This window comes from Melanaphis sacchari, unplaced genomic scaffold (assembly GCF_002803265.2).
Source record: "Melanaphis sacchari strain LSU unplaced genomic scaffold, SCAv2.0 Contig221_pilon_pilon, whole genome shotgun sequence".
NCBI classification, from domain to species: domain Eukaryota; kingdom Metazoa; phylum Arthropoda; class Insecta; order Hemiptera; family Aphididae; genus Melanaphis; species Melanaphis sacchari.
Window position 1 is genome coordinate 503,500 of NW_020271098.1, and position 137,956 is coordinate 641,455.

Consider the following 137,956-nt stretch of genomic DNA (forward strand, 5'->3'; position numbering starts at 1 on the left):
AAACATAATGCATTCCAATAACTTGTGGGCAGCTATAGACCGTAGTTCTTTGGCGTTTATTGTAAAAGCAATATGCTTGTACGCTAATTTACTTAAAAGCAAATTAGTGATTCGTCCGATACACAACAGGCAATAATAAATTATGAGTAAAGAAACACTCCAATTTTGTCCTCGAGACAATATTATGATATATATTATATATTACAGCTGTAAGCTATAGTGTCTTTGGACATTTAAATTTGACAAGTTCTATAATATTTACAACGTGTGTAAAAACTATATATACGATAATTATCGCATAGAATATACTTAAACGTTGTTTGAATTTTTTGCTATCTGCATAGTGGTTGTAAAATTCAACATTTTTTTATGTACAACGAATTACTAGATGATTTAATGATTTAATGTCCATTAAATTTGTAATCGCATAATAAATATTAAATAATAACATTTAAATATCAAACTAATGTTTTAATTACTTAATCGTTTTATTTTTATTACAGTTATTAATTATTTCGAGGAAAGTTAAAAGTTGACCCTAGTCTTGTTAATAGTGCATTATTATTAATACTGTCGATTATTTGTGGTATATTTAATAACTTTACGCCTTTACGGCTATATATTATGTAAAACTAATTTTCATGGTATTTACTTCGTGGTTTTAGGATATTGTGGAATAATTATACATTAATAATATTACTTATTAGTCATTACACTATTCACACTTATTACGACTTATATTAATGAGTTTTATGAGCCATAATAATAGTAATAATATTACATAATACTTAGAATAAATCCCTTTAGTTAATTAATATGCTGTGATAAATACATATTTTTATATTATCATTGTAGTAAATAATACTTTTAAAAGTTAATCAAATATTCTTTTTAAAAGCTGTTTAAGATAAGAACTACTGTAATACCTTTTTATTTAATGTATTTGAGTATAATACACTATTTATATTTAAGTAATTTTATCGCTAATAATTATACTAAATACAATAATCAGCCAATACTTTTAAAAAAATATATCGATTTTAGGCTGTTTGATTATTATATGATAAAGTGTGTATTATATGTAGGTACTTGTCACTTGTGTATAACAAGGTATAAGACTATTTAAATTTCACATAAAATTAATTAATGATAAAAATGTTGAATACTTATTAAATTTATTAGTATGACATCATATATTTAAATACCAAGTATAATATTGATATTTATATATAAAAGTTTAAACTTGAAATTTATATAAGTATATTATAAAAAAATAATATATCATTCACAATACAAATTTTGTAAGAATGGAATAACTAGATGTATAATGAATATTTTTTAAAAACATAATCAAAAACATATTTAAACATTTAAACATAATAGAGATTAGTGAATAAGATAAATACATTACGATAAAATTATTTTCAGGATATTGAAAAAGTATTTTTATAATTTATTTTGTAAAGTGTATGTATGTATGTATATGAGTTATTTGGTATACACACTTTAGAAACTAATTAGAAATTTCCCTGATACTTATTAAAAATGTATTTCTCTATTTATTAAGTTGTATAGTAATTCATACTTAATACGATGGATAAATGGACACAACATGCAAAAAAATATAAAAACATATTGATTATAAACATTGATAAGTGGATGTTTAATATATGAAAATAAATAACTTGGGTTTTCTTTATATTTTTTTCTTTATTTAATAAACGTACTCCGCTGTATAACTAATTAAATGTTCTGTGTTTAAAATTACCTAATGAATATAATGTGTTGTAAATTATAATTGTAATGATTTCTACATGGGTCATAAAGACGATTAGCATTTAAATAAATTAAATCAACTGAAATTAATGCATATAAATGCATACTTGACGTAAATAACAAACAAATGATTTACTTGTATTTTATAAGTTAATATGTTTATAAAACATAATATTTAGAATGTCATTGTACAATATTCAAAATTCAAATTTAATTATTTTGATAAATTATTTTATCAATTCATTTGTTTTAAGTTAAGTTTTAATATATCATTAAATTAGATAATAAATTACTTATAAAATATTATAATTGACTTTATTTGAGATAAGTTGTCACTCTAATAAGGTTAGTCAATAATAGTAATTTTGGAGTAAGCTCAGGCCACAGGCATAAATATATGTATACTATTTAGGTAATATATTTGAATGTTCCATTATCATAAATGTAGTATCTACCTAGGTACCCATTGTATATAGGTAATTTTGTATTTTTTTTATAACATTATAAGCTATCATATTATTGAAATCAGTTAATTAACTAACAAGAAAGTGAATAAGGATAACAAATTAACGCTTTACATATTTTTATTTGATAACAAGTAATTTTGTTACAAACAATATCATATTCAAAGAACTGTTTATAAATGTTTACTTGGTAATTCGATATAGTACATAATACTTGACAATATAACACTGTTTAAAAAATTATATTAAATCAATTTAAAAGTATTATGTAATCTTTGAAATAATTGAAGTATCTATAATAATAAAATTGTTCCAAAATATAAGTGAACAATAGTAATGTATAAAATAAAATTCTTACAAATAAAAAGTTGTATAAGAAATCATTTTTTTTTTTATATGGAGTATTATCATTTATCATTATTGATATTATATCATCTATAAAATTATATTTATAAAATAATAAATTTATACTGTGAGGAAAACTTTTGTATAATATACTTCGATACTCGTACATATACCTAACTTAGGTAGGCACATGTCTTAATATTAATTAATAATAAGTACTATAAAAATATCAATTACTATATTATATTTATGAAAATGCTTTACGCCTTTTGTCTGACCAACTAAAATTATTGAAACCACCTAGCTGATTGCATTTTATTTACAGTAAAATATTGTGGTAGGCTGTGGAGGGGTTGTATTATTTATGTGATTTATTTGCATATCAGAAATTTAATTTCCGACTATTTCTTATTACTTATGTCTTATTATAAAAACAAAAACAACTTATTATGTTTATTGATAGTTATATTTTAAATAAAACCTATAGGCTATAACTGAACAGTAATATTTTTGAATAACAATATATTTTTATTTATAGTAAGTTTTAAGTTCCGTTTTACACCGATTAGTTATGCGTATCATAAACTTAGATTTCGTTATACATTAGTATATTATTATTTATCAAATTCTAACACGCCAGACGATTGTGGGTTTCAATCTTAGGGTAACGACATGACCAATATGAACTTCAACACTTATTTAACATTATTATATTAGGTATTTATAACCCTGTGATTTTTCATGAACCGAAACACTAAATACCTCAATCAAAATGGCCATAAATTAATTGTAATAAATATAAGTACCTAAATTATCAAAATCAATTTTGAAAGCTAGTTTGAAAAATTAGAATAATTCACTGTGTGTATTCTTTAGTTAAAAATCTGTATACAGTTTAACAGTGGCGTATTTACGGTGGGGGGGGGGTCCCGGGTCTCGACCACCCCCAGAAAAAAATAATATTCATTTATATTATGTGTTTTTAATGTTTGTATTACAATATTTTTAAAAATAACTTGGGTTTAACTATTAATTGACATTTATTTTCATAATAATAGTGAAATATAATATAATATAAATAATATCATTATTAAATCATAACTCGTATGTATTTTATTATAATGTTATAAACTTACATTTAATATTAAGACCCCCCCCCCCCCCACAAAAAAATTGAAAATACGCCACTGCAGTTTAATATATTGTAGATGTTTAAAGGTTAGTATTATATTTTAAAAATTGTAATTTGTTAATTGTGTAATTGTGTATTGAGAAATCAATTGTTCATTGTTTTACTTTTTAGTTTTTATCATCTATTATAATATTTTATTTTTAATTGTATTTCAACTTTCGCGTTGACCCACCTCGGCTATTCTCTTAAAAAATATGTTTAATGTGTGTAACTTATATTTTTCTATTAAAGGTGTATTAAAAAAATTAAGTACATTAAGTTTAAAACAATCTAATAATTTTAATAAAGACAACCAATAAATAATATTATATGGGCACTACTGCACTAGCTACTTTTAAAGTCTGTGCGGGTCTATTATGGTATTTTTTTTTATTAAATTTGGTTTTTTTTTATAACTTTTTACTCAATTAGTTTAAAAATAACTTTATTTTTATAAATAACCTAAGCTTAATTTAGTTATTTTGTAAGAATTAAGATTATTTACATATATTTTTGTATAAACAACCAATAATCGTAAATGTTTTTTACATTTATTAATTAACAAAAATGACGCATTTTATTCGCAGTCCATGAGATCCCAATACGATTTTTCCATGGTCTGTTCTTCATAAATATAGGATATTACATTTTTAGAGAATAATATTAGTTACAATAGTTACATATACGCACAGACAAATCACCTTCACCCGAATATATTTCTTAACTTGAACAAAGTATGAGTGCGTACTGCGTACGACTGTGGGTTCTTGTCCAGGCTTGCCCATATGACATCAACACAGAATATAATAATAAATTATTAGTAATTACTAATTAGTAATAAGTAATAACGTAAATGACAATAACTCAATGATAGATGAATTTTTATTATAGGAATTTGCTTTCTCATAAATCGTAATACTATAATAGCATAAAACGTTGAAATCCACACGAACGTTCGATTTGTACAGACGACGATTTTACTGATATATATTTTCCTATAGTGGTCATTAGAATTAAAATTACAAATAAACTTTAAGAATTTATATTTTCTCCGAAAACGCTTAAGCCTGATTTACACTGGTCTGACACGACACAGCACGTAACGGCACTATATACTATTATATTATTAGTTTATATAAGACTAGAGACTGGTGTAACTTGAACTCGGTGTTTACAAGAAGACTGCGGCACCTTGAAGTGAGCAAAATGAATATCGTATCACCAGAAAATTGGTCAGAATGTATGACGGGAGGGTGTTTGGGTGTCTAAAAATCCATCAGCAGAGAAAATTCTTGCCCGATGCTTTTTTTGTTTATAAAAAAAAAATAAGGTAAATTCGATCGCCGTGTTTGAGTGTTTAGTTATCAATCATCACTTAGTGTAAATCGATATCTGACTGGGCAATTATTAGTTTATATGAAATAATTCACTTTGATGAGTACGACATCATACCGTCACATCATATCACGGATCGGACAAACAGACCATCATCTGAAAGAATGTTTTGGCAGTACGATTTGTGCCAGTTTGTGTTGCAATGTGAACACGGAACTGTCTAATACTGAAGGAAAAATATCAAAATAAATTACTATTACAATATTTTTTATAATTTTATTATTTTTAATTTTGACTCTGTAATAACAAGATTTATATTTTTTACCAGAAAAGATATTGAAGTTGAAAATTGAAGTATTAATTCTAATATAAAAAAATGTTTCAAGACATAAAAAAACATATCATTGTAAAATAAATAATATATTCAACAGTTAGCTTAGAACTCCATATGGTTTAATATAATTGATAAATAAATAAAACAAAAATAATTTTTTAATTTTCTAAATTAATCTAAATAAAAATCACAAAAAGAAAATTTGTTTCTTCTTCGTTTAATAAAATTAGTATAATAGCCATACCTGGTTAACTTATATTTTAAGATTAGTTTTAACTTAGCTTAATATATTTATTTTATTGGTCAACTTAATTCTCAATTATTTGTCGTGCTGTATAAAATTGATTCATTCAACAATAATGAGATAAAAAAAAGCTTTTAATATAATTATAATAAAATTAATGAATTAGCTGAATTTAATAAACATAAAATATAAATATACTCCTGAATCTATCAAAATATTCTAACTACTTAGATACTCTAGCAAAATAGTATAATTTCATGTACAAACGTACAAATTTAGATGATTTACATATAAATCTATATATATATATAGAAAAAAGTGATATTCTACTACATACTATTCGTGTAGTAAGTACTATTATAATATAATTATTTTTTATATGCCTATATTTTATTAAATTTCAGTAAGTATATTAGTGCAAAAATTTTACTTGACCAATAGTATATGAGTGCATGGCGTTACGATAATGAATAGAAAATTATGTATACACTATTACATTTTTATTGTATTCAGTACTTAAATCTAGACCAAATTGAATATGTCCCCACATTATGATGATTTTACTGTTTGTAATGTTTTTTAAATTTATAAAATAATGTCTATTCATTAAAATATTTGCTATCAACAATATAATATTTAAATAATACATAAATAAAAGCACACTTTAAGAGCATGATTATAATATATGTTTTTAAAGGTGGTTTGCATTTATTTCTATACGTAATTTATGAGTCTAAAATAAAATATAACCAATAAATAATAAAATTAATATTGTCTAATCAAGTTAATATTATATTTAAATTTACATAACTAAAACAATAAACACATTTTGACGAAGTGTGATAAATAATTACTGAAATACTGATGAGCTATAAAAAAGCATAACTAATAAATTAATGAAATTAGATTAAATTTATTTATATATTTAATGCCAATAAAATAATGTAAAATTATGATACAGACATTGATACCTAAAATTACGCAAGAATTCCTTTAGGTCACGTTTATTATCGTCATATAGTATATTACATTTTTTTACTAGCTATATTCTCCGGCTTTGTCCGTTTGCAGTTTTATACTAAAATTCAATGATGTATATAATATAATAAAATGTACTATAATTTTTATAATTCAATAGATTTGTGAAAAAAAAAACGTAAAATTATTCAAATATCTTGCTGAAAAAACCATAACATTTCAATACAATACATACCCTTTCCTTCTTTACTTAAACAAAAAATGAAAAAATAGGCAATTTGGGGACACTCAGAAAATATTTGAAACAATTCTTTTAAGAAAGGCCGTAAAAAGTTTAATAGTGTCGTTAGAAACTCGATACATAGAAAAGGCATGTTCTTTACTTATACACAGAAGGATAAAGAATTAAAAATTGACTATATAGTTTATTGGTGAATAGTAAATGGTAACTACTGAAGCAAAGAAAGGTCAACTACCACTTACATCCCAAAATAGGTATATTTTGTAGGCAATTAATTCAATTGGTAATTTGCGTCTCATTTTAGGGACCAACTCACTATGTTATTTCTCTTACCTACTATAATATATAGTCATAATTGAGTTACGTCCATATATATATATATATATATATTATACATTATGTGTTAAAATAGTATTGATCATATTGTAAATTATAAGTTATGTATTTCATCTAAATATACATAAAATTATAAAGTATTCAAATCATTCTAAATTAATACTTATGGGTTAATGAATAGCATAAATTCAACCAAAAAAGATGTTAGAACAAAGAAAAAACAAATTCCATTTTAATGTATTTAAAAGATGTTTGATTCAAATTTCAACTAACATTAATTCAAGTAAGTAATCTAAATTTCCCGTGTTATGATTTTTAACATCTATATTAAGTTTCAAAAATAAATTTTTGAACATTTTTTAGTTACTATTTTTGTTTTATCTTGTTAAAGATGCATTTAATTTTCAATTTTAATACAATACGTATGAAAATTTAACTTTAATAGTTTGTAGCCATAATTATATAGTTGATAATTAACTATTTTAAAATAATATAACATGATATAATTTTTACAATTTCTTTTTTAAATACGTATAATACATAATTTTTTTTAATACGTTATACTTAAATTTGTTTATTTACATAATCTGTACATAATTTGTATTCATTTAAAAGTGTGATAATATAATGTAATATAATCAAGTGTATTTAATGGAATCATACATGGATGTAATGAGAGTGGGGCAGAGGGGCAAGTGTTCACCCCTACGCTTCAAACTAAATTCTATTTCATAAACCAAACGTGTAAGTTTTACTATAAAATCGAAAAAGCAAATAAAAAAGGTTATCAACTGCCCCCCCCTCCCTGATTAAAATTCTAGCTACGCCCATGGAATAATATAATTAATCTATTCTGTGATATAATAGTCCGTAATACATAACTAATGCTATTAAAATTAGATTGCCTAAAAAGATACTCCTGGGCGTAAACAGGCCTTATGACCGGTACAACTCATCTGTTGATAATAATCTCGGACGCAAGTAGTATGTAGAGCAGAGGTTCCCAACCCGTGGTACGCGTACCACTAGTGGTACGCGGAAGGCTCGTAGGTGGTACGCGAAGAAATTTTTTTATTACTATTTGCATTCAATATTATTTAGTTTAGTTTATTTGATATTAGCTAATTTTATAAAATTATTATTTTATCAAAATAAATTTAATGTCGATAACATGGGGTTTGTAATCGTAGCAATTTAGAATTTTAGATAATCTATTCTTATCGATAAAGCGCATTCTTATAGTTTTAAGTGTTTTAACGTTTGTGTTATTTATATTATATTTTATATAATATGGTATATTGATGACCTTGTAAAAAATAAACAACAACAAATATCACATTAATTTTATTTATTTAATTTTATTATTATTTATATTTATTATTTTTTTTTATTAATTTGAAAATTGTAATTTAAAATTTAAATATTTAGATTTAACTAAAAATTATGATTTTTTTACTTTCATAAATATCAAATAATAAAAATGTAAAGAATTGAATGAATAATAAAAATATACGCTAAAAAAATTTGACTCCTAATTTAGTTTTAAAATTGAGGTGGTACGCGTATTGATTATAAAAGTGTCTGGTGGTACTCGATGATAAAAAGGTTGGGAACTCCTGATGTAGAGAAAGAAAGTAGCTATATCTATGCAAACTAATATCAAAATAACACAATTACAATACGAAACGCAGAATCATGATATAATTATTTGTGTTCACATACCTAATGTATATTATAGGTAAATAATAGGTTGGAATGTTGGATACTTGGATAGGTTTATTTATGGTTGATTTTTGTTGATTCAAAATTTATACAATTAGTGATCACAATTCTATTTATTAGATATATTAGAAATAACAATAAAGACGTAGTTACTTATCACTCATCAATCACCATTTATGGTTGTATATATATATAAATTTAAAAAGTAACAAAATACGTAAATATTAATATCTCATAGGTATATATATATATATTCTTTTTTTGTAAGTTTGGAATTTTTAGGTAAAAACATTTAATACAGATATAAAGGGTTCATTTGAGCGCAAAAATGTTTATTTTGTCTTTGAAACGCCACTTATAAACAAATTATATTAATATTATTGTATTTTCATAGATTTATCATAAATTCTATGCATTGTATCAACTAATTTAAATTTCATAGTAAGAAAAAAAAATTGATTCAAACATTAGGAGAAGAAGTAGTACATACAATAGAAGTATACTAAATGTATATAAAGCAGTCTTTCAAATCTAAAAACTGAATTAAATATTTAAAAAATGTAAGCAATTTGATTTATTAAGTATTTTATCAAAACTATTATAAACAAAAATAACTTAATAAAATATATACTTATATATATATGTGTACAATTTACATTGTACATACTACAGTTCTTGTATAATATATTAATATGCATATAACAAGTGCCTATTAATTAATAGTTTCGACTTTCCAGTGAGTTATTTAATGATAAATTTGAACTTTTATCAGATATATGGTATCAAATATCAATTGAGATTGTAATTGATTTAATGTCTGATAAATGCTAAAAGAAAACAATGGTTAGTAACATCGTGCGTGTCAGACTACCAATAAAATATTAACATCTATACTTACAGAATATATAATACATAATTCATTATCAACCCAACAGTAAAGAAAACCACTCAACATCTTAACCAACCTTTTTAAATTAATTCCCCTCAAATAATAGATGACCTAGATGACCTAAACAACTTTATCAAAGCTACCGCGGATTGCGGATTAGTTAATCATAAATGATTATAATATTCGAATTTAATTCTACTATCAGATATTTGTGTCTATATTATGTTAATAACTATGATGTTATGTGTATGCAGTATACGCATATAGTATCATGAGTCGTGACCCATGTTGCTAAAGTTCTATAAAATGAATGAATAGAGTTTAGAAACAAAATATGTTATCATTTAATTATTTAATTACAATTGTAAATTTGTAATAATATGTATACAGCGGAATCTATTAATAATGGACACTCTTGATATAAATAAAATGTCATCTGTAAATTTTTTAAATTCATAAAATATATGTATGAGTAGTAATATAAGAAAAAATTATGAGCTAGATTAAATTAAATTATAATATTATTATTTAATGTTTTAATAATTTAATAATTTAAATATTTTAATGATACATATTTAAATATCTATAAAAAATATATATATTAAAAAAAAAAGGAATAAATAAATAAATAAATACAATTCACTTTAATATGAAAAATTGAATTTTGAACAAGTTCGTTATCGTTTTATTAGTGTAAACGCGTTTTTTTGTTTTTTGTTTTTATCATTATTTTTAAATTAAGATTAAAAAACCTGTCCACTATTCGGAGGTTTTTCCATTGAAAAATAATAACAATTTTCCCAAAAAAACTCCGTTATTTTTTAGATGTCTGTTAGAAGAGATTTCACTGTATGCATATAATTTAATTATTTATTCCATGGCCTAAAATATCTTACCACTAAATGTTTTCTTTACAATAGAACTAAAAACAATTTACAAAAAAAGCAAGTACAATTATTATGAAAAGCAGTTTTTTATTTTCTCTGGAATACTTGCTGCCCTGGAAGGTACATTTACATACTTATGTATATTTGGAACTTGTTATTTAAATATTAATTTTATTTTCTAAATTTTGTCGAATCTCAATAAAGCCACGTCATTAATATTTGATTATTGACGAACTATTATACTCTAATGTATAGTTTTGTATGGTATACATTGCAATTATCAGAAATATAATTACCTATTTCTTAGAAAATTATTGTAGCCGGTTCAAAGTTACAAAATGATAAATAAATGCGTTGAAGATAAAAATCCGTCAAATAAACGATTGCCTAATGTTTGTGTTCGGTTGTTTTTGAAATGGCATATATTATATTATGATACACCGTAAAATAACAGATTTAAAAGTCAGCATTGTATCATCATTTTATTATTATTATTATTATTATTATTATAACTAATAGTATTCATAAAGTTTATTTTATTGCTCATAGTTTTATTAAATATATGTAAAATAAACATATCATTTTAATCGCCTATGTGAATAACTACAACGATGCAAAAATTCAGTAAAAATTCACTATCATAAATTTATAACATACATTTAAACAATAAATAATACGTAATAATTGGTTTATGTTATACATTATATATGTATACACACATTAAGTTCAACAGTTAAAATGTATATAATATTAATATAACTATATAAGTATTAAATAAATAGTATAATATATTATATGTTAAATTAAGAATTATATGAAATATTTAAGTTTATAAGTAGTTTTTTAAATATTTAATAGTTATTTACAAATGTTTATACTTTTATTTAATGTATGAATTGTAATTAATATTATTTATTTAATCTAGGATATTTTACAGCAGGGATCACCACATGGCGTCTTGTGAAAAAATTTTATACGGCCCGCAGGCAAAGAATAAATAACATATATTTATATTTTTATATATATATTACGGGCAAAGTAGACTATTGGGCAATGTTTTACATTATCCGGTCCGAGTTACTTTGCCCGTAATTTATTGGACATTGTAACTTAAACTATAAACAAAACTTTCCATTTTAATACATTTTTTTTTTAATTTGTTAAATAGTTAAGAAATAGTATATATAGTGAGGAGGATGGGTACTATGTTACAGTCAATTTAGTACGTATTATATTTTTGAAGTTATATACGTACTTTTATATTTATATTTTATAAAGTAATTGATATGAGAGTATAAAAGCAATGTTTGGATGTAGTGCAAAAATTGGATTAAACGATGATTTTACATCAAGATTGTGCATTCAATATTAATAATTATTAATAAATTAAAAATTAAAGAAGCGGTTATAAAATCTATGAATACAGGAAATCATTGTAAAGTTGAAGAAATATTGATTGAAGAAAAAATAGATAATAGAATAAATAAAATAACTGATGTAAGAACAGAGTCAGTTGTAAATTAAATAATTCAAGGGAATTGATTTACATTGCTCAACTGAGACTGGCAATTCTATACAGTCCGGACAAAGTATAATTTTGTCTACATTGCCCATCATAATCGGGCAATACAAAAATGTAAACATTGCCCGTAACATATATATATTATACATAATATATAATATGTAATATATAAGTAATGTTCTCATAACATCCAATTTTAAAATAATACCTATAGGCTATAATGTGTTAAAAATACGTACTTAGAATTTTGATGGCCCGTGAAAATTTTGAAATTCCTACTATGGCCCTTCAAAATTATTAATTGTTGACCGCTGCTTTACAGAGTGTCTCGATGTATAATAATAATTTAAATTACTATTATAAAGTTAACATAAAATAGTTCGAATTTATGACCCCAAATTTGATTAGAGTTTTTTTTGCATAAAGAACTTTATATTACAGTTATTTAAAAAAAAATTATTTTGCTACACTTATACGTTCTGGAATTTTTCAAAAATAAGTGTAAAATTAAGTCCTTTGTACAATTAAAAAAAAATCCGAATGAAATTTAAAGATGTGTTTGAAATATTTCGTGTTACCTTTATTGTTAAACACAATATATAGACCATAGGGTCTGTATTACTATTTACTACTACACAATATATTTATTAAAATTAACCAGTGACAGAATCAGTCGATATATTATCGCTAAATTACATTAAAAACCCACAAGAACATTGTAAAAAGAACATTTTAGTCGAGTTCGAAATTGGGTATAACTAAATCGAGTTTATCAATTTCTCTTTGAAGGTAAAAGTATCACTCTATTTGATAGTTATAACGGTATAAACAATAACAGCACATAAACAGATAGGCTTAGATTAGACTATCAGATTTTATAGTTTTGAATTTTGAACTGACTTAAAAAATTGGTTTTGTTTAAAATCTTTTAAATACAAATGTATAAAAAAAAACACGAAATTCTATCATCATTTTTTCTATGAAATCTACATTTTATTGTTTGTATAGATTATGACGTGTACAACCATAGTGTAAATATTATAAGAATGATGTTACTTATAATTTACCTGTATATTATACTTGAAACTAGGCATTGTTAAAAATTTAAAAATTATTTTATAAAAATTTTAAAATATTACGAAAAAAATTTTAAAATATAAAAACAATGTTTTAAACAAATAAAACATTTGTTTCATGTTATTTAAAAAAAAATTATTTTTTCCATCCCTGAGCCTACATGCTTAAAACTGTTGAATTTCTTAAAATCAGTATTTTAAAATAAATTAAAAACTTTTATTTACTTTTCTTTTCTAATTTATTGTACAAAAAAAAAAAAAAAAAACAATAAAAAAATTCTATATTAGTTTTAACAATTATTTCATACAATGCTGTTGTTAATATACGTGTTATGTCTTAACATTTTTAATTTTAATAATTGAATAAGCGGAATAATGCATACTATTATTTTTTTTATTAACCTTTTATTATATGTCTAATTTTATTGTATTGTCTTAAATAGTAATAAAATGTATATAATTATTTTTTTTCTAACCTCGTTTTATAATTGTTGTTATACATTCTTCGCATGGATATGACGTTACATAGTTTATATAATTAGATGACATTCAGAATACTTAGAATGGAGGATTAATGCTTTATGCTAATTTTATTTCCATAGACTTAGACTATTGACTATCACCTAAACATTAAAATTTATAGGTATTATATATGTGTGATATGTTGCATTATGTAATATTTTATCACCCTAGGCCAGCCATAATCAACCATTTTTTCATTTGGGCCACATAAAATATTTTGAAATATTACGCGGGCCGCAAGTCTAAATGAACGGAACGGAAAAAAAACTAAAAATACATTTTTATATAGTGTACAACATTTAAAAATTTATTGCAAAAAAATTAAATATTTATTTTATATTAATGTGAATTTTGATATTGAGATAGTTCTTTAACTATTTTGGATAAATCTGGTTTGTAATTGCTGCATGCTACTTTTAACAAGTCGTCAAGATGTGAATCAGTAAGCTGATTTCTCTACACATTCTTTGCATATTTTATTTTTGAATATGAAGTTTCACATAAAAATGTTTATGTGAACATTGTTAACAATTCAATGAGTTCTGTTTGGGCCACATATAAACCATTAGCGGGCCGCAGGTTGAGTATGGCTGCCCTAGGCCATAGGATTAAACAATATTATATATTTATCAAAAAATTTCCTAAATTTTTAATATGACTACCCAAAAATATCAATTGTTGATCTTTGGGCTACTCTTAATTCAAAAAAATATTCAGGATATTTACTTCAAGTACTACGTTTTAAAATTATTTTTTTGTAATTTAAGAATATATGATGAAATGGCTGGTATCAAATTGGTCCCGACCTCCAACCCCACGTGCCGAATTGGTTCCCATTTGAAAAAGGTATTATTATTAAGTTGAGCCAAATTAATTTCCGTTTAAATACACACATTTTCCTTTTCAATTTTATAGGCTTAGGACTGTTAACTTAAAAATAGGCTTGATTAAAAATGTGTATTACTGTGTGTTATAAAAAAATGATGTAATATATACAATTTTAAATCGTTGATTTGGAAGTCAATTGTAGTCATCACTAAGTGTAGGTACAAAATACTGCTAGTTCTTTTGGAATCCAAACTTTTAATTGTCAATAATCAACAACTTAATTCCAGGCCCTAAAATTGTGTGTACTCTGACACACTTTGTATGATAGAAAAAATGAAATGTGTACTACGAAATTCAAAAATGTGTAGCAAATAATGTTTTTTTTTCTATATTATTACTATTCATTTTACACCACTTGTTATAAATGTTTAATTAAAAAAATGCGTGTAGTAAGAAAAATAGAAAATTTTAGGCCCTGCTTAGTTCCTTTTTCTCTAAACATGAACTCCATAATTACGAAAAATTAAAATTAAAAAATATAAATTAAAATACGAAATACAAATTACAAATTATACGATGTGTTATTCAAGACTGTACAGTGCTGCTCACTAACATTATTGTCATTCATACATAGGATATAGACGATATACCATATAGCAATAAAAGTACAATTATCTCATTCATTATCTTAATTGATCGGGATATCACCGATAATTTGCTAAACTTCCTATAAATAAATATATTTCAATCTTATTGTATATCATACTATAGAGTTTATAGTATAAACTATAGAGTGTAGCCGTGTAGGTACATTTATATTTTATAACATCTAATTTATATTTTGTACCAGTAATTAAAAATTAAAAATTACCTGTACACAAACAGTAACCAATTCGGTTCAACTCAATAAAATACCTTTTTCAAACGGAAACCAATTCGGCCAAATGGAACCAATTCGGTTACTCCCGATGAAATTGTTCTAAAATAAAAATGTTTTAATTATTATATGTTCCTAATATTAATATATTTATTTGTTGAAATCAAAGCACGAATAATACGCATGTGAAATAAATATTCAATATTCATCTCGTACATGATCATTAATAACACAGATATTTTAATAACAAATATAAATGTGTCAGAAAAAGAATTTCAAATTACAATATCCTATACATTTATATGTATATAAATATTATTATGAAATAAATTTTACCATTGTTTTTTTTACGACATAATCATTTTAATTTATTCAACATTGCAATCGATTTAACCCCATTCAAATTGTTATTATCACTGTTTTTATATCTATAGCAATAAGTTATTAAATTCTATGTTTTCTTCTCTTGGTAAATGTCAAAAAAAAAAAACAGGTAGTTTATTCTATCAATAGTACCTAATTACATTTTTTTAAGTATTAACTATTAAAAAATTAAATACAAATAATAATATCACCATATCTACTAAGTTAGATGTTCCCAAACTATTGGGAATATATATTATTGGTCACGATTATATTTTTAGTGGATCATGGTTCGCGTTATATTTTTAAATAATATATTTTTTTTAGACATGGTAGTGTTATTAAAAAATTTAAATAATTTCCAAAATAAATCGTACCATAAAAAGTTTGGGAACTTCTGTACTAAGTCTTACACGAAATGCCTGTATTAAACAAATCATTTATGAAAAATCTTTTACTTAGTTAAAAAATAATTAATACAGTGAAAGTGGGTAATCGATATGTAATAAAAACAATAATTTTTTTAATTTATTTTATAACTAAATCTTATATATATTTTAGACGATTCAAAATATTATTGTAACTTACAATTTATTGTTGAATCAAAGCTGATTTTATATATTATGTCGTAGGCCATATGGAAAATTAGTTTTTTTGCAAAAAGACTAGGCTCTTTGCAATGGAGTAGCTCGTTTGTAAACTACTTATTATTTTCCAAAACAGCCTGTTATTTTTCAGGCTCATTGCATATAGACTAAAAGCAGTTAGGCCTTTTAAGAATTACAATCATTTTATGGTAATAACCATTTGACTATTGTATCACTAGTTTTACAATAATATAATAGTTCAGTTTACATGTTACATATGGTTAGTAATATAAAATAAAACTAGTAATACAATAGTCAAATGGTTATTAGGTACCATAAAACTATCGTAGTTCTTAAAAAGGCCTAACTGCTGTCAGTCTGTATGCAATGAACCTGAAAAACAGCAGGCTGTTTGGAAAAATAATAGTAGTTCACAAACGGGCTACCCCATTGCAAAGAGCCTAGTCATTTCGCAAAAAACTAATTTTCCATATGGCCTACAACATATACATATATTATGATATTATGCAAAATGCAATTGATATTATGTATCAATTTGACATAGTTAATTTTAAACTCCATACGTGTTTCTATGTTCTATAGTTCTATTCCGGTGTAAATGGTCTAGACGAATTAAAGTTAAAAGGTGAATGGACTGTGCTAACCAGATCGTTACTTTGCGGTTCTACAAACCGTTCCCGCATCCGAGGTGTATGCGAATACCCTATGAATAACATTTATTAATGCTAATGAATCCTATTTAATCCTTCACATCATTTATTTTGTCGTTATTCGTGTACACCCGTCAAGCCTTCATTTACATATGAAAGCGCAGGCTTTAGTTGGACAATTTGACTCAAAACCACGTTCAGTGAACTTCTTTTATACAAATTTCAAGGCCGATCACGTACATTTAAGTACGAATACATTTTATCATTGATATTGCATGTAATAAAAATTGTATTTATACCTGAATATATATAATTACTTATTCGTCATTTTTCTTAATTTAACCTAGCATTATAATTTAAGCAATTCTAAAGTTCTTAAAATAAATAAAACTTTAAACGTTTCTCAATAATGTAAAAGCTCTAAAAAGTTTTAACTATTCATAAATACTTGTACAACTCTTTCAAAATCAAAAATTTTCTTTGCATAATATGATTTCAATAATTACTGCACATCAACACTCTTGCACTAATTTATTTAAGTACGCATAATAATTTATGGAATTGGATGTCTTAAATTAATGTTAATTGATATTCAAATTAATATTCGTAGTTTTATAATCATAATAACCAAATCTTCATAAAACAATGTTATAAAAATCTCTACGTTTACAAAAAGGTCATAACATAGATTATTTTTTTTTTTCAACAAACTGTAATACATGTTTTAAATAATTTTGATTCTATGATAAATTATTGCATGTGCAAAAAACGATTCTAAGCGAAGACCGTGTATCACATTTATTTCTAGTGATATATTGTAGTTTATTCGTTACTAATTTATCTTTCTAATAAATACACAGTAATAAGTAGAATTATTTTTTATAAAAATACCACATAAATTATATAATAATTAATAATCATTATTGTAATATATTATTATTTTTTATTATTTTTATTAATTTAACATACGGACGTACTGTTGAATGACAAAATAGATTCACTGTACTAATAAAGTAATAAGTAATACATTAAAATAAGTCTAAATATTTTGAAAATTATTTCCGTACAAAAAATTCTATTATAAATATTTAGTAAAAATTTTATCTTTTAAACAAAACCGATTTTTTTCTTATTTTTTTTTTTTTAACGATTCTTGTGTACATTTTTTAATTTTCCTTGATTTTTTTCTAATTTATTCCTAATATGTATTTTAAAAATTGTCTAACGCTTGTATCCTCTTTCCCTTCCCACCAAAGCACCAATTTAAAATTAAATTTTTGTAACCAAAAACTAAGTTAAAGATAATAGTTTTTTTTCTGCTCCTATTAAGATAACGTTAGTCAAACATACAAAAAAAAACACAATGTTAATCCAATACATTCTTCGAATCTAAAATGATAAGTTTTATTTAATGAATTAAAAGGCGATAATATTGATATTATAAATTATAATAATTAAGATTAGTAAATGTATCAATGGATTTTATTGTATTATTTCGCTTTGTAGTTAGTGTAATATTGTGTTTTGTAAATAAGTATTTTTTTATACATATTCAATTCATTAATGTTTTGTTTTTTAGATTAACTAAAGAATATTATGTGATTTTTAGTAACCCGTTATTACAAATAAACTGACTAACTATAAACTGTTAAAAAAAATCTTTATTAATATAGTATTTATATGAAGGAACAATCGAAATTTGTCAATTGAATATGTTTGATTCATAATTGTTTACATCTATAATTTATTATATATACCTATTATTTATCTAATTGTTACGAACAATGTCCAATTTAAAACAAACTAATGAATATTGTAAATTATAAGCAAAAATTAACATAGTAACATAAGTTGAAATTATGTTAAAACAATATAACGAGAGTAAAAAAAAAAAAAGAAAAAGACTACTTTTACATAAATAAATAGTATTTATACGAGAATACAAGGGTATTTTTTTAATGAATAACATTAATTGTAATTTTCTAGCGTATACAAATACGAATAATAATATACATTTTAATTGTAATTTTAATTTTTATGTTCTCTGAAAAGGATTATGTATTATAAAAACCCTATTTAATTTAATTTTTTTCATAAAATAATGCTGCGTTATACAAATAATGAATAAGATGACATATTATTATTTTTGTCCGAAATTCGGCATTTATGAGTAAGATAACATTAGGTTCCGCAATTTTTAGAAATAATATAATTCTTTGGTTTTCAAAAGCATTGTTACAAAAAAAACTCAACAAATAACAATAATACAATATTACTAGTATTATAATTTATACGCTTGTCCTAAACAAAAGAATTTCCAATTAAAAGTATTGAATATTAGTATTTAATTATGAGTATATTAATAGGTTAACTTATAAATCCATAATATAAATAACATTATATTCAAACCTAACATAGATTATTTTCTTGATGAAACATTAAACATACTATTATGGTTATTGGTTACCCGCTCAAAGACATTTTATCAAAGAAAAGGCATGAATCAATGCTATAAAAGTACGATAATTTATTATTTTAGAAATTATTTTATACAACGATAATAATTTTATAGATAAATAAATAATATTCTATAATAATTGTGGGTTCTTAGTTATTGATTTAAATAAAAAATAATATCAAGCCATTACGTAAATTTTATTTCTTTTCGTACGAGACTTTATGGACTATATAAACCTAGGATATCACCACCAAAGTATAAACCATTTTTAAAATATTACTCCAAACATAAGTGCAAATACACACACAATTAAAACGGTAACGGTATGATCAGTTTTAAAAATGAAAATGTTACTTAAAATGCATGGCACATTGACATCACTACAGAATTGTTACTATTAATAGGTACTTGATCGAAGTATCGTATGGATCAAAAATTAATAAAAATAATGATTTATTTATACTATTAAAAAGTATATGAAATATTATATTTATTATTTTTTATTATTCTATGTTCATTACGTGTAGATTATGACGAATAACAAATGACTTGATGGGTCACATTTTCTTATAAAGTCTCTCAGTATTTATTTTGAATGATTAAATAACTATTAGACTTATAATAAAGTCTTAATTTTTTTTTCTAAATATTTAAATTAACATTTAAAAACATTTAGTATAATTTTAAAAAATATTTAAAATATAAAGATACATTTTTATTATAAGTTCACATTTTGATAAAATTTATTAAAATCACAAAAGTTATTGTACGTAAATTATTTTGTAACTAAAATGTATAACACTTTCAATTTTTATAGATAAGGCTTGAAAATTTAATCCGACGTCCCTCGTAAGTTTTTTTAGTAAAAACCTATGTATAAATACAATAATATATACGTATATATTACAATATAAAAAATACAAATTCACATTTTTTCACAGATATTATAGTTCATATTTTGACGAGATTGATTATTTAAACGAAAGATATCGTTTTTAGTTATTTTGTTGTAATTCAAAAAGGATTTTTCAAAGGAAGTTAAATTTTGTTACTATACGTACAACATTAAAAATATTTAGATTAATCTCATTCTAATTATACCATAAATTGTTATAGTCGTTCAAGTCAATTATAAGTTAATAACAGTGTGTAATATTCAATTTAAATTTGACAAAAATTAGTTCATCCTACTTTATTATTGTAATATAAAAAACAACAATTATTACTAATTGGCAATAGTAATTTGAATAAATAATAAAATATCCTTAGAAATATGTAAGTTGACGAACCGTAATAAGTAGGTAGACATCTCCACTCAATATCGTTTTTCGTATACCGTGATTAATTTATTCAAATTTAACACAGATACTCAATAACGAGGTACATTTTACACTCACTATCCAGTAGAACGAGTTCATCGATTTTTTTCAAGTAATAACTATAAAATTATATTAAAAATTATGTTTTAATACTTAGTATAATTATATTGTTATAATATGTCTTCTTTTTCTTTTTTGGCAAAAATTACTCTCATAGAATTTTTACCATCGATATAATATCACATTACATGTCTCTGTTGTATGCTATATCCTTCTAGTTCTCAGTACCCAGTCTCTCCAAGTCTTCATTATTTTCTCCTCCCAGCCATCTTTTTTTGAGCCTGCTTCGTAGCCTTTACCTTTTAAGTATTCATTCAAAGACTCCTCAAAATAGGTCGTTTCCTTTTCAGCGCATGATATGCCCAAGCCATTGTATTCTCTAACCTTTGATAAAATTAATTATCATTCCCATTTCCAACATATTCAGTAATTCTCTGTTATATCTTCTCACCTCGTGTGAACATCGAATACCTACATAAGAACATAGATTTTTTACCAGGCTTCATTTTCAAAAATTCTCTGTTTTTTTTTCGTAATGATAATCGTTTTCCTAGCCTCACACACATCCATTAAAGTTGGCCTTATTATAGCTAAATGAAATACAACACAATAAAAAATAAATAATTTATGATATAATATTGAAACCAAAAAATGCCGGAAATATTAATATTTGAAATAATAGTTTTTTTATTAGAAAATATAGAAAAATTATGGAGGTCAATAATTGGTCATGAGAGTAATTTTATTAAAACAAATCGTATTGCAATGTAGGATTTTATTTTAAATAATATAAATTAATAGAATAATTATAATATTATATGAATATAATTGTATAATACTTTTTTATCTTTAACAATATTAATATATTTTATTTTATTCGCGCTACCTACCTACTTTTAGACAATAATAATATAATATCACCTATGGATCCACTATAATAATTCCAAGGTTGAAAATTATTTTTATTTTAGGACAACTATTTTATGGTGCATCGAATTATTATTATTATCAATCAGCACATTGCAAAAGGATAATCGAAATATTCAAGAGGAGGTCGGTTGGGTTTTACTGCGGCGACTATGCTGTGGCGGCGGTACCAGGAATCGCGATTGCGGTTCGCACAACGCAATTGTATTTTAACCACGGTCGTTGTCCGACGGCGGCGTTAGTGGTAACAGCAGGAGCCGTAATAGTGAAGTTAACGCATTATTCTGAGAAAATCTATTTTAATTGAATAACTAAATCATCCCATCTTCCTTCCCGTGACAAAAAATCAAAACGAGAGTTGGAGAGCTTAATACAATATAATCAAAATAATAAATAACTATTTAATATATTAATGTATATAATATTACACTCTATATCTATATGATATATTAATAAATATATTATATTCTATGAAATTTATAAATTATGAACAAAATCCAAAAAATTCACACTGATATCATCAGAATATATTGTCTTCAATAATTGTAGAATCCGTATCGAAAAAGGTTGAGATTTTACTTACGCACATTACATTTTCGGAACAAATTTAGTTTAAGATAGTAAGATACCCTCTAATGTTTTTTTTTTCTGAAACCCATATGCATTTTATCGATAGTGCAAAATAAAATGTGATATAGAAATTATTAGTTTTTAAGTTATATGTGAGAATGAGTATATATTTATTCAAATGTCATATTTTCAGGGTTGTTTATGCGCTTAACAGTCAATTTGCATAAAATGTAAAAAAGTAATATTTTACTTGCATTTATACAAACTGGACGATCACTAGCACAGACAGTTTTCAAAACTTAAATAAAAACTTCCACCGAGTTTTTATGTAAAACCAACTAGGGAACGTAACAGGGTAAAAACAAATTTTTTTACATTTTTAGTATTGAGAAAAATTTAATACGAAAAAACTGTACTCAAATAATTACAAAACTAATAATTTTCGCATATCTATATTGATTATCACTGATTTTAAAATGTTTAGATACTACATATAGGTTTCCAACTTTGAGGGGTCCTACCCTAGACGTATACATAAGTGAACATTAAATGTACATACAGTACACTTAATTGTTTAAGTAATTTTTTATATTTATCTAATGCAATATATAGACAAGACTTTTTGATATATCAGATATATCTAATATAATGCAATACTTAATAATGCTTATAGTAGTTATCTTCAACTAATTATTGTTTTATTTTTAAATTAATATATAGAATATAGAATATCCGCGTATTCATATCAGATAGGTGACCTATATAATATGTAAGCATGCAAATTACAATAACAGAGCACAAAATATGCGTGTTAATAATATTGTAACAATAACGTTATGAATGGTGACATGTAACTGAAAATGGTCGAATGTGTAAATTTCAGGTGTATGGTTGTCACGTAATTGATTCGTGTTAGTAAATTATAATGAACTGACCTCTAGAATAACGTGTTGTACTGCCTTGTACATCGCAATTTTCATTTATATTGTACTGTTTTACAAATCATATTACTTAGTAAGTACAGTTTATATATAAAAAAAAAATATGTTAGTAGATTTGTAAACTTAATATTTTTTATTATGAACGTTTTAGTTTTTATTTTTTTTTTCGCTTAATCTACATAGAATAAATTTGAAATTCACATGAGGGAAGGATATATTCAGGAGCTTAACCCTCATTTGTTTTAACATACATTACATTTACAACGTATATAAATATTTAATAAACACTTAATATTCTTATTAACTACAATTATTTTTTTTGTTATTTTCAAATTTATTTTGATTTTGAAAAATATATTATCTAATTCCTATTTCGTACTAAAATTATATTTGTTGTATTTAAAAAAAAAAATTTTCTAAAACAGAGTTTTTAATATTGTTGTTACATCTAATTAAAAAAATAAATAAGTATTTTAAAATGAAAAAAAAAACTATAATTTATAAATTATAAATTTTATAATAATTCATCTTATTTCTTATTTGAGTTGAGTATACTGCATTATTATAATGAAATGTTAAATGGGAACATTAAGTGAGGATTCTAAATTCAAATCGTCTATAAAACATTGCATATTTAACAAATATAAAAAAAATACATACAAAATACAAATAAAATAATTTATAAGAGGGTAAATAAAATATATTTTTATATTTATTTTATTTTAAAGATTTAAAAACAAGTATGCAACACTAGCTATAATTTATTTCTGAAATGTTTAATACTAGAACTCAAATATTTAAAGTTTAAAAACATTTTAAATCATAATATTTCACTGTATTTAAAATTGAAATTAAAGATAATAAATAACAGAAATAAAATAAGTTACTTTAACTTGAGCATTAATTGCATAATAGACATATAAGTATTACAATCAATCAAACTAACTGAGCTTAGAATTAATAAAATCTCAAATATTTCTTACTGAATTTTAAAATAGGTAATATAATATAAATACATCTAATGAATTGTATAAAAGTTAATGTACCTACAAACCAAAGATAATAAGCAATTCTTTGAAAATATTTTATAATGACAATAATTAAGTGAGCATATTGCCTAAATATTCAGTCCAAGTAACATTTGGTTTCTAAGTATTTATTTACTTTTAAATGCAAAAAACTTTCGAAAATGATAAATTTGGTATTATATAACAGTAGTTATTTTCCTGATAAACTGTTTATTTATTAAGAAGATGATGGACCTTACAAGTTACAATTCATATAGGAGAACATAAGTTCAAAAATTGCAATAAAATATTTAAAATATTATACTATGGTAAATATGAATTGTACTCATATTGTAAGAAATAATTAAATAAAAATATATTTTTTTAAATTTATTAAATAACACATACATTGCTTAGCTTGAATAAGCTAAATATATCAAATGTTTTTTAATAATTGATTAAATATTACAATATTAAGCAAATAAAACTAAAAAGTGAAATTATTACTATTATTAATGTTGCAATTATATTAATTGATCTATTTATAAAAAAAAAATTAATTATTCATATCATGACATATTGCTTACATATTATTTTTTTCTCTACACATAAATAGAATTTTCGATTTCAAAATGTATTAATAACCTAACCTACTTGTAAATCATTTAAGTAATTAGTAATTAAATTTAAAAAAAAAATAAAAATCGATGTACAATTTGTTTTTAATTTTGAATACTTATCAACTATTCACGTATTATAATAAAGTTGAATTAATTAACATTATTTTGTTGTGTGCTGTATTGTTTTATCAAGATTAATATCATAATACATAATGATGATATCATTATTAATAATTAGTATACTTCACTTACTATTATCCATATTTATTTAAAGATCAATAATTTTAAGTTCTAAGGAATAAATATCTACCTATATACAATAAAATATATAAATCGTTAATCTGAATGCAATAAAGTTTATGATATAAATTTTTATCATTTGAATGATAATATTCCAAAGTGAAATGCCTGCATTAAGAATAATGGTACTACAAAACCATAAATACAAAAAAATTGGGGGTATTGTTCCGCAGTGCTATGTAATAATTATTAGTTTCAACTTTTAAGTATACTTCTTTATGGAGTAGGTCACTGAAATGGATGATATGTTAAGTTAAAATCCAATTATAAATCAATATAATATACGAAAGCATGTCAGCCTCTATTTCCAAGAATACCTTATATTACTATGAATAGTAATTAATTTTTCTATTTAAATAATAGGGTAGATTTTTAATCAAAAGCGTCAAATAATACATTATTATTAATATAATATCATATCATTGTTATTCATTCATAACTCAACACCATTGTAGCGTACCATAGAATAAAAAAATAAATAAATTCTTGGAAAAAATAGCTTGAAAATTGAAAAAATTTTAAATATTTTTGAAATTTTTTGGTGTCTAAAAAACGATAATAAGTATAGTTACCTTCGTAATGGATACAGATTTCAATTCTCTACACCAGCGTTTCTCAAACTGTGGGTCGCGACCCACTGGTGGGTCGTCAGTCAATTTTGGTAGATTGCAAATAATATTTTAAATTATACAGATTCCAAGAAATGTATGTTAAATTAATATTATATTATTATTATTATTATCATATATATTTTTAAAATTTAAAACTTTACAACTTTTTTTTATTTTATTTAATTGCTTTTTGAAAAGTGAAACCATGTGGCCCATGTGGGTTGTAAAAAAATTTTTGGGGGAAATTTGGGTCGTGGTACTAAAAAGATTGAGAACCACTGCTCTACGCATAATATTTTTTGAATTATAACAAAATAGCCAATAGGTAACTAAAATAATAATTTATTTATATCTGTTCTCAAGTTTTAAAGAAGAAAAAATACTACAGTTTTCAATATCGAAGGTGGTTTTAAGTTATTGGATTTAGTTGGTGGTGTTGGTAATTAAAAATATATGTGCTTTACTTAATAAACAGGAAAAATAAAAAAATGGAAATAGAAAACAAACCCAGTTTTTGACAAAATCAATTTTTTTTTTGTTTTTTTTTTTTGTAATTTAAAAATAAATAGCTGTAATGACTTGAAATTTTCACCAAATATTTATATTAGCATTTACTATTTATAATGCAATTTTCAAAATATTTTAATTTTTTTTTTTTATGCTATTTGTAGTAATTTGAAATTTTTGACCTTTTTTAGTTTTTTTCAATACATATTGCGTATGTTACAATTATTGTTTTTGATTAAAAACGTAACAATTTTAGTACAACATTTTTAATAAGTTTTTCTAACAGTAAATAAAAAATATCAAAAATACTTAATGAACAATTTTTTTTTTATAAATACCTATTCAAAGCTTAAATTTTTACAAAATTCATAAGATTACAAAAATTTGGAAATTATTTTATGTGACTATTCTAAAAAAATTAAGTTTTTAATTTTATCAGCTAATATTTAATAATTTGATACAGAATTCATCATACATTTATTCAAAGGAAATTAAAAAATAAAGTTTGGCATAAATTCACAATAATTTTTATGAACTATCGAAATTTGAATTATTACCACATTGGATATTCAAACGTAACTAACACTTTAACTTGCATTTATTTGTTTAAATTGTTTAGAGCGATTTAACTCTGGTATTGGAAAAAAATATATCAGTCTACAACCATAAACCTAATTTAATATTTTTATACATCCTAGTTTGACACAATTTTTTTTAACTATACCAAAATCAGAATGATTCAATCTAATAATTCTAGCAGAAATTATGAATGCCACTACTATGGTAAAAACCGATAAGTAATTACTAATAACTAAAAAACTATATCTCCTGCAATGAGTATACTTACATATTGACAATTTATATAGGTATGACGTGATACTCATATATTTATTTTTAATATAATTATGTATTGTTTACGATTGTAAATATTACAAATTATGAATAATTTACGACAAGAACAAAATGTCAAAATTCATAATGTATTTTATAATACGTACAGTTTATCATACGCAGACGATTCCATCGGTCAAAAAACTTGAAAATTGAATGCAAGGTTTTTTTATAACTCAGTTATAAATGTTCATTATTTCCTGTATTAAAAATATAAGACACACAGGCACGATTTTTTTTTTATATATATATTTAAAGTTTAAATTTGGACAAAATTAGATTTTCAAAAAAAATAATAGCAATTTATTGTTATATTCTACACGTCATGAAATTTTCAAAATATTTAGATTATTAATTTTAAGTGTATTTATATCATACAACGCTTATCGTATGGCCAATAAAATAAACTACTTTAATATCAATATAAATATTCATAAAATAAAATAAATAGATTGACAGACAATCTTCAATCAAAAATCTTTTTTCGCATACAATAATGTTATCATTTAATTCAAATATAACACATATATTACACTGATTACAGTGACTTACTCAATAACAAAGTACACTTAAAATCGATTATACAGTAGAGAGGTTATTAACTTTTTTCCTTTTTAAAATAAATTACTTGTAGAAATGTAAATATGTAATAAAATATCATTGCCATTACTCGTATTTCTCAATATAAACTAACAATTATATTGTTTTCAGCATTAAATAGACACAAATTTAAAAACAAATTGGTACCCAAACCACTCTTTTATTGTTTTATACACTTAGTCATGTCAACTATAGTATACTTATATCTACTGGGTCAAAGTAATCTAAAGTTAATATTGATTATACATAAATATAAAAATAAATATATTTATAAGTTTATAATATATATTAGCCATGAATAAAAGATAAGCATTTTTATAAAAAATATTATAAAAAGAATAATCTGTCAGAAAAATAAATATAGACTAGTACTTATTAAAAAAATATAACTGGCATAAAATAAGCCTGGATAGCAGCAGGATCATAAATTAAATAAGGATCAGCTGTGTTCTTTACCACGTAATATACATAATGCAATATGAATAGCTTATATAGGTATATTTTAGTAATATATTCGTGGAAGGTATCCCTGACAATGCGTACTTACAACACGTACAAACGTCATAAACGATAGTCTATCTGATTCTGTCATATTATGCTTAAGTGTTTCTTCTCAGAAAATGAAACGCCTTGTATCAAATACCAACTATGACGGTATGAAATTCTGACGGAGTAAGTTAAGTTACCTATTTATTAAGTTTTTTTCATTTTACTGATACGTATTGTCATCTAAACTAAACAAACTTATTAAATAATAATAAGCTATTAATAGATGTATAACTGAATTCATTAACTTACATGAACTAAATAAAGTATACAATATTATATAAAAAAAAAAAAAAAAAACACAAACAATGTTATTATTGATATAAAATTATTTTATAGTTAATAATAATAATAACACTAACAATTTTATATTCTGACCAATGCAATATTTATATTAATATCACAACCATTTGCCATGTGTGTGTATTTTTTTTTTTTTATGTATAAGTAATAGAAAAAGAGTTTCAATTTTAAAATTTGAGGATGAATTTTATATTTAAGATTTAAAAACATTATTTAAGAATCCTCATCATTTTTTCTGTAGCAAAAAAAAAAAGTTTAGCGAAGAGTTATTATTTATAAGTGTTTGAAGTTCAAATTTTTACGATATTGAATAATAAACTAGTAAAATAATTATTTATTCTTAAGCGATATTTTTGGTCTGTAGTTGTAATTAAAAAACAAATAATAGTTTATACTTGAAATTTTTAACAATTATTTTCATAAAATTTTCATAATGTGTTGACTCTTAAGTTATCTATAGACATTTTTAAATTTAAATGTTTTTAGTTTAAAAAATGTCAATAAAATTTTTTCGTTCCATCAAAAAGTTTAAAATGTAATCAAAGATATCATTTAAGTTGATCTTATAACTTCATGAAAGTATTTAAAATACTCGAACATAGTTTATATTTATATTCAAATGCTTATAACTAAGCATTTGAAATTTAAATTTTTACGAAATTTGTAAAAATTGTAAAAATGTAAAAGTTGTTTTGCAGTAAAAAATCTATAAAAATTTCAATTCCTATTACTAAGATATGGTAATTAAAAATATACAAAGTCCATTATAAGTATTTCTTACTGTAACCAAAAAATATATTATCACAAATGTTTTTATAAATATTTTGAAGATCAAATTTTATTATGTATATAGGAAATAATATTTTTTGAATAACAAAAAAATGACTATAGTTATTATTTTTATTTTAAAGACCAAAATATCTAATTACCTTAACTTAGATAAAAATTTGAATTTCAAATGCTCATAAAAATAAAGCTAGTGTTTACGCTTAAACATTTTTTTTTTATTATTGTAAGTAAAACTGAAATTATATTTTCAATTGATCATGTTGTTTCAACTTTCGATATTTTTTTGATTACTTTCTTTCGACGTGATTATTAATTAATCAGAACTAATGATCTATTATATACTTATTCAATTTTGATTAAAAAAAAATAAAAGCAGAAACGTGTAGTCTCCATATAAGAGAAAAATCTATGACATATATTTCTCATCTATGACTAATATATACACATTGTACGTTTTCCGGTCGGCCACAAACATCTAATAATTTACAATTTGTATTAACTATTCATCACAACTAAAATTGTAAAAAGTAATTTACTTTAGCTTGACAACTAAATTATATAAAAAATATATTAGGTACCCTTATTGTGATATGTATTTTGTAAACCTAATTAGTTGACAGTTATTTTGTTTAGTATTACTTTTAGAGTTCACTCAAGTAACACACACAAGTATCGTTTTATAAAGTAATTTAATGTAATAAAACTAAATATTTAAAATGTTAAAAAAATTGTTTTATTCTGTACGGGATGTAGAAACTAAATTAACAAAATACTCCTGATACAGAAGGTAACCGCAATACTGAATATTCTATTGCCTATGCATATCTTAAAAGGAGTTATTTATTTTTCTAATATAACTCAAAATTTAAGATGTGTGAATAATAATAATAATTATTAAGATTATACTATTAAATATTGATTAAATCATTAATACTAAATCAAATTATTAAATAAGTATCTAATGTGCATACAATATACGTAATTTCATAAATAGTTACAGCTATATCTACTATAGCAAGAGTGCAGACCAACTTACGACTCTCGTCATAATCGGGTGTGAACAAATAGGTCTCAGGTTAAATCCAAAACATGCATGTTAACAATATGGATATCTAGTTACCATATAATATATTATATATTTATTATTCCTTAATCATAATGTCTCACAGGTTGACCAGTAGTAAGGTTAGCTAAATACAAATTATCATATAATATAATATAGTTAAAAGAAAAAAACGTTTAAATTTTAATTATAAAATTAAGTTGAATCGTTTAAATTTTTTGAATATTAGATAAATGTATGTATTTTATACATATCATGATTAAATTGATTCAAAAATTTTATTATTTACATGCAGTTAGGCTATTTTTGTGAGATAATGGCAATATCGGTCTAACAATTACAGGGGGTGATAAATTAAGCAATCATTTTTTTTTTTTAAACTACAAAATTCTGTCGAGATTTAAGAACTTGTAGGTAGCTTTTAATTAATGTAATAAATAAAAAAACCAATAGATGTTAGATGTTAGATGTTCTGAACAACACATTATAGATACATAAATTAAATAATATATTTAATGGATTAAATTGTACATGCTATTTACACCAATTTACACTATAATAAGTAATAACTTACAATATTAATTTAATTTAAGATTTTCAAAAAAAATTATGAATTTATAAACATATTTTTTTTCTAGAAAGGTGCTGTTAATAATTTTTTAAGATTGAGCCCCTCCAGTTCACCTTTAATTGGCTTTGTATTCCTACTTTGCCACTTGATTGGACACTACATTACACCTCTCTATAAGATTAGTTTGTACCTACTAAACGTTCTAATTAAAAATAAACGTTTTTACAGTTCTTAATTTTTTATATATATATATTTTAAATTAATAATGCAATAATTGTTTACAATTGACAATATTTTACTAAAATACTATATTACTTATGTATAAATTGTTTTAATCATTATACCTACTTTTATAATTTTACGAATCACGATAAATTTTGTTTATTGTTTACATAATATACATTATTTATAATTTTATAAAATTTACAATTACAATTGAAAATTGCGAGTTTACAAATTGCGCTTAAAATTACTATTTTATATATTAATTACGCTCTAAATATTTTAGGGTTAATAGACCAATTGCGCTCAAAAAATTTTAAAACACTTAATGAAAACTTATTAGTTACTTGTAATTATACAATAAATTAATACACACATCGATTGTTTTGCGAGTATTAATACATGGTATGATATAAATAAATAAGTATAGTAAATTATTCAAACTTAAAATTATATCAGTTACATAATAATTCATATTTAAACTTTTTTACAATTCAAACTAATACTAAACAACAAGATATAAATAATGGTTATCAATTATCATCAATGTGTTATCCTATATAATAAGTACAGTACCTATAATATATTGTGCAACAAAACAATTAGGCTGATAAATATCCAACGATAATGAAAACTTATATTTGTCTATCACTCAAATTCATACCTGTACGATCAAATATGCATAATAATAGTAATGTTTCATGAAATTCCCGATACTTTTATAAAGTATATTATAACCAGTCACTTAAACCAATAATCAATCGATCAATAAATTAATTTTTAATTTTTAAGCATTTTTGAGTATAGATTGTTTATGTTGATATTGATGGAATTACATTGAACAACAATATTTTCATATTTAAAGATAGGAAAATTTAAATACCAGCGCAATTGATACACTGACCCTAAACGAAAACTTTTTTTTAAGCGTAATTGGTCCATGCCCTGAAAATTATTAGATATTTCTTATAAATAGTCGTCAATTGTTCTATTTTAAAAGTCATAGCATATTTATTCCAGACATTGAGCTTAATCTTAGTACTTTTTTTTTTGCTGGTGGACATTCTTCAGCTATATATTTTTCAATTTTTATTTTATTTATGTTTTCCTCTTTTTTAAATGCTGACATAAATTTCCATATACTTGGATAAAATTGATTTAAAATTGATATAAAACATGTATGCAACCTTTCAACAGCATTAATTGTTCTTAGTAAATCTTCAGAAACGAACAAATAGCAATTTCAAATCGAAATTTTAAAAGTAGGCGATTGCCTTTTTTGTCACCTGTTAATACGTTCTACCTAAGTATCTTCAAAACAATTAAGAATTGGCGATGTAGTTCGTTATTTACAATAAAGTATTTGGTGTCCAACAATAATAACATTCAATAACCTTATTTTCTAGTACATAAGCTAAACTTTGTAATTTACGAATTTGTAGCGCAAAAGTTACGTCATCTATATATTTTTTTGGAGGTCTGCTGGTCTGCAGCTTAAATTTGTCGACAAATGAAAGAAACAACCTTTTAGTTTTGCTTCAGGTAATTCAAAAGTTATTGCATTCATTGCACTTTTTTCAAAGTCGATCAATTGTCTTAGAATTTAGTCGATTTAGATCAGATACAACTGTTTTTAATGCTTAATACATACGTTTATAGATAGGAGTTTTCTTTTTTATCTAACAATAAGATGATTAAGATGTAAACAGACGATAACTCATTAGAATACTGAACAGTGATAATTGTATTAAATTGATAAAATAATGATGGAACTCTAAAAAATCTGAAAATGTGCCATCACAAAACCAATTGTCGTATTGTCATAAACTCAATAAACGTATTGTTGAAAAAATTAAAATTCGTTCAGTATTAATACCATTATCATATTGCAAAAACATTTCTATTTATGGTTTTTGCCATTTTGTCAGGTATGATAAAATTTAAGTCGGAAGGATAGGGGTTAACCTCCATCAGATCAAGAAAAAAAAAATTGCTATGTGTAGCTAGTTTTTTTTATCCCTTGTCTGCTTTGAACCTCCTCCCTCCTATTTCAAAATCCTGGGCACGCCACTGCGTTGGACGACTGTAAATTTTTGCTTATGTACTTACACGTTAAATAGTACGTTTTAGTATATTTATATCAAGTAATTACCTAGACGATTCAATAGAAATTTGACTAAGTGCTGAACCTATTACCGATTGTATACTCATGTCATATCACTGTTATTATTAGCTATATATTTTAGATTATTAAGTGTTTTTTTTTACCTCAACATCTGATGAACTCGGAACGTGATTATGGTAATTGTTAGTTTAATCTATGGAAACTATTATGAATCGAATTTTTCTCCAGCAAATCTAATGTTGCCTGGGTAACCAGTTTCATATGTAACAAATGTTCGCAATTTATCAAGAAATCAATTAAAGTTAACTTAATCTTAAACTTTAAATGCTCGGGCACAAGACCACCGCGGGTAGCTATCCGGTTGTATTATATTACAGAAACCGCGCGGTCAGTCCGCGTTCTGTGTGCCGAAGCGTTAAGCAAATATTTGCATAAATTTATAACATTGACATTAGCTACATGTTAAATCGTGTTAAATACAAATCTTCAACTTCTAAAAACTGGTTTTCAACGCCCATACAATTTTATTTAGATTAATTTTCATTTACAACTTCAATGTACGCAAAAAACTAAAAAAAACCCAATTGTTGGTAAATTGAATCGACAGAACTAAGAACATAATATACTTTACTAATAACTAATAAGTAATCATAATTTATTTGTATAGAAATGTTTTAAGTCGACGTCCAATATTGATGCCTGATAATTTCTTATCTATTATTCAGTTCCTTAAAATGTAGAATATTAGGTATAGATAATAGAGGTATATGAGATATGACCAATCAATTTCAAAGAAAAAAAATAATGATATTAAATTATTAAATGAATGTATACATTATAGATATTGTAATTTATAGACACAAAGATAACGAATAGGAAATTTTTACTATGTTATCAATAAATGTACTTACAAACACGCCATATAGAAATCAATAAATCATCAGATAAACACTTCATGAACATGTATGAATTAATTTTCAACAAATTTAAATTGTGGTGTGATATGATGTAATATATGGTACGTTTTATTCTTACACTAAGATCAAAATATTAATACAAAAACAAAACTATTAGAACTTTTATGATTAGTTATGTTATTTAACAAATTTAAACTTAATTATCTGTACTTAAATAAAATTTTTTTGATTATGATGAGCAATCATTAATATTTTATTACAATAATTTGAAATAAAATATTTATTTTTTTTTATTTATAAATGTTATTTAATCTTAATTAATAGATGACTAAAAATAATGTGTAAGGAACGTTTTTGAATAGTTAAATATTTATCTTAAAAATTGTATACTAACTTTATTCAGAAGTATAAAACATTTTGATATTTGATAGTAAATTGAAATTAATAGTTATCCATTTAAAGCAAGGTAATTGCAAATAACAATAAAAAATGAATACATTCAAATTGCAGTTCAAAAGTACCAATGTAAATAATAATTTCAATACAATACATGACTGGTCACTCTCTATTCAAAACTATACTTAATTGTTCGAAATATACTCATGTATTTATATTATAAGTTGTTTTAACTGTTTTAAAATTATCAAATAATTAAATGGAAGAAGGTAATAAATTAATTTATTTTACACAATATTAAAAAATATATATTATATATATATATATGTATGTATATATTCAATTGATTCAATTATACTTAAAAAGAGTCGAGTTTATGAAACAATTGAACAATATTGTTTCTTAATCTTCCAGGAAGAAGTATTGACCAGCTCTTTTTTGTTCCACATCCTAGAAGAAAAAAATTAATTTTTTAAGTATTAATTTAATAATGTCTAATTATAGAAATAATTATATAGGTAAACTATGTTAATACATGGCCATAATTTATTTATCTATAATTAAATAACAATCTTAATGCAGTAAACGAAAAAATATCAGATTCATGTTATTGACTAGGGCTTGGAAGTTGTAGAAATTGTATATTTTTTCTGTATATATTTTAAAACTAATTTTTTTTAACAAATCTAAACTTATTTTTCTTTAATAAAAAGTAAAAAGTAGCAAACAGCATATTTTTTTACTGTAACAAAAAAAATTTGATAATGGCCTGATGGTGTATTATTATTTATTATCATTGACTAACTAGTCTTACATCAATAATTTGAAAAATAATTTTGGAATTAACTTTAAAATTTTGGAGTATCTTATTATATTATAACTAATAAGTTGTAATGTTGAATATTTTATCAATTTTGATTTCAGCAACTTTTTGTTAATGATATTATATATTAAGTAATATTTTAATTTCAAATAAAAATAATTTCTTATTCACCTTTACAGAGTTTGTTTTATTAATTCGAGGTCTAAAGTTATTAGGATCCCTTCTAAAAGTAATTCCAAGCAGCTCCAAAAATCTATTCATTCCAGCTAATAACCCTTGAGGGGTATCTGCTGTAGATGTTACTGATGGTTGGCCTTCTAATACAATAACTCGATCAGCCAAATATGTTGCCATAATAAAATCGTGCTCTACCACAAATCCTGTCTTTTTAGCATGCAAAATGAATCGTTTGATAACTTTAGCAGCAACTAAACGCTGTTCTGAATCCAAATAAGCAGATGGTTCATCTATTAAATATATATCGGCAGGTTTTCCTAAACATAGTGCAATAGCAACTCTTTGCAGTTCTCCACCAGACAAATTTTGAACTTCTTGATCCATGATATCATCAATCTTTAATGGTTTCATGACTTCTGTTACAAACTGTGGATGTATATAAGCATCTCGAATCTTTTCATGTAGAAGAACTCGCACCAAACATTGACTCTTAGGGCTGATTTTTTGAGGTTTATAGCTCACATTTAACCTTGGTAATTCAGCTGCAACATTATGTTTATTAATTATTTCAATTAAAAAAAAATAATACATTTGTATATCAAATATAAATAAAAATGTATAATACCTTTGGCACCATCAGCTGGCATAATACCAGCTAAAAGTTTTATGAATGTTGTTTTTCCAGTACCATTTTCACCCAACAGAACTAAAATTTCAGAATCTGTAAATTGACCTGTTTCAACTTTTAAATAAAAATTGCCCAAAGTTTTAGTCATTTCTGGATATTCATAATGAGTCATGCGTTTAACTTCCTCTTCAGTAGCACTTTCTGAGACTTTAAAAATAAGACTTTCATCTCGAAAACGAAGATTTTCAGTTGGAACAAATCCATCCAAAAATATATTTATGCCTAAAATATATTTATTTTTAATATACAAATATAAAGTATTAAACCAATAAGAAAATATTTCTTACCTTCACGTACTGAGAAAGGCATAGTAACAACTCCATAGGCTCCAGGTACTCCATAAAGGACACAAATATAATCAGATAAATAATCTAACACTGACAAGTCATGTTCTACTACAATAATGTATCTAAAAATTATTTTTTAAAGTTTTAATTGTATTAATTTTAAGATAATTTTCAAAAAATCACTTACTTATCAGGAGCAATTAAGGATCGTATAGTTAAGGCAGCTTTTAGACGCTGTTTCACATCTAAGTAACTAGAAGGCTCATCAAACATAAATATGTCCCCATTTTGTATACACACCATTGCACATGCAAAACGCTGTAATTCTCCACCAGAAAGTTGTTCGATGGATCTATCTCTGATTTTATCCAACTCTAAATAAATAATTAACATTATATAATATAATATATACAAATATTTAATTGAGATCAGTCTTTTTTACATAAATAAATAATGGTAATTAAGAAATAATTATTCTATAATTACTAACATACCGAGGAAATCACATATTTCTTCAATATTATTTCGTTCGTTTTTCTTATCCAACAACTGTTGAACAGTACCTTTAACAGCTTTGGGAATTTGATCAACATATTGAGGTTTTATCATTGCTTTTAAATCGTCTTCTAAAATTTTAGTAAAATAATTTTGTAGTTCTGATCCTCTAAAGTGATTTAGTATTTCAGACCAATCAGGTGGATCCTATGAATGTTTTAAAGATAGTAAAACTTATGTTAAATATCTGGAAAAAATATTGACAGGATTCCATATTAAATTTAAATCAACTCACTGAAAAACGACCAAGATTTGGTTTTTGTTTGCCTGCAAGTATTTTTAATGCAGTAGACTTTCCAATACCATTAGTTCCAACTAGACCTAAGACTTCACCTTGTCTTGGTGTAGGTAATCTATGCAATTTAAATGAATTCTTTGAATACCTATGTGTAGTATCCTTTTCCAAATTGCTAGGCAAATTAATGATAGTTATTGCCTCAAAAGGGCATTTTTTGACACAAATACCACAACCAATACACAATTCTTCTGATATTGAAGCTATTTTATCATTGGGTGCTACTTCTATACATAATTTGCCCATCCTTACGACAGGACAAGATTTTTTGCATTCTTGACGACATCTTTTAGGTTTACATTTATCATTATTCACAATAGCTATTCGGATTTGTTTATCGGTCTCTTCGACAGCTTTGTTTCGCGGCATTTCAAAAAAGATTTAAAAGCTAAAAAAAAAATGTCTTCATTATTATTCAAGAATGTGTTTGATTCTGTATTAGAAGTACTCAATATCGTTATAAACTTTCACACTAAATTTATTTATTAGAATGTACAACTAATAAAAATAATGACGAAGTTTTCATACCTTATGAAATTATTAACTTTAAAAAAACAAGTATAAAAGTATCGATACTATGGACTTAACTAAGAACTATAGAACTTGAAACACACAATAATTCAAGAATAAATAAGCATTTAGAACAAATACCTATTAAAATAGGTATATAGCTCAAACGTGATGTATATACTTTTCAATTTTATTCCCGATAAAAAAAAAAAAAACACGTTGACATCGGTATTTGTTAACCTCAAAATTCTGAATGTCGTTTTTCAAAGAAGATGCATTTATTTCAGCTTAAAGATTACAATATGTCTGGTAATCTTTAATAATATGATTAATCAACATGAAAATATACATTGTATACCACGGTTATAAAGCAGACGGGATATCATCTTTATCTCATAACCACAGTACAAGAAAAATGATAATATGGTATGATAAGGACTTGAAAGGAATCATTATTCATTATTATATTAACTACTATGCATGCCTACTATACAGAATTACAGAGTGTTGACTAAGAACTTTAAGTAAACACACTATATTCTAATTTCTAATCATTTTTGTATTATTAATTATTACATAAGAATTAAAAATCTATAAACTAATCTATTTTACAAATAAATTAAATTTTTTCTCTCGTCCGTCAACGTAATTTACATCAAAATGACAGAAATCAAAGAATCAAAAGAAACAAAATTTAAAGGTTATTTTCAATTATAAAATAATATTTTTTTATAAATAAATGAAACCTACATTAATTGTTGGTTAATATAATGCACAATATTTGTAGAATTGGTATCCTACAGTGAACCGGCTCTTCGCAACAATTCATCAGTTGTTGAATACTGCCGTACTTCAATGTCTGCCTTATCTGGTTGTACTGCTGGCATTCTCGGTTTAACTGGACTATCTGGATTCGTATTCTACGTATTTTCCGTTTTAGCATTATGGGTAACTTACTTTTATAAATAATTATTTTTGTTATTTTTTTTATAAATTTTATTATTTTATTAGTCAGAAATATCTTATTCAATTTAATAAAAAAAATAAATAATGTTTACAAGTCAGAAAAATAGGATTTAAGAGAATTATTGCTTTTAAACACCTAATGTTATTGTCCATTTAAATAATTATTATTAATCTGATTCACAGATGAACAAATTCCTTAAGTTAAATTTTAAACCTAATTTTACATATTACTCTTCAAACCATTACATTTTATCTCTCAAATTAAACCTAGCAAATTATCTTATCTCTATATTTTGATCTTTTCCATTTCGTATTTTAATGAAATACTAAAAAATGTATAACAAAATATTCAGTGCATTTATATCAAAATATGTGTTAAATTTGAATATAACTGAAGTCATATTATAGCTACAATGAAATTATATTTTTACAAAAATTTAACTTTTAAAACATGTGATCTGAAATCAGGTGGGTTAAATAATTTTGAATTGTTGAACTATATATGGCATGTATAGTTTTAAAAAGTATATTGGTTGTCTTTATCTATTGTTACATCAAATATAAATTTCTCAAAATTGAAAATTGGTTTGTTAAAAAAAATATATTAATATTTTTTATTAGAACTACTTACTCCATTAATAGTCATAATACACTTAAATTAAATGTGGACAATTTAATACAAAATATTATTAAGAGAAAAAAGTAAAAATGAAATAATTTTTTAATATTGTTAGGTATTTTTAAATACATGTCTTAATATTTATCTATAAATCTTATAACTAATTTTAGTTTTATTAATGGTGATTAAAAAAAGTGAAAAACTTCAATCAGATAAGAATTAAATGCCTAATTTTTTTTTTCAGGGCTTGTTATTGTTCAAAGCAGGTAATTTATGGCAAAAATATTTCCTCAACAGACATAGTCTATTAACAGGAGGTTTTTTCAGTGGACTTTTTGTATCCTTTTATTAAAATTTATACTTAAAAACATTAATTCATATAATATTCAGGTTCAGATTAATATTATATTTGTAATTTATACTTATTAATTATTATAATTAGAGTGTGGATTTATATGCATTAAAAACTAACCAAATATCCACTAAAAATCTTAAATATGCATAAATATATGAACTGAAATGTTAAAATATGCACAAAAATAAAAAAATAATTTTTTGAACAATAGTGAAATAATGTCAGTATTTAATCATGGCTGTAATCAATATTTTCATAATATCTTGATAAGATTATTTTAAATATTTATTTTCCTGATTATTGATCTTGATCATATTTGAAAAAACCGTTTATACCTATTAATTTATTTTGATATTAATCAAAACTATATAAATATAATATTTTTTCATATATTATAATAGACTGCAATAGTATATATTTAAAAACATCAATATATGCACTTAATAAATTTCATTTTTTAAATTGTTGTGTCATGAAACAAATTTTGTGCTAAGAATATCGTACGATCAATAAGAATAAATATACAAATGCATAAAAATCCGCGCTTTAATTATAACCAATGTAATAAGATTAAACTTTTTTTTCTTCAAAAGGTTGGAAGGTTTCTTTTAACTTGTTTGCCTCTGCATGTATAACCTACCTTAAAGGACCATTAGTTTATGTTTAGTGATTGTTTACTATACATTTCAACCTGTGAATTACAAATGTTTAAAATTATTACACATTTACAATTATTTTCCTTAATTAAATATTTTCAGACATATGTATTATTTTGGACGTATCCTTTTTTAATTAAATCATTATTAGTTTTTATAAGTTAAGAAAATTTTAACTAGATATTTTCATGATTTATAACTTTATAATGCTAATAATATAATAAAAAATGTTGTGGTGGTTTTACTGTATCATTAATAATAGTATGTTAGTAAATAATAATAAAATATAGGGTATAAAACTAAGTTAACATTTTATCTACTACAAGTTTCTAAGGTTGATAAAGTATCTAAAGTATTATCTAGTTAAATTTTATTTCAGTTCTAAATTTTGCATAATGTCATTATATATTTTATTAATATTAAATATGAAAATAACAATTTAAAATTAAATTTTGACATAATATGTAATTTTATTTTCAAAAGAACTTAATGAATATTTTAAGAGCTATTTTACAAACTTTTAAATTTAACTTAAATGTAACATATGATAATTTAGTAGTCTTGTATATTTTTAATATCTTTAATGAAATCAATACTTATTAACTTGAATTTAATGTATACTATGACTCTATTAGGAGAGGGAGAATAAGGGCATTTGCCTGAAGATCCTTGACTTGATAAAATGTACAGAGAGCCTAAATATTAATAATGAAAAAAATTAATTGACAATTTTACTAAATTATTTTAATCCATCAATATAAGAGTAATTTTTGTTTAATTACATAAAAACACTTATGGACTTACATTTTGCCAGTCCCCTAAATAAAGAATTTAAATTTGTAATTATGAAATACTCATTTTAAACTAACTAAGAACATTTTTTTCTTTTTTAATTTCTTACGCTTTTTGAACTTTTTACATGCAAAACTCAATTTTTTAAAATTTTTATAAATTCCTATCCCATGCAATTATTTTTTTTTATTAGAAAGAATGGCATACAAATATACATAGGAGCTCCAAAGTTTGGAAAAAAAATAATAAAGATATGATTTTTGTAGAATATAACTTAAAGAATTAAGCAACTATATATATATATTTTTAAATTTCTAATTTAAATTAATTATATACATATTTTAGCCTTAGTGGTACAAATTTTGTCTATACTTTGCCGTTTTATATAACAGTACATTTATTATTGCCAATAAAATAATTTCAAAGTTCATAGAGGAGGGGAATTTATAAATTATTTTGCTTACAATATCTATACATAGAGTATAAGCAGTGTTTTCTGATTTGGAGGTTCTTGGTTTACCACTCACAACCCCACTCATGTGGAAGGGTAAAAAATTCTATTAAATATGTTTACCCTTTAATTTTTTGGCCACAAAATGGTTAAATACTCTGTATCCATGGTTGTAAGTTAATTTTTAAGATTTGAATAAGGCTTAAAATTCAGTTTGTTTTACTTTTAGTATATTGTCAAAAAATTAATATAAATGTCAACACAACATAACATAACACTTTAACCCCATATCAAGGGATTTAGTATATAATAGTTCAAAGTTAAACTAACAATTATTGAATATACATGATGCAGCAGAAAAATCTCCTTAATTTGTGAAACTCCTAAATATCAAACCAAATCAAATATCTAAAAACATGATTAATTTATAAATTATACATTTAATGCCATTTTATTTTAATTATTTTTAAAAATTTTGTCACTTAAAAAATGGCTCTCATTTTCAAAACGCTGATTGTACCTTTTTCAATAATTTTCTATGACCTACGGGCCATTTTAAGCAAAATGGCTGCAACTTTTCTGAGTTATTATCTCTATCAGTACTCCTAAAGTTTGGAAACAATGTTAGTACCCTTGGCTTTTGAGGTAGCTCTACAGGAAAAAATTGCATGGGCTCAAATTTGGTGAACGCAATGGCTATTCAATGTTATCACATAAAGAAATAATATGTCTTGGAATTATTAATAAATTCTTCAATAACAAACACACAATGTTCTTCCTACTAAGCCATGATAAATACTAATAATGACATAAATAAATAAATCTTTCTATCGATATAAATCCTATTAGTTTAATCTCAATCTCAACCTAAATTACAAATCTATCAAACTAAGGAGTTAATTCTGCTGCACATTGTACAAGTTTTAAGTCAATTAAGTATAATATTAGGCAACTGTCAGCTCTACTTTTTTGTAGACATAACTATTTATTATATTAATCTAGTATTATGTTCTGTATAACGTATGAATTTATTAAGTAATTAAAGCATTGAAATTTATAATTATTCTTAATTCTTTATCGACAGATTTTTATATGGTATGGTACATGTATATTAATTTATCTATCTTTTGTATTCTTATGATTTTTATTTTTAAGTCTGAAATATATTATGTATCTTAAATATATTATGCTACGAAAATAAATAATAATAACAAATTGTTTTATTAGGTATTATAATAATCATGTTTAATAAATTGTATTGTAATAATAATTTAATAATATATAATATTAATAATAATAATAATAATAAATTATCACTAATTTAACAACATGAAAGTAATTTTTTTTAATTTAACCTTAAATGGTAATTAATTTTTGGTTAGGTATGGTATATTATATAATAGAATTAATGTTGTAAATAATAAAATTTAAAACAGTCAATCATTACTTAATTAATCTAAATTCTACATTAGAACACCAGCCTTAAAAAATCAATATTTAACAATATTTTTGAGACCTAACAGCTATATAATAAACAATTATTTGAGGTCATATATTTCACCGAATCCAGTTTTTGTATTGTCTGTTTGGCCATTATCATTGTTCTTGACAATCTCGTACTCTTGTAGTTCTGCCTCCAATTCATTTTCCCAATGTTCTTCTACAAACCGGATCCGAAAATTTTTAATAAACACACAAGGATAGGAAAAATATTTATAGATCTTATAGGTATAAATTAATATTGCACAATAAGGATATAGGAAAAGCCAATAGAAGAGAAAATACGCTTTTGGGGGAATGGAAGCGAAACGCTTAAAGAAAGTCGTCTTGTAGTTGCAATTTGTTGACATCGTTTCAAGCTGTTAACACAATACACACACACACACACATATTTGTTTAGATATACATTCAGTCTACACACATACTTAAATGAATTTCATGTATGTTAGAAAATAAGCATATACTGAATATTAATCCTAATTCCTAGTACAATAATTAAGTAGGGGACATCTACAAATATTGTCATTAAATCATTCAATCATGAAATAATTTTACTTACCAATTGCGTGTATTTCATTTAAAAAAAAATGAGAACTTTGAGGAATTCAATACATAAATTATACGAAGTCATCATGCATATCAGATGGAAAAAAACAAACTAATTAAAATGGATGTCAAATAAAATTTATAGTTATCAAAAAAAAAAACATGAATACATGATAAAAAAATAGTGCAATATCAAATTATAAACAAGTATAAATAACAAATCCACATAATATGCATTAATTCAACAAATACATTTTAAAAAACTATGTAAATGTTTTGAAGAACCATATTTTCAATACTAAGAAAAAATAATCAAATTAAAAAAAATTTTTTTTTTCATTTTTCAGTAATTTTTGTTATTTATAAATTTTGAATTCCATGACCATGCATAATGTGTTTATTAATTTAAATTTTTATAATTAATTAAAATATTTTACTATGTGCATTCATACAATAATTAATATTAAACAAAACTAATATTATTCACATTTATGATGATACAAAACTATTTGTTAAAGTACATCTAAAATAATTCCTCATATTGTTTATTTCCATGAAAATATAAAAAGTAAAACAGTCTATATCAAAAAAAGGTATTGATTCAAATATTTATTAATTGCTTAATAGACTTGTAAAGTATAAATTGCATGTATACTTCAGTCCATTACTAACATTTTAATTTTAAGTTTTAAAATTATAATTATTTTTTTTTATAGGTACAATGTATGATGTACTAAGATTTTGTGTATATTATAAAAAATAATCACAATTAGTATGAGCCTATACCCTATCTATAAATAAACCAGCAAGTTACCCACTACAACTTTACCTATGAAATTTTAATAAGTATAAAATAAAAAATCATAATTTATGATAACAATTTTATCAGAAAACCTCTATAAACTACCTTTGATGAATTTCCATTTAGTGCCAAAATTAGTAAACTTATAAACATATTACTGAAGTATGCTACATTAAATTGTCCATGTGAAAAAGAATCTAAAAATGTGAGCTAGAGACTTCAGACTTATAAGAGCTTTTTCATTGATGTATATAATCAAACAATTCACGCGTAAATTTTTGTTTTTTTGCCAATTTCAACCCCTTAAAATCAAAATTTTGAAAAATCCTTTCTTAATGCACAGTAAATTATAATATTAATCTACTCTCAAACTTGAAAAATTGATAGCTCTAATAGGTTCAATTTTATGTTGATAATCAATCAGTCACTCAGGATAGTAATGTTTATATATACAGATTAAAATTAAGTTCAATAAAATAGTATATGGTTTTTTGGATATAGACCTTTTTCTTTAACTTACCATTTTCTGAAGACTCAACGCCCAAACTTTCTTTCAAACTCTTCCTTATTTCATTTATTTCATTTGTATCATGTTCTGCAAATGTGTCGGATACAAACTCTGATTCTTTCATATAAATGTCATTTTTCGTGGTGTCTATTGTTACAATAATAATTTTTAAAAGAAGCAAAATAAAGTGTATACTAATTTAAATAATAAAATGTGCAGTATATCACTAAAATTTGAAGTAATTGGCATAAAAACAAGTACATTTTGTACAAAGATAACATCATGCAACAACAAAAACATTATCATATTTAGATTTTTAAGTAATTATTTAAATAAAGAGTTTTTTTTTAATGTGTATACTTATTATTTACATATTATTATATTTAATATGTAATAAATTATTCATCTTCATTTAATTACCTGTCAAATCAGAATTGACATTTGGTGATGCTGTTTTGTAATCTGATGTTTCTAGTGATTCCAAATTGCTTGCATTGCAAATTAAATTGACTCTGTAGAAATAGTTTTGCCAAAAACTTTCTTCATTTATTCTAAGTAAAATAATTTCTCAAATAAGACACTTATAATCATATTATGAGGATTACTACTTACATTTTGGGAACAAGATCAAATCGCATTTTCTCTAAGTTTGGATCTTCGGCTAAAATTGCCAAAGCAACAGGATATGAAGTTTCATAATTGAAACTGAAATCTACACCTATTGGAGGACTGCGTACAAAATTACGCTTATCCTATAAATACAATAGAAATAAAATCTTTACTATATAAATAATTATAAACATAGGTACATGTATAGTGAATGCTTGTTATACAAAGTCACAAGAGGAACAAAAAAATATTTGAGATACTAAGTCTATTATTATGTTATTTTGGTAATATAATGATAAAATCATATATTACATACTAATTTCAAAATGATTATGATTTTTTTTTTTAAATCAATTTTTTATCTACATTAAAATTATAAGATAAAAATCAGAACAATAACTTTGCAAGCAAAGCATACCCTTTAAAATTGTTTAATATCAATTATTAATACTTATAAATAAAAGACTGGATTGATAAGCGAGTAAGTTTACTTCTTTAACTATGGGTACATCAAATTGAATATTTTTTATTTATCAATTTTAAAAATATGAAAAATTAAAATCACAAAAACTAAATAAATTTCTCTAAAAAAAATAAAACATCGATAACAATTAAAGTAAAAAGAAATCTTAATATTAAAAAGGTTTAAATAAAATAATAAATATAAAAATATATAGCATAGTAAAGGTAAAACTAAAAATATTAAATAATGAAATTACTGATGGTATAGAGTAGGGGTCTCCAAACTTTTTTATCCAAGGGCCACATAAAATAATAAAAGCTTTTAGCGGGCCAAAATGTAGGAACACATTTAATTTTCATATATAATTTATAAATTACAGCCAATACAGCTGATAATTGCTCGTGGCCGAGAAACGACAATGGAAACTATACATATTTTTAGAATATTTACCATTATTTGGCGGGCCAGTGAAAATTTATTCAGGGGCTCCATCCGGCCCGTGGGCCGTAGTTTGGAGACTCCAAGTATAGAGTGTTTGAGAGATAATGATTTGGTGGTGTGTATTAGAGTATACAAGGGATATGGTAAATAGTGAAGATTTTGGTTTTGAGAAGAAAGGACAGTTGACAGTTAAATAGTATTAGGATATGATGAAGACTTCCCAAAATAGAAATATACTTAGTTAAAATATTATAGTTTATACTAACTGTAGATAGTGCAAGACATTCAGCTTTAACAGCTTCTTCATTAGGATGACCAATCCAGGGTGGAACAGCAGCAACATCGCTATCTTTTTTATCCTTTAAAAATGACTCTTGTTCTTTGTTTAATTCCCCAAGTATACCCTATATAATTATACAATCATTAATATAAATTTTTATGTATAATAATCAAAGCAAAGTACAATATTTATAATACAATGTCAATATGTACTGTAAAGAGTATACTCTAATCAAATAAAATACTAAATCATATCAAACAAGAATAGGTAACCTATTATCCACGTAATGTACCTAAAGTTTTTTAAACTATTTAACAATAAATATACATATAAAAATAACATATGATTCAGCACAATATACACTTTTCTTTATACCACTTTACAAATTGTCAACATATGCATAAAACACTATTTTTACTATTCTTAATTACGTATAATTATTAATTATTTTATTATATATATAAATATGTATACTAAAAACTTTCTAAAAAAGAAATTCTAGAAGAATTCTAACCTACTAGATATTTTATCAACCTGAAATACTTAATATATATATATATATAAAGAGTGGCTGATTATATATTTATATTTATCATGCTAAACAAAGTAATTTAAAAAAATATTGTTTGAAGTTAAAATTTGAATTTAAAGTATTAATTTATAATTTAAATTTTAAAGATTTTTTTAAATTGATTAAATATATTTATATAGTGTTTCATTTTATAAAAGAAAAAAACTATTTAATTGAGGTTTCTTAAAATATATCTTTAAATAATCCTATTTTGAGGATATTATGTCTCAGTAATCTGTCTAACTATGTAAATATATTTATTTATCAAGAAAATATGCGTATAAATTAGGTTTTTGAGATAATTGTTTAGCTCTATATAAACAACAAACATTAATAAGTGCATAACTGTTATAAGAAATAACTAATAAAACTTGAATAAATTGTAATATTGAATAATAAATAATAAGACATAATAGATATTTATAAATATTTGTTTTATTTTTAACTATGATTAATTTAAAAATGAAGTAACAATATTTTAAAACTCAATAATAATTTTTATTCACCTAAACTTAATTTAAACAATATAATCAATACTAACTAATATTATTTTCATACTGATTAATATTATTTACACATTAATCAATTAAATTTAATTAATGTGCATTATCACATTAATATTTCTATATTTATTACATATTATTTTTGTATTAGGTCAAGGTTGGGAGTAGTTGCTTAAAGCCGTACAATAAGTAGGGTAGGGAAATGCAAGGGGATAGGATGGATCAATAAACTGCTACTGCTATTAAACAGCATCCCTCCCTTTAAGCACTTTCGTTATATTTATATGCTACTAGAGGGTGGCAAAATAAGCAAATGATACATTTTTAAATATAATGCATTTATGTTCTAGAAAAAATTAACTAATTAAAGAATGTTATTTAGACTGTTATTCATTTTAAGCTTAAAATAATATTTACTAAAGAAAATATCAATGTAAAGAAAATTAATATAAATATTTGAAGTCGTTTAAAAGGAATCTAAAAAAAAACAAATAAAATTTAAGTCTATGTATGTAAATAATGATAATTATATTTTTTTGTTTTTTAAACAATATATGTCTCAATTAAATAAAAATTAATAGAATTGATTAACTTTTAACGATTTAATTTAACTTTTTTATTAACAAGAATGAAAAATTAATGTTCTTTCAAATGAAACTCAAGTAAAATTTCAAAATTTAAGATACTATTTATAAATAAATAAATATTTAATTTTTTTAATAACTTTGTATAGGTAATTTAAAAGTAATCTTTATTGTATTAAGTTAAATGGTATAATATTAATAATTAATACATATTTTTAAACTTTTAACAATACATTGATTAGTTTTAACTATCATTTCTTAGTTTTTACCAAAATATTTGTAGAAAATAAATGTATAAATATATTAATAATATTTATAAAATTTTATAAGTTTTGTATATAAATACATAGAAAATATATTTATAAGTATCATGCTACTTACATTTTCTCCAACAGTTTTCTTGATTTTAGCTCCTGCTTCACTGACTGTTTTTCCTGCTTTATTCACAGCACTATACAAGAAGCTCCCTATTGATTTTGCTCCTTGTAAAGCTTTAGTTGATACTGAAAATATAAAAAACAAAAATGGTATAATTACAAGAACATCAAAATAACTATGTTTAAGTTTAAAAAAAAAAAATGATTAAAGAACATTATTGAAGTAACCTATAAGTATGTTTAAAATTAAAATATTAGATACTAATATTATTACATTGAAAAAAATGTAAAAAAAAATTATTATTATTATATATTTTTTACTTATATAACTTTTAACAATAGTATCTAGAAAAACTTTACTTAATTAATATAATCAGTTATAATAAAACTACCATTTCCTCCTTGAGTATTGCCCAAATCATCCTCTCCTTCTGAAATAGGAGTATCTGGATCTCCAGTGGCACTAACACATAGAAATTTAAAATAAATGTTAGATTTTCTATAAAGAAACAATTTATTTTTAACTCACCTGGAGTTATCATCTTCTTTCTCTTTAAAACTCTCTTTGGCAGCTTCTTGTAAAAGTTCTGCTGGGGGGTCTGGGACAACTTCGCTGTCACTTTTACGCAAACCAGATATACCACTTCCTAACCAACTGGACATTTGATTTTTCACATTACCCAACAACTCTAGTTTACTAGGCGGTTTTGTTGGACTAAAAATAAAAAATCATCAGTTAAACTAAAATCAGTTGCACCTAATATTTTAATTTAGAATTATCTACCTTAAATCTTCTTTTTTTTCAATATACTCCTCAGGCTGTTCAGTCTTTGGCGATGGTACAGTTTCTTCTACATCCTCTTGCTTTTTACCAATCCAACTACTCATCTGACTAGTGATTCCGTTAAACATTTTAACAGTTTTTTTTTATAATAACACAAAACTTGTACGTAAATGTTTTTGGTTTAAGGTCCTGTATATATTGCTTAACAGAAACGGTAATTATTGCTCTTTATGTAAAAAAGACGGTATGAACACACATATGTATAAATACAATTAAAGCTATGGCACTGATGGTATAATTTTTTGAAATATCGAAAATAATTGAAAACACAACCGTAAAACAACAAATAACAACAAACGCCCAACCAGCAGTACGCCAGAAACTTTACTGTCAAGTTAACGCATAGTTGTAGCGTAATACAGATGAACCGTGCGCACGAGCAGTTCAAGCACAATAGTACGCGGTAATCGATTGAAATTTAGAAAAAAAAGATTCGGTGCGGTGATATACTTCTGTGATATAGATTTTTAGTGTTAACGTCATTTTGTCGGTTATCAGAACGAGCTGTTATAACTGATAAACATTCTTTAAACTTTCCAATTTCCATTAGCGATCCAATAAAAATAATTTAACCATTATTATTGTTTATTATTTTAAATTTTAAATGTTTCAAGTAATTGAACACTATTCAAAATTCTATTAATTCTTATAAACCTAATTAAATAATTAATTATTAATTAGTATCAGATATCACTACACAGTACACTAACCTGTTCTCTGTACTTTCTATGCCTGACACGAGTAATTTGCTGCTAGCGAGCCACATGTGGCTCTCGTCATTGTCAGATGCTAGATGCAGCTTCCGTTTTCTTTTTAAAATCAAAATTTACTTGTTATAACTATTATAAATTTTAATTTTTTTGGTACCTGTACATATTTGACAATTGTGATATGTCAATGTGATCCATTGATATATTTATATAAAATGTATCTATAAACATTTTAGCTCTTGATATTTTAGTATTTACCCAAGTGGTCTGCAAACCTATTCAATATTTATGTTGGCCATCCTTGATCTATATTATATTATCATTTGTCACTGACACTTAGTCAATATTCAGAACAATACTATTATTTTTACTATAGTTATAGTAGTAAGCTAGTACCTAGCCAGAATGATTGCATACTTATTAGTTATTACTAGCTGTTATTAGGTACTTTAATTAAATTTGAAGTGTTTATTTACATTGATCAAGTTTACCAGAGAATAAAATATTTCAATTTTCGTAAAGCATAATTTTAATGAGATTGCATTGAACAATAATTAGGTATATTATTTAAAATTTTTGTCGATTGCAGAGGTATTTATAATTTAATTAAATTATAATTTTATAATTTTCATTTTCAATAAAATCAAAATTGCTACATTGCTGTACCTATTAAAAAATTGGGCTTTAAGTAATTTATAAATTAATATTTTTCCCATATTAAACTTCAAAATAAACATTTTATAATAAATTGTTAACTATTAATTTATAGCTTAACATTCACAATGTTGGTTTAACTCAGTGGCGTATTTAGATTTTCGTCATGGGGGAGGATATGACTTTATAAATGAAGATACCTATGAGAATATTGTACAATTTATTATAATATTTTAATTCTTGCAAATTGAATCAATTATTGATAAAAAATTAAAAAATATAAATTTTTTAAATAATATGATAACTATAATTATTTGTGTGTATACATCCTATGGGAGGGGATTTATCCCCTTGATCCCCCCTCGTAAATACACCACTGGTTTAACTTAACTAGATCAAGTTGATAATTTTTATTAACTTGCCCAATTTTGGCTGTATTGGTAGATTATTTAGGTCATTTTTTATAGGACTTTAAAACTTTAATCTAAGTTTATTAAATCCTAATATATGTATAAAAATAACATAACATTTAGATAACTGTATTATACTATTATAAATTAATTATTCCTAATGAGTAGGTAAGTATAGGCAGTATTTCAAAAGAAATTATCAGACTTTTTAATACAGGATAAATTACTCTATATTTAAAAATTAAAAATTAGTATACCTATAGGCTATACTGTATTACTATTATTATTCGAAATTATAAACATTGGATAACTATTAATACCTAACATATGTTTTAAACGAAAAACATTATTTAATTTCTAAAAAAATAAAATAAAATATATTTTATATTATTATTAGTCTATAATCATTAGATTTTATAATTATTAAACATAAAAAATAATTTGAGACAAAATCAAATTTTATAATCAAACATCTAAAAATAATTTCATGATTCTAATTACTAAGTGCAGTACACACATATTAACTTTGTACTGCACACTCAAAATGTAATACCTACAAACAATTTCAGTCCCTGAAATATACTAACAACTACCTAACTACAATATATTTAAGAATTTAATCAATGGGACTTATTAGACACTAGAATACTAAACTTTAGTTAGGTACTATTCGCAGTACAGGTAAATTAATTATTAAATAAAACTAAGTACCAATTATATTTATATAAACATAATATATAAAGAAGGTATAAACTGACAAAAAACATCGTATTATTATTTATTTTATCTTTATAAAATATAAATCTCGTAATTATATTATGTAAGTATACCTACATTTGTACAATACATTTAATATAATATTATATTACCTAATATAATTACTAAAATTAATAAACAATATTATTTTAAACTTAAATCTAAAAACAAAGTATCATAATGTTATTTAAATATTTAATAATTAAGTTCAATAGTAAGTATATTTCAATTTTCATTAAAAAACAAAAATCAGGAGTCGCTCTGTACACTAAAATCATTTTTCATTTAAATATCCTATTTCGTTAAAATTTTAATATTATCTCTCTATAATTTATATTTATGAAACTTTAATTATTTAAATTGGAAATTGCGTATCTTTTACTTTTCCCGATTTTTAAAATTATAATAATTATTTAATTTTAAATACTTATAAAAAAAAGTTGTTATCTATTTCAATATTTGTATTTTTAATATTTTTAAATTGCTATAATATAGAATAATTAATATTGGTTTTTTTAATAAAAAACTTAACATTTTTTTTTAATAACAAAAAATATTAAACACCACGTTGTGGTAAAAAATTTAAATATTTTTATAACAAAACAAAATACCTAGTTAAGATAGGTTATGTCTAGAAATTTCCATTTTCCCCAAATTTTTTTTTTTTTTTTTTGATAAATAGTTAAGGGTTGAGAATTTTTTACATTTAAATCCTATAAAATTCTAACTGTGTAGATTCTAACCTCGTCAACACTCCCTTTTTTTATATGCGAATACCTTATTTTAAACGAGTTATGGTAAAACAACTAACATCCCTCTGACCTTATACTTTAACAATTTCTGTATCCGATAGTCAATTTTTTTATCTTTCGTTTAGTTAACACTCTAACAGTCAGTTCATCGACCGTCATACCTAAAGTACTTGCACCACAAATCGATGCCTTGGAAGAATAACCGTTAGAAAGATAACGCGGAACAATTTACTTCGGTAGATCAATAATCCAACTTTGAGCTTTGACTGCTTTGAGCATATAGGGTATAAAAAGAGTTTTGTAATGTACTTTATTTTTAATGATGTATTTCTAAAATGAACATTTCAAACTCACAATTACGCGTAAAGGTTATATTTATTTTGCATTTTTTTTTATTAACAAACATTTCAAATATAATATATGGAAAACGCATACAACAATATAGTTACAATATAGGTACTATTATATCTAACAAACTAACATACCACCCCGACTATTTTGTTATGCTGCTCTATAATTTAACGCTCCAAAAAACTGAAATACAAGTGTCGTGCGTGTTCAATAAATCACGCGACAAAATCTATCCATAATGTTAGTGTGCTATAATTATGTAATTTCTGTGATCTCTGTTGTTACCTACTTGATTTGAACTTACATTTATTGTATTCAAAACCGTTTGACAGTACCTATGTTTATCTTTGTGTAATATAAAAATATCATTTGTTGTTCGTAATTAATGTTTTAAAAAAATAAAAGTTAAAATACATTCCTTTAAGATTGACGTTTATTATACAATTATAATATATTGGCAGAATTATTCATCCAAGTGCCTGAAATTTGAACGTACTTACCTACGTCTTACATATTATCACAGAATTATATTTTACTAGATGAATTACCCGACCTCGTCCGTGTGTAATTTGTGCTTTCTCAAAATAGCTGAAATGACGAATAAAATTAAATTGTGAATAATAGATCACTCGTAGCAGTATTAGCCATTAGGTACAACCAGGTGAAAAAAAAAATTGGAAAAATGTTGAATAGTGTCGTCACAAAATTGGAACAAAAAAGGCCTGTTCTTTTATATATATATATAAGGATTACCAAACGTGATCACATAAATACCTACGTAAAGGATTAAATGAGCTATTTCAGAAAGCTACGCAATAGGTACCTACGTAATCTTTGATTACAATAATACATAAACGTAAGTCGGGACTGACAGAGGAATAAATATTCGTGGACTAGTTGCACGTGCTTAACAGCTTGGCTTGTAGAAAGGGTGTGTTTGTCAGGGTCATTGTTATTTTTATTTTCACGGCAATAATCTAATAAGTATTAGGTATAAACTACGGGACATAGTAGGTCTGTGGGAATAATGGAATGAAGTTGTTTAAATGAAAATAAATATGCGATTAAAGTAAACAAATTAACATATTATATACTATATAGTCTATAGTGTATACCTATATATTATACGTATTGTTTGTATTTAGTTATAGCCTATTTTAAGTAGATATTAGAAATTGTATGTCTTAACAATAGCACTTGAAATTTAAAACAGGTAGACGGTAATGTCACTATGGTGGCTTTTTACTTCAAAATAATCACATGTAATTACTCTTTGTCAAATTTATTTATTGTTCTAGAAAAGAATAAATTGTAAATTTCTTATAAAAACAAAAAATTGCACTTTATTTTGGCTAATTAATATTTTTATTTGAGTAATATTTAAACTGAATGTTGATCGGGTGCATTACATTTATGTAACAAATATTTAAAATATATAGGTATTAGGTACTTATTAAATAGGTATTATACAATATATTTAAGTTGCTCTAGCCTTAAACGTTCCGTCTGTACACTAATGTTGAAAAAACTCAAAAAAGCACTGACAGAATTAAAACAAATATATGGCCACAAATTCGTGGCATATTTGAATACTTAGATACACATGATTATTATATATACTATATAGTGCTGGGTGTCGTAGGCATTGATCTCGTTTCGCTTACCTACTTAGTACAACTCTTAAAATAGTTATTTATTTTTTTTTTTTGTTATAAAATATTTTTATTATACATCTATAAAATAGTTTACAATAAACATAAGTGATGTAATTTTTTTTTTTAAATTAACCTCGGTTTTAATATATAATTGTAATTTGTAATTTGTTATTATTATACATTTTATTATTGAACGCAATGATTAATAGGTAGAAAAAAAATATTTACTGAGTGGAGTACAATATGGTTAAAAACATTTCAAACACTCAATTTCGATCCAAGGTGTTTTTTCAACTGATTTTATAAACATGCTCGTTAGATTTTCTATGGGAAGAATAAAGTATGCAGATAGATTTTTAAATTTATTTTTGATTACAAGAGTATTATCAAAACCGTTGATAGATAATTAATAATACTTCCTCCTTTCAGATTTCATTTTCAATACATTTTATCAAAATTTATAATAAGCATAAACATTTTCAATATTTTCATACATTTAAATTTTAGTAGTTTTGAAATTTCGTACTTGTACATTTTTAACTATTAAAATATTTAACCTAACTTAAGTTATAGGTACTTTGTTTACTCCTCAGGTTAGTATGAGAATATTCAAATATACTTTACTATGAATTCAAATCTCATCATAACAACTAATGGATCTATATTTTTTAGATTTTGAATTAAACAATTTTATAATATTTTTTTTTTGTGTATATATAGGCAAAATGTTGAGATATTTAACTTTAAAGGTGATTTTTAAAAGTAATATGAATCTAATTAGTATATTTGTGCGGTAAAAATAGAAATGTCTCAGTTATTTTCATAGTTATTAGGAAAAATGAATGAAAAATATAATTTTTACTCTAAACTATATAATTTTTAATAAAATTAAACTTAGTGTTTTTTGTAATTCAAAAATAGTTATAAAGACCTGGAGTTTTCACAAAATATTCATAGTAATCTTTACTTGATTTAATATAATTTTTAAAATTTTTTGGCACTTTTAATGCTATTTATAGATATTTGAAATTTTCAATTGAAGAATAAAAATTTGAATATTTTAAAATGAGGTTTCTTATAAGGCTGTTTTAGTAGATTTAAAAAATATTGAATTTATGTTTATACTTTATACACTTTTTTTTTTATGAGTTTGCAGTTCAAATTTTTACAAAATTCATTAAAATCACAAAAACTTGCAATTTATTTTTTTTTTAAATATATATAGTTTTAATTTTAAAAATATAGTACTTGAGAAATAATAAAATGAAAATTATAAAAAAGAAATTTAATGTAATGCCATTTTTTATGAATTATTAAAGTACACAATAATATTTAAAAAATATTTAGATTAATTTTAAGGATTTACTTATTCAGTACATTCTATTGTATAGTAGTCGGTTATGTATTTTGGGTGATTTTTTGGGGGGTGTTAATGAATTTCTGAAATTCAAATAATTCCTAGACATTCCAAACTATAAATTAAATTTAAAAATAAGCCTCAAAATATGTTATATGATCTGATAAAATACTAACCTACTCTTGTTTTTTAAGTTGAGAGGTGTCCAGACATGGAAGGGACCCACCTAAAATATGCCAAATATAAAATTTAACAATAATATATAATATAAATATATACTATTATGATAAGGTTATCAAATAGATAAGACTGCTTCCTCTTAAAATTGTTTTTTATTTGCAATAATTTATTATTGGATTTAAATTAACATATTCTGCAGAGACATAATCAATGACGAAGTACATTCAAAACATCTACATGTCTACTAATTTTTTATTTTATTTCAACATAGTAATTTAAAATATAAATTTAGATTCTGAGCGGTAAAATAAATGTATTAATTTCACAATGAGGTTTTTTTTTCTATTTGTGTATGTACACGGTAAGTAGTCAAAAAAAACTTTTGAGGGTATTTTGAATAACAAATTGAACATAGTTTGTAGTTTAAAAAGGTTAAAATTCTAAAAAATTGTTTATATTCGATAAAAACAAATAGAAAATTAAGAAAAAACAAGAACTTTTATGTAAATTTTAAATTGTTATTAAAATAATTGTTTTGTAACCATGGTTACCTTAAAAGTTATCAAATTTAATCTTTGCCTAGTTTAATTCAGTTTGTAATAGTCAAAGTTATTGAAGCAATAACCACAACTATAGAAGTCAAATTTATACAAATATAATTTAATGCAGTACCTACTTGTAGCACTTGTATGAATATAATTTATTTTAATGCTTAAAATATATAAGAGAGCCAATTTCTAAGAATTGTATTTTATACACAATCAGTAATTTACATTTTATCATTATTCATAGAAAACCATAAATTATTTTAACTATGAGTTATAACTTATAACTAATGGCTTTAATAGCTACATTGAAAAAATATATCATGAAATATACTTAGTGATATATTATGCTGACAGATTGTTTCCACTCATTTTTTGTTTACATGGATACACCCATAATTGTAATCCACTTGATACCTAATATACAGCAGAGCCCCCACTTGTTTATCTTTTTTTGGTTATTGTGTTTAATCTAGATTAATATTTGTTTAATAGTAACTTCGTTATATAATATAAATTTGTTACTCTTTATTTTCTGGTTAATAAAACATTAAGATACAACTTTAAAAAAAAATTGCATTATAGGTATTCAAAAATGACACTTAAATATTATAAATATATATATTCAAAATATAAGTTTTTAAAGTATACATTTATAAAAATAAACATAGGTGATAAAATTAAACTAAAATAACATTAAACACGGACTGCTTTTGTAACATATCTAATTTTCAAGTTGCAAATAGGACATTTGCCCGACCTACTCCATATATGTTTGGCACATGTATAGCAACAATATACATGTGCCGTTTTTCCGTGGTTAAAAATACCATTTTTAGGTTTCAAAAAACAAACATTACAAGAATTTGTAGTGTTTTCAAATGTATTATCAAGTGTATTGTCTTGAGACAAACATAAGCCAGATATACCTAAAGAATTCAATGATTCTTGAGAATTTGAGGTCGAAGATGATTCTTGAGAATCTTTAGGTAAATAATTTTCTTCTGTGCGATTGGGCATGTTATATAAACGTTTGATGCTCTTTGGTTTTGGATTTGATGTACTCTCAATTAATTGCATCCGATGCTAGAAAAATAATAATAATTGAAAATTAAAAATAATATATTTTGTTTGTATTCTTGTCTTCTATAGTTATTTATGTAATAAGTGCCCAATAGTACCTCATTAATAACTAATGTAGTTACTAGTTTCCTAATTAGCCAATTTTTAAACTTAATGTAAACCCTTTGGAATTTTATGAATGATAAATTAATTTATTGATAGAATTTCATCATGTCAATGATGGTCACACATAGTTTTTAAAGTTTGAGATACTTTCTGGTAGCAAAGTAGATTTTTTAGTTAATGCTTATACTTTGATCTTTTTTTTAATATCTTTATAGACAGTTAAAATTAAAAATTTTGTTTTTTATTTAATAAAATATATTGATAACAAAAATTTCACCCAATTAAAAGGTTTGAAAACTTAATACGATGTTTTTGAATAATGAAACAAAAAAATATAAAAACACAATTTTTCAAGTTAAAATTTGGATAAAATTAGATATATGAATGAAAAATAACAATTTAAATTATTTTGTTTTAATTTAAAATTATAAGTTACAGTAAACTAGAAATGTTTACAAATACAGTAAAACTTTGATATTTTGGCATATTTTTACCTCATCTAACTATAGTTTTATTTTTGGATTATCATTAAAAACTCAACAATTTAATGTAATTGAATCATCCAATATTGTTGGAATGACTATAAAAATTATAAAATTATTGATGATAAGAATTAATATATTTATACAGTGCACAATTAATTTAATAAAAGTGTAATGAAAATAAATAAATTTAAATTTTCATCCGATTTTTGTATGTGCAGTAAAACCTGTCTTGTGTGGGATTGCACGGGACCAATAAAAATTTCTGTTTTAGGCAGGTTTCCTTATAACTGAATAAAACAGAAAATTCCGTACTATAGAGTTACGATATACTGCACGATTAAAGTTGTAACATTTTCCGGTCAATATTAAAAATTAATAAATATCATAGGCCACAATAAATTTGAATTTTTAGTAAATAATTATAATAACACTATTTCCTTTTTCACTTTCTTCAATGACTTTTATTTTTTCATTTAAACTTAAACAAATTTTAGACATTGTGAGAACAAGTAGGTAAGACAATACGAAACAACAGGTAAACTTCGACTACGGTGACAATAATAAGCGCTAATTTATAAAATCAAGATAAAATTTAGTTATCTATCGATACATATTAATCGCTGACCTTAATAATTGTTCAGTAGCAAAATAAATGCAGGCATAAAAAATATTTTTGTTCATTTTATGATGTGTTTTTCCGTTTGTTAAAGGTATATATGATTTACGGGACCAAAATATAGCTTTCCGTTTCACGTAAAACAGGTTCCGTTTTATCAATGGTTTAATCCTATGTTAAACTATAGAAATCTACCGGTACCATAAAAAATTGTTACAGAACAGGAATCCGTCTTATCAAGGGTTCGCATAAAATAGGTTTTACTGTATATCTAGTTTTTTCAATATTTTGGCAGTATTATGGTACAATTATGTGTCAGATTAATAAGATTCTACTGTATTATTATATTTTATATATAAAATGATACAATTTTTGTCAAAATTAATTCAACCTACTAAAATAAATAGTAAAATAAATTGATTTAATAGCAATATAAATATATTACAAAATATAGACTAACAGATTTTCTTTATTCAGAAACGTTTAATATGTGTTATGATTTATCTTTAAATTCAATTATAATAGATATATACAATGGCTTCCTCAATGATAAAGTAGTTATCTTCCTTCCCTTTTTTGGCGTTAACATTTTTGTCCATTGGATATTTTGACCATAACTTTTTTTGTTAAAATCTATTAATCTATAATTATTTAAATGTATTTAAAAAATTATATTAAAATTCTAAGTTCTAATTATTTTTTTTAAGTTTATTATTTTCAAATATTAACAAGTTAATTTTATAAACATATTTTTTTCTCATCTGAACCTTTTTTAAAAAATCTAGCTACTCTTACATTGGCTGAAAATCCCCATAAAACTGAAAATGAAGAAATATACAAAAAACAAAACAAAAAGTAGTATTATAACTGACTTCTACCATCAAATTTTCATGTAAATAATCTCAGATCACATATTGTTATTGTGCTCTTAAGAAAGAAAAAATGTTTAATTTTATAATATTACTTACTTTAAAACACTGATTACAATATTGAAAATAATGGTTGGAATTTGGTTTTTGGCATTTACAGCAATTTTTAAAAATTACTGGAAACTTGAAATTTGACTCTGAAATAAATATTTGTAAATCTGTATCTTCAGGGACATAACCATCCTCAAGAAAGATATCGTTTTTTGAAATCTAAAAATGAACAAAGTTATTAAAATAATTAGTTATAAGAAACGTATAAAAATATTTTAATCAATATAAATATAAATATTTTTTTTTGAAAAAACATACAATTAATAAAACAAATAGTGTATATTATAAAATTTGTTTAAAATTTTAAACTTTTCATGAAATTAATCAAAATTTAAATAATGATGTAGTATACTTATGAGTTATGTATATTTAAAACTATAAGGTTTCAGACAATTATTTCGCTACTTTCTGTAGCATTCTGTCTACACATTATCTACGGATCTGTGTTCTCTAATTATAAAATAATATTGTGTACAGTAATAGAAAACACAATATTACATTATATTAATGAGATATATATTATAATAAATATAAATTATTTTCAATACATGGTCAAAAACACAGTGTGCCTAAATTCTCGTGAATATTTTAAACACATGTAATCTAGGGTTAATATTGAAGAAGAATCTAAAGATTAAAAATAATTTAAATTATTATGATAAGAATTAATACTTACTACCTCACTTTCTGATTGACTTGAACTTTTATAGTCGCTATCACTTTGACTAGAATTTTGACTATCACAATCACAATCACTTGGACAACTTGTTACAGATGAAAAATCAAGAATATCTCCTACTTCGACTAAAAAAAGATTGAGTTAATTAATACTTAAAACACAAAATATATAAAGTAAAGTTAAAAATTGACGTGGTGCAAGAATTATTTTGTTTTGATGAACTGTTACATATTAACTCGTATTTGATCCAGAAGTATAACCAAGTTTCATTCTTCTTCATATCAAAACTATATTTATTGAAATAAATTATAAATTATAAATATTTATAATTTATAATATTTATCGTTCAATACTAAAATAAAATAAAAACAGATTGAGCATAATATTATTTTTTTTTATATTATCAAAATTTTCAGTTAATTACATTCAGTTGGATAAAAAAACTAAGTATTGAAGACAAAACTTATTCAGTTATTAGTTGATCAATATGATCATAGTTTATTGAAATAATTCAATAGTTTTTTTTTTTCAATTGTTGTACTAATATTGTAATAATACTTAAAACAATAATAATACAAATCAAAAACAATTAAAAATAATCCATGTATTGTCAATATAATATTCTCATAAATAATGTATTTAACATACATACATAAATATATGTATGCATATAAATGTGCATAAATAAAATAAATATCAATACGAATTTAAATATTTTGAGCGTTAAATCTAATACTTATCTTATTTTATTATTAATTAACATATTATATTATTAAAATTAATAGGTAAAGCCCGGATTAAGACTAATTATTACAGAAGAATATTTATTTTTTTAATCAAAGAAGGACTGGCATTTTTAAAAATTTAGGTGTACAAAGAAAGTTGAAGTAGAGGTTTGGGTGATTATTATTACACTATAAAATTTAAAATTACTTTATTATTTAAATATTTTAAGTTATAAAATTATTAGTAACCAATAATTTTTTTAAAACAGTCTTACTTTTTGTTTATTCTTAATCTTAAAAGTTGTAAACTAAATATAAAATGCATATTTTTATATTTTTTAAAAAGATTTTCAAATTATAGTAATATTAAATACTTTAAACAATCATATATTATTTCAACAAATAATTGAAAAATTAAATTTGTTTTGTTACAGACATATAACATAGCAATTCATTGTTTATAAACCAAACCATCAATTTTTTTTCTTCTATTACTAAATTTACTTCCCTTAATCCGGACTATAGGTTAATGAATTAAAATTATAATTTGTTTTTAACATCTAATAATATTAACTAAAACTTAAATTAATAGAAATATTATTTATATTAAATCATACAATTTTAACACTTCACGTCAAATATTTAAGTTAAATTTAGGAGTCAACTTAAATATTTTAAAAAAAATTATTACTTGTAGCTTTGGATTGGGTACTATCAATACTTTCAGATTGATCTGAATCATTTATATTTTCAAATAAATCATCAGGTGATTTTAATTTGTATGTATACAAATATCTTGACTTTTTTTTGTTAACCCATGTATCACCCATGTCATATTCATCATCTATAAGTAAATCGAAACAAATTATATTATACTTAAACTTAAACTAAATAACTCTAAAATAAACTGATTCCTAGGGAATTACAAACTCTCTTTAGATTGTACAGTGTACGTACCACTATTATAAACATCTTCTGTAGGTCTTTTAAGTGTTTGGGGAGGCATATCTGAAATTAATTTTAATTTAAGAAAATTATTTGAGTTTTTAGCAGATCACAAAAAATATACTGCTAAAAAGTTACACAATAAAATATAACTTTTAGAAATAATTAACTCAAATTATCTGGAAACATTTTGATATTAACAAACTTATCTATCTCTTAATTTTCAATTGAATGTGAAGATAATAAATTCATATCAAATAAAAACATTTTATGCATATAAGACAATATATTTTTTCCTATAATTCAGCATATCTCTGCACAGTAATCCAATCAATAAATTATATCTATTAAGTTAAAAACAATAAAGCAGTAAAAATATTGAAACTCACAGTAAAATAGTTAATAGTCACCAGAGGTGCAATTTTTTTGAACAAACTAGAAAAGTTTATTTTTTTTACTTAATCTTTTAATTAAAATCTATAACTTGATTACTTATAGATTTTTTTTTTTTTTTTTAACTAATAAAAGATAATATAAAATTTGAAAAATAAAAAATAAAATGTCTAAAATTATTAAATTAAAAGAATTCTATAAATTAATTGAACCAAACCAAAAAAAAAAAAAAGAAAAAAAAGACTGTCTTATTAGTCAACAAATATTCCATATGAATTAAAATGATATTAGACATAACATTTATTTGAAAATTTAATTAAATTTATTTTGAAATTGATGGGAAAATTTAAGATTTTAACAGATACTATTCATTGACATTTACTTCTTAGCATTTAACTACAAAAACTATTGATTAATATAGATAATAATAAATGCTATCAAGTTATTAGCTAACAAATTATTTTGATATGGAGCAAGTGAAATAATATTATGCCAGTGGCTATGATCAATACATTTTTATGATCAATTTAAAAGTTATGCCATCAATACTTCTGTAGTAGAAGTGTAATGTATTAGATAAAATAATAATAATAATAATATAAATGCATCAAGCTTTGGTCCCTACAAATTTTCACCACATTCAATTCAATAAAAAACGGCTAAAATAATGATTTTATACTGCAAATATTGATTGACTAATACAAAATAAGAACTATCAAACCATATACAGCATAAATCTAAGGGTGATGATTTTAAAGCTGTATGTTCTAAGCATACCTTTATCAGAAAGTCAAAGTTCACTTACTTTTACTTTTCTACACTTAAGATAATCAGTGTTTCTTTTTTTTTTTTTATCAATATAAATTAATTCAACCTTAATTCTTTATAAATGTACCAAATTTAATTACAAGTACTTTTCAGCATCTAAACTCTTAAAACTTTTGTTCGCTTTATGAGTACTTTCTTATTTTCCCACCACCCTATTTCTGCTCCTTGGATGGAATGTAAAATTAATTTTTGTTTTTATTTTCTTAATAACTTAACAATATTATTTTCAATATTATACATAAAATATGTTTTAAAATATAATGACTAATGACTAATTAACTACTGAAATGTACCTAATTAATAATTAAAATTATATATTTGATAATATAAATCATTAAGTTAATGAAAATGTAGAATATAAGATATGATAAAACTTAATAACCTAAAAACTTTTAAGAAAATAAAATACCTATTGTCCTAATAATTTATCAATAAAATAAATGTCTTAAACTTTTAATTTTTATTAATTATTAACAGTATTTACTTCAGAGTAATAAATTATTAAAATAATATTTACTTAAATGAACAGTACCTAGGTATTTTACAGTATCTACTATATTTTAAAAGCTAAATTTAAAAATAGGTAGTTGTTTAATTCATACTTAATTAAACAAACATATAGTAAGCATTATTAAAATGCATATCCTACTAATGAATATTGTAAAAATTAATTCAAAATCCATACTAATATATTTATATATGCCAATACATTATTTCAAATATTTTCAGACATACTCAATAATTATATTGCAAACATTCATAAATAATTTAGAGTAAAGTATATAATTTACTAATGGTCCATACAGGAACCAAATACAATACCTTGTAATAAAATCAATATAAATAAATAAATAAATAAATAAAACTTACCTCGGAAAATACTACCTACAAATCAAGCAGTAAAATGAACCTAATCAATGAATCCAATAATTGGAGATATTTATTGTAGACATTTTGACATTTAGGCAGCAAAAAAATTTCAAGAAAACACAACACAAAATAACATGTTTTTAGTGCGATTTATTACATTACGTTGAGAGTGAGATACAGATATACAGCAGACCATAGTTAAAAGAGAAAATTAATTAATTAACCATTAACAAATAACAATCATTGCTGACGGAATAATACGGTGTCCGGAATAGATATAAGCCTCAACACGTTTTTCTATGGAATTATTGGTATTTATTTTTATAGTATTTACTATTTACTATTTAGAAAATGATAATTATTATTTATTAAACACTTAATTTACTTCTCCCACTAGTTCCATTAAGCACTATTCCTACCACATCGCTACTTCAGAATTCAGTTATTCACACTCACTACTTCACAATATCACTATTGACACGATTCATAACAATTCAGTAGGTACAGTACACCACGCATGTTAACATCTTTTCTTTTTCAAAAAAATTTTCCATGAACATTTTATTATCACCAGTTGCGATACACCGATAATAATCAGTTAACGGACTACAATCACAGAATAATTAATATTTATTCTATGGCTACAATATTTAAATTAAAAAAAATTAATGATAATGAATCTTAAAAATAACATTATTATGGCTGTCGGCCGAGGATTTAAATTCAAAATATACTAATTGGAGATGCTGTATTATAAATCCAAACGGTAATAAAACACAAAAAATATACATATCTGATCCTGCTTATATCAGTTATATCACTATCTGTACCAAGCAAACAAACTTATTTTCTATATAGCAGATACTATTAGACTAATAGATTTCTCGACATTTTTGATATTTTATTAATCAAATTAATTCAGTAAAACATTGTACAGAAACATCTCTCACTCTCCGTATTAAACTCGAAACTTAGTCAAATCAACAATTTTCCATTACAATTGTTATACTTGTCCGGTTAAGGCCATTGGGCATTGAGTATGTTGAAAAAAAAGAGTTCGTTAAAATAGGGAGATACTTCAAACACTAATATGTGCTGTGTACCTGTGTATATTTGAATCGTTTATTAATTTAATCAATTATTAAAAAATATTTCATTTATACACTATTAAAGGTTTAACACAGTATGTAATGAATCTATGACTTCCATACGACTGACTACTGCTTGTTTTTAATATTTCTGTCTTGGCGACATGGTCTTTTAAAAAAAAAGAATATCTTACTTTACTAAATTATTGCGAAATATACCTATTGGTTATTAATTTATTATGACTCTAAAGTGAGTCATAGGATTCTTAACACAATTTTATAATTTCTATCGATCGATATTAATTCACTATTTAAAAGGAAACCAAATTTACTCAGACTATATTATTATTTTTTTTATTTTTTATTTAAAGAATATTTACAATCTGTATACATTATTATTATACAATAAGCAAATTATGAAGGGCTTAAAATGAAAACAAAAGACATGTAGACTTGAGAGAAGAAGGCGTCCGGTGACACCACTTTAAACTATATAAATAATAATTTAAAAATAAACCTACTCATTAAATAGTAGAAAAAATTGTTAAACATTTCACTGAAATTGTTACTAATGTTATATAGGCGTACTCAAACACTACACCTTCAAAGTTGTCACAGTGCTTTACTTCAACCAACTATCACTAATTCAACAGAAATAATATAATGCTAAGCGCGTTTGGCAAAATCAAGGAAACCACGTGGTAAAAAAAAATATTTGATTAAGCTTATAATAAAAGTGTAAACTGCCCTGTAAACTTCCGCGTAAAATATACCAAGTTCTTGTCAAACATTCATCATTGTGACACTATAGTCTAGTTTACGAAAAGTCATGGATAGATAACTTGATCATAAAACAATTTTATATCTTCTTTTCGCACTCCTACACCTGGGAAGGATTTAAGGCACTACGAACTCTGCGGCCGCATAGGAGTGTAGATGACAGAATTATATTGGATATTTATTTTGTTTTTATGTTATGAACTTAGATAATTTTTAATTTATTTTACCATTTCATCATATTGATCGTTGTATTTGAATTTTGTATTTGTTTATTTTTAGTAAAGTAATATATTATTTTTTTTCCTAGGAATTCGTTAATGACGATGACAGTTGTGCTTTATTTTAGCTTATCTAATCGTTTATATAATTTAAAGATATAATACACTTAACATTATATAAACTTTTGCTTTATTGAGATCGTAATCAGTACGGACTACGGGTTCACCACGTGCCATATAAATAATAATATTATTAATATTACATTGTTTATTTTACAATTTGATTCCATTTATAAGTTATAATTGAATTTAGTTGATAGTTGTCCGCCCTCCAATAAGTAACGTGCGCGTAAGTTATCGATTTTATCAAGTTTTTCTTATATAAATTTTTACTTTATAAAAATATATAGCAACTGGTATTATACTTGGATCGAAACTTTTTATTTTCAAACTTAACTTGAATAAAAATATACATAAATTTATTTAAAGATAGGTATTTAGTATTTACTATTTAGTACCTAATATATGTCTTTTTTTTTTAGGACAAGGATAGTGAATTTTATTTGATATAGAATCGGCAAATTGTTAAATCCGTCTCTGTCCTACATGGTAAGTATAAATTTAATGCAGAAAAATGCAGTTTTTTCGAAAATTCTACGGGACATATTTTCTATAAATCAATTTGTAAATTACCTTAATAATCTTAGGGTCGATTAAATCCTTAAATCACTGAATTATTAAGTTCAAAATTCATTAAAGTTTGTTTCTCCTAACGAAATTAATTTATCATCAAAATGCAATCGAATTCGCTTATTACGGTGCCGTACCTATGTAACGATATTCCGGGTAATACGATTCCAAGCAATGTATTTGGTTGGTTTTATATCTTATGTGTAGTTACTACTTACTTGTTATAAGTCGAATTTAACGAAGTTCTGTTACAACGATCAAATTCTCTGGGTTTTTTGAAGATCGTTAAAAGCGAAATTGATTGTAATGCCTAGTTAAAAATTATTTGGTCACGACTGTAAATCTCTTGTTAAAAAAATTACCAAATTTAGCAGTCATTTTTATATTGTTCATAACTTCTCATTTGAACGCGCTTTTTTCCATAACTGGAAAAAGAAAATCATAATAATTCTTATAAAAAATATCAGGACAGCTATAACCAATTAGGTTATTAACTTCTCTATCTATATAAGTTTTGAAAGAGTTATCAACTCAAGACTGTTAAATTATCTTAAGTCTACAGATATAATTTCAAAATTTCGATTTGTTTTCAAAGCACCCCATCCCAAAGTCCAACAATTACGCATAACCGAACATTAAGAAACATAATTGAAAAACATTCGCTAAAACGCCCTTTGCCACAAATTTCGACTATTTGTTTTAAGTGTTTTAACATACGACATTCGCTGATTCGCGCCTTTGCAGAGGCCGTTGATGCGATCTAGTGGATACAAAACGAGTGTATTTCATATCGCTCAATTGCAAGCAATTGAAAAAGTTGAATTTGATTTCGGTATTTGATAACAATTAATTCATTATTAAGACAGTCAGAGTAGTCAGACAGTAACGCTGCGTGGTCTCACCGAATAGTGAATACTGATTATAATTTATAAGTTATAAGTTTATGACCATGTAAAAACACTAAAAATTAAAATGTAATATTGTATTGTCATTAATGTTTTTAAATTTTGTTTCATTAATTATTAATTACCAACTATCCATTAAAGCATGGTAGGTATTAAAATCTAATTAGTATAAATGATTTTTCAGGACTGTAAAAAATATACCTATAGTAATTAAAAAAAAAAAAAATAAGATGAATACTTATGTATTGGACTTGGGTCTTGGATGTTACAATTATTAACTAATACTTATCTAATACAAGTTGATTATATTAATTTGTTCTTATTGTTAAATAAGTATTGTATAAGTTCCTAACTATTTAAATTCAGTAATAATCAACTTGCACCATATTTGCCAAAATAATATAACATAACAAGCTTTAAAAAAACTGTTAACGGAGATTAATACATATACTGATATTACAATAATTATTACTGGTTAAACTGGAAACATTTCACAGAAAAAAGTCAGATTATTTAAAATTAAAATGAACTTATACATTTATATACTTGGGTATATAAATGGTTTTTTTTTTTTTTTGATTGATAGCATATTTTCAGGTAAAGTTAAAACAAAAATTGAACTAGTTATAAGTCCATCCTATTTTTTAATGTATTGCTTTAAACATTAGCTATTTAAGAATTATAACAAAGATATAATAGTATAAATTTATTTTAGGTAAAATGGCATTAAATGTTGAGTCTAATATTTTTGGTTCATTTGAGAATATATCATCTAAAGTTCCATTTTGGAACATTGACTTACCTAAAAGTCCATGGGATGTAGATGATGATTTAGAAGACTTGGACGTATTATGTGAATTGGTTAGAACTCAATACTTGAAACATCTTCATCAAACATTGCTCAATAATTTAGATGTTACTAAAAGTTACAAAAATAAACCTCTTAATCAGATTCAACATTGTGTTGATATATGTATGGCTGAATTAGAAAAGCAAGCTTTAAGACGATGTATGATTGCTAGTATTTATCGCAAAAGCATGACTAATTTGGTATGTTTTTTATTTTTATATAACTATTTATTAATTTAAAACATATTGTCTATATTTATATCTATAACTGTTGATTATCTTTACTTAAATTCTTAAATTATAATAAAATATTAATTAAGTGTTAGGTATACTATTATGTTTATGCCAACGTTAACTTAATGTAGCCTCTATTTGGTAAATTAGATTGATTGTGCCAATTGTGGTAAATGAATAATAAACTATGATCATTAGGTAGAATAAAGCTACATAGATAGTTGAAAAAAGTATTTAAATTTAATTAAACAGTCAGTGGCGTGGCGAAGTGAAATATTTTATCGGGCAATTCATTTTTTGAATAACCTACCACCCCTTAATTCTTACACAGTACCCGCTACCCATGACCCATGTGCCATACTATATACAACAAAAAAGTGCCTTTATTAAATCAATATAAATTACTTTATTTTACAAACGGCTGAAACCTGGATATTTCCGAGTTTATGATTCTAAAAATAGATTATATCGCAATAATATAATATTCTCAAGATGCTTATGCCGGAATGCCTATGCCGATGCCCTCATAGTCACTAGCATAATACTATAATTTCTTATTTTAATTTATTGCTTATTCGTAGAATGTACACTGTAGTATAATGTGTAATTAATAATATGTAGGTATACTATTAGATAGCTTTTCTTAGCATAATTATAACTATTGAAGTTATTATTCTTATTAAATAACAAATTAATTCAGATGATGTAGTCAGGTAGTCTTGTATAATAATATTTCTTACTAAATCCAGTACCCACCAACCCAGCACCCACCCCTTAAAAATGATCGGGCATCTGCCCTTCAAAATCACGGTCAACACGCCACTGTAAACAGTAATTAGATAGATAGTTATTCTAACAATGATTAATAGTTAATGTTTTTTTTTATATTTGTTTAGATTAATAAAGTCAAGACTTGCACAAAAAATTCAATGCTATATGATTTACTTAAGCTTATTATTGAGTCAAACAATCAAATACCATTGTGTGATAATTTTTTTGGAGCTAAGAATATAACAAACAATTCAATAGGTATTGATGTAAGTGTTAATACTGAACAAAAATGTAATAAAATAACATCAACACAGACTGAAGTATGGACAAATCCTGAAAATAATTTAACTAATAACTTTCCTGTTATTAAAGTTAATACAGATCTGGTAAATAAACCTAATTTAACTCCTAGTTCCTATAATGTAAAATCTAAGATCTCTGAATCAAATATCTTTAATAATTTAAATTCTTTATTAAAATCATCTTGTTCTTCAAATTCCTCTTCTGATGCCTATATGGAAGTAAATTATAAGTATGAATCTTCTGAATTTGAAAATGTGCAAAAAAAAAGTGAACAAGAAAATTCCGCTTCAAATGATATATTAAGTATTAATGCATTATTAAGAGATCTTCAAGATTCTCCTGAATATGAACAACAATCTCCAAAATTAGAAGAACGTTTAATTTCACTAGGGTTAGCAATTGAAAATAATAAATCTATAGAGAATTCAACCGAATTAACTAAACCAATTAACATAAGTCCTAGTGTTATACGACCTGACAAAATAAATGAAATTCTTATAGACAAAGTTAAAAGTAAACGAGTAGCCAAATCATATCAATTACGAAGCAGTATGAATGAATTGCCTCAAAGACTACAAATAAGACTGAACCAGAAATTTAAAGACTTGTTTGGATATAGTCATTCTTATGAATGTGATCCATTGTCTGAAGAAGAAGAACGTATTATAGCACATAAAAGGATTGTAAAAATGGTTGTTGAATTTATGACACCTTATTACAAAGCAAATCGTATCAATAGACAGTTGTTTAAAAATCTTGCTAAATTAATCTCTAAGAATCTTATGGATCGATCATATGACCCAGGTAATTTTTTCTTAGGTGAAGTTTGTTTTATTTAGTTATTAAGTTTTATTAAAACTTTATTTTATTTAATAAAATACAAAAAAGTATCTATTTGGTAAATACTACAACTAGATTTGAATGTGCCTGTATAAATAAACATAGTAAAAACAAATCAAAATAAAAAATTATAATTTCAGAAACACGTATATGAACTTGTAAGATTAAAAATGTTGGAAGGTTAAATCATGTTTATATTATGTGGTATAATAGTATCCCATAAACACAACCAAAATAAATTCAATTTAGTTTTAAAAATAAAATTATATAAACTTCAAAAATAATAGTAACTTTGTTATGTTTTTTAAATATTTTGTTATTACAATTTATGTAAACTAAATTATATAATTGGTTAGTTAATTATAGTCTTATAAAATTAAAAAAAAATTTAGGCATGTGGCCACTAAAATGGTATACTAGTATTATACTGCAGTTACAACATACATTTCCAAGATTTGTACATTATATCTTTAATATAAATCATGTTATCTTATGTACAGCAATTTAAGAAAAATGTAATTTCTAAGCTGGATAATGTTGGATTGAATTTGAATGTTTTTTTACAAACTAGTGGGTATTTAAATAAACAGTTGTTTCTGATACTATATTTGCATAAGTCTATTTTTTTTATCATTTTGACCTAACTACAATGCATCTAAAATCAAAATTAGCTGATTGTGATTTTAATTTTATTGTAAATACATTTTTTTTTAAATTTATTAAATGTTGAAAATTTAACAGTTTTTAACATTTTTAGTTTGAATAATTATTATTATTAAGTAATTGTGACAATTAAGATACTATTTATAATTTAATTTTAACTACAAGAACATTTTACTATTAAAAGATATCTAAAAAATAGTAAATATGAATGATTTTATTCATTTTAATAGATTGGAAAAAAAATTTCAAATATTTAATTTAAAGTATTTCTTTTTCAGTTATTTAATTTTAGAACTGGTTGGTGTTTAGTTAAAATAACGTAAAAAATAGTCTTACTCAAGTATAGTTTACAAAAACTGTTGATATTTAAAAACAATTTAAATTGTACCATGCATATTCCTATAAATGTATACTGGGGTGCTAGTTTCTAAAAAACGTCTTGATTCAATATAAATCAGTAGCATCATATATTTTTTGAACCACAAGGGTGCACTTTAATCAAATACATTCACCCACCATCATATTTTTTCAAAACAGTATTTATATTCGAAAATTATTATTAAATTCAAATAGTAACATATGTGATAAACACGGTACTTTGTAAAATCAATTAACTCACAACCACCATCTCAACTCGTCCGTCACAAAAATTGTAGGTGGGTTATCCCAAAAAAATGTCCTTTTGACACCATTGATATAATTTGTTCTACCCAAGAAATCAAGTGATCCCTAAATTAGTGAATAAATGGTATATATTCATGATATTAATTTTGAAAAGTATTATTTATTTCATTAAAAATGCATGTTTCTGGTATATTATATTAATATTTTATTTTAAAATTAAATTGTTTAGATGAAAATACGGTAGCCAATGGAGTTAATGAATTTTTTTCTGGAAATAGATGCATTAAGACAGTTGAAGATATCTATATCAACAATTGAATTAGCTTCAATACACCATAATTAATCAATTTATTTCAATGGTTATTTTATTACGCAGATTACACATCTATGATTTTCAATAACTTAAATTTTTTTTTTCACATATTTTTATTTTATGTGTAATGTAACTGTAGATTATTAATTTATTTAGTAATCTACATTTTTAATAGAAATATATTTTATATTATATTCTACACATTTATACATCTTGTATTCATTTAAAATCTCTAGAAATATGATATTTCTATTATTGATATTATAAAATATATTAAATATAGATTTACGATTATGATGCATCACTATCTAAAACTTAGGTTATAGTCAGATTTGTGTGATTGATGACAGTCATGTAAATAGCTTATTTATATAGTTTTTATTATTTTTAAACCTAACAAATAATTATTTTGTGATTGATAATAAACTAAGTTAGGTTTATGGCTTTAACAACATTTTGTATCTTAAATTAGGCTATTATTAACCACCTGAGCTGTGTATCTATCAAATATTACTAAGGTAAACAAAATATTTTGAATAATATTAGTAACATCAGTGTTATTATGTATAACTTAATATCTGAAAGATGTAGTTGGTAAGTACCTACTTATTACTTTTTTACAATTATTTTATTCATTATCTATGTAGAGAGTGATTCATTTATCGAACAACATTTTTTATCTGTAATTTAATATTGGCCAAAGCTATTAATATCTTGGTAGGTACAGGCTTAAATAATAATTAAAATTTTACAAATATGTTTTTATTTATTTTTTGGAGTTTTAATTTTAAGTATATTTCAACTTCTATTTCCATAAATATTTTATAATTTATTTATATTTTACTAGATAATTTTTTTTTTTTTTTTTAATAATAATAAGTAGGTTAAACTAATTTTAGCAAAAGTATGGCATATGGTATTATCATTGATTATAAATAGTATTATAGTACTATTTATAATTATTAACTTATAGGTAAGTTATATCATTTAGAAAAAAAACTCACAAAATTAATTATATCAAATTAAATTTTTATTTATTTTGTTTGATTGGTATACTACAATACGTTTTAAACAGTTGTAATTTAAGGATCCTTTAATCGACATTATCACATACGACCCACAGTTTAACTAAATTTGTTTTAATGATAAGTTTTTTTTTTTGGAAAATTGAATTATACTTGTGTTAAGTACAGTGAACAATTAACTAATATGTAATTTTACAATATTTTAAAATTATTCTTGTATTTTTTCCATAAATAGATCACATAGATATTAGACACTCAGATTTGATGTATGAAATCGGGGGCGTATATAGGATTTTCTTGAGGAGGAGGATATGAAATAATTTTTTTGTGCTTTTATAAATTATATAATTAATAATAATCCCCCAAAAATTGTTTGCAATATTTTTAACACTGGTGTCTGATATCCTAGCTAAAAATAGTTTTTTATAAAATAAAATTGGTGTAGCTATTGTAAGCTTTTAACTTCAGTTACTCTATGTAAGGATTCCGATTTCGACGCGACGGTATGGTCTATTTTAATTTGTAATGCACATAGCACATATAACATATTATTAGTATGTATATTTAATCAATGGTAATTTCGCTCATAGCTCACAGGATAAAAAACTACTTAACTTTTAAGACTATAAGTAACAATTAGGTATACTATTATACCAGGTCTTAAAAAAAGAAAAACGCAAGGGGATCTATCCCTATATCCCCCATTCCATAAATACGCCACTAAAATTGAGATAAAAAAAAAATAGATAGGTATAGAACATAAATTTTGAATTTTTAGATTTAAGCAGAAGTACTGTCAGCCTGGGCGATGGAGCGATATAGGTAACAATTAAAATAAAGTACTGTTTAATTTAGTTGATTCAAGATATACCTATTTTTATATCTAAAAATATTAATTTTTTGTCATTTTTCGTTAGCAACCCCACAACACTATTTGAAATTTTTTCGTACCAACTAACACCTATATGGCTATATCTAACTACTGCATATTGGTATGGTTAAATATTTCGTTATTTTTATTTAAGAATTCACTGCATTTAAGAATAACTGTTATAATATATTTGTATATTACTTAAGCATTGTTGAAAAAAGTGCTAGAGACCTAAAAGATAAATTTTCAGCTATTTCTATTCCTGTCTGATGAAGTGATGTGTACCTACATATTATATCCAAGTACCTAACTAACGTCGTATTACATTTTATAAATAATTATTGTAACCGTTTTTTTTTATAATAATATTTATGTAGATGATAAATAAAATAAGTATTAGTCTATTTAATAGTAAAATTGGGGCTTCTGCAATTACAATGTAGGATGTTTATAAGCTCTAAAAAATCATTCATAGAAGCTTCTGATAGAGGCTATAGCTTAATTTTTTATGTATATATAGCTAGCTAAGTATTATATTAATATGCTGTACATAATTATTATTTTAATAATAATTTAATGTATTTAGTGGAGCAACAGTGCTGCAACAGTCTTTATGTATAATACAGGGGTACCTAGGTGTGTGTGTAAAATCATCCGGATATCAAACCATTTTTTATTTCCAACGATGGTTACTTTAAAATTTAAAAACAATAAATCCATCAATAAACTTCACGCAGAATTATTTTTTAAGGGATCATTATTTAGAAATTGACCTAAATAAGACGCGTACAGCTGGTTAGTTTTAATCGTGTGTACTATAAATTAAAAATAATATAATAAATATACTTATTTAATATCAACTAAATATAAAAAAATATTTTAACACTGAGAAATAAATTTTATTTCTACCTTTTTGGTTATTAAGTTTTGTAGGTATGGCTATACCGTAATCTGATCAATATATCCCGACAGGATAATATGCTGTTGCTATAGTTACAGTCTTTCTCAAGCATGCTCTGTGGTCCATTATGGACTTGTAACTTGGTTTCGTCCTCTACACAGTTAAAAATTCACAATTCATATCTATATTATACGATATAAATCACAATGTAATCGCAATGGTTTTTAACAATTTTTTGAACATGTTAATATGTTTGAATATATATATATATTATAGTTCTAATAAAAATAACGATAAATAGTTTAAGCAAATATTAAAAATTAAACTTAAAATTTTGGGCGTACACAAAAAATTGTTTATTGATCTTTTATTGAAATTTTTAAAAAAATGTCCAAGATATTTAAAGTTAAATTTAGCATAATGAAACAAGTTTTCAGTGTTTTACTGTTATTTTTGTTTTCTATATTTGGTTGTAAAAGTGAACATTTAGAAATAGAAAATACCGATAATAATCCATATGAATTTCACATTGGTGGAGTTTTAAGTAGCAACGCAAGTGAAGATTATTTCAAACAAACAATTGAAGTAATGTACAATATATATTTTATATACGCATAAATAATTTTATTATGAAAAATAATTAATGATTGTTTTTAAACTGCGGATTTATAATCAATACGACTGCATAATTTTAATATTGTGTGTATTATATTATTGTCAAGGGCGCTCATAGAAAAATTCTCAAAGGGGACAACATTTTAATTATGTTCATGAGATGGGAAGGGGCTTACAATTTAATATTATACTATTATATTTTATATATCAAACTGGAAAATTATGATAATAATTATTTAACCAATTAACCATAAAAGTTATTTATTGAATTTTCATTTGATTAATACCTAACATAAATTTATAAAAATATTAATTTACAAATAAAAATTGTAAATTAATTTTTTTAACACCAAATATATTTATTACTTGTTCTATGTATTTATTCGTTTTATCATTAAACGCTTATCATGCATAATTCATCAAGTTTATTTTCACTCATTGTAGATCTTGTGTAAACAATTTTTCAAAATTTTCCAGGGGGGACATGTCCCTCCCTGATAGTCTTGATAGTCTTTGACTATTATGCATAATATAGTATACATTTAAAAAAATCTTATTCAGCAATTATTTAAATATTAAATTCCCATTCTTTATAAAGTCTGAGCTATGAAAACCAGTTTCTTCTTTTATTGTAGGTTATACAAAACGAATTATACTTAAAATGTTTACTTAATGTTTGAATTAACCTGTTGTATACATGTTAAAGTTTTAAAAATATTTTGTTTCTCTCTGGGTAATTTATAGATATTTAATATTTTCGATTTTTTGAGCTTTCTTTGTTTAATAATCGTAGATAAAAAATATCTGTTTAATAAAAATGGAATTTAAGGTTCTTTATATAAATTGTTTTTAAATAAATTTACAAATATTAAAAATATTTAGGCACGATTTTTCATTTTAGTGTTAACATAAAAATAATGTACAAATATAAATAATGTTGTTGGAAAACCTATGACAAGAAAAATATTGTGATGAAGTAGATAATTTTTGTTGTCAAAAATTGATCATAAATAAATTTTTCAATAACATTAAATTATACCTACATAATATTACAATTTACATTACATTCCTATTTAAATAAAGCATAAGCATATATTTTTAATTATATTTATAATATCAAGTAATAAAGATTCATAATATAATTTCTATTAATTAATAATTATTATAATATGTAGATTATACCTATCGGCTATCATTTTTAAAACCAAAATTTAGCACTAATTAATTTTTTATGCAGCTTAATTTAAGCCTATTTTAGTACTTCAATAGATTATAGATACTTAAAAAATATTTAGGTTTAAAAAAAATATTAACACTTTTATAAGTAATTTAGGAAAGTATTTTTATTTTAAATTCATATTATACTGTCAAAATATAAATGTAAAAATATACTGAGGTAATAATAAGTTATATACTTATCGTTATATTTTAGTTGAAGTATAATACTATAATACTTTTAAATTCAAACGGAATTAGACTTACGATATTTTTGTATTAAGATATAGGTATATTATAAGTTATCATTTGCCCTTATTGTTTCCTATTCTGTTATTTATGCCCTGTATAAAATAATATTATAATTTATACGACTATACGCATATAATAAATGTGTGATAATTTTTTAAATGTTTAAATAATAATATGTATTCATGTCACATGTCATTGTTGTTCTTATAGCATTTAAATTTCAATACACCATTTATGAAACCTGGTAATACATTCTATGCTCATTCCATAAAAATGGATCCAAATCCAATAAAAACCGCTCTCAACGTTTGTAAGCAACTTATCGTACGAAGGGTGTATGCCGTTATTGTTTCTCATCCACAAATCGGAGATCTGTCTCCAGCCGCAGTATCATACACCAGTGGCTTCTATCATATACCCGTGATTGGAATTTCATCCAGAGATTCTGCTTTTTCGGATAAAGTAATCACAATATTTATTATACTATAATATTGATTACGTTAACTTGATTTTGTATGCATTGTTGACTACCTATGTGTTAATCTAAAATATGTTCCAGAATATTCACGTGTCATTTCTTCGTACCGTTCCACCCTATTCACATCAAGCCGAAGTATGGGTAGAATTACTTAAATATTTCAACTATTTAAAGGTTATTATATTTCATATAATACATAAGTGCTGCTGGAAAGTTATTATGTGCAATTCGAATTTATGTCTTAGGTTTATAGTGTATACACTTTTCCAGTGTTATTGTGTTTAAATTTTAATAACTCTAATTTCTGACATCATATTATGTGCTACAGGTCATATTTATCCACAGCTCTGATACCGACGGTAGAGCATTTGTCGGCAGATTCCAAACTACTTCGCAAAATCAAGGAGAAGATATCGAAAAGAAAGTCCAGGTCATTACTTTACAGATAATAATAAACTGATTGAAAATTTATATTTTTCTAATAATATGTAATTTAGTGATATAACAGTGTCCTTTTAAAAAGTATAACTTCGATATTTTAATCATTTAATAAATTATATCATATAAAATACGTAGCATGTACCAAAGTGGCTAAGTGCTTTATTTTCGAATATTCTAGGTGGAGGCAGTTATCGAATTTGAACCAGGCCTGTTACATTTTAACAACCAACTAAACGAAATGAAGAATGCACAAGCTAGGGTGTATTTGATGTACGCAAGCAAATTAGATGCAGAAATCATTTTCAGAGACGCGGCAAATCGAAACATGACCGAGGCTGGATATGTGTGGATTGTAACGGAGCAAGCTTTAGACGCTAATAATGTACCGGAAGGAACAATCGGATTGAAATTAGTTAACGCCTCTAACGAATTAGCTCATATATACGATAGCATGTACGCATATACATTTTTTCTTGTAAAATGGAGTGGTTTTTTATGTGCATTAAAAAAATACAAATTTGATGTATTTATTTTGATTTTGTATACTGCAGATATATATTGGCTTCAGCGATTACGGATATGAACCGTACAAAAACTATAACACCACCGCCGGCTGATTGCGATAACTCTGGTGCTATTTGGGATACAGGCAAAACACTTTTCGAGTAATTTTTGCTAACTATTACAATTGGTTTATTTAGAATGAAATTTAATTATTAATATTTCTTTAGATATATAAAGAAACAAGTATATAAAGATGGACACACGGGTAAAGTAGCTTTCGATAATAACGGCGATCGAATATATGCTGAGTATGATATAGTCAATGTCAAACAAGTGGCCAATAAGGATGCTATTGGGAAATATTATTTTAATAATGTAAATAAATAAATAATAATGATTTTTCTAATGGTAAAATAATAATATTGACGATTCTAAAAAGAAAATTGATTTTAGGAGCTTAATAAGATGAAACTACGGCTTAATGAATCTAACATTATATGGCCAGGACGTTTAAAGAAGAAACCTGAAGGTTTTATGATCCCTACACATTTAAAAGTATTAACAATAGAAGAAAAACCATTTGTGTATGTAAGACCGTTAAAGAAGGATGATGGAAATAGTTGTAAGACAGATGAAATAATGTGTCCATTGTATAATACTTCATCTAAAGGTAAACTATTTTACTTAAAACAATTAATACAATTTGGTTAAAAATTCATATTTGCTTATTTTAATTTTAGAACCAATAGTATATTGTTGTAAAGGATATTGCATTGATTTGCTTGTGGAACTTTCTAAAACTATAAATTTTACATACAGTTTATCATTATCGCCAGATGGACAATTTGGAAACTATGAAATAAGAAACAACTCAGGTTAGTACTTCCTTAAAATATAAAAACGTCTAAGATTAAATTATACATTATAATTGTGATAAAAAAACTTTAGCTAGTGGAAAAAAAGAATGGAATGGTTTGATTGGTGAATTAGTTTATGAAAGAGCAGATATGATATTAGCTCCTCTTACCATTAATCCAGAAAGAGCAGAATTTATAGAGTTCAGTAAACCATTCAAGTACCAAGGAATTACTATTTTAGAGAAAAAGGTAAATTATTTATCTCAAATATTGGGTACAATGAAAAACACACTATTTATAACAGTTATTTTTTCTTTATTATTTTGATAAAATATTTAAATAAAAAAAGAAGCTTTTTATATATTTTAAAAGAAAAATATCTTAACGATTAAAATTCACCACAATGTTTTTGCGTAACCCAGTTACTAAATATATAATTTTTCGTTTTTCTATATGTTTTAGCCATCACGATCTTCAACACTTGTATCGTTTTTGCAACCTTTCAGCCACACGCTTTGGGTGCTTGTTATGGGTTCTGTTCATGTGGTTGCACTTGTCTTATATCTACTTGACAGGTTTTCTCCTTTTGCTAGATTTAAGTTAATTAATGCTGATGGTACCGAGGAGGATGCACTTAATTTATCAAGTGCTACATGGTTCGCGTGGGGAGTATTGTTAAACAGTGGCATTGGCGAAGGAACACCAAGAAGTTTCTCAGCTAGAGTATTAGGAATGGTATGGGCTGGATTTGCCATGATTATTGTTGCATCATACACTGCTAACTTGGCCGCTTTTCTCGTGCTCGAAAGACCGAAGACTAAACTGTCTGGAATTAATGATGCTAGGGTAGGAAGAAAATATTTTATAATAATAGTCTAATAGAAAAATTTATCAACTACTTATACATAGTTATTTATTTATTCTATAATAGCTCCGTAGTACAATGGAAAATTTAACTTGTGCCACAGTAAAGGGATCCGCAGTTGATATGTATTTTAGACGACAAGTGGAACTGTCAAACATGTATAGAACAATGGAAGCCAACAATTACGAAACTGCTGAAGATGCAATTCGAGACGTGAAGAATGAGTACGATCAGGATATAAATAAAGATCATAAATGTTTATTGACGTTTAAAATTATTTTCAGTAAGCTTATGGCATTTATATGGGATAGCAGCCGTTTGGAATTCGAAGCTGCGCAAGATTGTCAATTGGTTACGGCTGGCGAATTATTTGGACGTTCTGGGTATGGAGTTGGTCTACAAAAAGGTTCACCTTGGTCTGAATCAGTTACATTATCGATTTTAGACTTCCATGAAAGTATGTATATATATACATACTATTATATATAATATATATAATATATATAATATGTATACACGCTGCGAGGTAGGTAAATTTTAAACATCGATATTTTTGAATCAGGTGGTTTCATGGAAAGCTTGGACGATAAATGGATATTTCAAGGGAGAGTAGAACAATGTGAAGATCAAGAAAAAACACCTAATACTTTAGGATTGAAAAATATGGCTGGTGTATTTATACTCGTCGCTGTGGGTATAGTGGTTGGAATGTTTTTAATCGTTATTGAGATAGGCTACAAAAAACATCATGTACGTAAACAGAATCGATTACAGTTAGCTCGTAACTATGGACAAACGTGGAGGGCTATAGTTCAAGTTAGTGTAAATTATTATACTTGACGGTTAAATTTAGTAAAATTAAAATATATATGTGTATGTCTGTAAGTAATTAATAATTTTTATATCTAATATTCTATACAGAAACGAAAAATGATGAGAATGCAAGGTCGAACTAGTGGTGTCGGAGCACTTAGTTTGTCGGTAGAAGCATTGCCTAGAAGCGTTCTAAATATACAAAGTCCAATTCGATCAATTGAAACATTACCGAGAACTTGTCGCAACTCACCAAGCCCGACTCGAGCTTGGTCAGGTCGACAAATGGTGCACAGAAAGAGTGATGACATTCCACTACGGTCACCAATTGGAGGTCCTCCACAGTTACATTTCCATAATAATCTCATGTAATTGACATTATAAAAATAATTTATATAGTTAATTCATTTTATGATAAAAAAATTAAATCTACTTATCGGTATATACGACATATTATTAAATAGGATTTAATATACAAATTACAAAAGAATATTAGTGTTTTGTACCTGTGTATTAGGGATTGCGGAATAGGGAAAACATAGAAGACCACATTATAATACCTAGTTTCTGATATTTCATCATAATATTATGTAACATAATTTATGCTACCTATTATTTATTTAATTTTTTGCTATATAGTTTTTTGTTTGTTTGAAGTTTATTATATCTGTTATTATTGTTATTAAATATATATATCACATTTATAAACATATTCGTATACACTCAGTTATATTATATATATAATAAATATATATATTACATATTTACAAACCCATATTAATGTATTACTATATTTAATATTTAAATTTTAAATTCTAATAAAAATTTATAAAAATTATAAATATAATATGAATATGCGGCGGCAACCGGTATCGGTGATTTTCTTTATCGGTATTCGGTGTTCCGTATTCAAAAAAAATCCAAAGAGTTGGCTCTTGTCTACGATTAGAAAATTTCTAATAATAAACATTGTTTAGTAACTTACATTTATGAGTTATAATTAATCACCAAGAAGTAAGTCGGTGTGATCTGCATTTGAGTTTATACTGTCTTAAGCGATCCGTATTACTTTAAACAATTCAATTATTTACTACTTAGAATTTAGAAATTTAAAATTTATTAGGTTTTTATCTACGTTGTAGCAACCAATAGTGGGTAATGTTTTAATTACTTAGTACCAACTTCTAAAAGCTAAATTAGTGTCCGTATTATTATTGCCCAGATGATAAAAAAAAAAAATTGGCCTGCTTAAATGTTGGCACTTTTATTTAAACAAAACAACTTAAATGTTAATGACAAAAATAACATTTAAACATTTTTTGTAATATATTTTAGTGATATCATTGTTTGAAAAGTAAATAAACATATGTGACAACGACAATTAAGGATGAAATTCTAAAGAAATGTTAAAACTATCTAGGTCTCAATAAAAAAATGAATGTAACTATACGCGCCATACTTATATTCTATTCGCCAAGAAAATGTGGTTACTTCTTACACACAAGTATATAACTGGTACTAAAGAGTGAGAATTAGGGTGTTTGCAGTGGAGGTTGATGAATTTTGGTTAATACCGACCATAGATATTTACAAACATTTGTTGTAAATTAATTTTGCAATGAGTTAAAAATATGTATAATAATTATCGTCAACATCAAACAAGGCAGTAATGTACTTATTTTGCCTATGCTATTCGCCGGACAACATATTATGTTTGCTCGAAGTAAGACAATAGTAATAATATATTATATTATTATTTATATATTAAAGTTTTATACGCACTTCATTTTTATCAGTATTTACTTCAATACTATAGAAATGCAGAATAATAATTACTAATTATTACTATAGTACTATAATAATACTTGGAAAAAAATCCAATTGAGATTAATTGTATGATAACTGATAAGTATGATTATGTTGTGTGTAAAAATAAAATATAAAAATTATCATAAGTATTCCTAAACGTAATCATTGTTATCAGTTAATAAAAAAACGATTGCTTATATATTTATTGTAGTCATCTAGTCATCCTAGTCAGACTAGTCGGTATTCAGTTCTTCATAACTTCTCTAAATTCTGTTTAAAAAAGGAATTAAAATGCCTCAAAAAAGAAATGTACCGACGCCCATGAAAAGTATTTTGGACATTGACTCAAAACTTACTTCAGTCATCTGCAACACAGTTTCCAGGTTTTTGTCTGTTCGCAGTTTTACCACTTATTACAAAGGATTAGAGGTAAAGTGCTTAAAAAATTTGAAGCATGTATTTTAATTGAATCAAAATTATTAATATTTATGATTATGTTGAATTTAAGTATTCGTGCCACGGCATTTTATGGATTGCCTGTTGGTTGACTTTCATTTGGTTTGCTTGGTCAAAATCTTTGTTTCAAATGCAAGTCAATTTTCTTATTGGTAAGTTAATTTAATATTTTAAACTAGATTTTAAATAGGTACCTATTCTTATTTATTGTTGTGTGTGCTCTGCATTTAACAGTATTTCTTACATACCCATTAAAACACTATGAATTTGTCAATAATTACTGTATACCATGAGATTAGTATATAATCAATTGAAAGTAACTTTTATATAAGAATTCATTTGTTTCTATTTACTATGTATTTAAAAGTATTTTATTTAGTTATTTAATTATAGCAAAATAGTAGTTTAAAACTACTATACAATTTTGTAAGAGAAAGCTACACTTGCATGCGATGTCTCTGTCTTACAAATGTACAACATGATAAATTTGCTTCTGGTAAAACTAATGTTGTGTTGTTAATTTTAATTTTAGAGCAAATTAACTTATTACCAAATTTTAACATATGAACATTATCTGTTATTTCTAGCAGGGTTTTTATAATATTTTAATTTTTAAACAAGTTATAAGCATTTTTATATTTTTATATTATATATACTCATAACTTGTTTAAAAATTAAAATATTGTAAAAACCTTGAAAGAGATAATAGATAATGTTCTAACCTTTAAGTTTGATAATAGGTCAATTTGCTCTAAAATTAAAAATAACGATATAATATCGGTTCTAGTGAAAGTATATTTGCTGTTACATGTTTATATGATGAAGACAATACAAACGAATGTAAAATTCTCCCAAGGAAAAAACTTATTACTAATTTCTGATAATGTTGAGCATTCTTCTTGTATGCTCTGGAACTAGAAGAATGAAAAAATAAAGGTTGTCAAAAATCTTACAGGAAGTTAAGTGCATATCATTAGAACACCTTTAATGTATTCTTGTTATAAAATCATTTTTTAGACATATATTTATTTTTGAAAGTATTTTCATTACATTTTTTATAGTCCTATTAATCATTTAAAGAAATTTAGAAAAATTGTGAACATCTGTATAGAAATCTAAATAAATTATAAATCTAAAATTCTTTATAACTTTATAAGATATTTTTAAAATTCATATTTCAGTGATTTTTAATACTATTTTGTTTAAATTTATACTACATTTTAAACTTTTTGTCTTTTCAATTCATTTTTAATTAATCTCAGTTTCTACCATTAGTTAATTGTATTTTTTGTTTTTGAGTAATCAATTCAAACAATAAATCAAAAATAATGATATTAGTAACCATAGTAACAAATCAATCGGATAGATACAACTAGTTGTTAGTTGTATAAATAATTATATTGAAATTGTTTAAATTTGCAAGATGAAAAATTGAAATTTCAAATTTCAAATTTTTAAATATAAGTTATTTTGTATTATTTTATTAGAAAAAAAATTCCATTATCTTAAAACACACACACTTTTTACATTGAAGCTTATTTTTTAAAATAATACATGAATATTGTTATTGTCTATTATATGAATTTATTATACAAATTACAATGGAAAATAGAAAAATTATATATATATTTTTTTTTATATATTTAGGATTATTTATTGATATTATTGCGGTTGCTACTATAAAAGCATTTGTTCGTCGCCGTCGACCTGTAGGCAACAAGAATGATCAATGGGTTACAATTGGCCCTGATGTCTACTCTTTTCCGTCAGGACATGTATCAAGAGCATTTTTTATATTGTTTTATTTTTTTAAATTGTATCCTTTAAATGAGTTTATGGTATTATTTTTATTTGTTTGGGCAGTAGCTGTGTCTTTTAGTCGAATACTTTTAAGACGTCATCATTTATTAGATGTTATTGCTGGTAGTATATTAGGATATTTTATATCATTAGTAGTATCTGTGATTTGGATCGACCAAAGCACAGCCGAGTATGTGGTTTCATATGTGTCAGATGATAAATTAGAGGGTGGAGAATATCATGTATAAATTTTAATTTAACATTTATTAATAATAAAAAATATAATTATAATATGTAAAATCAAGAAGTATATTGTACATTATTAATAGACTGAAAGGCTGTTGAATATTTATTAAAAAGTATATGTTGAATATAATAATAATAAACTATATCTATGCAATTGTTTTAATATTTCTGAATTATTGTGATGGATCTACATTCACAAAGTATTCTATCTGTAAAAAAAGATTTTTGCTAAAATAAAATTTATAAAAAAATGACTATATGATAATTTATAATACAAAAGTAAAAATGCATCATCACATAAAATCAATTTCAAAAAAAAATTCTGTTTAAAACGCAAAATTTTTATTATTCATATTCAAAAAAAATCTTTTGATGGTGTATTAATTGATTTAACTAGATGTATTCTTAATTCTTATACTATAAAAAACATTAAAACACAAATATATAAGCCCATTGAAACATAAATTTACACAATAACAAAAGCTAAATATGTATATTTATCATATAATTGTGAAACATGCTTATTAATGTAAATAATAATTAATTGTATGAACTCAATTTTTATTATCAAATTATTAATGAATCTATTTATTTATGTATATAATGGAAAATAATATTGAAAATATCATGATTTAAAAATGTCAAAAAAATTTGAGTTATTATAACTAGACTACCTTCTTGTGCCTACATTCCTGTGTGTTTGTATTTTTATCAAAGAAGTTAAGTGCAAATCATTATTTACACATTAATTGAATATGAATCATTTCTGATAAATCAATAGTGTCTTTATTTGTATTATGTAACTATGTAAGTAATTACTCATATTTATATGTATTATTGTAGATGCCAAAGATTAATGATGTTATTATGAATACTTTAACTAAAAATTAAATTATAATTATACAAATAATAACAATCTGACATAGTGGCATAATTATGATAATAATATGAATATAGATCCTTGGTTTTTTTCTTGCTGATTTTATTTTGTATTCTGCATTATTAGTACCTAGCAGTAATTAATTTTAAATAATATTTTTTTTAATTTCCACCATGTTAATATTTTTGAATGCTAAAATATTACAGGTTTATTTAGCTTAAAAATTATATTATTCTTTACAAAAATAAACCTTTTAGAGTGTTGTCGTTTGATAACAATTCCCAGCATATAAATAACTAAAATTAAATAATAATTCGCAAAAGTAACACTTAGAACCAAAATTATTCATATTAAATAATAGTAAGCCATGTGTCAATTATAAAAATTAAACCACTATGTAAAGAATTTATGTATATGTAATCATAAAGATTTTATATTTATAATTTGAAAGTATTAATGAATATGTGTATACATTACATAAAATATAATGTGTTATTTATATAGACTGTATTGTGTATAGTTGACTATGTAATAATTTTAAGACCTAGGCACAACATTTATTTTAACATTATTTAAAGGAAATTATGACATAAATATGTAAATATTACATAATTTAAATAATTAATATCAACTGTTTACCAGAATAGTTTCTATTGCTATAACAAACAGTGAAGATACTTTATCTATTTTATTGAGAAAATTAAAATTATAATCTTTTCAGATAAAAATGCACAAGTGTTTGTTTTTATGTTTATATCTTGTTCTATCATTGCAATTTAAATTTCAAAAATTAAAAATTGAATACAAAATGAATTATTCTTATATTAGCTATCCTGTAATAATTTGTATGAATATTAGTTACATATAATGTCATGTAAACACTGAAATTACTAAAGTTTGTTCAAAATCATTTAATTAAACTCAAAAATGTATTATTGCTTTTAAAAAAAAAATTACGGTTCTGTTTACAAAAGCAATTATAGTAACCTGTGTATGAGGCTGTAGCCCATAAGCGTAAAATATGACCCAAAAGCACAAAAAAAAAAAAATACCTTTTTAACAAACCATAAGCACTAATAAATTTTACAAAAATAGTGTTTATAAGTTAGAATTAAGTTTATACTGTATATATTGTATAGTTAGTTATCTTAAATATTTATCAACTTTCACTGTAATTCATGGCGATAAAATACGACGCAATAATACTAAACTTCAACTGAACTAGATCACTGTGGATGTATTTTTGAATGATAAAAATACTATATATTTAATAAAAATGAATAATTTAATCATTTTAAAATGAAAATGGGTACAGTATTTATTTTTGTACTTTTATCCCACTGCTAAGGTACAAAAGCGTAAAATGAATTTGCATTTCACCAGTATACATCTACTTCAGTGGAATTTTTCAATTGTCTTTTGATAACATGTCTTACAGTAAAATTTATATTCTCTACTAATAATTACATTTCAAGCTAACAAAAACAAATAAAAAACAATAATCAACATAAATTAATTACGTAGTCCATATAAGATACAAAAATTAAAGTTTTCTACCTTCAAAAAACTAAAACTTTTTCAATAAAATTTTAATCAAATTAAAAAATTAAAAATTATTATTAAATTGTCAATACAGTTACTATAATTAATTAGATAGTAATAAGTGATAATCATAATTTCTTCATATTTACTAACATCTTCTATGATTTAAGTAGAAATACATTATACAATAAAATACAATTTTTATTAGAAAAATTATAATATATTTAACTTTATTAGATACATAAGAAATTAATTAGATCAAGGTCTTAAAAATAATTTAGTAACTATTTATTAGAACATCAATGTAAACAAATTGGTCAATATGATTGTTGCAAAAAAAAAAAAAAAAAATAATAATAATAATAATAAACATTGTCTAGGAACATAATTATAGAAAATACAATTCATTCTATAATTGTATTAATGCAAAGAAAAAAATCTCATAACAATATTAATAATATCAGAATTATGATTAATAGTTAATTTTTTAAATAAATTCTGTCAGTTTTAATTCATTATTCAACATACAAAAACATTACTATTATTCTATAGAAAATATATTTTCAGCTTTTAAAAGTGAAATAAATTCTCAATACAATGACCTGACATTGAGTAATGATAAAAGACAGCCAACATAAATGTATACAAATCTTCAATTAGTTTTTCACAACAAAAAAATTCACTCAACAATTTTAAAGTGTTAATATTACATATTATAGAATATGTGTTACAAAAGTTAAATAATAAAATGGTTAAAAAAAATTATAAAAATATAAATTAATTAGTGATTATTCTTATTGACTAATAACCAACCAAAAGTTTGAGGAATAATATAAAAAATATTTGTTATTGTTTGTATACCAAACATTAGTTTTTAAGTGGGTAGTAGGTTGGGGATCAAATGTTATGACTATCAAATTAGTATTTAAAAGTGAATGACTATTAGTGCAATTTTTTTTTATATAAATTTCATTCTTTTTTTAATTCTACCTTATAATTGCAGTCATATTTAAGATTAGTATATATTAACAAGAGTTAATAGAATACAGTAATAAATATGTAACAAATAATAAGCTACCACCTGTTAGAAAAGGCAAAGTTTAACTGATTACCATAATTGAGTGTGAAAATTCTTGAGATCTAATTTTGGATGAGTATGGTTTGACTTATGTCCATCTCCTTCATCCACAACATGATGTTGCACTTCAACATGATGTTCTTCTTTATGCTGTTTACTATCTCGTTGTTGATATTCAACTCTAGATAAAATAAAAAAGTATAATTTATACAATATTTATAATAATGTTATTTAAATATTTTTTACCTGTCCACATTTTCATTTGAATTTCCATTTTGAGTTTCTGATGGTTTTGCTCCATACAATATCTATAATGTATAATAATTAAAAATTAAATAAATTAAGAATTAAGTTGAATACATACATTTGCCATGCAATCTTGTTGCCTAGCAGCACCATGACGTCCGAATGTTGGTTGACTTTTATATCCACTTGAGCTATAAAAAAATATTGAAGTATATATAATACATATATTTGTATAAAAATAACTTCGAACTTACCGATCACTAACAGATTCCTTATCAGATGAGTCTAAATTAATAAAAACAAATATAAATAAATTTATTTTTACAAATATAAAAATATAAAAAACACCATTACTTTCAAAAAATTCTTCAAAAATTACAAAATTATTTCCTTGATTAACTAATTTGGATAAGTTAAAATATTTCCATAAGAATTGTAAAAGTTTATTTGTAGGTTGATCAACAGCTAACTGACTTGCTTGAATTTGATTATCCTAATAGAGTTTAAAAATATATAAGTACATTGGAATGTATAAAATTTTTTAAGTTTTATTACTTTTAACATGTAATCCATAAGTTTTATTCCATATCCATGACGTTGTCTAGTTTCATGAATATAAAAATCAAGTAAACAGAAGACCATTGCTTCAGTTCTTAAACCTTTTTTATTAAATAAATACAACTTCTTCCATCCCATTTTTAACAAACCAACCACAACAAAATGTCTGTAATAAAATTAATTAACACATGTTTTTAAGTTCAACAGTTATTAATTTTCATTGACATTAATTCAATTACCCTGGTGAAGTTTGTTCTGTCATTAAATATAGAATATGATCTGAACGCATGAGTTTTTCAGCTGAAGTAATTGGAGATTTTAACTCTTGAGCAATTCCTGAAGCTTGCCCCATTTTATCCAAAATATTAGAAATAATCATTTTCAACCTATTAAAATAATTTATATTTTATTTAGTGCATTATTAAACCTAATTTTATTTCTTAGAGTATTTATAAATAATAAATAGCTAATCACCATATTATATGTGCAATCAAAATTGGAATAACCCTTAAATTTAATAAGTACTATTAATATATTATTATTTTATTCATTTTGAATGTATTTTATGACAATAATAGACTACCTAAACATATTAAGCATTGAGCATGACAAAATAAATTATGTATATTTATTATACCTATAATATTATTGCAACTGTACAGAATTCTAACTATTAAATATTAATTGATTATCTAATAATTACTAATTATAAATAATAATTAAAAAAAACCGTATTTTTAATGTGTATATATATATATTATACATTGACTTAACCAACAATATTTTATAATTATTAATAATATATTGTACCTCAAAAAGAATTATAAATAAATATTGTTAAAAAAAGCTTTATATGCAGTTGACTATACATAGCAAAACTTTATTATGTTATGTTCAAAAGATTTACAATTAGTACAAGTAATGGTTGGTATCAAAGAAAATCCTGTTAAGTAAAACAGTTTTAAAATACAAAACATTATCATGGCTGTATGCATAATACAATACAAGATGCAATTAGAAAAAACACATTAATAAATAAAATATGACAGAGGAATATATTATAACTATGTGTGCAAAAATTCAATTATTTAGCGGCATGCTTTGTACTTCTGGCATAGCTATTGGTCAGTTTGGGACTGTTATTACTCATTAGAATTATCATTTTTATGTAAAATATAATAATAAAAGACCACTCAAACCGGAGTACCTGACAGTTGCAAATTCTCTGCTAATATTGATAAAATCGTTATGGGGTCTTTAATTAGAATAATGTGTAATGTTAAAATACAATGTGTGACACGCGTAGTAGATATTATAATAATAATTAATAATGTACTACAGTACATTCATATACTAACTCTGGGTCCTCTTTTTGATAGCCGACTGGCAATAGTGTATTGTCGATTTTGATGATCTGATCCTGGGCGATATGGCTCAGATCAAATTGGAATTCCATGACGTTGATTTTTTTTAGTTTCTAGTTAAACCCTGTAAACTGTTGATATAAAAAAAATTAGACGGACGGGTAACGAATGCCGTTTATTACGAAAGTTTTATGTATAAATGATAATCGAAATTATCCGTGTACGTACTACAAAAGTGGATTATATAATGAAATGTATTGTTGTTGATTCGCAAACTTTAACGATGGACGGAAATAAAATGAATTACCAACGAGAGGTGTACAAACAAAAAAAGGAAGTGGAACCGTTACCTGTGGATTTCACGGATGATACAGTAAAGCCACAGAAGTGAGAAAATATAATATTATAGTCAGTACAGGTCTACAATTCTATAGACTATGCCGACTATGGTATGGACTGTATGGAGTGTTGACTGTGTTGAGCATTCCCATTACGGTTTACCGTTATACATGCTTACGTGATAAAGAATAATTTAAACACGATAAACGGCAGCTCATGACGGTATCGCCAGTAATACATTTTTGTTGTCTACACTGTAAATAATTTTTACCACCATTATTTAAAAAATAAATTAGTATATACCCATTATTGTTTTTTAACCCGTTAAAATATTTATTCTCTTACAAAATTTTGGGCGCAGATTTACGCTGTTTTACAATTTTTTTAAAACATACCGAAAAAATTTTTAAAAAAATAAAAAAACAACATTTTAAACGAATGAATTGCTTGTTTTGTATTATTTAAAAAAACTTTTATTTTCCAATCCTGGAATCAATACTTACTTATCAAAAAATAGTGTGATAGAGTGAATAGATTTGTGGTATAAATAGGAAATACAATACGATTTTTCTAAATCTTTTAATATAATCATTGAATAAATAAAATATAATGATGTTCCTACATGGTGAAAATTGTATTTTTACGATTAGTGCTGGATTAACTTAGATGTAAAAAGAATTTTTGGTTTCAGCCGGCATCTTTCACATATTTATACGATGTTATACATGAAATATAATATTATTTTGTTAATAGCTATTTATTGATAAGAGGTATTCAATAAAAATTGCACCTGGGCGGCTTTGATTCGTTTTGGAAATACAACAAATTAAGAAAAAATGTACGTAAGAATATTAAATTTTATTAAATTTTTAAATTTCAGTTGCAAATAAAAAATATTTGTATAATTAGTCCAACATTATTTCATAATTTCTATTACAACAACGTATGAGAAATTTTTTTAAAGATTTATATAACTGTTTCCAAAGGAACAATAAGAATATGTGATAGTAGAATTTATTTATTTTTACATGAGTAGCATGATAAAAAAAGTTACCCAGTGGTGACACTATATTAACTTGTTATACATTTTTTTTTTTTATGTATAATAAATCTTATATTTAATATTTAAATTTTTGGTATGAATGTCACAAAATTTGTGAATTTTTAACCACAAAATAATTTGCAAATTTTCGCGATTTTGATGAAAAAGACAAAATTTTAACATTAACGATTGTAAAAAATTATCGTAACTATGTATTTTTGATACTTTTTAATTCGTCATTGAATAACTTTTCAAAGGATTACAATGAATTTATCAATATGAAGTAATATAAGCATATGCATACCAAAATTAAATTAAATTTCAAATTACAACTTAATGAGAAATTAATAATGACAATTGGTAAATGAAAAAAAAAAGTACATAAAGTCTTTAAAGTAATAACTAATAATAGAAAATCGAAAGTTGTAGATATGCTAAGTTATTTAGTTGTAAGTGTAAATTATTTTTCTAATTATATTATGCTTATTGGGTATTTAAAACGTATTCACTAGTTTGGCATCTTTCTAAAATATTTTTTGGAATTTTACAATTTCACATGCTTGCGTATTTTATATTTTTTCCTTATCCGATAAATTTTAAAATATGGATCAATAATTTAGTACCCAAATCTTAATCTCAAGATCATTTCATAAGTTATAATAAACTAAAAAGATTACAAAATCACTGTAAATATTATAGTGTATATTTAATTGCCTATGCAAAACTCCTTGTCATTCAGTCGTATAAAAGAAGTATAATAATTGTATAAGAGTGGAGTAAGCAGGAGTGTAAGATCGACGCTAGAATTTATCCATGTGTATATTTAAACTGCGGGGTCCTTTATTTAATTCCTCTAATCCCTTTTTATTTTAAACGTGAAGGTTTTTTTCTCTTAGCAATAAGTATTTGCTTACCATAACCTGTTCCGGTCATTTTAGCATTTGAATACTTGATAACCGTTCGGATTAAAAAAAAAAAAACAGTAACCTAAAAACTATATTTTATTGAAAAAAAAAATGTTAACTATCTCTCTATTTTAGGGTTATGGTATTTATTACAATATAACATAGTTTTAGGACCATTGTTTTTTAAAATATTAACGATTAGCGAGTATTAAGATGAATTGGATGAGTTATAGAAACTTAAACTGTTTCGAAAATTGTTTTCCTTATCAATACATACAATTTGAACCATTTTTCAAAATATTCACAAGTATATTTACAAGTATGTGCATATCAATACATTTGTACAGAGCTTATAACGTTTTTTTTCAACTCAGAGTTCAGAATCTTAGGCTTTTAAGAGGCCCAAAAGTTTTATATAATGTAATATTTGCGATAACCATTAATATCAAAATCCTAAAAATTAATAAAATGAAATAAAAACATAATAATAAATATAACAAACCATATTTTTAACTTATTAAACTCTCTGTGTATAATGTTAAAGTTTTACAATAATTAAAAATTTGTATTCGGTTTTCTTGGAACAATAAAAATAAAAAATTAAAACAAAAACATTTTTTTATAAGTCCAATATATGATTTGCTTTGTTAATTAGAGTCTAATATTTTAAAATTCATATTCATCATATTGAATTAAACAAATTACAATTTAAAACTACTTATATTATCACGAAAGTTAAAATATGTATACCTTTATTTATGTACGATAGTGAATAGACAATTTACAGTTCAGTTAATTGTTGACTGTAAAGTGCGATAACTGCCAAAAGGCAAGTATAGAATACAATAATAAAATCCGATGACAATATGATAATGTCGACGAAAGAAAAATTATACCTAGGTAAAATTATTTTTAAGAAGTCATTGAATTTATTTAAAGGCATAAGAGTTTTGATTATATGTTTAGTATAAAATTGTATGTACATTGATTTATTGATAAATGTTGAAAAAAAAATTAAACATATATTATTAGTTATTACTATTTACAATACATTAATTTAATTCATTTTAAGTTACGGAAATAATATGTCGATTCAATATTCCACGGTACCTACCTACGGAGAGACGCCCAGTACCTTCCTTAAATAGGCCAGGGAATATGACACTTATCTATAATGAAAATAATTATTTATGACGTTAAATCGATATTGTTTCTTTTATTTCGTTTTTCTATATCAAAAAATATGCGAACTATAATTCATGGTTATCATGATATATTAACATATAATATAAGTAGGTTAATGATTGTTTTTATTTGCGTATTATTTTTTATTTTCAAATTTTTTTAAAGATTAATGATATATTATTTTGAATTTTACATACTACTTAAAATAGAGAATGGTATAATTGGAACCTACATATTTTATTTATTATGTATATTATTTAATGTACCTCTAAGATGATTCACTAAAATTACGCTTTATCCCATTTTTACCTTTTAATATGAATTTATTCAAATACTTACTGTTTTTTTAAATATTTAATAATTTAGTCTTTCTGTATTTTTTACAATTATAGAACTAAAAATTTTAAAAATGCATTTTTAAAAGAGAAAATAGGGAGGCGTGTATGCTTAGTAAATCATCCTGTTTATAAGTAAATTTACAGTAATTTTTATACCTAAAATCATTTTAATAATATATTTGTGATTTTAACAAGTAGGTATGTGTATGATTATACCCCCATTCTATAAAATTCATAAATAATAGGAAGGTATTTTCTAAGATATCTACATAAATACATAATATATTTTTATTATAGATATGTAAATTAATCTTGTAATTTTAGTTATAAAATTAAAATCAATTTTTATTCAATAGACTGACTAATAATAGTGATAAATAATAATAATAATATATATATATTATATATATAATAATATTAATAATATTAATAGTGATTAATGATTTACTAAGCTACCTATTATAAGTATTAACTGATTGTCTTACATTCTTGCTCATCTATATTTATACATGTTTGATAATTGATTATAGGTACCTATGATAATTTATAAAACTAATTTTAAATATATGGTATATGTATTCAGGTAGGTTGGCTTAATAATAATAACCATCAATTATAATCATACATAATTATTTAGATTGTTTAAAAATATTTAATTATTAAAACAAATTCAATGTTATAAATAAAGTACACATTAAAAATAAATACATTTTATACCTAATGTTTATATAACTAAGTATATAAGTATTGCAAAACTGTTTTTATTTAAAGTTTGAAAATTAGGAAGAGCTTAAAAATTATGTAATACATGCCTATTTATCTATTTTTATAAATTGTGTACAACATTTTAAGCCTAATTATAATGTTTTAAGATGTTTAATTATCTACCTAATGGTTAATAGCAATTTGATATAGGTACCTAAAAAACTCAACATAACTTTGGTTTTTGATATTCATGCAAAATATTTACAATTTCTTGAATGAATAACTATGAAACACTTAGGAAGGTACAAATCATATATGATTAGTGATTAACATTATTAATTAATAATTAAATATCTCATCAGCAATATTGTAAGGTACAATATATTACATAAAAAAAATCCTACTTTACAAGTATTAAAATAAAAATAATTAAAATTTAACATAACTCAAACAACAATAGGTAACATGGAAACAAATTAATGAAAATTAAATCACAGAAATGTATATATCTAATATCTATGTAATAAAATTAAATAATCTTAATTTATAAAGCAATGTATAATGTTTTCAAGGTAAAAACTAAAAATTATAATTTTACAATTAAGAAATTAAACTAACCGTGGAAATATACATAACATAAAAAAAAAATAATAATCAGTTAATTGAGTAGGTACTTGCAAGTAGATATAATACCTACATTTTGATTACCTATTTAAACTATTAATTATAAAATGGTGTGTATTATATATTGCAGGTATTTTTTTTTATTAATTAACTTAAATTTAAATTAAATAAGTATAATTCTATAAAAATGTTCAAAGCTCCTTATTTTATAGTATAATAAAACTGTTAAAAATGCAATTGTTGATAAAATATCTGATATTTATAAAAGCGTTTTACCACAAATGTGAATGATAAAATTTAAGATCCAATTTAGGCGGAGCACCTTTTTTCCCATTAATTGTGTCATTTACATTTTTTTCTGAAGGAAGAACTGTGACAAGGTTTGGTTTGTTATCCTTGAATTTATTATTGATGCTATTAAAAATGTAACAAAAAAAGTTGAGCAATTAAATAATCATCAAAATGTAACAGTAAATGAAAAACTAGAAAAATTGGATATAAATGAAAATCGGGTACCTGTATTAGATACTTACATGTCTGCATTAGCAACGTATTTGTCATTCAATCTAGTTGCACTACCAGCCCCATGTAATATCTAGGTAATATTAAATAAATATTAACATTTTTTTTAGTAAAAAACATACTGATATAAAAATAAATTACACTCAATATTTATTATATTTAAATATACTTTTGTTTGCATACTTAAATTTCATTAGTTAAAATTTCTTCTCATTTTACCAGAATTCACACATTGCACAACTGCTGAATTATTAATTTCGCTCCTTGGAATTTACAGGGGATGTTGTTTTATATCACAGATATTTTTTAAACATTCAGAGATTTTTTTTTTTATTATTCTCACTATTAATATAAAAAAATTGGTGGTTTGGTATGATATCTAAAATTATATATATCTAATTTTCAAAAATGTCCCTCATTTTTTTTTTTTTTTTTGTAGTTGTCTCTGGTCCCATTAACAAGAATACATCATTCACTTTTCCCTTTTAAAAATATTTATAAAATCATAACTAAACTTATTTTACAAACTCTATTTAAATTTAATATGCATTTATTTTGTATTTACAAGTCTGTTCATATTTGTTATATTTTAATTAATTCATAGTATAATATAAAGTATTTAAATAAATAATTATCCATACATCAGACATGGAGTCATTGTGTTTATTAGCAGCATGACGTCCATATATAGGTTTGTTTCTGTATCCATTTGTACTGTGACATAAAAGAACAAAAACAATAATTGTTTATTTTAATTTTATTATATTAGTATATTACTATAATAATAATAAATTAATTAACAAACAGATACCTAGATATGTTCTGCTGTAATAGATTTAAATTTTATCATTAAATCATTAGTAACTACAATAATAAAATAACAATATTACAAATATCTTATATTTTAAATAAAAAATTCCTTACCTATCAAATTTATCTTTTAGTTGTGTTAATCCTAAAATAATAATAGAAAAAATAGTTAAAAAATATATGATATAAGTACCTAGTCATAATAATACCAATAATAGTAATAATAGTTTATTGAGCATGTAATATATTACCTGGAGTATCAAAAAACTCTTCAAATATAACAAAATTATTTCCTTGATCTACTAACTTTTTGAGTGAATAATGTTTTTGCATGAATTGCAACATTTTTTTTGATGGTTTATCTATAGCTAATTGTTTTGCTTCTAACTCATTATCCTAAAATATAAGAGCTATTAAAATTATGTGTAAAAAGTAGGTACCTACCTAAAGAAAATATTTAAGTTTTAATTTGTAATAGGTACCTTTAACATGTGTTCAAATAGTTTATTCCCATAACCTTGACGTTGTCTAGTTTCATGAATGTAAAAATCAAGCAAACAATACACCATGGCTTCAGAACGAGAGCCCTTTTTATCAAAAAGATATAATTTTTTCCATCCCATTTTTAAAATACCAACAATAACAAATGTTCTAAAAATGTATGTTAGAAATTATTGATTAGTGTATATTGTAGGCAATAGCGATAGGCAATAAATATTTCCTTATTTATCTTAATATATTATATTATACTAGATACTATAAGCACCTAGTATCTACTAAGAGAACAAAATACATACTCTTCATTTGTTTGTTCTGACAATAAATAAACTATATGATCAGATTTTGATAATTTTTCTGCTGTTGTTATAGGCATTTTTAAATCCTGTGCTCTGGCAGATGCTTTACCCATTTCGTCAATAATCATTGCAACTTTTTTTTGTAAGCTGTAAAAATTATAATTATTATTTATATAAATAATTTAGAAATAAAATATAATAGTTCAATATTTCTGGTAATATAGTTTTAAATGCATGATTTTTAATCATACTTTTCATCGTCTTCGAAGCCAAGTGGTGTTAAAGAATGATCAATTTTCACAATTCCTTCTTCAGCTAGATCTTTTATATCAAATTTAAATTCCATTTCGGATGGTTTTATGAAAAATCTATAGAATATGATAAATCTCAAATAAGTATAAATAAAAATTAATAATAAAATAAATATTTGAAAACATTTAACCTAGATAGATTTGAAAGAGGTATAAGTAAATAGAAGACACTTAATAAATTACCTAAATTATTTAAATAAATCGTAAAAAATACGAACTGCCGCTGATAGGTATAATTATAATGCTATAGTGTTGACGTACTAATGTGGAATACAACTATGGTATAAGTATAGTAGAAACAGCGGAGATATTACGCGAATTTTGAGTAGGGCTGTTTAATTTATTGATTTTCTTCTACGGGGTTGTGCAGCAGCGCTGTTGCTGCAGATATTTCTATACCACGGTAGTTAAATTAACATTACCACGAATTCTATCAGTGCTTTTTAGCAAAATCAATTTTGTTTTTAGAAAAATGCCATAAAACACAAAAATAAATAATTATACTTAGTATGTAAAATAGATTCGTCCTCTCATAGTCTTTTACATACCGCACGAACCAACTAAAATTTTTAATATGGTAGGCGTATAATTACTAATAATTGTTTGTCGCACTCAGCCTTTTAATTTAAGAGTATACACTCTTTTATGCGTACATTTCATTCCTAAATGATAAACGTTCAAAGTATTTGAATAGGTATACAATTTATATATAAACCTATAACCTTGTCCTACATCTACATAATGTATAAAGTACAAACTATATACAAATTGGATGTCTAATGTCTCTAAGAAACCACCACAAACAATAATTCGATAGTTTTTTAGTTCAAGTAAATCTAAATATACAAGTATTATAAGTTTTAATAACTGTGAATCTCTAATAAATTAATAATATTTAAACACGAAATTTTAATTTTGACAAAATTGTATAGGCTTATATAAACAAAAAATAACGATATTTTCTCTAACGATTTTAGTTATTCATTATGATGAGTAATTAAAAAAATAATTAATCATAAGGACTTGAAACTTTTCACCGTTACGTATATTATTCACAAGATTATTTATAAAGTTAGTTAATACATTTATTATTGATGTATTTTAACTTTTAATTATTATCAGCTGTATAGTAGATATTTAAAGTTAAATTAAATAACTAAATTAAATGTATTAATTTTTCTGATTATGACAATTACTCATGAAAATAAACCATGGTTTTATATATACCTACAACCTAGAAAAAAAAATAAAAATAATAAATTGGACCTAGTAACTTTTGGCCATTATAAATCTAATAGCAATTTTAATACATTTCACAAAATACTTGGAGAATTATGCAGTTTCTACATTTTATAAACTAAACTTTTTAAATAAATTATTTTTTATAATATTATTGAAACAGCTTTTACCAGTTTTACCTATTATATTTCAGACTGTATCAAATTCGACGGCCATGGAATCATGTTCAATGAAAGGAACTGAATCAAATTATTAAATTCGAACTTTGCGTATTGTATAATTATGTAGATGTATATAATGGTAAATACTGTACAATTTACGGTAAAAATAATTAAATACGTTTAATTAAGTAAATACTTATAATCTTATAGATCATATTGTAGACTATATGTCGTGTCTGTGTTATTACCTTAAAATTAAATTTCATAGTGCAATTATATAAGCATATTTTATGTTTTAATTTTTTATTACTATACCCAGGTAATATTTTGCTTTTTAAGTTTAAACAGTATAATACTTATTACCTATTAATTATTATTCAAATGTAAATAAAATAATACAAATTAACTCAGAACTTTATTGGTATCTGAGACGTGTGTTATGAGCTAAGATAAATAAGTACTAACTTAATCTATGTAAAACTAAAATAAAAATAATTTTAAAGTTGTTAAAAATAATAGTTTATTTTTATTTTTCTACTATTTTGAAAAGTATTGTAATGAATATGAATATAAAAAGGAAGAAGTATGTATTTATATAGTACATAGGATAAGTACACTAGATATAGTTTTTAAATTGCTTGAAATATCTAAGTATTATAAAATGTTGTTTTTAAATAAATATCTACTTGACATTTCAAAAATCAGAATTCAAATAGGTATATTCATATTCGTTACCAAAGAAAATCATCGGAGGAATGAGTATGTTTGATGATTCACTGTGTATAATTAGACAAATGGAATGGAGATTATATTATATAGGTAGGTATTTATTAACTATTGATGTCATGCCATCATTTATCGAGTCCGGACTCCGGAGTCATACTTATAAACAAATAATAAATCGCATTCGCATATTATTCGTGCACCCTACTCTGTATTAGTAAATAGTAAATATATTTTACTATTACTTCAATCGAAGGTGGCAGCAAGCTCTTAATACAAAAGTCAAAGTGACATAAGTTATCACTCATCATTGTTAAGGAAAAATGGAAATTTTTACAAAAAATCAGTATTTAAAAAAATCTATTTTTTTTAAATGTCAGTCATTGTAAAATTAATTGGTACATTCATTATGATTGAAATCTACAAAATTAAGAATAGAAATCGGTAGATACTAGATATATACACATAAATTTGCATAATTATAACAATTTTTTATGAAGTGTAATGATTATTGGCAGAAGAATACATTTTCCATGAAATCATTGAAATCATGTTTGGAGTGACTCCCCTTCCAATTGCATTGAGTGAAATAATTATATTGATGGTGTAAGGTTAGGATTGGTATTTTTTTTTAAATATTCTTGTTTTACTGGAAAAATAGTTCAAGCTACCACTTATTCCTGCTTTGAATTTTTGTAAAAAAATATTTTATTCATGTAGATTTGAAGAATAACAATATTATAATTTTGATCACCAAAAAAAATTCATGAAAGGAAATAGTATCATTAAAGTTTAGCCATACAGTATATATAGTAAATAGGTATCTAATCTGTAAATATAAATATTATTCCATAATTTTACAATTGGCATTGACCTGTGAATATTAATAGTTGATTTTAAGGTTTTCTTTATTTTTAAGTTATTAATTTATTAAGCAAAGCATTATCAATTAATTTTTTCTTTCATAATATGCTGACTATACATTTGTAGGTGTTCAATAAGTTGGAGACCGTCATTAGATTAATTGGGACTGATAAACGGTAATTTAATTTAATTAATGATTAATGAGGTTATTCTATACTTTAAATTTTAAATGTACAATAGTGTTATGGGTTTTGCTCCATGCAGATATTAAAATATACATAGAGTAGGTAATTAAATTTCCAATATTTTTGAATATTTTTTCATTTCTATGTAAAATATAAAAATGTTTGATATTACTATAATATGTTTTAGGTAATATATTATGTTAAGAGTACTAAGAACTAAATTATAATGTTAAGATTTTACAATAGGTGTACACATTTTATCTAAGTAGAATTGTAATTAATGAATTTACTGGATTAAAGGTTTAAAATTATTATAAGCTCACAGATGATCAGCAACCTGTAGGTATGTTATAATATAGTTAAGCTATTTGGATCATAGTCTGAATTCTAAATTTTTTATATTTAAATTATTAAGTCTGTAGGTAAATATAGGTACTTGAACTTATTGTTCTAACATAATCATAGCCGTAATTAAACCTAATTTTCCTCCACCATATTTAAAAAAAAAAAAAAATGATTAATGCTAAATAGGTAGATAGTTAGTAGTTAATAACTTTTTAACTGAGGAGAATTGGCCTGAAAATTTGGTTATTCCAAGTTCTCCCAAGACCTTATTTGTGTTAATGACTATGATTAGAGGTTAAGTAACAGAGTAATATTCTTATTAGAGTAGGTATATTTTAATTTAAGTTACATTCAAATTTAAATTATTTTGTTTATCAAATTGTTTTATTATCTCATATTAATAATATTTATGTACATTAGTCATTAACTAAAATAATTTGGTAACACTTAATTAACTCAATACTTTTTTTAAAACAATTATTGGAAACATTTATTACAAAATAAAAACTAATAACAATAATGAAAACCAAATTTTAAACATCATGGATTAAAACAATTTTGATACTAAATATGCTGATAAAGCAACTATAGTACAATTAATAGTTGTTAGAATAATAACATCTCGGCCAGTATATTTCCAGTCTGGCTCTAAGATACTTGTCACATTATTTGAGTTTAACTTCAACTCTACATTTTTTAACATTTTATTTTGTTTTTGAACTTGTAACAATAAATGTTTTATTTGATCATTTTTATTTAAATTTGATGAATCCAATTTGGCATCTAACACCATTCTTTTGAATTCATTCATTTTCCATGCATTTATTACAGTACTTCCAATTATACCAATAATAGTACCAAGAATTGAGCCAACAATAGATACATATTTAGTTCTTTCCGCTTGTATTCTTTCTCGGTCATGACTGTCTTTCAAGGTGGTAGATAGCAATATAAAACTATCTCTTTCATCTTTTTCACAATAATTAACCCGATCAATGATTGAATTTTCTTGTTTTAATAATGCATGTTCTTGTGTTACTAATTCAATGTATCTATCTTCTGCTCTAGAGGTATTTAGAAGTTCATTTCGTATGTCTTTTAGTTTGTTTTGAATTGTTCTTAGTTCTACAGATACATCTCTTCTTCTATCTTGAGCTTTCATAAATTGCTTTTGAGAATCTAACACTCTATCTTGGGCTACTCGAACTTCACTTAAACCAGTCACTCGTTCATACCATGAAACAACTTTATCATATTCAGGACGATAAACTGCAAGTCGGTTAAATAATTCAGCCCGTGAACTATTAGATTCGGAAATCTTGTTTTGTGCTTTTTCTTTTAAAATTTGTAAAACCGTTTCTAATTGCTTATTAAACTTCATGATTTATAGCAATATTTCAATAATTTAATAAGTTACAGTTTATTTGACACTCACAAATAGATTTTGCTGGATAAGCATACTTCTGAAAATAAGGAAATTGATTTAGAGAGATTGAAAATAAATTCTTATTAAAATTTTATACTACTAATAATATAAAAAACTAATGTATCTAAAACATAATTCAAAAAATTGAAAATAAATCATAATATTTAATATTAAATTATAATGAACATAAAATAACTTGTTATTTATATTAAGTGGAAAACATTGAACTATAAAAATATAATGGAAGAAAAATTATATTTCATTATAAAAACATGCATAAATTAAGCAAGTTAATTTAAATTTTTATAACAGGTATTTATTTTACTTTTGCTTTTATATTATTATTATGATGTAAGATGCAACAAGATTTATTTAAATATATTGTTTATTAAATAATAATTTATTAAATTAAAATATATTTTTTCTATTCTCAATATAAATCTAAATTCTATTTCTTAATATTATGAACAAGTAAAGAATTAAAAAAAAAAGCCTTATTTCCAGAAATTAATACTGCCACAGAAAATCCGATGATGAAGACTAATCAAATAATAAATGTGTTAAAAACTTTTTTTTTTTTAGTGAACTATTCAGTTAATATTTTAATTTTAAAATAGATTTTATTATTATGGGTGTGACAATTAATATATGTATACTAAGATAATTCAGGTATATGATTCATTAAAAAATGTCTTGTTTAAAATGTATTTATAAATAATTAGATCACATACCTATTTGTTTGAAATAAAAGTTTTGTTATCTAATTAAATTTAATATTAATTAAAAGGAACAGCAATTTACAAATTCAAATTTTCTACTTTTAAACTGTTTAGACATCAGTATTACAAGTAAATACTAATTAAGAATGTGTTACTATTGCATACTGAAGCACTGAATTACAGAAATTAATTAAAATATGAATTTAAAATTATTTTTTATCCTCATTCCAAAAACAATCAAGACATCTGATGACTGATTGAGTGTCGAGTGATTCTAAATTCTGATAGGGTTACGGACAGTTAAGACATTATCGGTATTGTGATTTATGCTTAATAGTAAAAAGTCGAGTCGTGTTATACATTGACCAATGGAATAGACAATAGTAGATTACAGTTATCAAATGTTATTTTGACAAGTTTGCCAACTGCTAACATCATAAAATTATTGTGATGTATTTTTTCAATATTTACCAAGAAAATATAATTAAATCTAATTTTAATATATTTAATTTATTTTTATTTAAAAAAAAAAACAGTAAGTTCTATTTAATAAATTATTATTGACAAAATTTGTTTGTTTAAGTATGAATTAAAAAAAAAAAAAAAAAAAATGGAGAAAGTTGATGTCGATGAAATGTGTTTGTGTTGATAAACGATTAAAATGGCCGCCGTTTCATTTCGAGTACAACAAAAATTTGGTGCTTATTGATTCGTTTTTTAATTTCCATCATATAAATTACATTAAGTCTTCGTATAAATGGATCGACGTGTAGAAAAACCTTTTTGTAAGTTTTGCACTGTAAAATAAAGGACATGAATTTACCGTTATACTATAGTAAGTATTGTCAGTGATTTTTTTTTATTTGAAAATATATGTTGTGAATGTTTATAATGTCCCTTGTGCTCGTGGGTAAATGATAGTGAATCTTTCAAAAAATATTGTTTTAAAACCATAAAATGAGCAAAAGAACCGGTCGCAAGCCGAAACGTGAACGTACGACAAGGCGTCGTACTAGACGTCATTCTTCTACGTCTGAAACATCATCAGAAGATGTGCCACCCCCCAAAGTTGGCAAAACCCGAGCTTCTAGCAGAGTTGATGAAAGTGAAAGGAAAGTTGCATTAACAATAAAATTGCCAAAGCCAGAAAGTAATGATTGCAGTGAAGAGAATACTACTGGTATGTGGAAAGTCGAATGTTCCAATGGATCAGATGGCGATATTCAAAAGTTAAAAATTAGTTTGAGGCGTTCGCCCAAGGATTTACTAAGAGAGCAGGCTGCTGAAGCTAAATATTCAGCTGAAAGAAAAGAAAAAGAAGAAGCTGCTGGCAGTTCAACAAATCCATCTACGTTAGATGGTAGCGTTACAAATTATTTAGAACAGTTTGGTAGTACTATGGCTGTTGAAGAAAGTGAACAAAACATAGTTGATTCTAATGAACAAGGTAATGTTAAAAAATACTTACAATAACACTTATATTAATCTAATTTAAGAATTTTCATTGATTTTATAATGTATGTTTTAGATCTACTATCTAGGTACTATGTAATTATTAATGTAGAAATAACATTTAATTTTTTTTTTTTTTTAATTAAAAAATTACTTTTATATTTTTCTTGTAGATTAGCCAACAAGAAATGTTTTCTATATCGCACTTAAATATTTAATATAATATCAATTGTAAAGATTACCAACAGTTTAAACAGTTTAGAAGTTAATTATTGTAATTAATCATCTAATATGTAATTACTTAATTTTTTAATCATTGAAGGTATAAATAAATATAATAATATCCAATAAAAATTAATATAAATGCATATTATTGAAAATTTATTAAATACATTGTAACAGTGTTACAAACATTTCTACTTTCAATTTATCTACTATAAAATAATAACAATAAAACAAATATTTTTAGTGTTTATATTTTTTATTGTAAGAATCTGAATTTTTCTATGATTAAAAACAAATATAATTAGTAAAAACTTAGAATTTTTTTCATGCTAGTAAATCATTTGTTTTGATTTCTACTCGAATTGTGTGTACATTTTATTTACTAATATTGCATCATAAATTAATGCTAGTATTTAATATTTTAATTGTTTTTTTTTTTATATTTAATAAAATTTAAGTACCTAATATTTTATTAATTTAATAATAATGTTGAATTAAAAAATTGCTCTGAACATTTATCTTAATTTAATTCATAAATATTATCCATATATTAATATTAAAGTTATTCTTAATGTTTACAGATCATTTATTCACTAATAAATTAACTACTTCATTTAATTTAGATTTTTTAGTTTTTAAAAAGATAGTAATTTTAAACTGTTTTATTTTAATTTTCAGTGCAAGTTATCCCTCCTAATGAATCATCATGTAATCAAGAAAATATTAATAATGACCAAGTAGACAATGTTGAAATATCATCGGAATTTATAAAACCTGATGAAGAGCCTATTGTAGAAAATACATCTACTAATGATGAAAAACTCATTGATGCAGCTAATGTAACTGAAGTTGAAGAAAACAAAATCCATGAAGAAGTTTTAGAACCTGCTGCTATTATGGTAGAGTCAATTAATCCTATGAATTCATCTAAAGATTTTCCAGACTCTACAGTCCGTCCATCCATTGATGAATGTAATACTTCAGAACCTGTTGTAGAAGAAAATTCTGTAAATATTTCAGAAGTTATTGATATTCCAATAGCTGTAAGTGAAAAGATTCAGAATATTGTACCAGAATCTATTGAAAGTATAGTAGATGAACCAAATACATCTGAAGTCTCAGAAACAGTATCAAATGTTGAGATAAATAAAATAGCTAATAACCCAATAGAAGAAGAGATCAATAAACCGGATTATACTAATGATTCAGAACAAATGGAAGATATTGTACAATTAACTGTTGAATCACCAGATTTAGTTGATGATGAAGATCCAAAACCAATTGATGAAGAATCTAAACCAGTTTATGAAGAAGAATTGAATACAGTTAATATTAATAAAACTGATTCAGTCAATGAAATAAAACCCAAACCAGTTAATGAAGATGCATCTAAACTAGTAGAAGAATCTAAACTATTAGATAGTGAAGAAACTAAAACAATTGAGGAATCTTGTAAAGTTCTATCATCAGATATACCCAATTTAAAACAAGTTGGTGTTGAAAAGGAATTAAATGAAATGTCAAAACCATTATCCTCCCACCCTAAACGTAAATGGGGCTCTTGTAAAACAAGAACACCTATAACGATAAGTCCATTTACTTTGGGTACTATAATAGAATCCAATGGAGATTCTGTTGCTGATAATGGTGAGTATCGATCAGAAGAAGGAGAAATACAAAGGACAGATACAGAGGAAGAACAAGATATTGAAGAAGCTATGGATATTAATGATACTATGTTAATTGATCATGAAGCAGTTGATTATGAAGCACCAGAAGAAGAAGAGAAGTCTCTTATAGATAATGATGATAATAAATCTGATAAGTCATTAGCAGAAGAAAAATACGAAGAAGTGCCAAAAAAAAAATCTTCTGTTAAACGTATAACGACTACTAGTGTAATTCATATTACAAATCTTGTTAGGCCATTCACAGTTGGTCAACTAAGAGATTTGCTACAAAGAACTGGAAAAATTGTGTCTAATGGATTTTGGATAGATGCAATTAAATCTCAATGTATTGTAGAGTATGAAAATGAAGATCAAGCCATTGAAACTGTATATGCACTCAATGATTCCCAGTGGCCTTCAACTAACCCCAAATTTTTAAAAGTTGTTTTTACCAATAAAGAAGAATTAAATAAAGCTTTGAGTGGAACTCATCCAGAACGATTAGATAAGCAAAAAGAATCTAAAGTAGAAAAACTTAGAACACATGTAGAAAATAATTTTATTTTACGCGAATGGGATAGAGGCAAGTTGGAAGATATGAATGGTGAAAAAGATGATAAACCTATTAAAAGAAAAATTTCTGATGATCTTCATGCTACAAAAGATAAAAAATTAAAGAAGGATGAAAAAGATCTTCATGATAAACGTAAGAAGTCAAAATCCAAAACACCAGAACGTATTCCTACAAAAAGTTTAGATGAGCTTTTTCGAAAGACTAAAACTACACCAACTCTTTATTGGTCTCCTCTTTCTATGGAACAGATTGCAGAGAAAGAAGACCAACGACGCAAACATCTTGCAGAGATTGAACGGTCTCAAAAGACTGACCGTAGGAGAAGAGATAACCTTCATTATCCTAAGAGACGTTAGAATTTGTGTATTGCAAGTATTTTTTATTCTAAAAAGAATACCTACATTTTATACAAATCGGTAAAACCTTTGAGTTTTGTCACCATGTACCAAAAGGTTAACTCATTACACATAGTAAGAACCGCATAATTATTGTAGGCTAATTTTTTCATTTACTGTAATTTTTTTTTAGGGATATCACAATCCACAAACTGTTTTTATGATATTTTGATTATAATTCGTCTTTACGTTAAATAATTTTATTTATCATAATAAAGACTGTATAAAATAAAATTACCTACTGTTATTTTTGTATTTACTTGATGTTTAAAATTCATATTAGTTCATTATATTGTTTAGAAATAATTTTGCCTTAAAACCGAGGTGTTTATTGTGTTAGCAATAACATTAATTTATATTTTTCATGCTTGAATTAACTAATTCAAAATAATTAAATTTATGTGTAAACAGTTTGTATAAAATGTTTTAAAATCTATTAAAGTTTATATTGATCAGAAAATATAATAATAATAATAAAAAAATGACAATTTATGAACATATTTTGGTTTAATATATAATATTTTTATGGTTAAGTTACAATTTATCAATGTTGGATTTTTTTTTAATTTTTATTTCAAGGATTCAATTTTATTAATTATTATTAGTACAATTGTCGATCTTTATGACAAAAGAACCACGGGCTAAAATAATATGTATAAAAAAAGACTGATTATCAATGTCAGGATAAGGAAATTTTAACTTGTTTATTGGGTCCATAATATGTTTTTTGTTAAGATTATTTTTGTTCATTTAATGTGTCTGCTATAAAATTAATTGTTATAGAATTCATAAATACAGTTATTTAATGCTTATAATTTTAACTAATCTAATTGTACAGAAACTAAATTTTATCAAAATTATATTCCCCCAATGTTTGCATTTTTGTGCATACTGAATATCAATCATTTGGTAACTTGTCTATATTGTATTTTGTTATATTTGCTTAGATAAAGTTATGGTTAATGTATGGTACCTTTGTTTTCATCTTATTTAATTTTGTTATATTAAATAGATAATTTAACAACATAGTACCTCTAAATAAATTAACTTAATGTGTTCAAAATAATTATTTTCTAAGTATTAAATTTTTAGGTATGATTTAATAACATACAGGTTTTGTATTTATAATGTATGGAAATTAGTGATAAGTATTAAGATTTTGTCTCGTTAAAAAATTATAAAGCAACAAACATATGTCAATTAAAATACAATTACATACTCCATTCACGTTTAGAATTCTTGGCAGACTTGTATTTAAGGGCTTAACTACACAGCAGCCAAATAGATAGTTGACTTGGTAATTATATTGAAAGGTCTTAAGTGGTCATCTTGGAGGTTCTTTCTTAACTTAATAGAATTTAGGTAACAATTAATATTTATTATATTGCAATTAAGTAAATATAACTATCAATAAATGTAAAGTAAGTATCAAATATAGTAAAATAAACTGATATGATCCTGCAACCAATTTACAAAATTTTAAAGTAATTCAAAAATGAGCGGAATAATTTGTTTTTTGATTTAGTGGTAAAATAAATATAATTGACCTCTTTTCTTATTATTCTTTTGAGAAATGAAGACTTAAATCTTAGATAAGAGTTGAAAATTGATATATGTTGTTAGATGGTCTGTCATAAATTTTTTTTTATCGATAACCTTGAATGTTCTCTAAATGTATGAACTGTTTTTAATAGAAAATTATTATAGTTTTACATTACTTAGTAGAATATACTTCTACAAATATAGTTGTAATATAGTAGTTGTATTCTTTGGATCAACAAAAAATACATATTAAATAAAAATTTTTAAAATAAATTGTATTTGTATATAGTTAATGAGTACTTTTACACAATTTTACAAATAAAATGATTTGATTTTTGATTATGACAGACTTTATCTTGAAAATATTAAGCTGGTATAAGGGCTTCCAGGTTTTATAACACTGCTTTTGAGCTTATCTTCAAACTCTAAAATATTTTTTGTATTTGTATTTCAATCAATATAATGTTAAATCGGAAACTATTTATATGTTTATGAATATTTAATGAAATAAGAATACATTTGAACAATTAACAGCATAAAAATAATTCTATATAAAAACCTGATGGATAAATTTGTATTGTTAAGAATCGTATATCTTTTTGTACTTTATTTTAAATAGAATTAATTCATTTTTAAAATTGTGTAACAATCATAAATGTCAAAAGTTTGTTTGTCTTAAACAATTTTAAAGTTGAAAAATACAGTACCTATATCATAATTTTAAAGTATTTTTTATTTAAAATTATAAATAAAAGTAAAAACAATAATTATGTATTAATGTTAGCTTGTATTTTTTCTAATAATAGTTCCAATCTTTCTTTCATAACTGGTTGTCCTTTTTTTGTTTTTTTTCCAAGTTTTTTATTTTTAAACTTCTTTTTTTGTTTATATTCTTCTAATGCTTGTTTAATTTCTTCTTTTTTTTTCAATGCTTCCAAGCGTCTTGTTTTTTTTTCCTCTTGGATTTGATTATACCGTTCTTGTGCTTCTTTATACGGATTTGGCCTGAAGACAAAACATTATGTTTATAAATATTTTTACAACATATACAAATAATAATTTGAAAGCCAATATAAGTAGTTAAATCTTGAGTGGATAACTAACCATTAATTAAATGTTTAGATGTGTGATATAGAATGTCTATGAACAGTAATCAATAAAATATAAATCAGGATACAAAAAAAAAAAAAAAAACCTTTTATATCATCAAGGAACTTAAAGAGTTAATAAAAAAGAGACTGGTAAGTATATATATAATTAATATGTTTATCCTTAACATTTAACAATAAGATAATTGAGTTTTTTTTTTTACCTCTTTTGCTGTTTAGTAAGATCGATATCTTTACCATTTAATGTATCTAAAGATCTTTCATTATCAGATTTGTTTAATTCTTTGTAGTAATCACGAATCACAGCCTTTTTGCGACGCTCATCCCATTCTTGAACTGAACAATGCATAAAAAATAAATATATGACATTAATATAAACAAAATACAGAAAAGACTGTCTTAGGAATAATTCAATAGGTCTTTATGTAGGTAGATGCTTTTGTCTTCTTTCCACAATTTCTGAGATAATATACAACTGTAAATTTTAAGATTCTTTTAATAACATTAGTAGAGAAATTTTAACTTTTGTCATTTATTGTACGCTATTTAAAATGCTTATATAATATTAATTTTAAAAAGAATAGTTAACTATGCGTAAAAAGTTAAAATTGAGCATGAAGATAAAAATAAGAATATCTAGTATTTATGAATTAAAAATTGTTTTTTCTAGTTATTTTATACATATAACTATAATAAACATTAAGTTAGTTATTCTTCTATATTATATGGAATTACATATTATATTTAATGACTTATGTATGTATTATGTATATAATTAAAAATAAGATATTATATGTTGGATTAATACTTTTGATATTATGCTTACATTTTTGTTTATTGCTGTATTTTTTTGTTCTCCATTTTTTTTTATCGAATGGTTTCTTTGTTTTTTCAACTTTAGATGACATGATTTAATTTTGTATTGATCAGTTCAATTAGTCAATTCGCTTTTTTTAGAGTAACTCAAATATTGGCCAGTACTAACAGTCAATTCAGCAGTCGATTACCAACATCCACTATAATCAATGAAGTTAAAGTAATTATTATTTAGAGGTAATATACTTGTAGGTATTAAATATAGTCACGCTAGTTTTTAATGATATAAGAATCTAGAGTATTACAGTAATACTATATTTGTATTTAATTTATTTCATAGAGATAGAGGCATAGAGCATGGATATAATTTTAAATTTCATTAATTCTTTGATATATTATCATAAAAAACAAAAAGAAGATAACATTTTATTATGTCCAAAATGATATCGATAACATTGATAAGACGTTTCCAGTGTTCACGTATAAGTGTCACTTCAGTTTTTACTTATTGATGTAGTTCACGAATCACGATATCATATTTATTTATTTAAATTTTATTTAAATCATAATATAACGGTGTAAATATATTAATGGTATTATTAGTTGCTTAAAATAAGTTTAAATATTATGAGAATATAATATAACCGTTTATACCCAGTAAATAATTATATACAGTGCTGGCAACAGATTCATTGGAGCCCTGGCCGGCTGATGAATAAAATATATGCTTCTCACCTTGGATAAATATTACTTGTTTTATTTGAATTAATTGAAATTCGAATATCATCATTTGATGGTTTTTTTTTTTTTTAACCTACATTAACAAATCATATTTAAAAACATAATTTTTGCTTATTGTCTTATCTACATTTATACAGATTGTATTATTTTCTTTAAATAAACAAACAAAAAATTCACATCATATCATAATTATTAATTAGTTATTTATTTAAATACATTTTAACATAAAGAAGAAGATCCTAAACCTTGTTAAAGACTTTTCTTACTTTTGATTATGCAACATTTTTAATAATTTCTGAGAAATTCATTCTTTGAGCTATTTCGATTTTAATCGAAATGAATCTTGTTGCGCGTCAGTCGTTATCTGATGTTATTAATATTTAAATTTAGATAAATAGTGATTACGAAAGGTGACAGACAATAATGATTATTTATATACATATATTATATATATTTATATTATCATTTTATAAATTATTTTATACCTACTATAATAAATAATAATCAACAGAATGGATAGAATATTAAAATTGTATTCTGATAATTTTTTCAGTTTTAATATTATATCACTGAGGTGCCCTCTTCTCAATGGGCGTTAAGTTAGATAAATTCAACTAGAATTACTTTGACTTATTGAGAAATTCGAATTATCAAGGAAATATATCTTACATATCATAATATGTTCTAAGGCAAGGGCCAAGGCATTTCTTCGAGTTATCGAGGTTCCATTGTATCTAATTTCAAATTTGAACAAAATACTGGATTGCATTTGATAATAGTACGTTTATGGGTGCTAAAATTACCTATATGGCAATCGGTTTATATGGTATCTGTTTGTCGTAATGGATATGTTAAATAGTTCCTGTTAATTAATAGTTTGAATCTAATGATAAAACCGGATTTGGTAAATTGAAACCTATTTTATTATTTTTAAATTAGCGAAGACCTCCGCCCTTTTAAAAAAAAAACAATGTGATGAATTGAGTCTTGTCTAAAATATTTTATGAGGTAAATTTATAATAAATAATTCAAATAACACCTAAGTAAATAACTATAATAAATAATGTTGTCAATAATAATAATAATAGTAATAATAAAACTAGTATCGTTCATTGGTCGTAATTTAACCATAAAAACCATTTATTTAAAAATCAACTGGTTTTAAAATATAACATTTCATATCGCCGAATTGATAGGGTTTCTACATTGTACACACGAGTCAGTTTGGTATATCGGTGTTTGTACTTTTTTTTTTTTAATTCGTATGAATGTTTTTTTATGATAAACACAGGTATTTTGTATTTTAGTTTTTGATACTATAAGCATAAGCTACAAACATCCAAAAATTGTTTTTGAATAAAAATTGAATAACAAACAATAATTAACTATTAATTTTTTTTATTATATAAATTATTAATTAGTCACAACTTTTTATTTTATATTATCTTTACGACTTCGTCCGGTAAAATTGTTTTAGTTATATTTTATTGAACAGATGGTGCCATCAGAATATTTACACTTATTTTTTTAACGTTATCATATGTGTAAACATTTTTTTAACGGGTAATTCTATTTTACAACACTTTTTCAATGATTTATTTTTTCCTTCTACTATGTATATAGCTATAAAGGCGGAGTTATCGGTATTATACAAAAAGTTATTGCGTATATTATATAGATACATAATACTGTATAGAATATTATCTAATATTATCAATATTAAATTGGCAAATATTTAAATGATACAACCTTAATAAAATTATGTCTAGTAATTTAATTTTTTTTGTAATTTTACTCGTATATATTATGTCCTTTTGATATTATATTCTTTTTATCGTAGACATGATATTTTGAGTTTTTATTTTTCTCTTTATTTCTCATTTGAATATGTGTATTTGATTGGATTTCTTTAAGTGTATTAATAAAATTAAAAGTATTTGAATGTATGATGTAAAACAAACTATTCAGATTTGTGTAAAACGATTTAATACTATTATTATTGTACGATTTGATGTTGCTGAAAATTATCTCAAATATTATGACTGACTGAATCGGCGTATCGATAACTCTAGGTGTAATATACATATGTATATGTGTGTAAATATGCATAACTAAAAATATTCTGTTTCATATTTTTAAAAGACCGCTAGAAAATTTTTAATAAAAAAAAATATTCAGAACTTTATTTTATCATAATTTAAGTGTGAATTATATACGTTTATTTTTATACGAAACTGTGATAAGTGCATATTTGTATTTATGGATTTAAAAAAAAACGATAATTTTGTTTGGGGATTGATTTACCAACCTCCGATAAAGCATATTAGTTTACGAAAAACGATTTTGAGTAGAGAGGTCCGCCTTGGAAGGATATTTTGTATTTTAGATTTTGAGTTTAGCTATAAATGTACCTATTAGTTTTACGTTGATTAGTGAATTTTGTTGTTTTTATGTCTGACGTTAGGTAACCTAACCTTAAGTAGAAGTATTTTAATTTCAATTGCAACTTTGAGGGACGTTGCTGGTAATAAATTGGATTTTGTTGGTTCTTTGGATGGTAGGTTAAAATAATAATTATTGATCAAAGTAAAACATTCAATTTCTTTGACTTAAAATTGCAGTATTGATATTATACATTCAAGCGATCTATCCAAAAATTGTATCTTAAAGTCCTACGATTACGTATCATAACTTTTTTTTTTTTTTACAAATTTGGCTCCATAAACACCATATTCTAAATTTATGATAAATAACAAATTAATATTATAATTTTCTACCGATTCTGGTAGTAATTTTTATTTATTATCAAAATAAGTAAATTTTTAGTAAAAAAAAAACGAATTGAGGTAATTCATAAGTATCATATTATGTCATAATATTCCTTAGTTAACAATAGAAAATATCTTGATGTTTTTCGATTTATATCTCAAGGAATTTTCTTTACAGTTATAATTGTTTAAAATTACGTATTTTAGTATTATTTATTCATATAGGTTGATATTAATTATTCTTAGACTTAATAACTTAACTCATTGTTATTATTTATTATCATATATTTCATATATTTAAACTGTATTATATTATATTATGTTTTAATTTGAAATTATTTATTATAATTTATAAATATATGTGTTAATTAATAAATATTATACTTATGTAGTATATACATCATACTGTATTACACTATATTTTAAGAATTGTAATTCTAATTTTATTCCGCAAATTAAGATTATTATTATTATAACTGAACACTCGTAGAAAACAATATGAAAATCTATCATTTTTTTCACCTTTTATAATTTGTTTAATATGTGACGATAACTAAAGTTTATAATGGTCGTATGATAGTGTCATTAATCAGAAATTTTATAATTTACGGGTGGTAGTAATAGCATATATAACATTAAAGTTCAGAAGAGTTATTTCCCAAATTATTGATTTTAATTTCTACTCTCGTATACATAAAATAATCAAAATATTTAACGGAAAAATAATATACATATATTATTATGGTAAATAACTGTTCGTTTGCTAACTACATATAGAGGGGGGGGGGGGGTAATTATATGTAATAGTTATATTATTAATATAAGAGAAAAATATTTATATGATAGATAACATCATGAAAACACATGACTGGACGTGAACAATTTATTTATTCACGTAGAACACGTATATTATAAATTATGTATGTTTTTGTTTATGGCATTATAGGTGGAAACACCGATATAAAGAATGAATAAATAATGTAGATACACATAGTAGAAGTGGGTTTTCCACAATGAATCGTTAGAAACTTTGCATTGTTCTTTAAAATCATTTATCTTTGGCGTGATTTTACTACATACGATGGGTACAAACAGGTAAGTACTATAAACTGCATTATAAACTATAAAATTACGCCATTGTATACATGTATCATAGGTAATATAAATTTGATTTTCGTATCATTTTATTCATGGTTACAATTAAGGTAAAATATATTGGAGTTCTAGGAGTCTAAAACTTTATACAGACTTTCGTGAATCATATGAGAATACATCCATTTTTGTAATCAAATCTTATATATCAAATAAATTAATACATATCAGATAACGAAAAATAATTACAATAATACTATTAATTAAATAATATACTATTATGTATTTATTTTATTATTTTTATTATTTTATCAACAAAAATACTCATATGTTTTATGGAAAATTAATTTTTTTTTATTTCTTAATTCAAATTTATTTCAGATTATTTCAATATTTCATCGAAAATTGTATTATAAATATCTCTTTATAGTTAATATATAAAATATGGGATTACCTTAAATAAATTAATATTAGTATAAATATATTTTTTTTTAATATTAAATTGAAAAATAACTTCATAAAATAAAAAATACGTGTTTCATTATTAAGTTTAGAACATAATGTATTTATCAATAATTAAAAAATTATAAATTATCAATTCAAACTTTTCATCCGTTTACTACCAATACCCATAGGTTTGGATCTTCAGATTTCTTTGGTAATTGCAATGCATTCATATACGTTTTTACTATTGGTTTTCGTAGAAGAATCATTAATCTTTAATTTGAAATTAAAGATTGTCCGAAGTATGTTTTTTTTGGGGGTACATCAAAATATATTTCATTTTTAATATAAATTTTTATTTCTATCTATTTGAAGACTAAAACTATAGTTTGGTGGAGTCATATTTTGAAAGTAAAGATCAAACACGTAAAAAAATGAATAAGAATAAAAACTAATAAAATTAAAAATACAATACATTTATAAAATTATATTATTTCAATGACCTCAACTTAAAAATGTTGATAAAATTTTAGAATGACGATCCTAAAGATACAGTTATAAAAAGTTGTGCATGGCGTAACAGTAATATAACATACTGATAGTTGTTGACACTGCTGTATACCCCGTGGCGTGGTGTGCACCATTGCGGATAATAACATAAATTTTTATTTATATGTATTAATGGACCACATTAATACAACCAGACTACATTATAAACATATAACAGTAAAAAATAATGTTTAAATATTACTTTATTTCAAATCATCCAAATTTAAAGAACAAAACTGCAGTGTATAGTCGTTTATTCATTGGCCGGACTAAGTGCTGTACTGTTTTCACAAAACTGGGAGGGATTTACCCGTAACACATGCACTATTATAAAAGAAAATATGATTATTTGAATATATCGCCGTTACTTTTTACTATATTGTGTATTATATAGAGCAGGGGTTCCCAACCTTTTTATCATCGAGTACCATCAGACACTTTTATAATCAATACGCGTACCACCTCAATTTTAAAACTAAATTAGGAGTCAAATTTTTTTAGCGTATATTTTTATTATTCATTCAATTCTTTACATTTTTATTATTTGATATTTATGAAAGTAAAAAAATCATAATTTTTAGTTAAATCTAAATATTTAAATTTTAAATTACAATTTTCAAATTAATAAAAAAAAATAATAAATATAAATAATAATAAAATTAAATAAATAAAATTAATGTGATATTTGTTGTTGTTTATTTTTCACAAGGTCATCAATATACCATATTATATAAAATATAATATAAATAACACAAACGTTAAAACACTTAAAACTATAAGAATGCGCTTTATCGATAAGAATAGAGTATCTAAAATTCTAAATTGCTACGATTACAAACCCCATGTTATTTTGATAAAATAATAATTTTATAAAATTAGCTAATATCAAATAAACTAAACTAAATAATATTGAATGCAAATAGTAATAAAAAAATTTCTTCGCGTACCACCTATGAGCCTTCCGCGTACCACTAGTGGTACGCGTACCACGGGTTGGGAACCTCTGATATAGGGTGTTCATAAAGGAATACGCGAAATCTTAAAAGCGGAAACTGTATAGTACTACTATATTACAGGTTTGTGTCAAATATTTGCAGGACATTAATGTTATTATATTTTGTGTGTAGAGGGTGTCTCAAAATTTGAACTTATAATTCCTCCATTTGTCAACATAATTATAATTTATAATGATATATATTCTTCTACCCATATCTTGTTTGTATACTGAAATTTACATATCAATATTTGAATACTTCTTAGAAATTAATAATTCAACTATTATAAAATATTTAAACGCATTTGCTATTTAAGGCTTTTAATAAAATAGATATTTTAATTTATTTATTATTTCGAGTGTTTACTAAAAAAATACTAGAAACTTTAATAAATGTTATTCTGTTAAATAGTAATGTAATTTTTTACAATCGTATGAGAAAAAATACATACTAGTTATTGACGGTAGCAATAAGTTCGCCGAAATACTCCCGATATTGGCGAAGTGACCCATCTACTACGTGAATGTTTCAAAATATTATAATAAAACAAATTTCAAAAGTGATATTAATTAAATATAATATATTCGTGAATACGTTAATACGTTTTATTTGACTATATTTGATCATCCATTGATAATCTTGTCTATAATACAAGTTATATATGTTCAAAGTATAAATTTATTTTGTTTATAAAGTCCATCAATGACTTGACAAAAATTATAACATATGAACAAACAGCCGTAGTTGTGGGGCCGGAATATTATGAGTTATACTCAAGTGTTGGCTTATAGCATTATTTTAACCAAGGAACTTTTCGAGTTTTAGTTTTGCAAGGGTCTATGTGAGACTTATAAAATATTTTAATAGAATGTTTACCAAAGTTTGAATTAAGGAGTTCTAATAGTTTTTCAAAGCTTACATCATAATATGTCACTGGTTATATTTACAAGGTTTTAAGGAAATTAAAGACTGGTGCAAAGTACATAATATATTCATTAATATACATAAAAAAATATAAGATTTAAGTAATAAATATTTTGTAGTACACACGAATATTGAATAGAAATAAGCTAAGTATAGTTAGTACCTATTTTTGTTCTGGTGAAGCGAATTTTTATTAATATTGATATTAACATTCTAATATTGCATTTTTCTGTAATATTAATTATTATTTGATATTATTATTATCATTGTTAATATTAATTATTATAAATTTCCATCAATAATTCAATTTTATTTAAGCTAATTTAACGTATTAATTACTATTAGGTATATAACATTTGTATTCTTAAAATAATGAATGATAATAATAATATAAACATTTCGAATAAATTAATAAAATAATAATAATAATAATTTGTACTTATTTTACAAATTTTCTATTTAAAATATTTAAAATTTTTAGTTCTTTATATTATTAACATCTTGTATAACACTTTTGTACGAAAGAAATGGCTTACTATTAAAAAATAAATAATATTATAATAATATGATTACAATTTAGAATAAAATATAAAGCGTATACAGATGTTATTAAATACATTGTTCAAAATATCTACAGTTTAGACAAAGTCCATAAAATCTATTACATATGAAATTGGGCTGAGTTTACAAGTTGTTAAACGAAATTCACCAACGTTCGTTTTTAAAACATTTTTAAAATGTCGATAAATAAAAAAAAAAAAGGTGTATAATAAATTAATATTTTACGATTTTGTCTCATGCATTAATTACATCTACATGTTATTTTGGAGAAATTTAAAATACTTAAATAATGAAAGTTAAATTTATAATAATATGTTTCACAATAAACATTACATGCTTCGCATTTTTGAAAACGGCGCTTTATATAGGCAATTTAGGGGCTTGTATGCGGTGAAACCAAAATATTATTATGAAATTAAATTCGTCAGTTATGATATATTATTATCATTATTAAATAATTTAGCGTAATAATATATTTTATAGTAATAACATTGTTATTATTTTATAATATTATTACTAATTATTGTTTTTTATAATTATTAATTTAAAAAAATAAAAAACAAAAAAATTCCTGAAATAATTTAACCAACTGCGATACCATATCAATATTGTTATTATAATATTAGTATGTATAGAGTGAAACACGGAGGATGTGATCATCTCCTCTATTCATCTCCTCTCTATTCGTGATCACTGCTTTACATGCGGGTTATTATTAATTATTATGTGCGGTGTGACTAAAATCAGTGGGGCGAGCAGACGTGGTGTTTAGCTATTCAACCGGAACGCCCGTCGTATAATTTCGTGGGAGGGTGTATGTGGGGATGGTTTGTTGGGAATATTGACATGGTGCTGTCCTCTGGTCTGCGGTCGTTTTATTCCGGTCACAAACCCGTCAAAACTGAAAGGAAAACAACGGCAACAACAACACCTTTTGACACGTCATTACCGGAGATTTTCTTCGATGGCGTGTGATATGCACACAGCGCCGCCGTTGCCGAAGACAGGCGTCGAGTTTCTGACGTCTCAAAACAATCGGCGACGTGCATGTAATAACACCGCGGGGTGGCTGAGGATCTGCTTCAGGTCCCGGCGATGACGGGAAAATTGTGCGGTCAAAACACGCATTTCCCACGTGACACGTACGTAGGGGTTTAGTAATAGCGTTATATGAGACACATCATATTATTACATGGGCAACGGAAATGATTTCATCGGAATCCTCTCACTCTTTTTTTTGATGGAACCTATATAATACGTCCTGGAAATGTTTTGGTTGAAACCAAGCTCGTCACATTATCCTCGAAACGAATTCGTAATAAATGTACAGTATGATTTGCCGAGCGCCTGCTCTTGTTGTGCATAAATCATGCAATAATTCAAACTTTGAATTTTAAAATTTTTATTAGTACCAACACGTCAGGTAGGTAGGTACCATATATTATCATAAACTTAAATTTATTATGGTGTACAATCACTTAGGTGATAAAATCTTTATTTGTTTTTTGGATCAGAACCTCTCTATTTAATTTTTAATTATTTATCAGATGTTTGTTTTTTTATAATCTGAATTTATGTTTTCAATATTAAGTAGTTTTTGAATTAATATTGTATTTATTAATTATTACAGTTACGGTTAAATATAAAAATTAAATACATGTTAATCAGTATAATATTATAATATTTGCTATATTTTTATTTTTTTACTTTTATAACGAGTGAAAAAGCTTTTATTTAATTCTTTATGATAGTGAGTATATACATTTCATAAAAAATTATTTTTTGTGTAAAAAGTATATATTGTATACTAACTTGGAAATTTTATGGCTCGTTTTAATTTTGATTTGGATACAATACAATTTTTAAATAAAAGTTATCTGATTACAAATTTACGATGAAACAGAGAGGTTCTCATTTTTAAAAACAAATTTTGGTACCTACAAATACAAAATAGTTATTATTTTAGCCATCGGACTATATATTATTATAAATTGTTATATATTATTTTAAATTATTGTACAGTAGTATTACACATAATTAAAAAATTTTATGTTAAATTTAGTTCGATTTTGCTGATTAGTTTTGAGTTAAAAAGAAATTCTAGGGTGGATTTAATGTTACACGGATCTGGATTTAGTGATTCAGAGAGCTAATCTGGAATTCGAAAATCTCTTCTTTTCTTTGCATAACTCCGAAATTATATGAGGATATGTTTGACAGTTAGTGGGGTACTGCAGCTAAAATATACTGGAAGTTCTTCTCTCTTCATATAAGGTGTTAGTGAGTGATGTGAGTATGATCTAACCTGATGCAGGTGATGGAGGTCTCCTGTTTCCTGGTGATGTTTTCAGGCAAGAGCCAAAGGTATGCGGTTCTTTTGATTTCGTGTAATTTGGTTGACAATTTTACCCATTTATTTTTCAATTGGTCGTGTGTATTTTTGACTATGATTCTTTTGACATTCTGGTATGAGAAGTCTAGTGTTGTGAAAGGGTTAAAACTTAAAAGATAAATGAGCAATTTTGGTAACTTTGTCAACGTGTTTGTTAAAATAATTTTCTGTATAAAGAAAACTATTAAAATAAATTTTAATTTTAAATAAATATTAAAGCATATTTAAAATGTTTTATTTATATTTAATTCTTAATATATAGTATATAATATACTATATTCAGTATTATCAATATGTCACGCATACGAAGGTAAGTATAACGGATCAATGACAAACCTACAGCGATTTACAATGATAGTTTTATTAATAAATAATGTATATTAGATGTAGCCATGTGTTTAAAACTATGGATAAATGTTTTTTAATGATTTATTTTTTGTATTTAAATACAACTAATTTGACAGCAATTTTTCTACGCGCATATAACGCAATACAAATTGTGTATATACGTTCGCCTTGTAGCGTTTGGGGTTACGCAGGATTAAAATGGATAGGGTAAAACAGTGGGTCAAAAGAGTCGTTGTATGGCTGGTTTGGTATATTGTCAGCTTTGTGTGTGCATAACAACCATCATGTATAAACCATTAATATATATACAGTATACGAGTTTAATGCCTACTAGATTAATATTAGGTTTGTTGAGAGCAAACTCGATTTTAATCTTACAGATTATCCAGTTGATGGCCAGCTTATGACATAGTATATATATAATAAATACTGTGTATTCGTATTGAAAAACCGTTTTGAATTGAAATTAAAACCCACACAATAACGCTCTGTTTGTTACACACCACTCAGTAATGTTGCACAAAACCCAACAGTCTTAACACTCTTAACACTCAAATAATGTACCACTATACTTATAAGTATAATTCATTCATTGTCATAATAGATCATAATATTATATTATATCCAACTGAAAGTGTTAACTATAAGGTGTGTGAAATTGGCTGGAAAATTGTTTGTTAAATTTTACCTATTAATCATAACAAATAATTTATCATTAATTAATTATTATGTACAAGTCCGGATTAAGGGATTCCATGCCCCTGAACCTCAATACTTGACATTTTTTTTTATGATCTAGCATTTTATTACAGATTTTTTTTATTGAACGAAATCACTAAGTATTGAATTCTGCGCATGGATATATTCAATTTATATTTTAAGAAAAAATTTACTATGACTATTCTTTCCACTAATATAAAGATTTTAAACGAAATAATTTTGTGTGAAAGACTAATTATTGGAATATTTTATAGTTCCATAAAAGTATATCTTGGACATACAACAAATCGAACTGTTATCATCATAGAAAACTATTGTGTATTTTTGTTTATATATATATATATACTTAAATAATTACAATGAACGTTTTTTGTTTTTAGGGGATCTTGTTGTTAAAATCGGTACAGGGCTATACAACGGTTTAATTAAGGTTTGCTTATATTATAATATATTTTAATTCCTATGTACGTATTATATAAAAATTAAAGTAAAACATTGTAGAGATGCCTCATTTAATAAATATTTAAAATTAAATTTGTTTGTGAAGTAATAGAAGTTTATAATTATACTGTAACGAGTAAGAACAACGTTAATCTTAAGTATTTCGTATTAAATATAATAAATTCTGTTATTTATAAAATTAGTCTTAATACAATTAAAATATAGCCAATGTAATTCTTTAAAATGTTGAATCACGTAAAATATAAATTAAATTATATATTTTACAATAAACAAATATTATTTCAACTTCTACATAGTATTTTATAATTTATTTAAATATTTAAAAGTAATTTATAGTTTCAATTTAGTAAAGTATATTTTTTTGAATTATTCATAATGAAAATCTATATTTGTACAAAAATACAAAGAATTATTTGGTAAATAAAACGTACGACAATATCAATACCAATATAAATTATTTTTTTGATTTAATTTATTTTTGTAGAATACCATTAGTATCTGCTAATATAAACTGATTTGTTTCAAACCCAATAATTTTATACTATTTAATTAATTTAATTGTATACATATAATAGATATTGAACAATCTATTCAATTTTTTTCAAATTACTTGAGGAAAATGCCTAAGAAATTGATGTTTATGTTCATTAACTCAATGAAATTTTCAAAATATTTATTTTTTATTTTTAATAATATTGATATGTATTATTATTTATTATATATATGTTTCATTAATACATTATTAATAATTGATACATATGTATTTTTCATTAATAAATTCTTAGTATAAAAGTATCAAAACTCAAAGATTTAAACAGAAAAAATGTACTAGCTAAATAACCTAACTCGTATTCTCTTCTATCTCAACCATTTACATGTAGTGGCTCTTGATGAGTCAGTTAATTGATGTATTATAATAAAGCCTGTTGTTTGTATTCTTTTGCTTTATATTATTTTTGTTATATAATATAGTCGTGTAATATAAGCTCTATTATTTAATTTATTTTATAAATAACAATATGTATTCATGATTGATAATTATAATAACGCTAACTTATTCGAAGCGATATAATTTTTTCTTAACTTATTGTTAGTACAGTACCGTTATTTCGGGACCAATTTATTCAAGCCATCTTATTTCTTCACAATTTTAAACCGTCGTTTGTTGAGCGACATTATGGAGGTTGTCCCGAATTCAAAATCTCACATTAAAATTCACGAGTGTATTAATTGAAAGGTTTGTGGGCGGAATAGTGTTTTCCTGTGGTCACCATTACAGTAGTAGAACGAAAACGATTAGCCAAAGTAGAAATGTCGACGGGAAGCCACAGTTGCAGCTGATATTTATAAAATAATATATATATATATATATAATATGACACGGTGGTGTCGGGCTGTGCGATCTGCAACGACACGTTCAAATATTATCATTATTATTATTATACTGCCGTTGCAGTGTCATTACGAGTGGACCAAACGGTCTCTCGGTTAAGTCCTACAGCGAGCCGTCGTGTATACGTGTGGCGGCGATCGCGACAGGACGTCCTTCGGGGCAGCGGGCACTGTACACGAAACGTCCATTGGTACCAAGCAGGGACGACGATCGTTTCGCCAGATTACTGCAGAGTCCGCGACCCGCGTAACAGTCTCCGTGACCCTGCCGATGTTATAAATAGGGTTTTTACTTGGCGATATTCGTTCATCGCTCTATATATTCGCCTATATCGTCGTCGTCGTTGTTGTTGTTGTTGTTGCTCTGTCGCAGCAGACCGAGGCACTTACCGCACGATAACGATTATAATGTTGACCGCGGTGAGGAGCGCATTATTATACACGTACATAATATATTTGTTATATATACATCCTACACGAGTCCTTCCCACGCAAACACGGTTATGATACTCAAGGTTGTAGTGCTGTGATTAAATTTGTAAGACGTAATATTTTAAATATCTTATGTGATAAAATATAGGTCTAAATCTAAAAAAAAAACTCTTTAGACTATTTTCTTTTCGATCATTAATATTATATTTAATATTCCAATACAATTATTGTAGGTCATTAAAGGTCCGTGATAGGTATGATGTTCGTACGCAAAGCTTTTACTTTTATAATCGATACATTTAAATGCTATACAATACATAATATGTATAGCTTATGGTAGGTACAATCAAAACGATATAATTACCTATACTATCTACTTGCTTGTTTTGTATATTTTATCCATTTGTTTCACATAACATATTAAATGGTTTTTTGTCAGGAAAATCTTAATACTATGCAATAAAGCCAGTAACTTGCAGGTGACATAAAGGAGGTATGACAACAGAGGCATTATGTGCGTTTGTGTGGTGTTTTGAAAATAACTAGTTTAAAAAATCGTGTGGCGAGTACAATAATGCGATATTTTCGTGTAGGTCGGACGATCAAGGTTTTTTATCGTTGTATATTATCAAACGCTAATGCATGACTTTTAAACTGTATGAATCAGATAATTAAAGGTTGTCTCTTCTTGATAATAATTGTTGAATGTCATTCTCGCACGAGAAAAGTGTTTCAAGTCTCCTTAAAAACCAGTTGAAAAGAAAATTGTATCATTTAGCTTTATTAATTGTTTAAGATGTACCTATATAATAATTACGATTTATGTTATTATAACACAACAATCGTCGTCACGTATACCAAATTGGTAAATATAATAAATACTTACTTTCATGGATAATATAAATTTATAGAATTCGTTTGTTTCTTACAAACATTTTGTAGTTATTGTACATGTGGATATTAAAAAAAAATAAAAAATATTAATAATAATTTTTAATCAAAAGGCAACTACTGCGCATGGTACTTAGGTCTCCAGAGGTTCTAAAACATATTGTAGGATTTTAAGCGATTTTGGTGTTTCACGTTGGATATAAATTCTTGTTCTCAAACTATTACAATGGCATTTGAAAAAGTGGTACAGAACGTCCATAAAAATAAGTACTCATATAAAATCCGTATAATGGCATTTAAAAATATTTGTTTTTTGATTTACTAGAAATAGCATAGTTTTCAGTTCGTTTTGATATATTCAGCACGGATATTTATTGTAAACACTTAAAAAAATTAACTCGGAAAATGAATGTAGCAAGTATAACGGATCACTATATATGTAAAGCATGTAAATTAGCATACGGCGATTATTGAAACACATGTAATGTGTATAAATATATAATAATATACAATATATACAGACATATATCCAGAATAATATCATAAATATATGGGTCTCGACGACCGTTGTTAATGTTTAGAATTAGTTGGTAGTAGCGACGAGTTAATCACCAAGTTAATCCAACGTGAACAGTGCCATAATTAAATATACGATTTCGCCATATTTATTGTTTATGAGTCCTGCACATACAGTTGATATTACATAATAAAATTTGTAAAGAATATATATAAAATATAAATACCGAGAACAGTGCGTGTAATGTTTTTTGTATAAAATATTATTTACATATTGAGGTTGAATTTATACGGTGATTTAATATAAATGTATGTAGGCAGGAAGTATCGTATTATGCCGCAGTTTATGTTCACAATCAAAAATTATTTTATGTTATTTTAGTATTTTATGCATCGGTTTAATACAACTAACAAGTTAAATGTAATTAACATATCAAATATATAGGTACATAATAAAGACCTTTAATAAATAATACACTAAATATATCGGAGATCACTAGTTAACATTTTTGGAGGGAAACTTAAACTTTTTAAAGTTTTACAATCTCTCCACGATTTATATTATATATACATTATACCAACATCATCGAATGAAAATTGTACTCGAAATAAAGATTTATAGGTGCTTTAATGCACTCATTTTGTCAATAATATCATATAATGTATATTAGTGTTACTGCAGGGGTACCTTGCAAATTGTTGATTTACACTTATTCCATTTATAAAAACTTTAAATATTTATAAAGTTATAATGAGTTGGCTATAATTTTTCTGAATTAAATTTTCATATATTGAAATATTATAATTAAAAATGTATACTTTTGTTTAAAATGTAAAAAACTTTAATGATAACGTTAAAAAATGTGATTTTTTTCTAAAATGTTGTTATGTTATGACTTAAATGTTAAAATATTTCCAAAAACGTTAGTACTTTATGCAAAAACTGATGTTTATATTAAAAAAATCTTTTTGTATAATGCACCTAATTTATTATGTTATGTTAAAACAGTAATTTTATCAAAGAGGAAGAAAAATATTTATATGATATAAATAGATCTCTCTTACCAATAAGACAGTCGCAGTAAATACTCAAATCCTTTATTTAAAATAACCAATATACTTAATTTTTTAACTAAAATATTGACCACACAAATGAAAAACCATTCCCTTAACCTAATTGTAAGTATAAAGTATAAGTATATATACGGTGGTATCAAGTTTAAAAGTTTAAAGAAGTTTCAAGGTCATATTAATATCTTACGGCGTTAGTTCAAAAGATATGCAGGCGTCTGTACACGCCCACCATATTGCAAATTGACGTACATATTATTTATTGAAGCGTTAGTTCTATACCAATCTGTAAATTATCATAATAATGATAGACGATAATAGCCGAGTAAGCTAAAAAATATGTTTGCAAATACATTTCAGTGTTTAAAGCAATCTTCAAGTAATAATAATAATAATAATAATAATAATAATAATAATAATGTTAAAAACACGAATTTTGTACCAAAAATAATGATAAAAAGAATTAATAGTAAGAATATTAGATATATGCAGTGTGCATGTAATATATTTAATACTTTATTTGCATATTAGGTGACGTGTATAAATTAAAATAAATTGAAATACATTTCATATAAGTTGGTAAAAACATATTAATATATTATACTTTTCATTAGGTATTTAATTGAAAATAAATATGATAACAAAATATTTCATATAACTTTAAATACTTAAAAATTCTTTGAGATCGTAATTCATTTTGTAAGTTTTTTTGCGTACAAACATTTTTATATGATGTTTAAAATTTAAGTCATTTTAAAATCATGCGAAGACCTAACCTAACCTCAGAAAAATGAATCATAAATATCTAAATATTCTACATAATATTATATTCTTGAATAAATCTAAGGACATTAATGAATGATAAATTAATAATTGCAAGCTAGTTTTATTATATATTAATAAGCGTATTTAATAATTTAAAATAAATAAATAATTTAATACTCTAATAGATTAAATGTAATTAATTTACTATAAACAGACGATAAGTATTTAGTAAAGCATAACAACTAACATTATCTGGGAAATTTATTTAAGAACTAAAGTACTTTAGACTTTTACTGACTTCAATTTGTTATTTACGATCGTAAATCCAAATTTTGAAGTTATAAATAATATTTTCTGAATTCTTTTAATGTAAAAATATAATTGAGTAAAATTTTTTTTTTATAATATTATATTTACCTAAATTGATAACTTCTTTTTTTTTATTCACATTATAATGTTTAAAATAAATAAATTGGAACATTATTATTTATTTTTACATGCTTTATGAATTTGATTTTTATGGATAATTACATTGATAGTTGATCATGATTTGGTCTACTGATTTCAAAACTGAAATATAAATAATATAAACTGGGTACCAACAGTAATATTATACATTCGTGCATGGAAAATATAAATTAATTTTAAACGATGAATTATCAAGTAAACAAAATAATTTGTTTTTATCGTTTTGAAAATATTTTATTTATGTAAAAAAGTATGTGATTCAATTATTGATAGAGGATATATAAAAAAAAAAAAATTTTAAAATTGGTTACGCATTTTAAGGCTTCCGGTATCTATATAATAAATGTACATATTTTTTAAATGTAAAAAATAATTAGATAAGCTAAATAGGAAAGTATTTAATTATTATTAAATATTATTTAAAATTTCGTAAATATTTAATTTAAAATTAGTTAATTATCTATAAAATTATTATCATTATTATTATTAATATGAAGGTTTTAATAACAATAATAATTATCAGCCTAAGGTAAAATTGACATATACTAGATATAATGAATTTTTACAACATTAGTGATAACATAATAGGTATATGATATTTACAGTTTTTTATCTAAGTATATTTGTTTGAAAAATGTAAAAATATTGACGGTGTTGTTAAGATTTAGAACTTCTTCAAATAATGAAGAAATGTTGAGGTATTTTGGTATTTGGGGTAGTGAATAATTATGTATGCAATTGTAAGGGGAGTTTTGCATATATTGATGGATCGGGTTCCTTATTTATTAAATAGGAGTACGTTAGACAGTAAATGCCTATTCTAGTTTATAACTATTTGTTTTCTTTCCCAAGTTATGCCTATTTGGTAATAAATGTTTTGATGTTCCTCAGTTTTTTGTTGCCTAGAATAAAATGTTAGTTGTTTTGCCATAGTTTAATTATCTGTTTTTGAGCATCATTCGTCAGATCTTTAGTAGGGATTTTATTTATGGGGTTGGTAATTGCGGATGTAACCACTTCATACATTATATTATTATATTATATACAACAGAGAAACTATTTAGAATGAAATTACTTAATAATGACGTATAAAAATAAATAATTTCAATGAATAACGAGTAAAAAGTATCTTTTAATTTATGTTTTGTACTTGTATATAAGACATCTAAGGAAAAATTAATTAGCAACATTTTTAGCACATGAAAGCATCGCATAATAAATATATCAATTTGTTAAAATCAGTGGTCAAATGATGTTCTCTTTGAGTTTCGGTCGATATTACTAAAATAAGAATATTTCAATAAAATGTTTTTTTAGATTCTGAACGGAGCGAGAAATGTATATTTGTATACATATTTTTAACAGAAAAATAATCAAAGACATTTTCAAGAAGTATACTAATTAGTAATTAATACATATAGCAACTACTCAATGTATATACAAATTAATTATAAGACTATGTTTTCAATAATTAAATTAATTATAAGAGCTCAAATAAAATAGATACAATATAGTACTAATAATTATGTACTCGAAAAATAGCAGTTTTGTGATATTTAAATAAATATTATATGCTTTACCAATCTATAGTGTATTAAAAATTTCATTCAATTTGTAAATATAAATAAATAACATATATCTTATTGAAATAAAACCAAATATAATATTATGTATAAAATTATCGTTTAAATTGCAGTATATGTGTAATATTTATTGATTCTATCCTATCTTAGAATATTTTATTATTTCAGAAAGAAACATAGAAAAAGTCTATGGTATTGAATAGTATACTTATGTATATTTAGTTTTACATATACAAATTAAAATATATTTATTGGGCTTTAAAAGTTTTAGAACTTAGAGTTATGATAGAAAGAGTATTTATACGAGTTTACAGTTATTTAGAACTTAATATATTATTATTTTTTTTAAATAGACATCAGTTATGCTGAATTTTTTTTTATAAACAAATTTTGACTGACATATCATTATAGAATAAACGGCTCATACTTTGAATAGATCGTAGTCTAGATAGGACAACTTTTGACCGAATTATCAATTAACATATTTTGTATATATATATATATTTAATGTGTATTTATTTAATATTTTACATATTAAACAAATAAGTATTAGCGTACTAAAGGGCTATATATACAACTTTTAATTATTTTTGTATCAACATTTATTTGCTTTTATACCTACTATTAATCATAAATAATTTTATAACGTTGAATTTAATAACCGTACGTGCCTTATACTTAAAATAAAATTCAGTACTTACACACTTAAGTAGATTTTTATTATTTAAATTTTGTTAATACAATTAGCTTTAACAATTATTTAATATAATATTATAGTTGTTTACAAGAGAAGGAAAAATAGTAACAATATACAATTAAATTAAAACGTCTGTATGGTTAAAGAAAGATAATATATTTAATATGATATTTTTTTTTTGATTTAAGAAAATGTTTATAGTATCAAAAGGGATATTGGAGGTATTTAAAAGGGACAGTAGGTGATCACAATGTGTTGATAGGTTGGGACAGATGAATAGAAAGTAGCTGATAATCACAGACTATTGGATAATTTTGCTGTGTACAGAGAGCGGAGTCGTTCAGTGACAGTTTAAAGGAATGAGAAGGAAATCTTGTGTGGCCAAACCGAAGACTTTTTCTAGAGAGATTGAGGTTGTGAAATCAGGGTAGTGTTGTGATGGTTGGAGATATATTTCTATACCAGGCGGCAAAGTGAGTAGGAAAAGAACCTTAGTGTTTGAGCCAAAGATTGGATGTGCAAGTTCTAAGGATAGGGATAAAGTCAGATTATGGAATTTTTGTGCTTGAAGAGCAACCGAGGGAGGTTAGTAGGTTAAAACTATTCATTTTTGTAAGGCTGTTTTATTTTAAGTTCATTGTTTATGGTCTGTTAAGATTAATTATTTATAAATTTATGATCATACCATTTATACGAGAAACGTGTAATTATTATATATGTGTTATTTATTGATGGTGTCATATTTATTTATACAATAATAACATGCACAATAATTATACACTAACTAATACACTAATTATTGACTATTACAACTTGAAACTCATTAACTAACTTTATATTCATAAACTACGATGTTTAGGTAATTATACGATAATATTTGTGATTATGCTATATGAAAACTGGTCTATAGATTAAAACATAAATACTTGCGGTATTTTATTATAGTTACGAATCGATAAAATTGCAGTTTTTATTTTTGTCGTCTCAGAGTCAAAATTAAATGAGTATGGTAATTGGATGCAAACATTTTTTGAGTTTTTATATTTTTTTTTTTGCTGTATTGTTGTTAAATTCCTGAGTACTGGTAATTTATAATAATATATTACCGTTCACTCACCTAATTTTTAATTATCTTATGTACTCACAAGATTTGATTGATTGAGTTTTTTAAGGATTTTTTTTACATTCTATTTTAATGGAAAAAAAAAAAAAAAAAAAAAAAAAAAAAAAAACCAATAAAAATATATAATTTTAAATTTAAGAGTTTTTTTATTTTTATTATAGTTCTATTAGAAAAACTTAAAACATTTCACGCAGATCTAACAAACGATTACAGTACAGAGATTTTAGAGTTAGAATTCGCAATAAAAAAAAATTATTAACTAAAAAAAATGTACTAGAAAACTTAATCTTATCTAACTACAAATTGGTTTTGATAAATAAAAAAAGCTTGAAAATTTGTAAGGATTATAGTTGATATTTGATTGAAAATAGTTTTTTCTGTGGCTATAGTTTTTTTTTTTTATAAAAGAGTACTCTAAAAACTATGTATAGTATTTGTTGGCTTAAAAAAATTTTTAGATTTCCTAATTAGTTTCGTTAAGTGGTATATTATTTTATTTAAAATAAAATAATGTTTCGGTATAAAAAAAAAATCTTGGAAAAATATTTTTGTTAAAGTATATGAAAACTCAGGGAGAGTTGTAATGTGAAACAGTTCTCCTGGGGGTTAGGTTAACTCAGAATTGTGATAAAGGGTATTTCTCCTTATTAAAGAACGTAATTATTACAGCTCAAAGGTGGCATAACAGGCAGTAGGACAAAATACAAAGAGTAGTTATGAACAAAATATACTTATCTTAATAAAATATTTGAAGGGTAGTAATATATTACATGTGCGCGTGGACAGAAAATATAAACAATGTTATATATATATATAAAAAAAAATCAAAACCATAAAATGTAGACAATTTAATTTCATGGTCCATTAACAAATTATCCTTTATAATAATACTACTTACTGTAAATATTGTGCTTATTATCGTGGTATAAACAAAGTTATAGAAAATAAAATAATTTTTTTCTTAGGCAGTTTTTTTTTTTAGACGATATAGTATAGAATTTTATATATATTGTGTATATATATATCTATGTTTAAAAATATGAAGCATGAATGATTGTGTCAAATAAATTATACTATTAATATTACTCGTGTATTTGCTTTATTTGGCTATTTGTTTCGATTTATTTATTTATTTTTATTATTATTATTATTATTTTTTATTTACTGAAAATACTTTTAATATTTTACTTTGTGATATATCATTAAAAAATAAAAATTAATGTGAATACAATATTATTGTAAAAATAATCATTCCATTGTCACGAAAGTTAATTTTTGTGAACTTTAGTTATTACTTATTTATTTATTTTTATAATAAAATCGACGGACATTATACATATATACTTAGAACTACATAACTATCAATGAATTAACTATAATTTTTTTAACTTAATTTAATTTGGAAATATATATGATCAATTTATGGTTATTACTTACTTGTAAGTAATAAAAAATCATCATAAATATATTACTAAGTATGAAAATATATTATATATAAGTATATTTATGTATAAGATGAAGTTGTAAATATACAATAATAGTGACATATTTGAAGTTAACGACTCAATACTATTTGAAATCCAATTTTATAGAAACTCACGGAAATCTTTTGATATTTTCTTTATACAAGTAGTACAACATTTGAACTGTATAACTCGCACCTAATATGATATTCATAAAAATAAGGCTGACAAGAACGTGAATCAAATAGTAATGAAATATTGTGCGGGATTCCCGGTAAAATTAAGTAAAACATTCATGAACTTCATTTGTAAACATGTAAATACAGCAGGGATATAATACGTGTATTTAAAATTAAAAATTGATGAATTATTTCGTGTGGGACATTTATATGATTATATCTTGAAAATAAAAAATATATATGTTTATCATTGCAAATATTATGTATAAAAATAACAGCAATTTTTATTGGATTCTTAAAAAATGTTAATTTTATTGAAAATTATGTAAATTAAAACATTTCCAATATTTTTATAGTTCTAATCCCGTATAAATGTATCTAATAAAAGTTTTGATTATTATCATTTTTTAACTTAGGTAGTATACAATAAGAAATAGATTATTAATTGAACCAGCAATTTGAGTCATTCCTCATCGAAATTCGTATTGAAATGATAAATATTAGATAGATTGTCAGTAATATGCAGTTAACGTATTTAGATGCAATATGCAAAACACAATTACGAAATTTTGTGATGTATACGTGCAATATTTATTTTTATTTCGGATGTTTTTTTTTTTTAAATAACAACATAATTGATAAAAACTAAAAGATAAAATACAAATAGTAAATTATTAAATAAATAATTTACTTATATCAAATTTAATACAATACAATTATTTTGGTTTCTTTATTTCCTTACATTTTTTAAATTAAGTACACTAAAATAATACTTTATAATTAATAAGTTACAGCTAAATTATAGTAATTATTTTATTAAAAATATTTATTTGAAAAAATTTTTATATTTACGGGGACTATCACGTCGTAATTAAACACCGTAATAGTTATTATATTATCGTGATAATTGTTCGGGGAAAAAAATACAAATAATTTTAGTATAATTTACTGTGAAATGTCAACGATGATGAGTAAGGAGAACATTTTATTGAAATAAATGCATGGTTTACAAAATTTGAATTTAGTAATATATACACCGGTTACACATCTATATATTTTAATAAGCTAATATATGATATTATTTCAAAATTTTACATAATGAACGCTTGAAGTTGACTTAAAATTTGACCTGACTAATTTTTGTAGAAAAAACACATGTTTAAGTTAAGTCAAATAATGTTTTATGTATGTATGTAAGTATAATATTATTATTTATTATAAAATATTTTATTTTTATATTTTTACAAATTATTAATTATTATATTATTTAAATTATATTTTTACAATCAGTAATTATTTATTTTATTAAGTACATATATTTTTATCTGAAATCTATGTTTTTCCAACTTAAATATTTTCTGCGAGTGCACAAATTCCTTACGTTTTCATTATTTTTACGGTAATCTAAAATGTCAATTTTTTCGCGAAGCGACAACTGTTTTCGTTTTAACGTAGTCATCGCGTCGAAAACCGTCACTAAGTGACATAATTTTATCATAACACTCATAATCGTTTCACCGATAATGGAATTTGTCCTAATCTTATCGTCCCATAACAAGTTTGTTATCGTAATTTTATTATTACGACTTACGAAAGTATAAACGAATGTGAATATGTATTATTTTCAAATAAAGATTAAAATATTGTCCGCTATTCAGAAGTTTTTCCATTGAAAAGTAGTGAAAATTCCCCCAAAAAACATCTGCTGTTGGGAGGTTGTCCGTCAGTGGAGGTTTAACTGTGTACATATATATCATCCAAAAAAATTTAACTATCCAACAAGTTTTAACATTATCTATATCATATATTAAAGTAAAACACGATCATCGACTACGAATCTATAAAACGCCTTACGTCTTAAGATAGTATAGTGTGGTCTTTAGAATTTTATGGTTAATCCGTTAATGTGGGAAATTGTATCACTAATGGATTGTGTTGGCATTTTCCTGAAAATTGGAAAATTTTGATAATTGTCGTTAATAGTCAATAGAGTTGGTTAATGGCGTTAAAGGGATCTATCTAAACGAATTGTGAACCATAGTAACCGGCGGAGGACCAATGAAGACTTATC

At 24.1% G+C, this 137,956-nt stretch overlaps 12 protein-coding genes across 22 annotated transcripts; 5 read left to right on the plus strand and 7 right to left on the minus strand.

Annotated features, from left to right (window-relative positions):
* Positions 1 to 35,208: 35,208 nt before the first annotated feature.
* Positions 35,209 to 38,432, minus strand: LOC112594125 (ATP-binding cassette sub-family E member 1). Its single transcript, XM_025338764.1, has 8 exons — positions 38,265 to 38,432; positions 37,677 to 38,124; positions 37,381 to 37,588; positions 37,074 to 37,260; positions 36,887 to 37,008; positions 36,537 to 36,821; positions 35,906 to 36,453; positions 35,209 to 35,361 (listed from the first exon to the last, which is right to left on the minus strand). The coding sequence occupies exons 2-8, from the start codon at positions 38,103 to 38,105 to the stop codon at positions 35,314 to 35,316; spliced, it is 1,827 nt and encodes a 608-aa protein (XP_025194549.1). The 5' UTR covers positions 38,106 to 38,124; positions 38,265 to 38,432; the 3' UTR covers positions 35,209 to 35,313.
* A 282-nt stretch (positions 38,433 to 38,714) lies between these two features.
* Positions 38,715 to 43,264, plus strand: LOC112594138 (ER membrane protein complex subunit 6). Of its 2 annotated transcripts, none has more exons than XM_025338787.1 (5): positions 38,715 to 38,946; positions 39,034 to 39,194; positions 40,076 to 40,168; positions 40,945 to 40,964; positions 43,170 to 43,264. In XM_025338787.1, exons 1-5 carry the CDS (start codon positions 38,907 to 38,909, stop codon positions 43,198 to 43,200), a joined length of 345 nt encoding a protein of 114 aa, XP_025194572.1. In that variant the 5' UTR covers positions 38,715 to 38,906; the 3' UTR covers positions 43,201 to 43,264. The 2 variants fall into 2 exon arrangements, with proteins under 2 accessions (XP_025194572.1, XP_025194573.1); XM_025338788.1 differs by lacking the exon at positions 43,170 to 43,264 and adding an exon at positions 42,114 to 43,163.
* Positions 43,265 to 43,553: 289 nt separating this feature from the next.
* LOC112594208 (synapse-associated protein of 47 kDa) lies at positions 43,554 to 50,550 on the minus strand. Of its 4 annotated transcripts, none has more exons than XM_025338877.1 (9): positions 50,054 to 50,550; positions 49,799 to 49,984; positions 49,662 to 49,732; positions 49,274 to 49,395; positions 47,221 to 47,358; positions 46,054 to 46,193; positions 45,862 to 45,992; positions 45,454 to 45,588; positions 43,554 to 43,745 (listed from the first exon to the last, which is right to left on the minus strand). In XM_025338877.1, the coding sequence occupies exons 1-9, from the start codon at positions 50,179 to 50,181 to the stop codon at positions 43,624 to 43,626; spliced, it is 1,173 nt and encodes a 390-aa protein (XP_025194662.1). In that variant the 5' UTR covers positions 50,182 to 50,550; the 3' UTR covers positions 43,554 to 43,623. The 4 variants fall into 4 exon arrangements, with proteins under 4 accessions (XP_025194662.1, XP_025194665.1, XP_025194664.1 ...); XM_025338879.1 differs by having other exon boundaries at positions 43,652 to 43,944; XM_025338880.1 differs by lacking the exon at positions 45,454 to 45,588 and having other exon boundaries at positions 50,054 to 50,548.
* Positions 50,551 to 58,131: 7,581 nt separating this feature from the next.
* LOC112594217 (protein Mdm4-like) lies at positions 58,132 to 65,665 on the minus strand. Of its 2 annotated transcripts, none has more exons than XM_025338898.1 (6): positions 65,193 to 65,665; positions 63,114 to 63,164; positions 62,848 to 63,000; positions 61,432 to 61,556; positions 60,741 to 60,911; positions 58,132 to 58,569 (listed from the first exon to the last, which is right to left on the minus strand). In XM_025338898.1, exons 2-6 carry the CDS (start codon positions 63,160 to 63,162, stop codon positions 58,180 to 58,182), a joined length of 888 nt encoding a protein of 295 aa, XP_025194683.1. In that variant the 5' UTR covers positions 63,163 to 63,164; positions 65,193 to 65,665; the 3' UTR covers positions 58,132 to 58,179. The 2 variants fall into 2 exon arrangements, with proteins under 2 accessions (XP_025194683.1, XP_025194682.1); XM_025338897.1 differs by having other exon boundaries at positions 61,429 to 61,556; positions 65,193 to 65,664.
* A 1,918-nt stretch (positions 65,666 to 67,583) lies between these two features.
* On the plus strand, positions 67,584 to 73,563 carry LOC112594137. Of its 2 annotated transcripts, XM_025338785.1 has the most exons (5): positions 67,584 to 67,627; positions 67,821 to 67,887; positions 69,589 to 69,923; positions 70,853 to 71,834; positions 73,387 to 73,563. In XM_025338785.1, exons 3-5 carry the CDS (start codon positions 69,594 to 69,596, stop codon positions 73,473 to 73,475), a joined length of 1,401 nt encoding a protein of 466 aa, XP_025194570.1. In that variant the 5' UTR covers positions 67,584 to 67,627; positions 67,821 to 67,887; positions 69,589 to 69,593; the 3' UTR covers positions 73,476 to 73,563. The 2 variants fall into 2 exon arrangements, with proteins under 2 accessions (XP_025194570.1, XP_025194571.1); XM_025338786.1 differs by lacking the exons at positions 67,584 to 67,627; positions 67,821 to 67,887 and adding an exon at positions 68,840 to 69,018.
* Positions 73,564 to 76,619: 3,056 nt separating this feature from the next.
* On the plus strand, positions 76,620 to 82,954 carry LOC112594174 (glutamate [NMDA] receptor subunit 1). The gene is made up of 15 exons (XM_025338831.1): positions 76,620 to 76,852; positions 78,560 to 78,811; positions 78,909 to 79,001; positions 79,156 to 79,257; positions 79,447 to 79,721; positions 79,820 to 79,933; positions 80,000 to 80,147; positions 80,226 to 80,442; positions 80,513 to 80,647; positions 80,721 to 80,878; positions 81,092 to 81,475; positions 81,561 to 81,718; positions 81,779 to 81,951; positions 82,057 to 82,310; positions 82,416 to 82,954. Exons 1-15 carry the CDS (start codon positions 76,655 to 76,657, stop codon positions 82,677 to 82,679), a joined length of 2,925 nt encoding a protein of 974 aa, XP_025194616.1. The 5' UTR covers positions 76,620 to 76,654; the 3' UTR covers positions 82,680 to 82,954.
* A 1,335-nt stretch (positions 82,955 to 84,289) lies between these two features.
* On the plus strand, positions 84,290 to 86,684 carry LOC112594209 (phospholipid phosphatase 6). Its single transcript, XM_025338882.1, has 3 exons — positions 84,290 to 84,545; positions 84,625 to 84,724; positions 86,220 to 86,684. The coding sequence occupies exons 1-3, from the start codon at positions 84,408 to 84,410 to the stop codon at positions 86,618 to 86,620; spliced, it is 639 nt and encodes a 212-aa protein (XP_025194667.1). The 5' UTR covers positions 84,290 to 84,407; the 3' UTR covers positions 86,621 to 86,684.
* A 35-nt stretch (positions 86,685 to 86,719) lies between these two features.
* LOC112594210 (alpha-tubulin N-acetyltransferase 1-like) lies at positions 86,720 to 92,766 on the minus strand. Of its 4 annotated transcripts, none has more exons than XM_025338886.1 (10): positions 92,515 to 92,766; positions 92,281 to 92,417; positions 91,162 to 91,308; positions 90,920 to 91,088; positions 90,719 to 90,857; positions 90,619 to 90,649; positions 90,483 to 90,555; positions 90,365 to 90,426; positions 90,153 to 90,299; positions 86,720 to 86,823 (listed from the first exon to the last, which is right to left on the minus strand). In XM_025338886.1, coding segments are annotated over exons 2-10 (867 nt in total). In that variant the 5' UTR covers positions 92,379 to 92,417; positions 92,515 to 92,766; the 3' UTR covers positions 86,720 to 86,822. The 4 variants fall into 4 exon arrangements, with proteins under 4 accessions (XP_025194671.1, XP_025194670.1, XP_025194669.1 ...); XM_025338885.1 differs by having other exon boundaries at positions 86,720 to 86,827; XM_025338884.1 differs by lacking the exon at positions 86,720 to 86,823 and having other exon boundaries at positions 89,825 to 90,299; positions 92,637 to 92,765.
* Positions 92,767 to 97,649: 4,883 nt separating this feature from the next.
* Positions 97,650 to 100,184, minus strand: LOC112594165 (alpha-tubulin N-acetyltransferase 1-like). The gene is made up of 9 exons (XM_025338821.1): positions 100,048 to 100,184; positions 99,805 to 99,921; positions 99,554 to 99,700; positions 99,239 to 99,407; positions 99,008 to 99,152; positions 98,871 to 98,901; positions 98,588 to 98,660; positions 97,958 to 98,019; positions 97,650 to 97,838 (listed from the first exon to the last, which is right to left on the minus strand). Exons 2-9 carry the CDS (start codon positions 99,897 to 99,899, stop codon positions 97,697 to 97,699), a joined length of 864 nt encoding a protein of 287 aa, XP_025194606.1. The 5' UTR covers positions 99,900 to 99,921; positions 100,048 to 100,184; the 3' UTR covers positions 97,650 to 97,696.
* A 3,704-nt stretch (positions 100,185 to 103,888) lies between these two features.
* Positions 103,889 to 105,848, minus strand: LOC112594175 (coiled-coil domain-containing protein 51-like). Of its 2 annotated transcripts, none has more exons than XM_025338833.1 (2): positions 105,539 to 105,848; positions 103,889 to 104,841 (listed from the first exon to the last, which is right to left on the minus strand). In XM_025338833.1, exon 2 carries the CDS (start codon positions 104,760 to 104,762, stop codon positions 103,929 to 103,931), a length of 834 nt encoding a protein of 277 aa, XP_025194618.1. In that variant the 5' UTR covers positions 104,763 to 104,841; positions 105,539 to 105,848; the 3' UTR covers positions 103,889 to 103,928. The 2 variants fall into 2 exon arrangements, with proteins under 2 accessions (XP_025194618.1, XP_025194617.1); XM_025338832.1 differs by having other exon boundaries at positions 103,889 to 104,844.
* Positions 105,849 to 106,129: 281 nt separating this feature from the next.
* Positions 106,130 to 110,072, plus strand: LOC112594169 (apoptotic chromatin condensation inducer in the nucleus-like). Its single transcript, XM_025338825.1, has 2 exons — positions 106,130 to 106,973; positions 107,882 to 110,072. Exons 1-2 carry the CDS (start codon positions 106,484 to 106,486, stop codon positions 109,801 to 109,803), a joined length of 2,412 nt encoding a protein of 803 aa, XP_025194610.1. The 5' UTR covers positions 106,130 to 106,483; the 3' UTR covers positions 109,804 to 110,072.
* A 2,056-nt stretch (positions 110,073 to 112,128) lies between these two features.
* On the minus strand, positions 112,129 to 113,692 carry LOC112594192 (thyroid transcription factor 1-associated protein 26). Its single transcript, XM_025338856.1, has 3 exons — positions 113,320 to 113,692; positions 112,697 to 112,829; positions 112,129 to 112,389 (listed from the first exon to the last, which is right to left on the minus strand). Exons 1-3 carry the CDS (start codon positions 113,399 to 113,401, stop codon positions 112,152 to 112,154), a joined length of 453 nt encoding a protein of 150 aa, XP_025194641.1. The 5' UTR covers positions 113,402 to 113,692; the 3' UTR covers positions 112,129 to 112,151.
* Positions 113,693 to 137,956: the final 24,264 nt, after the last annotated feature.

Coding starts and splice junctions, on each gene's coding strand:
- LOC112594192 (XM_025338856.1), bottom strand. CDS start 113,401: ATGTCATCTAAAGTTGAAAAAACAAAGAAACCATTCGATAAAAAAAAA. Junction 112,830..113,319: donor ATACAGCAATAAACAAAAAT/GTAAGCATAATA, acceptor TGCATTGTTCAG/TTCAAGAATGGGATGAGCGT. Junction 112,390..112,696: donor CTTACTAAACAGCAAAAGAG/GTAAAAAAAAAA, acceptor TTTTGTCTTCAG/GCCAAATCCGTATAAAGAAG.
- LOC112594137 (XM_025338785.1), top strand. CDS start 69,594: ATGGCATTAAATGTTGAGTCTAATATTTTTGGTTCATTTGAGAATATA. Junction 69,924..70,852: donor GCAAAAGCATGACTAATTTG/GTATGTTTTTTA, acceptor ATATTTGTTTAG/ATTAATAAAGTCAAGACTTG. Junction 71,835..73,386: donor GGATCGATCATATGACCCAG/GTAATTTTTTCT, acceptor TAAATTGTTTAG/ATGAAAATACGGTAGCCAAT.
- LOC112594175 (XM_025338833.1), bottom strand. CDS start 104,762: ATGAAGTTTAATAAGCAATTAGAAACGGTTTTACAAATTTTAAAAGAA.
- LOC112594125 (XM_025338764.1), bottom strand. CDS start 38,105: ATGCCGCGAAACAAAGCTGTCGAAGAGACCGATAAACAAATCCGAATA. Junction 37,589..37,676: donor CAAATCTTGGTCGTTTTTCA/GTGAGTTGATTT, acceptor AAACATTCATAG/GATCCACCTGATTGGTCTGA. Junction 36,822..36,886: donor GCCTTTCTCAGTACGTGAAG/GTAAGAAATATT, acceptor AATATATTTTAG/GCATAAATATATTTTTGGAT.
- LOC112594210 (XM_025338884.1), bottom strand. CDS start 92,378: ATGGAATTCCAATTTGATCTGAGCCATATCGCCCAGGATCAGATCATC. Junction 90,556..90,618: donor AAGGAATCTGTTAGTGATCG/GTAAGTTCGAAG, acceptor ATTTTTTTATAG/CTCAAGTGGATATAAAAGTC. Junction 90,300..90,364: donor TCAAATGAAAATGTGGACAG/GTAAAAAATATT, acceptor TATTTTATCTAG/AGTTGAATATCAACAACGAG.
- LOC112594138 (XM_025338787.1), top strand. CDS start 38,907: ATGACAGAAATCAAAGAATCAAAAGAAACAAAATTTAAAG. Junction 40,169..40,944: donor GTTTTTTCAGTGGACTTTTT/GTATCCTTTTAT, acceptor AAATATTTTCAG/ACATATGTATTATTTTGGAC. Junction 40,965..43,169: donor ACATATGTATTATTTTGGAC/GTATCCTTTTTT, acceptor CTTTATCGACAG/ATTTTTATATGGTATGGTAC.
- LOC112594174 (XM_025338831.1), top strand. CDS start 76,655: ATGTCCAAGATATTTAAAGTTAAATTTAGCATAATGAAACAAGTTTTC. Junction 79,934..79,999: donor ACAGGCAAAACACTTTTCGA/GTAATTTTTGCT, acceptor ATATTTCTTTAG/ATATATAAAGAAACAAGTAT. Junction 80,443..80,512: donor GTATAATACTTCATCTAAAG/GTAAACTATTTT, acceptor TTTTAATTTTAG/AACCAATAGTATATTGTTGT.
- LOC112594208 (XM_025338877.1), bottom strand. CDS start 50,181: ATGTTTAACGGAATCACTAGTCAGATGAGTAGTTGGATTGGTAAAAAG. Junction 47,359..49,273: donor AGAAAACTGTTGGAGAAAAT/GTAAGTAGCATG, acceptor ATAATTATATAG/GGTATACTTGGGGAATTAAA. Junction 46,194..47,220: donor AATGTCTTGCACTATCTACA/GTTAGTATAAAC, acceptor TTGTATTTATAG/GATAAGCGTAATTTTGTACG.
- LOC112594209 (XM_025338882.1), top strand. CDS start 84,408: ATGCCTCAAAAAAGAAATGTACCGACGCCCATGAAAAGTATTTTGGAC. Junction 84,546..84,624: donor CTTATTACAAAGGATTAGAG/GTAAAGTGCTTA, acceptor GTTGAATTTAAG/TATTCGTGCCACGGCATTTT. Junction 84,725..86,219: donor GCAAGTCAATTTTCTTATTG/GTAAGTTAATTT, acceptor TTATATATTTAG/GATTATTTATTGATATTATT.
- LOC112594217 (XM_025338897.1), bottom strand. CDS start 63,162: ATGCCTCCCCAAACACTTAAAAGACCTACAGAAGATGTTTATAATAGT. Junction 61,557..62,847: donor TACCCAATCCAAAGCTACAA/GTAATAATTTTT, acceptor ATCTTTTTTTAG/TCGAAGTAGGAGATATTCTT. Junction 60,912..61,428: donor GTCAATCAGAAAGTGAGGTA/GTAAGTATTAAT, acceptor GTTCATTTTTAG/ATTTCAAAAAACGATATCTT.
- LOC112594169 (XM_025338825.1), top strand. CDS start 106,484: ATGAGCAAAAGAACCGGTCGCAAGCCGAAACGTGAACGTACGACAAGG. Junction 106,974..107,881: donor AGTTGATTCTAATGAACAAG/GTAATGTTAAAA, acceptor TTTAATTTTCAG/TGCAAGTTATCCCTCCTAAT.
- LOC112594165 (XM_025338821.1), bottom strand. CDS start 99,899: ATGGAATTTAAATTTGATATAAAAGATCTAGCTGAAGAAGGAATTGTG. Junction 99,701..99,804: donor GGCTTCGAAGACGATGAAAA/GTATGATTAAAA, acceptor TAATTTTTACAG/CTTACAAAAAAAAGTTGCAA. Junction 99,408..99,553: donor TCAGAACAAACAAATGAAGA/GTATGTATTTTG, acceptor ATACATTTTTAG/AACATTTGTTATTGTTGGTA.